General features: G+C 47.3%; 7 protein-coding genes across 10 annotated transcripts; 6 read left to right on the top strand and 1 right to left on the bottom strand.

The window, feature by feature from the left end:
• Positions 1–15,016: 15,016 nt before the first annotated feature.
• Positions 15,017–21,974, top strand: LOC128943260 (flavin-containing monooxygenase 1-like). The gene is made up of 8 exons (XM_054286145.1): positions 15,017–15,142; positions 16,074–16,262; positions 16,988–17,150; positions 17,500–17,642; positions 18,810–19,009; positions 19,484–19,839; positions 20,405–20,477; positions 21,632–21,974. The coding sequence occupies exons 1-8, from the start codon at positions 15,017–15,019 to the stop codon at positions 21,972–21,974; spliced, it is 1,593 nt and encodes a 530-aa protein (XP_054142120.1).
• A 2,323-nt stretch (positions 21,975–24,297) lies between these two features.
• Positions 24,298–31,982, top strand: LOC128943264 (dimethylaniline monooxygenase [N-oxide-forming] 2-like). The gene is made up of 8 exons (XM_054286148.1): positions 24,298–24,459; positions 25,901–26,089; positions 27,025–27,187; positions 27,567–27,712; positions 29,009–29,208; positions 29,388–29,740; positions 30,249–30,318; positions 31,607–31,982. The coding sequence occupies exons 1-8, from the start codon at positions 24,328–24,330 to the stop codon at positions 31,980–31,982; spliced, it is 1,629 nt and encodes a 542-aa protein (XP_054142123.1). The 5' UTR covers positions 24,298–24,327.
• A 3,497-nt stretch (positions 31,983–35,479) lies between these two features.
• On the top strand, positions 35,480–101,507 carry PRRC2C (proline rich coiled-coil 2C). Of its 4 annotated transcripts, none has more exons than XM_054286136.1 (35): positions 35,480–35,559; positions 51,234–51,401; positions 52,485–52,662; positions 56,040–56,143; positions 59,011–59,142; positions 61,057–61,229; positions 61,577–61,656; positions 62,265–62,398; positions 62,480–62,567; positions 62,827–62,968; positions 63,929–64,003; positions 64,715–65,318; positions 66,106–66,275; positions 67,313–67,559; positions 68,588–68,801; positions 69,403–71,760; positions 72,396–72,604; positions 73,200–73,354; positions 73,840–74,161; positions 74,532–74,617; positions 75,510–75,698; positions 78,021–78,272; positions 82,876–82,965; positions 84,681–84,782; positions 88,663–88,870; positions 89,661–89,864; positions 90,544–90,665; positions 91,204–91,340; positions 93,155–93,389; positions 93,773–93,880; positions 95,295–95,513; positions 96,279–96,353; positions 97,504–97,607; positions 98,853–98,979; positions 100,960–101,507. In XM_054286136.1, exons 2-35 carry the CDS (start codon positions 51,287–51,289, stop codon positions 101,224–101,226), a joined length of 8,025 nt encoding a protein of 2,674 aa, XP_054142111.1. In that variant the 5' UTR covers positions 35,480–35,559; positions 51,234–51,286; the 3' UTR covers positions 101,227–101,507. The 4 variants fall into 4 exon arrangements, with proteins under 4 accessions (XP_054142111.1, XP_054142114.1, XP_054142115.1 ...); XM_054286138.1 differs by lacking the exon at positions 35,480–35,559 and adding an exon at positions 36,005–36,167; XM_054286139.1 differs by lacking the exon at positions 96,279–96,353.
• A 4,800-nt stretch (positions 101,508–106,307) lies between these two features.
• On the bottom strand, positions 106,308–108,709 carry MYOC (myocilin). The gene is made up of 3 exons (XM_054286146.1): positions 108,046–108,709; positions 107,189–107,308; positions 106,308–107,103 (listed from the first exon to the last, which is right to left on the bottom strand). The coding sequence occupies exons 1-3, from the start codon at positions 108,536–108,538 to the stop codon at positions 106,319–106,321; spliced, it is 1,398 nt and encodes a 465-aa protein (XP_054142121.1). The 5' UTR covers positions 108,539–108,709; the 3' UTR covers positions 106,308–106,318.
• Positions 108,710–109,009: 300 nt separating this feature from the next.
• VAMP4 (vesicle associated membrane protein 4) lies at positions 109,010–119,579 on the top strand. The gene is made up of 7 exons (XM_054286156.1): positions 109,010–109,222; positions 110,430–110,476; positions 110,772–110,822; positions 117,027–117,127; positions 117,645–117,724; positions 117,888–117,939; positions 118,904–119,579. The coding sequence occupies exons 1-7, from the start codon at positions 109,157–109,159 to the stop codon at positions 118,930–118,932; spliced, it is 426 nt and encodes a 141-aa protein (XP_054142131.1). The 5' UTR covers positions 109,010–109,156; the 3' UTR covers positions 118,933–119,579.
• Positions 119,580–121,913: 2,334 nt separating this feature from the next.
• On the top strand, positions 121,914–125,626 carry ITPA (inosine triphosphatase). Its single transcript, XM_054286155.1, has 8 exons — positions 121,914–122,001; positions 122,087–122,144; positions 122,232–122,296; positions 122,786–122,859; positions 123,424–123,455; positions 123,992–124,107; positions 125,052–125,128; positions 125,345–125,626. Exons 1-8 carry the CDS (start codon positions 121,939–121,941, stop codon positions 125,463–125,465), a joined length of 606 nt encoding a protein of 201 aa, XP_054142130.1. The 5' UTR covers positions 121,914–121,938; the 3' UTR covers positions 125,466–125,626.
• Positions 125,627–125,960: 334 nt separating this feature from the next.
• On the top strand, positions 125,961–133,759 carry METTL13 (methyltransferase 13, eEF1A lysine and N-terminal methyltransferase). Its single transcript, XM_054286144.1, has 8 exons — positions 125,961–126,128; positions 127,502–128,249; positions 128,887–129,086; positions 129,604–129,799; positions 130,399–130,542; positions 131,131–131,340; positions 132,424–132,555; positions 133,428–133,759. The coding sequence occupies exons 1-8, from the start codon at positions 125,976–125,978 to the stop codon at positions 133,700–133,702; spliced, it is 2,058 nt and encodes a 685-aa protein (XP_054142119.1). The 5' UTR covers positions 125,961–125,975; the 3' UTR covers positions 133,703–133,759.
• Positions 133,760–134,277: the final 518 nt, after the last annotated feature.

Genomic DNA, 134,277 nt, shown 5'->3' with positions numbered 1-134,277 from the left:
AGCCTCCTTTTCTCCAGGCTGAGCATCCCCAGCTCCTTCAGTTGTTCCTCACAGGGTTTGTGCTCCCAGCCCCTCTCCAGTCTCATTGTCCCCTCTGAGTGTCCCAAAATCCTTCCCAAAGTGAGGGTGTGCTCAGGGTGTGCCCTCAGCACAAGGACAGGGCCACAATGAGCTCCCTGCTCCTGCTGCCCACCCCACTGAGCCTCAGGGAAGAACTGAACTCATCCATTGAGCTTCTGAGGGATGCTGGGCTTCATTTGCCCCAAGGAGACACAGCTGGGCCTTCCTCAAAACAACACTCAGCGCTGCGAGTCTGATTGGAGCTGGGGCTCAGAAATTTGTCTCTTTCCTGAGAATTTTCTCAAGACAAAAAATTCAATTCTGCATTAATTTTGGGTAGAAGGGTTCAGTTTGACAGACTTTCTGCTGCTAGGGGTCGTTTTTTGGGGGTTTTTTTGTCTTCTCAAGGACAGTGTGCCTCCCCAGTCCAGGGTGACTAATTTTCTGGGAGGTTTTTGTTTGTTTTTGGGTTTTTTGGTTGGTTTTGGTTTGGGTTTTTTGGGGTTTTTATGGGGTTTTTTTTGTTGTTGTTGTTGTTTATTTTTTGCTTGGTTGGTTTTTTTTGGTTTTTGTTTTTTTTGTTTGGTTGGTTGGTTTTTGTTTGGTTTTTTTGGGGGGGGTTGGGGGGGTTTTGGGGGTTTTTGGGGGTTTTTTGTTGCTAGTTATTTTGGGTTTTATTTTGTTTTGGTTTTTTGTTTGTCTGGTTTTTGTTTGTTTGGTTTTTGGGGTTTTTTGCTTTTTTTGGTTTATTTTTTTTTTGTTTGGTTGGTTGGTTTTTGTTTGGTTTTTTTGGGGGGTTTTGGGGGGGTTTGGAGGTTTTTTGGGGTTTTTTGTTGTTGGTTATTTTGGGTTTTATTTTGTTTTGGGTTTTGGGGGGGTTTTTGTGGTTTTTTGTTTGTTTTTTGTTTGTTTGGGTTTTGGGGGGGTTTTGGGGGTTTTTTGTTGTTGGTTTTTTGCGTTTTATTTTGTTTGGGTTTTTTTGGGGATTTTTTTGTTTTGTTTTTTGGGGGGTTTTTTGTGGGTTTTTTTTGGTTGGTTTTTGTTTGGTGGGTTTTTTGGGAGTTTTGGAGGGTTTTTTATGTTTGCTGGTTTGGTTTTTGTTTGGTTTTTTTGGGGGGGGTTGGAGGGTTTTTTGAGTTTTTTTTGTTGTTGGTTTTTTTGGGTTTTATTTTGTTTTGGTTTATTGGGGTTTTTTTTTTGTTTTGTGTTTTTTTTGTTTGGTTGGGTTTTGGTTGGATTTTGGGGTTTTGGGTTTTTGGGGGGGGTTTTGGGGGGTTTGTTTGGGGGGTTTTGGGGGTTTTTTTGTTGTTCGTTATTTTTGGTTTTATTTTGTTCTGGGGTTTTTTTGTGTGTTTTTTTGGTTTTTGTTTGTGTTTTTTTGGGGGGTTGGGGGTTTTTTTGGGGTTTTTGTTTGTTTGTTTGTTTGGGTTTGGGATTTTTTAGGTTTTTTTTTTTGTTTTGCTTTGTTTGGTTGGCGTTTTTTGGTGGGGGTTTTTTTTTGTTATGTTTTTTGTTTGTTGTTTTTAATTTCAATGGTTGTTTTTAATTTCAATGAGCATCCAGAGAGGTAAAGGACCTGCTGGAAGGGAGCAGGAGGTGCTGCAGCAGCCCTGTGAGTCCCTGGCTCTCCGTTTCCCAGGGCTGGTGATCCAGGGAAATCCATCAGCAGGAGACACCGGCTGGGAATAGAAACCACTGGCACAGAAAATGGAGGGGGGAAAACATTCTTGTGAGCTTGTTGGCAGGGCATTTAAAAGCAGTTACAGGAGCAGAAATGAGTGATTGCTCACTTTGCTGTCTGCTCCCTGAGCACTTGGGGAGATTTATTGACTGGTAGCAGAAGATCAGATCCCTTCATTCCAGACTGTGTGTGCAACTGAGCACTAATTATGGTTAATGGCTGTACTGAAGTGGAGCATTTTTTTTTTCCAGCATGACAGCAAGAATAATAGGATTTTGCAATATCCCAACAACAAAAAAAAAAAAAAAAAAAAAAAAAAAAAAAAAAAAAAAAGGGGCCAGGGACTGTTCTGAGGTTATTTCTGCAAGCTTTGCACAACGGGCAGAGCAGCAACGGCGAGGAGACAATGGGAAAATGGCATGGAAAGAAATTAGTCCCACTCTTGTGGGGCTTGGGCTGGGCTCAGCCAAGGGAATTGCTCATCCACAGCTCCTGGGGCTACAAACCACAGAGGAACAGCCCCAGCAGAGCTTTCCCATGCAGAGATGTTTCTCTCCAACTTCCAGGGGCTGTTCACAGAGCAGGGAATGAGGGAATGAGGGAGCAGTGACAGCCACAAGTCCTCCCCACCCAAAATCTGCCAGCTCCTGCTCAGTAGGAGACAAAAAAAGGGCAGAATTCTGTAGGTGAGGGGAAATGCAGGTCCCAGACCCAAGGGATGTGTGTTGCACCCATTGCTGGTCAAAGTGTTCTGTTTGTGCCACCAGGAATTTGCTGCTTTTTCTTCAATCCCCACCTGCTCATTGGGACCATCTGGGAATGGGGAATATAAATATAAACAGGCTGTGGAATGGGAAATAAAAATATAAACAGGCTGTGTGGGTTCAGGTGAGCAGGACAAGTAACACAACACAAAAAACATCCTAACAGTAGGGATATTCCTATTGAGTGTGTGATTAGGGGAGGTTATAATTACATAAATCAGCTCACAGAGTTATGGGATATTATAGAGATATTCCTATTGAGTATGTGATTAGGGGATGTTATAGATACATAAATCAGCTCACAGAGTTATAGGATATTATAGGGATATTCCTATTGAGTATGTGATTAAGGGACAGTTATAATTATATAAATCAGCTCACAGAGTTATGGGATATTATAGGGATATTCCTATTGAGTGTGGGATTAGGGAAGGTTATAATTACATAAACCAGCTCACAGAGTTATGGGGTAAACACCCAAATACACCTTGGAGCAATCTGAAAATCAAAAAAAATGTGTGCTGGGGAAGCTCCTCTGGGCTGCCCTCCTGGGGCAGCAGGGATTTAGGATCCTGAGAGGACAGACCCAGCTGGAAGGAGAGTGTGGATAGGAAAACCCAAATGCAAGGTGCACTTTTGGATTATAAAATCCAGGTTTGGAGAGTAAAGGCAGTGGTGTTTCATCTGCTGGTTCAGAGCTTCTCCCAGGTCTCCTGGCACAGCAGCAGGAAAAACTGGATCCTGTGTGTGATGTCAAGGCCCGTTTAAGCATCTGGGCCCATTTTACTTTAATTGTGTGTTAAGTAATGCTAATACATGACTGGGAGCTATAAATATTCCCCCAGTGACAGTAGGAAAGCTTTATCCAAACCAGGATTAGAGCCTGGGTTTGGATAGGACAGGAGTCACAAGAGGGAGCTCAAGGTGAACTTTAGGGATTTTTTTTAAGGTGTATTTTTTTCCTGTTTACAGCAGGCCAGGAATCCCCAGTGGAAAGAAAGGTGATGCTCCTTTTTAGCAGCTTTTCCCCCAGAGTGTGAGGACCAGGCTGGACATTTGCCACTGCCTCAGAGGAAACAGCCAGGAGAGCACTGAAGGTGTCCAGCCTGCAGGAGCCCATCATCCTGGCAGCCCTCAGAAATTATGGAATGGGGAAAGCTTGGGAATTCTGGGTTTGCACCAACCTGCACCCTGTGTTATTGTATTTGCAGGGTGCCCCATGAATCTGACTCCATGTTCTCAGAAGGCTAATTTATTACTTTGTTATACTATATTATATTATATTAAAGAATACTAAATTAACTATACTAAAGAATACAGAAAGGATACTTACTGAATGCTAAAAAGATAATAATGAAAACTCATGACTCTTTCCAGAGTCCCAACACAGCTTGGCCTTGATTGGCCAAAGAGTGAAAACAACTCACAGCAGAATCCAATGGAACAATGACCTGTGGGTAAACAATCTCAAAAACAACTCAAAACCAAAACAACCCAAAACAATCTCAAAACAACTCACAGCAGAATCCAATGAAACAATCACCTGTGGGTAAACAATCTCCAAACCACATTCCAAAGCAGCAAAACACAGGAGAAGCAAATCAGATAATATTGTTTTCCTTTTCTCTGAGGCTTCCCAGCTTCCCAGGAGAAAATCCCTGGGTGAAGGGATTTTTCCACAGAATGTGAATGGCACACTGGGTCTCATCTCCACTGGAGGAGCTGGGACCAGAGCTGCCCCCATGGAAATGCAACCCTGGAGGTGCTGGGCTGCCTTCTTTTGCGGCCCTCATCCCACTGAGTGTCCCAAATCCCTGGAGAACTTCTCTGCAGAAGCAAGGAGGGGATCCTTGAGTTAAATGCAGTGGTTCAAGCCATGGATGGCAGCTGGTCTGTGCCCCAGGGTTGGGAGGCAGCAGGTGAGGGTGAGGGGTTTGCTCTGGGTTAGTCCCTGCTCAGTTCCAGGGGGTTAAACCAGACCCCACCTGCTGGGTGCCTCTCTCCAAGGCCTAAAAAAGAAGCACAAATAATCACCAGGAAATTTGGGAGTGTTAAATCCACAAAAACTGTGCGGGCAGGTGGGGCCACAAAGCATCCTGGAGCAGCTGAGTGCTAAAGCTTGAGCTGCTGGTGTCCTGCTGCTGAGCAAAGGCTAGGTTTGTTCCTCACACAGAAAAACAGGGCAAACCTTGAAATCCCAGCCTCACCAAGGCCTGGGGCCCCAAGCAAGGTTTGCTCATGGGTGACAGAGGACAGCCCTGTCCCTGGGGAGGCCACTGACAAAATCCTGCTGATGCCTTTTTGGGTTTACCCAAAAAAAGAGGCCAGACAAAATTGAGGGAATAAAAAAGCTGCTATATTTATTAATTTTGATATTTATTTTTTTATATTTATTATATCTATTAAATATATTATCTTTATTTACCTTCAGGTACATTTAGGGCAAATAAAGCCCCCCAGGGCTTTGTTACACCCAAAAATGAATGATGGATCACTGGTTTTCAGATTTTTATAAGTTTGGTCCGTTTGCATATTGGGGGTGAATCTTCCAATTACAGCTTCAGCTAATGAAGTCATTTACCCCAAGTTTGCTCCCCCCTAACTCACTTTTGGTTACATTTCTCAGGGTCTGAGGTAGTGAGGTGTCCTTGATTGCCAGGCCTGGAGAGGAATTGCTGTGCCTGCCCAAAATGGGAGAACAGAACTGGAAGTGGAGTTTAGAGCTATACACTTAAGACTCTCTTTGTTTTATTGTCTCACATTGTCCTAATCCAAATTGTCCAAATTATTATTACTCTAATTATATTGCTATTTTTATAACCATTTTATTACTATTAAACTTTTAAAATTTTAAACGGCGTTTTTCATACTAGGGAATGGCAAAAACCTACTTCCAGGGCAGATGGAAGCCTTAAGGAGGATGAAGAGACACTGTAACATTTTCTTCCCTATCACAAAGCATTAGCTTCCCCTTGGGGTGCTCCATTCAAGCATCCCAGACCTACAGGGAGCAGCCCTGCAGCCCTTCCTTGGAAGGATTTTGCTGACCAACAAAAAAGGGGGAGAAGGGTGTGGAAAAGCAAATGAAATATGGACCTTTAGCTGCGCTCAAGAAAAACAAGAGCTGGCTGGGGATGCAATTAGAGCAGAGCCAAGGCCAGGGGAATGCTTTGTGCTGCTCCAGCTGCAGATTTATTGTCCCCTGAGCAGCCTTGGCTGGTGCTGCTGCTGGCAGCTCCCGGGGCTCCAGCCAGGCTGCTCCTCATCTGGGGCTTCAGAGCTGCTGGAACAATGCAGCTGCACATCAAAGGGCTGAGGGAGGGATCAGAGAGCAGAGGAGGATCCACAGGAGCTGTAGGTGTCTGTGGGGCAGAGTCCCAGTGCTCCCAGTGCTCCCAGTTTGGAGCATCCCTGGCTGATGAGTTGGGAGCTGTTGAAGATTGTGCAAGATGTTTTCCATTACCATCTGTATGGCAGATTACCTTTGTCAAGTGGGCTGTTTGCCTTATCTCTCTCTTTGAGTGACCACAATCAGTCCTCCCTTGGGAGGGGACATTGCTGATAACAGCTATTGAATGTCACTGCATGGCTGATAAGAACTACAGCATCCCATTGGGAGATGTGAGCCCAGAGGGAGGAGCCAAGCATTGCTACCTGGATACAATCTGAGGTTTCAAACATTCCTACCCAGATATAATCCAGAGGTTTTGAGACACCAGCACGGGTTTCTCCACTGGATTCCCCAGAGGAACAGCAGCTGCCTCTTCTCCCACTGGATCTTCAGAGGAAGAATGCATCCTTCTCTACAGATCCCCCTTGCTCCAGCAGAACCACCCCTGACACTGCAGGAGGGCTGCAGCCACAATTCCAATGGGACTGCCACCAACACCCTGACCCACAGGGTGCCAGGTTGGGTTCTGACTCTGTCAGTGTTGTTCTAGTGTACTGCATTGTTTATTTTATCCTTTTATTTTTTCCTTCCCTATTAAAGAACTGTTATTTTCTGCTCCCATATTTTTGCCTGAGAGCCCCTTAATTTAAAATTTAAAGCAATTCAGAGGGGTGGGGAGGGTTCACGTTCTCCCTTTCAGGGGAGGCTCCTGCCTTCCTTAGCAGACTCCTGGCTTTCCAAACCAAGACAGAGCCCAGCTGAAGCTCTCTGGCCAAAGCACCGTGCTGAGGTTTGGTCATTTGGGATACAGTGAGGAATCCTTCTGTTCCCACTGGAATGCTCCCTGGGGAAGTGTCAGAGACATCTTTTATGAAAAATCCTTTCTTTAGGATTTTTCCTCTTGAGAAGCTGAGAGGCCTCAGGAACAAAATGTAAACAATGGTTATCTGCTGCTGTGGAATGCAACAGGTGGGTCTGTGATTGGCCCATGTTGGATGTTTCTAATTAATGGCCAATCACAGTCAGCTGGCTCAGACGCTCTGTCTGAGACAGAAGCTTTTGTTATCATTCCTTCTTTTTCCATTCTTAGCCAGCCTTCTGATGAAATCCTTTCTTCTATTCTTTTAGTATAGTTTTAATATGGAGTCAGATCTTCATCTCTTCCTTCATCCTTGGACCCCTGTGAACACAGTCTGGGGGTGTTGGGGCATGAGCAGCACAGCAATGGGGCAGCAGCTGCCCAGCCTGGGGATCCCTGCAGCTGAGCATCCCTGCAGCTCCTGCCCCAGACAGTCCCTGCAGGCAGCCAAAGCATGGAAGCTGGATGGGTTTTCCTCTCTGCTTTGCTGCTGCTCCCACTGGGAAGGTTGGGGACGGCCAGCCCAGATGTCCACCTGCCCTCTGGGAAGGAATAACGTGTCCTGGAGCAGCACACAGAGCTGCAGTCACAGCAGCTGTGCATGGTGCATGGCCCCAGGGTCACACTGTGCCACTGACTTCCTGCAGCTCCTGCCACTGCACCTTGTCCCTGATGCCTCAGGATTTTGGCTTTTATATTTTCCAAATCTTGCACTGCTTCAGTGTATAACTGTGAACTCTATAGAGTGTCAGCTGCTGTCTCCACATTTTGGTCAGACAAAACAATCCCTCTGGGCCTGAAGCTCAAGGACACCCTACAGCCTCAGGCCCCAAAAAGTATAAATAAAAGTGAATTGGGGGGAGCAAACTGAGGGTAAATTACTTCATTAGCTGTAATTGGAGGATTAACCCCTGATATGTAAATAGACCAAACTTATAATTGTCTGAAAAACTCATGACCATTGTCCATCTTGGGTGTAGCCCCTCTTGGAGGCTTCTGGCTGCCCAAGCTGTGCCTATTGAACACCTTCTATAAATACCTCCTTTTATCCTCTTAATCTGGCCCAGCCTCTGTTCTGGGTGCCACTCCAAGGCTCCATCCCCAGCAGGATCCCCCTGTCCTGTTGTGACACCCCCAAGCACCTCAGGAGGCACCTCCAGCCCCAGCCAGGGCTGTGGGGCAGCTGCAGCCTGGAGGGTGCCAGGATTTTGTGGGTGAGATTTCCATCCCTTTTCCCAACTCTTTGTGCTCTTTTGGATGTTGGAAGCCCTCTCTTCTTGTTTTCTTCCATCACGTGACAAAAATTCCATCAGAAGTTTGCAGATGTTGAGCAGAACTACTTCTATGGACATTAGAAATGCTGAAGCCTTTGATTTTATTTTTCTCTCTCTCTCTCTGGGGATATTTGACCACCTTTTCTTCTTTTCTCTGCCTTCCCACACCTGCAGTTCTTCTTTCCTTTGTTTCTCCTTCTTAGAGAGGAGAGGAGAACATCCACAATGCAGATTTTTCTCTTTTGAGGGAAACTGCAGTCAGGAAATGATGAGTTAAGAGGTCCATGGCCTTTCCCTGTTTCAGCTGCTTGACACAATCCAGGTAAATGATTAACTCTTCCTGCAGCTTCATTCCCCTCCCTCTGCCCTGGGATGACCTTTCCTGTCCCCAAGCCAGGGGCAATGAGGCAATGAGACAAAGTTCTCATGCTGTCCATCACTCCTGGGTGTTGTTTTCTGACAAATCTTTTATTTCACAGAAGTCCTCCTGCAAGTTACAAATAGGAAACAGCAGCCAGTGGGGTTCATTTTCAGTGGTGCTGAGAAATCCAGGAATTTTCAGGGTCCCAGGAATCCAGGATCACCTCTGGGTGCCCAGCAGATTAATTAGCAACCCAAGGCATGAGCTAGTCAGAGCTGCTCCACTCCATTAATCAGTTCTCATTTAAAATGAGGGAGGGGTGAGGCTGAAAAATGCTCTCAGTTATCCTCAAATGTCAGCCTGGCTTGGATTGGATGTGGGGAGAAAAGATAACTCAATAAAAAACAAAAAAATAACAGAAAACAAAACAAAACAAAAACCCAAACAAACAAAAAACCCAAACAAAAAACAAAAGCAAAAAAAACCACAAAAAACCACCAAAAAAAACCCAAACAAAAACAAAACCAACTTAACAAAAAAACAAAAACAAAAACAAAAACAAAAAACAAACAAAAAACAAACAAAAACCAAAACAAAAAACCCACAAAACCAAAAAAAAACCACCAAAAAAAGCCAAAACAAACAAACAAACAAAACAAACAAAAAACCCCAAAAATACCAACAAAAAAACCCAACAAACAAAAAAAAAACACAAAAAAACCAAACCAAAACAAAAAACAGCCAAAAAACCCCAAAAAACGAAAAAAAACCCAAACCAACAAAAACCAACCAAACAAAAAACCGAAAAAACCAAAGCAAAATAAAAAAACACCAAAAAACCCAACAAAAAAACAACAAAAAACAAAGAAAACAAAACAAAAACAACAAGAAAAACCAAAACAAAAACCCAAACAAACAAAGAAAAACCCAACCAAAAACCAACAAAAACAAACAAAAAACCCAAACCAAACCAAACCAAAAAACAAAAAACAAAAAAAACCAAAACCAAACAAAAACCTAACAGAAAAAAACAACAAAAAACAAACAAACAACAACAAAAAAAAATAACCCCAAGCCAAAGCAAAACAAAAACACCAAAACAAAAAAAATAAAAAAAAAAAAAAAGAGCAAGACTGGATTTGTATGGGAGTCTCCAAAACCAGAGTTTTTTAAACCAGGAGATGGAGACAAGGTGGTCCAGGTCAGCTGGAGCTGCGCTGGGAGGAGATGGGTCAGAATCCCTGAGGTCCCTCCCCATGTGGGGGCAGGTGGAACAGCTGGATGTGGAAACTGTGCTGGCTGCTGGGAGCTCCTGCAGCTCCACAGAGCCTGGGCTGGCTCCTCTGAGGGCTCTGGCAGCACTGCCTTGATATTTTGGAGGGTTTTCCTCCTAAAACCCTCATTTTGGGCAATAAATGCACAGACTTGCCCCTAGTGGGAGGCTTGGGGGTGCAGGGGCACATCTCTGCCTGGATTGGGAGTGCTGCTGTGTCCCTGTGCCTCAGGAGACGCTCTGGGAGAGGCAGCAGGAATTGGAGGCATCCAAAGTGCCTGGCCTGGCAGCTCAGTCAATATTTAAGGGAAGGGTCAGCACTGAGTGGAATTTTTGAGGCTCAGCTGAGTGGAATTTTTGAAAGCACTCAAAGGCTGATGGATGCCTTCAGCTGCTGGTGGTGGTGGCACCTCCTGCTCAGGCTGTGCTGCCTTAACTTTGTGCTCCCCAGACAGCTCCTCTTAGGATTATTCTGCTCAGGAGTTACCAAAAGTCCTGTTTGCTGTGCCATCCCTCCAGCAGCTATGGTTTATTGCCTGTGGTTTATCCACTCTGAGTCCTGGTGGTGCTAAAGGGAGGGTGTAAATGTCCATGGAGGTTGGGAAGATGTAAAATGTACATTTGGAAAACTCCGAAGAAGTTAAAACCTGCAGCACTGCAGGATCTATTAACACAAGCAGCCTTTTCTTTAGAAATTCCACAGGTTACATGCCTGGAAAACATGGTGACTTATTAAATCAGGTTAAATTTTGCCATGGATGTTGGAGTAAAACCCTTCAGAAACCTCCATGCTCAACAAGTAAATCCCTCTCCCAAAGCCACTCTACAGCCCATGTCTGCTCCAGTGCATCCTTTGGATCTCCTTAAAAGTGGTATCTTCTGAGAGGTTTCAGAGAGAGTTCAAGATATTGAACCTATCCAGCTTAGTTTAAGCAGAAACAGAAGAGTTTGTCACTGGAATTGTCCTCTGTGTGCTGGGAATAGTAAACAGGACAACAGCCTGCTTGGGGAGGGGTTTTCTTTGGTTTGGGGCAGGAAAATGCCTTTTGGCCTTGGAAGTGAAGGAAAAGCTCTTTTTTTTTCTTTTTTTTTTTTTAAATTTTTTTAAAGATCAAAATCCAGGCTCCAAGAAGTGGGGGGGAAATACATTTTTCATTTTTCCAGCAGCAGCTTCTTCCCTCTCTCTGTGCATGGCCTTGTGCTGCAGCTCTGCAGCAAGCAGGGGAGGCAGCTTTGGGGCAATAATGTCAATTAAAGCCTCTAAAGGACAGTGAGGGGGCAGTGAGAGCTTTGGAGAGGGGACAGTGAAGTTCTTCAGTGACGAGCCCAGAGCTCCCATCCCACCAGGTGCTGAGCAGCTGCCTTGCTCTGAGACCAGCATAACAAGAAACTCCACTTTTGTTTTCCTTTTTCTGTTCCCCCTTCAGCATGGCACATGCCCAGAAGCTGCTGAAACAAACCTAGAAAACAGCAAAGTGGGTTGTGCTGAGACTTGTTTGTGCAGAGATTTGCCCCTCCTTGGCCTGAAGTGTTATTTTAAACAGAAATTGTAAAACTGGGGCCAGAGTTTCCCAAAGAAGGTGAGTTTCTCAGAGAAGGTGAATTTCCCATCTGATTCAGACTGAATGGATATATTTAGTTTCTCCTTCCTCCTGCTTTAAGGATTAAAAAGGCTGTTTCAGGTTTGTGCCACAGTGCTGGGCAGCTTTGCTTCTCAAGGGGTTCACCAGTGGACCGGCACATGAGGATCCCATTCCTGGTTCAGGCACATGAATTTCCCATTCCTGGATCTCATCCTCAGCCACCTCTGGATATTCACTGCTCCTGGCTCCTCCTGAGCTGTGCCAGGGCTGCCATGCCCAGCAGAGGTGAGGAAAGGAGCAAGAATGTCTCTCTGCTTTCTGACAAGGCCTTTGCAGTGCCCTGGGCATGTGTGTGCATAATTGCAGTAATTGCTCTCTGCTATCTCATCTCCATCTCCTCTGAGACGTTCTGCACACCTGGCCCAGACCCTGGCCTGGGATATTTGTGGAGGGGAACACCACAGCCCTAAGGCAGATGATTGAGGTTTCGGAGGTATTTCTACCCTAAACTCACATGGTATCACTCCCTGCTGGCAGCAGCTGCAGCAAAGGCACCTGGTCCCATTTCTGCACCAGCAGCTCCTCCTTGCCAAAAACAACTTGTTCCTTCAGAAAGCTTCCCTGAGCTGCCCTCCTGAAAGCACTAACACCATTCCTGGAGTGCTGCCATGGCATCCCTCTAGATGCAAGTCACTTGAACCCCTGCTGAGGAATTCAAGAAAAGCAGAAGCACATAAAGAACAGAGTATTTGCCTTAGTGGATTCCTGACTCTTTTCTGCTGAGTGCTGGTGAGCATCTTTGCAGGAGCAAGGTCCTGTGCATCCAGGGAAGGGTCCAGTTTTTGGTAAACATATCCCTCAGCAAATCAAACACAAATGACACAAATCCTTTGTCTTTTTCTAAACACTGCTTTTCCTAAAGACCCAGTCCTCCATCTCCATGGCTTCTGCCTTCCCCATGCCCAGCTGCATTCATTTGCAGCGATTTCATACTTTCTCCCCAGCCACCCTTAAAAATATCCAATATCTGACTATCCAAAGCCTCTCTTATAATTTCCATGATCACTTACTCCTGGGAGACACCTGGATGGGCTCTATGTCCTGCACTGACATTTCAGCCCTGATATATTAATTATATTATATTATATTATATTATATTATATATTATATTATATTATATTATATCATATCATATCATATCCTATCCTATCATATCATATCATATCATATTATATATTATCCTGTTTGTCTGCACCTTCAGCCCCTTTTTGGCAAATGAACACATTTGGCAAATGAAAACATGGGGCAAGTGAAAACGTGTCCCAGCTGGAGCTGCCCCCTCACCCATGTGTGCCCCTGGAGTACAGCTGGATCACCCCACTCCCTTCAGGGAGCCACATCTGGGCTGTGCAGGGACAGCAGGACACTGCAGCCACGCCTCCCCCAGCAGTTGTGTAATTCCCTGGCAGTGCCTGCCCTCCTGTCCCTGCCCAGCTCCACGTCTGGCTATAAATCCCAGCGAGAGGGACCCTCCCTTCCCACAGCAGAGGTGACACTGAGCTGCCTGGGGCTGGAGGTAAGTGTTCCACAGGGGTGAGAAGCCTTTCCTTCCCTCCCTGTGCCACACCTGGGCGCTTCTGAGTCTGGCTGCTTGCAGGGTTAGTGTGGAAAGTGTGGCAGGATTGGTATTTTTTGGTGTTGTTTGTAGCTTCTCCTCGAGAAGGCAGGGAATCAAATAAATGTAGCTGGGAGGTGTTTGTGATATAAGTTAGTTCCCACCATGCAAAAAAAAAAGAAAAAAAAAAGCTCCCCCAAAACAGTTAACAGTGAGCAGCTCTTGCTAGTGCTTTGTTGATTTACAAAGGGAAAAGTCCAGGTTTTATTCCAGCCTGGCAAAGCAGAGTATTCATTGGGTGTTGCTTTATGACTGAAAGTTGAAATAATTCTGGAGAATTTGGTGGGTTTTAGAAAATACTGTGTCCAACCCCATTTTTTTTACTGAAGACTGGGGTTTTTTTTTTCCTTTTTCCTGATGATTACACCACCCTCTGTGTGTGGTGGGAGCTGAAAGCCCTTCTCAGGCTACCCCAGTGACATCCTGCCATGCTGAGTGAATCACTCACCTGAGCAGAGGCTCCCTCCAGCCCTGGGGTCACACCACAGATGGCAGCAGCACCCCCAGGACACCTGGGCGGGGGTCCTGCCTCTGGAATTGTCCAGCCCAAGCCACAGAACCTGGCCTTCATCCCTTGTTTTATTCCCTGACACTGCCAGGGATTAGGATCCACCATCCCCACTGGGAGTTTTGCAGGGCTGGATGCCAACCCAGGGGCTGTTGCCTTTCAAGCCCTACAAGAGACACAAAATCATCCTCAACCCAAGGTGTGCCACACCTGCAGCCCCTCTGTCAGCCCCAGTGGCCATGTCAAAGCCAGCCACCAGGGACAGGACCCTGCCAGAGAGGCACAAACTGAACAGCTCCAGTGCATTTCTTATTTTTGTCTTCTGAGAGAGGCAGGGGCAGATATCCAAAGATAAAATAAAGTGCATTTTCAATTCCAGTGCTTTTTTTTTTTTTTTTAATTCTGTGAGAGGCAGGGGCAGATATCCAAAGATAAAATACAAATATTTGCTAGTCTGATAAGGGAGGATAGTTTAAACCCAGCTTGTAAATACAAACTGGCAGCGAATTGTGGCTCAACTACATTCTTTGAAAGCCAGTTTTCCAGGGCAGCTGCAGGGGTTTGGAAGCAGACCAGGAAGCACGCTGTAAAAGTGGAGAGGTTTTTTGAAATAAAGGACAGAAAAAGAGAAAATTATTACTTAAGACCTTTAATCTAACTTGTAAACAAAGTGTGCTGGGAAATGGAATGGAGTTTGGGAGCAGCCCAGGGAGCACACTGTAAAAGTGGGGAGATTTTTTAAAATAAAGGGGGAATAATATAAAATTATTATTTGAGGCATTTAATATAACTTGTAAACAAAGAGCCCAGAAAGCTGGGAAATGGAATGGCATTTGGGGAAAGAGAAATTGGGAAAAAGCAGATAGAGAAGTTCCCTATGGAAGGCATGCCAGGAGCTGCCCCCCGAGAGTGTGATGACCATCTTGTGAAAAAGGCCAATCACTTGCTTTTAAAATTTTTTAAATGTAATAGTAATAAAATGGTTATTAAAAATAGTAATACAATTAGAGTAACAATAATTTGGACAATTTGAATTAGGACAATATGAGACAATAAACACAAAGAGTTACAGATGTCCGGGTACCTTTTACTGGGCAGCACGAACTCGAAAAAGGACCCACGTTAACAGAGGATTAACCCTTAAAAACAACAGCCTGTTGCATATTCATACACTTCATACATGATGCATAAATTCCATTCAAGCACAGGATTCTGTCTGGGCAGTGTCAACTTCTTCCTCTGAATCCTGACGGTGTCTTCAAGGCAGGAAGAAGTTAATTTCTCCTGATAATGGAGCAATAAATTCTCTTTCTCTGAAAGATTCAGGTGTCCTGTGGCTGCTATCTCATTGCAAGCCCTTTCTTTAAAAAAAGTATCCTACATAGCATCGTTTCTATTTTAACAATTTTTATAACCTAAACCAATATTTAACACGCTGCTGAAGAGAATTAGTACAGCATGACTTTCTAACACAACACATATAATATTAATTTTAATATTTGCGACAAGGTAATCATAAAATACATGCAATTTTCACAATCTGTGGGGTTTTTTCCAGCTCCTGGGAGCCCAGCAGAGCCCGCAGGGATGAGAGTGGCCGTGGTGGGCGCGGGGGTCAGCGGGCTGGCAGCCACCAAGTGCTGCCTGGACGAGGGGCTGGAGCCCACCTGCTTCGAGCAGAGCCAGGACATCGGAGGGGTCTGGCGCTACACGGTGAGCCAGGGGACATGTCCTCCTCCCTGCCACTGAGAGGTGGGGACACACCACACACACACACATTTCTGCAGTAACAGCAATGGCTTCTTCTTTATTGCAAGTTGTTCTCAAGTTTTATACCCTTAAAGTCATTAGTTACATCAAACCAGCTCGTTTTATTCATTGGACAAAGTGATAACTTTATTTTATAAAATATAACTGTATTTTATTGGTACAAAGCATGATTATATTATATTATATTACATTACATTATATTATATTACATTACATTATATTATATTACATTACATTATATTACATTGTATTATATTATATCATATCATATTATATTATATTATATTATATTATATTATATTATAATACATTATATTATATTATATTATATTACATTATACTACATTATACTACACTAGAATTTTACTATAGAAAGAGAAGGATACAGACAGAAGGCTTAACAAGAATGAGTATTAAAAATTTGTGACTGACTCCTCGGAGTCTGACACAGCTGGCCGTGATTGGTCATTAAGTAAAAACAATTCACATGGAACCAATCAAAGATGGTCCTGTTGGTAAACAATGTCCAGAGCACATTCCAAAGCAGCCAAACACAGGAGAAGCAATCAGATAATTATTGTTTTCATTTTTCATTTGTTTCTGAGGCTTCTCATCTTCCCAGGAGAAGAAATTCTGGGAAAGGGGATTTTTCACAAAATATGACAGTGACATCTCTTCTTCTGTTAGCTCAGTTGTTTGGCCTGCAGACCAGCTGCTAAGCCCATCCTCACCTCCCCGGCAGCTGCAGCTTTGCAGGGTTATGGGGTGGCTGTGAGGGCTGTGAGGGTTTGCTGAGTGCTGAGCTGCACCCCTGAGGCCAGGGCAGCAGGGGGACAGTCCCCAGCCTGGTCACGGGGCTGATGCGCCCTGGCAGGAGCACATCGAGGCCGGCCGGCCCAGCCTGTACCCATCAGTGATCAGCAACACCTCCAAGGAGATGTCTGCCTTCTCTGACTTCCCCTTCCCCGAGCACTTCCCCGTGTTCCTGCCCAATGCCCTGCTCCTGGACTACCTCCGGCGCTACACCGAGCACTTCGGCCTGCGGGAGCACATCAGATTTGGGGTGAGTGATGGGTGCCCTGCCCTGCTCCCCACCCTCTCTGGGTGCCCGTGGGCACTTGTGGTATTTTTGGGATTCCCCATTGGAGGAGGAATTGATGAACCTGACTCCATGTTCTTAGAAGGCTGATATATTATATTATGTTATATTATATTATATTATATTATATTATATCATATCATATCATATCATATCATATCATATCATATCACATCATATCATATCACATCATATCATATCATACTTTTATAATATTTTATTATATTGTTTCTATTTTATTATATTATTATTATAATTTTTGTATTTTATTACATTTTATAATATCGTATTATATTACTTTATTATATTTTATGATATTATATTTTTATTCTATCATATTAATGAATGCTATACTAAACTATGCCAAAGAATGGAGAAAGGATACAGCCAGAGGGCTACAAAGAATGATAATGAAAATTCATGACCCCTTCCAGAGTCTGACACAGCCTGACCCTGATTGGTCATTAAGTTAAAACAATTCACGTGAAACCAATGCAACAATCACCTGTTGGATAAACAATCTCCAACCACATTCCAAAGCAGCAAAACATAAGAGAAGCAATCGGATAATATTGGTTTCCTTTTTTCTCTGAGGCTTCCCAGCTTCCCAGGAGAAAAAAATCCTGGCAAAAGGATTTTCCCAGAAAATATGATGGTGACAGTGACTTTTCTTCACTCCCACGTTTCAGAGCACCGTTGTCAGCATCCGGAAGCACCCTGACTTTGCCACCACGGGCCAGTGGAATGTGGTCACGGAGGCAGGGGGGAAGCAGACATCACACATCTTTGATGCTGTTATGGTTTGCAGCGGCAATTTCTCGGAGCCATCCCTCCCCCTGCAGTGTTTTCCTGGTATGGTATACAAGGAAATGTTGTTACCTGCTTCAGGGGCTGGGGAGGGAAGATTTAGGGGTTATTTGGGGAAAATCCTCCCTTTCTTTTCTTGCTTCTGCTTTCCAAACCTGCTGGCATCAACAGTAATACTGTCTCAGAGACAGCAGCTTTGTCTCTGAGACCCCATTTTGGAGAGGAAGCATCAATTAATTCTGTGTGCATGGGATGGGCTGGACCTCTGAGACTCTGGTGGCCAGAGATTGCACATCCTTGCTCCTGCCATCTGGATTGCTTTTTAACACCAGTTCTCCCAACAAAATCCACAAATGCTTCAGTGCTTCAGAGCTCTGTTTCTTTTTCCCCCGAGGCATCGAGAGGTTCCGAGGGCAGTACTTCCACAGCAGGCAGTACAAGCATCCTGACGTGTTCCAGGGCAAGCGTGTCCTCGTGGTGGGCATGGGCAACTCGGGAGTGGACATCGCCGTGGAGGCCAGCTGGGTCGCTGCAAAGGTGCCACCACCATGCCACTCCAGGCCTCTGGGGACAGGGACATGGGGACTGTGGTTATTAATTGTTGGGGTGTCATTGTGGGCTTCAGGATGCGGTGGGAGATGAGAATCGACTCCAAGTTCTCAGAAGGCTGATTTATTATTATATATTATATTATATTATATTATATTATATTATATTATATTATATTATATTATGTTATATTATATTATATTGTTATTTGAAAATTATACACTAAAACTATTGTGACCGTGCCATCTGGGACCGTATTCACAGGGTTCTTGGATGAGGGAAGAGACGAGGATCTGACTCCATGTTTCAGAAGGCTTCATTTATTATTTTATGATATATATTACTATGATATATATTACATTAAAACTATACTAAAAGAATAGAACAAAAGGTTTCATCAGAAGGCTAGCTAAGAATAGAATAACAAAGAAAGAATGATAACAAAGGTTTGTGGCTCGGATCTCTGTCCGAGCCAGCTGGGCTGTGATTGGCCATTAATTACAAACAACCACATGAGACCAATCACAGATGCACCTGTTGCATTCCACAGCAGCAGATAATCAATGTTTACATTTTGTTCCTGAGGCCTCCCAGCTTCTCAGGAGGAAAAATCCTAAGGAAAGGATTTTTCATAAAAGATGTCTGCGACAAACTATACTAAAGAAAGAGAAAGGATACATCAGAAGGCTAGAAAAGAATGAATAATAAAAATTCATGACAGACTCAGAGAGTCCAACACAGCTGGCTGTGATTGGTCATTAATTAAAAACAATTCATGTTGGGTAAACAATTCTCCAAATCACATTCCAGAGCAGCAAAACATGGAGAACCTGAAGCTTCCCAGCTTCCCAGGAGAAGAAATCCTAGTGAAGGGATTTTTCATAAAATATCACAGTAACAGGGGACAATAGCTCAGTGTGCTGTCATCACAAACAGTCTTTCTAAGCCTGAATTTTTTGGTCAAAAAGCTACCTTGAAAGCAAGCTGGTTTTGTTGTTGTCTCCTGTTTCACCTCCATCACCAGCAGCCAGAAGAAATTAAAGATGCTGTTGCTGCTTTTCCATTGCACAGCTGTCCGTGCTGTGCCCCTGTGAGTTTCTTTATAAAGGAAAAGCAGCAAATTCATCACCTGAAGCATTGGTTCTTCTCTTGCAGGTGATGATTAGCACCACTCGAGGAGCCTGGCTGCTCAGCCGTGTGTTTCAGCACGGCTACCCTTGGGATATGATTTTAAACACTCGCCTGATGAGCCTGATCAAAACCAACCTCCCCGGACCCCTTTCATGGTGGTTGCTTAATTATAAGGTGAACCAGTGGTTCAACCATGCAAACTATGGCCTTCAGCCAGAGAACAGGTACCTCTTGGTGGTCCCCATCCCATGCTGAAGGGCTTGTGGTGTGGGCAGGGGGAGATGTTCAGCAAGCAGCATCAACCAATGCCCAGATTGAGGTGATCTCTAGCGGGGAGGAGAAAATAAGCTGTAGCTCCCTTAAGTGGTGAAATATTGGGCATGCTGGAAAAGCCCAGGAAGGCCCAGAGGATGGTCTGTAAGGTAAGGAGGAGAAGGGAGGCTTAAAGCATGGATCAGTTCTGGAAAGAGATGGTTTGAAGAGTAAATGAGTGGAGGGAATAAGGCGGCAGGAGATGTCCGTGAATCACTCACGCTGTGGGACAGGGGTGACATTGGTGACAATTGCTTGGAGGTGGGAGGCAGGGCTGTTTGCTCAGAGAAAATGACAGCAGGAGGTGTGAGCTGGAGGGAGGAGGAGCAGGGGAGCAGCAAGGCTTGTTTGTGGGGCCCCACTGTCAGAGCCCTGGCTCTCCACAGCTGGCTGGTGCGGGAGCCCGTGCTGAACGACGATCTGCCGAGCTACATCCTGACAGGCAGGATCACCATCAAGCCAGGTGTGAAGGAGTTCAAGGACAACTCAGTGGTTTTCCACAACTGCCCTGAGGAGGAGCCCATCGACATCGTTGTCTTCTGCACGGGCTACACCGTCTCCTTCCCCTTCCTGGAAGAATCCATCATCAGGGTGGAGAACAAGCACGCGTCCCTCTACAAATACGTGTTCCCACCCCAGCTGCAGAAGCCCACCCTGGCTGTCCTTGGGCTGATTAAGCCCTTGGGAGCCATCATGCCCGTGGCAGAGATGCAGGCACGCTGGGTGAGCCGTGTCTTCAAAGGTAGGGGAGCAAATGTGAGCCCTCCTGTGCCCCAAAATGCAGTTCAGACAAAACTGGAAATGGTTTTCCCCTTCACCCAGGGAGATCCCAGAGCTAAGAAGTTCAGAGTGGACAAGGGAGCATTTCCCAGGCTCAGACTTCCCAAATCATTTCACTTCAGCTAAGCTACAGCAACATGAGTGAGGAAAGAAACCCACTGGTGTTTTTTGGAGGGGGGTTAATAAAAATAGTAAGAATAACCTTGTGGAGGGCTGGGTCAGGACTACTCCACAGAGATGAGAAGCTCTGTGGTTTCTCTTTGGGATGATTCTCTCTGGGGCTTGCCCATCTGCCCCCACATCACCTGCCTGTGCCCTGACAGGACACATCTGTAAGAGCAGGAGGAGGTGTGGGTGAATTTGGAATACTGGTTTTTGGCAGGACTGCAGCACTGCCAAATAAACTGCCTGCAATGAGAGTTTCCTGCCCTCCCAGGGAAGCGATTCCCACATTTTGCATCACTGAGTGAGTTCACAGTTCCCCCCCAGGAGTTAAACTCTGCAGAACACTCTCCTCTCTCTTCCAGGCTTGTGTCAGTTGCCTCCCCAGGCTGTCATGGAGAAAGAAGTAAATGAGAAGAAGAAAAACCAAATCCAATGGTAAGTCATTCCCCAGAGCCCCAAAGGTATTTTGGTGGATTGAAAAACCTCTGGAGTTTTTGGGGCTCTCACTCTGTGCCTGTTCCCTGCAGCCATGGCAGAGGAGAGGGGAGGATTCCTGGATCCAGCTTCCCCTTTACTCACTTGCAAAGAGCCAATGTAACCTTTGATTTAACACTGATATTTTGCCTGTTGGTGACAGCAAGAAATTAATTCAGGGTACTCAAGGCTATGGGAGTTGGGGAAGAATACCAGGATCCCCAGGGACTGAGAGATAAAATAGAGAAATTAATGGTAATAAATGCAAAGTAATTCAGCCGGGGGGAAAAAACCAACCCATAACCAGCGAGGTGTACACACAGATTGTCTCATCTCACAGCATGGAGACCTGACTCACTGTGAACAGGTGTCTGAGCACACTGGTGTGTGGTTCACAGGCAGGCAAAAGGCTTAAAAGGATTAGGGAATGAATGAGCCAATCCCAGGAAACTGGGTGATAGATAAATCCAAGGCTCATTTAAATAGATACAGGAGAAAAGGTATAGGAGAGTGAAGTACAGAATTGCACAGAATACAATACAAGGCGAAGTACAGAATACAGAATACACGACAATACAAGGCTGAGTGGATATGAGCTTTTGCAGACCTCTGAAGGTGGGACACGAAGCTGTGAATTCTGCAGAGAAGGTGAACTGGAATCAATTCTCCAAGCCACTTTGTATTCTTGCAATGTTTGGTGGAAATGAACATGAGGGATACTAAAGGGTGCCACCTTCCTCATGCTGCACGTGACTTTTCTGCAAAAAGCAAAGGAATTTGGGTTTGAGGGGGTTTTTGTTTGCTTGCTTTGAAAAATAACCCAAACTGTTAACCAAAGTCTGCTAACAAAGATTGACCAAGGGGAAGGGGAGGAGCAGGTGCAACTTGTGAGTGAGGGAGAGAAAGATTGACTGGAGCCAGCATCACTTCACAGGAGCAGCGTGGGGGCCAGGATTTGTGTCCCAGGTTCCCACTGCACCTACATCCAGTCCTTTCCCAGAGAACCCAGTTGCATTCCAGATGCAATAAGGATGCAGAGGATGCCCACCCCAGTTCCTCCAAGCCCTGCTGACACCAACCTTCCTCCTGCCTCTTTCTCCTCTCTGATCATTCAGGTTTGGCCTGACCTTTGACGAAGTGCTCAAAACCGAGTGGCTGGTCTACCTGGACACCCTGGCCTCCTTCATTGGTGCCAAGCCCAGCGTGCTGGGGCTGCTCTGCACAGACCCAAGGCTGGCTCTCACCATCTTCTTTGGGCCCTGCTCCCCCTACCAGTACAGGCTGGAGGGTCCTGGGCGCTGGCAGGGGGCACGGCACGCCATCCTCACCCAGTGGGACCGCGTCCTGAAGCCCACCAGAACACGAGTCCCTGCTGGCTCCTCCAGCTCCTTCCTGTCCCTCCTGACTGTGGTGGGATTCCTTCTGCTCCTGGCTGCTGTGATTTTTGGTTTCTTATAGATTTTAGAATGTGTTTGTTTGGGTTGTTTGGGGTTTTTTTGTCCTGAGGGATTTTATCTCGGGTCAGACAGCCCCACGGGACTGGGGAAAAGGATTTCAGTAGATGGCAACAAACTTTAATCTGCAACCTGCAGCATAAACCTCCCTTTGTTCCAACCTAACCCCAAGCCCAGCTTTACAGGCCTCATTAACCAGGGATGGCAGCCTTGCCCAAGTGTATTTTGCCCCCCTGCTCCCCTGCCTGCTGCCAGAAGCAGAGCAGGGATTGATGCCACAATTGTGCCTGGATCACATGAGACAGGACTCGGAGAGGACAAGACCAGCAAAAGTGGTGGTGTGTCCCAGGAGCAAGAATTATCTGGGAAAATATTCCTGTGATTACCTACCACAGGAACTACCTGGGCTGTGTACACAAGTCAGGCTGTCCCCTTCTCCAAACCTAAACACTGTAACCCCAAAATCCCAGCTGGGGTTGAATTGGTGCATCTTTCCAGTTGTTTGGAAAGATTCCAGGTTTGTCCCACAGGAGCCTGTGGGGCTGAGCACTCCTGCCTTTGCTTCCCTGCGTGCCCCACCACTGGACAATCCTGAGGCTTTGTTTTGTGCGTGGAGAGACTTTAAATGAATAAAATCTCAGTGGCTGTGGCAGGAGCGTGCTGCAGACGCCTCCCTGTGCTTTCCTTGTGTGTGTGGGGGGGAGAGCTGTGTCTGAGTGGGGCTGTGCCACCAATTGCTGTGGGCAGCTCACAAGGCTGGGGTTCTCAGGGCTCTCCCTGACTGCCCAAAATGAAGATGCACAGTGCTCCACGTCCCACATCCATGCTGTCTGCTGGCCAAGGGAGCGTGTTCTGCTGATCTCCTGGGGATGCCAAGGGAACAAGAGCCCAGCAGAGGCACCACAAAAGGATCAGCACAGCCCCACGCTGCTGCCTGGGCTGGAGCAGGGACGAGTTCCAGCGTGGGAGTCCTCGCCAGCAAGTTCCCATTGGGATTATCTCTGAATTTTCACCTGGCACTGCCCCAGGGAGGCTGAGAACTTTCTTCCAGTGCATTTAAGCCCAGAGGGCGGGGGGAATGCAGGTGTAAAGGTCAGTGGTGCAAAAGCTGAGGCTTGCCTGGACTTCAGCCTTCCCTTCCAATCCACGGCCAGAGGAACTCAAGGGAAATCCGGAGAGGGCAGAGCGGCGAAGGCACAGCGCTGTCCTGCAAGGTTTGCTCCTCAATCCTCTTGGGTGGGCTTGGTAGGGTTTACAAGTGGGCAGACAGCTCTCCAGGGTTTTGGCATTCACTGCTGGCTTTGCCTTGCTGCTGGTGGGGGGAGAGGGGTGTTGCAGGGACCCTCTGGAGCGAATCCATCTGCAGGCAGCGCTGGAAAAGGGGGGTGGCTTGAGCACCCTGAGCTTGCCTGCCCTTTCCTGAAGCCAAGGAAGGCTCCAGAAACGAGGCAGGCAGCTGTGGGCATGTCCTGCCCTGTTCCTGCAGATCAAGGAGTGGCTCAGGCCAGGCTTGTGGGTGCCAAAGGGGTTGTTTTGCACCTCCCTCATTTTTCTTTCTTCAGTTTCCTCCAGGTTCTGTTTGTGTTAATTTAATTTTTGACACAAAACCGGTAGAAAAAGTTACAAATTACTCTTTCTGCTGACCCTGCAGTAGCAGTATTTTTTATCTAATCAAAGTTCATGCGAGTTCATTTTTTCCTAGCTTGCTTTCCACTCAAGCTCGGTGCAGCTCAGTTTACACAGCCCAGCTTTGAGTTCCTCCCATTTATCTCCAGCGTTTCCCGGGTTCCTTACCATTTGTATACCCTGTAATCCCAGCCTTGCTTTCACAGAGCTGTCTAACTTCTGAATGGCTGCACCCTGCTCCTGCTCAGTCAGGCATTGCTTTGCTTTCCCCCCTCTTTTTAAACCCTTTTTGTTTTCAAGAGATTGCTCTTTAATGGGAAGTTAAAAGGGAAAGCGTGAAAATGAGCCAGCTTAGCTGGAGTTGCTTCTCCCAAAGGTTTCAGGATGATCAGGCAGAAGAAGATAGCTGCAACTCCTTTGCATGCATGGAAAAGAGAATAAATTGAAGCAGCAGAACAGCAAGGTTTAAAAGTGCCTCCTTTTTCATCCCATGGAGGAGGGAGATTGCTGGACCCCCAGAGTGGGTTTGGGAGGGTAATGAGCAGGATCTGTGCACCAGCAGCTGGCTGTGGGGTTCTCCCAGGACAGTTTTCCTTCATGGACACCTGCAGCAGAGAAGACCAGGGGTGTTTTGGTGGGGATGGGAAGAAGGAAATGGCGTTTCTGCTGATCCCTGGGCTGTTGTGCTTGCAGCTGCTGTCACACCAGCCTGTCACCTGCTGCAGGCCACCATGGTCCGGCGTGTGGCTGTGATTGGGGCTGGGGCTGGGGGCTTGGCCTCTATCAAGTGCTGCCAGGATGAGGGGCTGGAGCCCACGTGCTTCGAGAGCAGCGAGGACATCGGCGGCGTCTGGCGCTACACGGTCAGTGCCCCCCGCGTCTGCCCCGGGCTTGTCCCTCTCAGGAAAATTAACCCACAAACACCAGAGGTTTATGTCCAAAAAGGAGACAGAGAAGTCCTTTTATTTTATTTGAATAAAGGGAGAGGCCATGAGGCATTCCCCTGGGATCTCTCAGATTTTTGGAGGACGCAGCCTCCTTTTTATCCCAATTTCCCAGCCGCATTTCCCTTCTCTCTTTCCCCATTTCTGAGGTACTTGAGAGGTACAGACTTCCCAAAACACCTGATAGCAAAGATTCCCCTCTAATGTACAACCTTCCCTTTTCATTTTTAATTCTTATGGAATTTAGGGGGTTTTATTCCCCATTGTTTCTTTCATCTTTCAGTATCTAATTTAATTTATCAGCAAACCTAAAGTTTATTTGTAAAATCAAATCTCTTTTTCCATTCATCAGTCAGTGGAATCCTTCCCATTGTTTCTTTTCTCTCCAAGTGCTGGTTTTATCTACCAGCAGACCCACAGCTTGTTTGTAAAGACAAATCCACTATTCCTCTCATCCCCTTCCTTGGATGCTCTGGGACTGCAGCAAAGAGGCAAGGGTGGCCTCGCCCTCAGGGACTGTCCCTGTCCCACTCATGGGGCTCCTCCTGACTCCAAGATGGGAAGGAAATGGAGGGGGTGGGAAATGGATGGAGTTTTGCACCTTGGCTAAAGGAGCTTTGCAAAATAGGTTTATATGCCTTGATTGTTGTAGTGACAATGTTAATGATTGTGCCTTGTGTACTTCACTTGCAAATGATAAACCAAACCATCAAAGAAGTTTTTTCTGTTCAAGAGAGAGGAGGAAATGTGGGAAATGGATTTGTAGAGAATTCTCAAAACCTGGCAGAAGGTTCACATAGTGTGCATCTGTATGCAAACCTTGAGATAAGAAATGCTGACTTAGAAATGCCTTGGAATAGGACAGACATTGTTGAGAGAGAAATGGAACTAGAAACAAGTTTCAAAGGATAGCCTTGCCAATAAGACTAAATACTTTGGAGAAATAGAACTATGAAAGATGCATTGTAGTAGGATACACGAGGGGTAATTTTAGATAATTGGCTTTAAGGCATTTACAGCATGGGGTAGCAAAAACTGATAGGCCAAGAAACGCTTATAGTGTACTGTAATTAAGAATTAGTTGGCTTCTGATTGTGATGGTGTGAATTATAACATCTGTATTGTCTCACCCTTCAAGTGAGACTAAAAATAGAATAAAAGTTTTAAAATGCCTCTCAGTTGCCCCATCTCTGGGTCAGAAAAGAGCTTAATCATACAGAGGGAGCAGTAATGATTGTCTCCAAGTGCTAGTCCTGGCTTATTCCTTGTACCAAAATGTGAGGAAGAAAATGCTTATATAGTTGATGGGGAGAAATTCTTCCCCTGCACACCTGGAAACATCAGCACCGGCTTCACACAGGACTCCACAGACAGCAGGAGGATCACTGTGTACCGCTCAGTCATCACCAACACCTCCAAGGAGATGTCCTGCTTCAGTGACTTCCCCTTCCCCGAGGATTTTCCCAACTACCTGCCCCACAGCCTGGTCCTGGAATACCTCAGGATGTACGCCCAGCACTTTGACCTGCTGCGGCACATTCGCTTCCAGGTGAGCAGCTCTCGGGTTTTGTGTTGCTGCAATGGCTCCCAAGGTGTTAAAGAGTTTTTTTTCCCAGCCCCATGACCAAAGAAGAAGTTGAGATTCCTCAGCTCTGCTTCTCAAGGTTGTTTATTTTCTCTTGTCTGTTCCATTCTTTCTCTGCCCTGCTGAGATCTGTCCAGCAGGTCGGGTTGTGGCACAGTGCCTGCCCTTGGGGTGGTGTCACCTTTTTATACGAAGAACTACGTGTGCTTTATTTACAACAATTTTCCAATACCTATCACCTATGTTAGACAGTCTGTCTCTACTTTAAACCAATACAGAAGTGTCACCATCACAGCAGAATATGGAGGGAAAGAAGAAGAAGAAGGACAGGACACACCCAGATTCCTCCATCTTGCCTCTTGAACCCCCATTCTAAATCCCCAAAATTCTACTTTTTCACCCTGTGACAAATTCACTATCATTCTACTCAAACCCTTGTGCCTTGTAAATCCTCACACAAAGTTGGTAATCGTTTCCATGGGCTAAAATCAAAGGCACAGGTGTTTGTGACTCTGTGCCAAGGTCTCTGAGCCCCTTGCCAGGGTCTGGAATCACCCAGGGCAGCCAGAGGAATGTCCTGGGTTCCGACAAGCAGGGACCTCAAACCCATGGGGAGAAGAACCATGTGCAGCTGCAGATTGGAGGTGGGATGGGACCAGGCTGGGTGCCAGCCCTCAAGGCCCTTTTGAGTCCTGAATGCAGACTTTAGCCCATGTTTTAACTAAGGCTGGTTTAACACAGCCTTGCCCCCCAGTGCCATCACCAGGAGAAATGCCTGGTGGGCATTTAGGGTGGGCTTTAGCAGCTTCAGAAGTGGCACACAGCTCCCCAGAGACCCAGCCTTTCACAGGCACGTCTCCATGATCCCTGACTGCTGTACTCTTGGGCTTCTGTGCAAGACAACAGTTCTCAGTGTGAGGAAGTGCCCGGATTTCAGCGCCTCAGGCCGGTGGGAGGTGGTCACCGAGAGCCATGGTGTCCGTGAGTCCCACGTCTTCGACGCTGTCATGGTGTGCACCGGCCATTACCAGGAGCCCTACTTGCCACTGGCTTCTTTCCCAGGTAAGGCCTGTCCCAGCAGTGGGGTTCCCCCAGCACCCATGGTTGGATTTGGTTCCCCCAGTCCCTGGTTGGATTTTCCTCTGTGAGCCTGCCTGCTCCATGAAGCCCCCACGCTGGAGTAGACAGGACCTTGACCCCATGGAAATGGTGGGGGGCATTGCAGGGAATGGGAAAAACACCTTGTAAAGGTGCAGCCAGGCTTTTCCCTTAGGATTTGCAAAGAAAGACCGAGCTGAGGAGGTACAGGGGATTTCCATGGGCTTCTCAGCTGCCAGGGGAGGTAGGAGCAAGAAGAGTTGGGGCTGCAGAGGATCTGGGCATGAGGCCGGGGTGAGTAAATGTATCTGGCAATAGGAAATGCTCCCTGCTCTCTGCCTAGGCATTGAAAGTTGCTTTAAAGGCCAGTATCTGCACAGCTGGGAGTACAGGGACGTGCAGGCTTTCCGAGGGAAGCGTGTCCTGGTGCTTGGCATCGGCAACACCGGCGGGGACCTCTCTGTGGAGCTGAGCCGAGTGGCTGCCAAGGTACATTTCCATGCTGCTCCAGACAGGGTGTCCCCCAAGGTGCAGCTCCATGGTGCCCCAGACAGGGCCTCTGCCAAGGTGCAGCTCCATGGTGCTCCAGACAGGGCCTCTGCTACTCCATGGTGCTCCAGACAGAGCCTTCCCCAAGGTACAGCTCCATGGTGCCCCAGAAAGGCCCTCTGCTGCTCCATGGCGCCCCAGACAGAGCCTCTGCCAAGGTGCAGCTCCATGGTGCCCCAGACAGGGGCTCTGCCAAGGTACAGCTCCATGGTGCCCCAGAAAGGCCCTCTGATGCTCCATGGCGCTCCAGACAGAGCCTCCCCCAAGGTACAGCTCCATGGTGCCCCAGACAGGGCCTCTGCTTCTCCATGGCGCCCCAGACAGAGCCCCTGCCAAGGTACAGCTCCATGGTGCTCCAGACAGGGCCTCCACCAAGGTACAGCTCCATGGTGCCCCAGACAGGGCCTCTGCTGCTCCATGGTGCTCCAGACAGGGCCTCTGCCAAGGTGCAGCTCTATGGTGCTCCAGACAGGGCCTCCACCAAGGTACAGCTCCATGCTGCTCCAAACAGGGCCTCTGAGAGCCAGTGGTTCTGATGCCTTATGAGGGCTGACCCAGAACAGAGGCTGGACAGAGTTAAAGAATAAAATAGGGGTTTATTAAGAGGCCTCAATGGATCTACCTTTGGCAGCACAACCCAGAATGGCCACAAAAATGCACGACCGGTCATGGGGTCTCTCACCTTTATAAGTTCTGCTCCATTTGTGTATTGGCGATAATTGTCCAATTCCAGCTCCAGCCCATGCAGTCCCATCCTGCTTGTTTTTCTCTCTCCAGCCCACGGTGTTTGTGCTCTTGGGCCTGAGATTTGGATCATTTGTCCTTGGTCCCCAGCTAGAGAAGGAATTGTTTCGTCTCCCTGCTCTGTGCAGAGAGTTCACCATCCCCTCATATAAAGCTCAGACCCACACACTAAAGCAGCACAGAACCTGAAAAATATAAAAGCTCAAACCTGAGGCATCAGCTCGAGGTCCTCAGGGAGCTCTGCCCCCAGGTTCCTCTATAAATTCCACTTCTCACTGAGGGCAGTTGAAGAAGCTTTACAACTCCTGGAGAGTTTGGGCTGCCTGAGGAGTGGCAATTGAGCAGTTGTGGGAACTTTATCAAAGCTGTTTTGTTCATCTGGATGTCATCTCCTCCCCTTGTGCTAGCTCAAGTGCAGGAGATGGGATTTGCCACTCAGGGCAAAACCAAGGAGATGCCTGGGCAGGAGGCTGAGACCTGCTCTTCCCCCAGGTGTTCCTCAGCACCAGGAGCCACACGTGGGTCGTCAGCCGGGTCTCAGACCAGGGCTTCCCCGTGGACATGGTCAGCACCACCCGCTTCAACTCCCTCCTGGACTGGCTTCTCCCATCAGCCCTCACAAGGAGGATCAAGTTTCGGAAGTTCAATTCATGGTTCAACCACACAAACTATGGCTTGGCCTCCAGCAAAAGGTGGATTTTTCTGGTTGTTTTGTTGGGTGCTCAGGGGGTCTTTATAATATGAAATGCTTAATTCTCAGTTTTGGGGGACATTTTTGAAATAGCAAACCATCAGAGGGGAATTCTGACCATAAAAAAAGTAATTTTAGGTCCCTCCCAGATATTAACACCGCTCTTTTCTCTGCTGCAAGCTCCAAATTTAAGATAATTATCAATGAAGAGCTGCCCTTCTGCCTCCTCTCTGGGGCTGTGGTGTTGAAGCCCAACGTGAAGGAGTTCACTGAAAGCTCTGCTGTTTTTGAAGACGGCACAACCGAAGAAAACATTGACGTGGTGCTCTTTGCCACGGGCTACAACTTCTCCTTCCCCTTCCTGGAGGAGTCTGTTCGTGGCTCCATCCACGACAACCGTTCCCTCTACAACTGCATCTTCCCTCCCCAGCTGGAGCAGCCCACACTGGCCATCATTGGCCTGATCCAGCTGACAGGCTCCATCATGGTGGGCTCAGAGATGCAGGCTCGCTGGGTCACAGGGGTCTTTGCAGGTAGGACATGGGGGAGATCTTCTGGCTGGGAGGTTTGGGGCAGCCTAAGCTGCTGCTCACACACCTTAGGGCTTATTTCAGCTCCATGTGTAACCTCTGTCCACCAGCTGCATCCCACACCTCAGGAAAGGTGCCGAGATCTTGGGAAGGAGCTGAACACGTTCTCTTAAGGCGCTGCTGGAGCTATTATATAATTATGAATATTGTCTAGTTTACCCCTGCTAGAATCAAAAACTCTGACATAATTGAGACTTCAAGCTTTCAGAAAGTGAAAAGATACTATAAAGCTCCAACCCAGCTTCAAATCAGTTAATGAGACCCCTTCTAGACTTAACAAATTGGCTCATATAAAGTACAGGTTGAAACTAAATTGAGGCATTTGGAAAACATTTTTCTTTGCATCCGTGGTATCTCCTCCTGATACAAAATAGAAAAGACCAAGAGTTAAAATCCCAAGATTCTTATTTATTTTGATTGCATGGGCAGTTGCTGGTTTTTCTGTTCTCAGGCTGGAACAAGCTGCCTCCCCCCAGCAGGATGATGGCTGAGGTTTTGAAGAGGAAGCCAGCAGTCAAAAGGTGTATGATGCTCCTGCAGTCGGGATGAGACGGGTTCTGTGTGCCAGGACAAGCTCAGGGAAGGGGGAGACTCGATGGCTGACATGGCAGGGACCTGCTCAGCCCACCCAACTCTGCATTTATTACCTCACCACCCACAGTGGGCTGGGAAAATGCTCCCGTGGCTCCTTTATGGAACAAGACACCAATTCCCCTTCCCTCCCTTCCCATCTCCTTTGCTCCCTCCCTTTCTCTCCCGTTCTCTGGAGATCCCCCCCTGCCAGGCCTCGCAGCCATCCTTGTTCCCAGAACATCCAGATGAAGGTTTGGTTTCCTCCAGACTGAGGGTGCCATCTCGTGGCTTCTCCCTCCCAAATCCAGGCCCTGGGGAGAGCTGGGTTCCAGATTCCATCCAGAACCCCCCTGGAGCCGGGAAGTGTGGGTGGGGGACAGTTTGTGTCACTTTTTGGCAGGTCAAGGTGAGTGTCCCACCAGGCTGCTGTGTGTGTGGGAGCTGGAAGCCTGCCTCCTTGGCACTGGGATTGATTTTACAGGAGGTGGAGATGTGTCCACAGGGATGTGGGATGGATGATGAGGGGGCAAGGAGGAAACGTCAGGGTTGGGTTTGCCAGCAGGGCAGGGCTGGCTCATGGGGACACTGGGAAAAAGCTGGGACAAAACAGAGCCACAGGGGTTATGAGCAGGAGCCCAATGACTGCACCACAGTGCTGTTACACAGAAATATGGAAATTTCTGTTACACAGAAATATGGAAGCCTGAGATGCACAGGGAACAAACTTGAGGCTGTCCCAGACTTTCCTCAAGCAGATCAGCACGCCCTTCTTTCTGTGAGGGAGATAAAGTTTCAACCAGAGAAATCTTGGAGGTCCCTCCCAGCATGGGAAACTTTCTGCATTTCCCAGATTTCCCCTTGGCATTCTTATCTCTGAAAGTCTATATCTCTACTTCTTGAAATCAGCCATATCCACACCCCTGAACCTCAGGGAAGGACACAGCAGGCTGCTTGTGGCATTACAATGATGCTACTGTTGAGTTAGAGCTGATTTTGAAGCCACAACTATGCTGCAGAGACAAAACAAGCTTCTGCTTATCCCCTGCCCTAGGGAACTGCTGGCACCAACCCCACAGAGGCTCCTTCAGTGTTTTTGGCTTTGTTTGGGGCTCAGAGGGCTCTGCCCAGAGCCTGGAGCTCACCTGGTGTCTGAGTCCGAGGCCTTTGCTGCCCATGGAGCTGAGAACTGAGACAGGATGATGCCACCTGACTTTTATTTCTCATGTCCCATCAAAGGAACCCGTCCGAGAGGGAGAACCTGAAGATGAGTTTCATCAGCTACGTGGACAAAATCGCTGCGTGCGCCGGTGTCAAACCCAGCGTGCTGCGGCTGCTGCTGACAGATCCCAAGCTGGGCCTGGCCATCTTCTTTGGGCCCTGCTCCCCCTACCAGTACCGGCTGCAGGGCAGGGGCAGCTGGAGCGGGGCCAGAGCTGCCGTCCTCACCCAGTGGCAGCGCTCTCTGCGGCCCCTGAGGACGCGAGTGCTGCGTGACAGCTCCAGCAGCTCCTGGGGATGGAGCTGGATGTGCCTCCTGGTTCTGCCAGCAGCTCTCACTGCAGCTTGGCTCTGCTCCAAACACCCCCAGGCAGGCTGGAGCCCCCGGCTGTAGGAGGAACATGGAGAGATGCAATGCCAGGTGATGTAGGCACGGTGCAAAGCTTGCCAGTGTCTTGGTTTGGAAAGCCAGGAGTCTGGTAAGGAAGGCAGGAGCCTCCCCTGAAATGGAGAACGTAAACCCTCCCTACCCCTCTGAATTGCTATAAATTTTAAATTAAGGGGCTCTCAGGTAAAAAATATGGGAGCAGGAAATAACAGTTCTTTAATAGGGAAGAAAAAATAAAGGATAAAATAAACAATGCAGTACACTAGAACAACACTGACAGAGTCAGAACCCAGCCTGACACCCTGTGGGTCAGGGTGTTGGTGGCAGTCCCATTGGAATTGTGGCTGCAGCCCTCCTGCAGTGTCAGGGGTGGTTCTGCTGGAGCAAGGGGGATCTGTAGAGAAGGATGTATTCTTCCTCTGAAGATCCAGGGGAAGGAGAGACAGCTGCTGTTCTTCTGGGGAATCCAGTGGAGAAGCTGTGCTGGTGTCTCAAAAACCTCTGGATTATATCTGGGTAGCAATGCTTGGCTCCTCCCTCTGGGCTCACATCTCCCAATGGGATGTTATAGTTCTTATCAGCCATACAGTGACATTCAATAGCTGTTATCAGTAGATGTCCCCTCCCAAGGGAAGGTGTGAATGTGATCACACAGAGAGAGAGATAAAGGAAACTGCCCACTTGACAAAGGTAATCTGCCATACAGATGGTAATGGAAAACATCTTGCCTTGCAACAGCCAGGTGCTGCCAGAGGGATGGAGCTGGCACCAGCAGGACCCTGGGGCTGTCTGTGTCTGTCACTATAGGACATGAAACAACACAAGCGCACACTGCTGCTCTCAAGGTGAAGAAAAGGAAAGTTTATTTTCTGACCTTAACATTTATAGTTTTCTAAAAGTGACAGTGGGTTGGAGGATGACAGTGCCACCTCTCCAACGACACTGGGCAAACCAACAGTCCATCAAATTTCTCCTCCTCCATAAAAGAATGCAAAACAAAAAGTTATTTACAGAAAGTGTGTGAGAAAGTTTGTTACAAGAATGTCAACATCAGAAGGCTTAGAAAATCTTAAAAAATCAGGGTGACATGTGTCCAGCCACCTCCTGCTGATGTTCTATAGGAAAGGCATTTTGTGCTGTTCTTGTGAGCCAGCAAAGGCTTCCTGAACATAAGGAAAGCCCCGTATCTGTCTCGAGGAAGACATCAAGGCTGTCCCCATGACGACCTGATGGAAGAGGGAAAGTTCAAAGATACGGACTCGAGCTGGCTCACAGAGTGACCTGGCTCCTTGCTCACCTACTGAGAACTTTGTTTCTTCCTTATGACCAATGGGCAGTGAATGTAAACGTAATTATCTTGAAAAACTATAAAGGCAACGTGTTGCTGTAATAAATCTCTCTTATGCACCATTCTGATGGAGTCTTGGTGCTCTGCACTGTGTCACACTCTGTAGTGACAATGTTCCTTCTGATATTGCACCAACGGTGACACAGAGAGCTCACCTGAACCATTCTGAGCATGAGGCCAGCCTTTGGAGAAATGAAATTTCCTGCTCCCTGAAATTTGGGCAGGACCCACACCACCTTGAGATTTCATGAAACATGAACTGTCTGAAGAGAGCTATTCTGTGTCTGGTAACTTTTGGGACATGAAGGAGGGAGCCACAAATAAACCTCACAGATCTGCTCTTTGCTGATGGATTTATTGATGGTTCATTATCAGGGGGTGTGAGGTGGATCCCAAGTTGTGGCAGAGGGGAGACTCTTGCCCTTGTAGATGTATAATCTATCCATTGTATAGATAGAAATATCAACAAATAAGGTATATGAGAAGTGTTCTATATGTTCATATATTGATTTACAATAATTAATTATACATACAGCAACAGGCATCCCTGATATTGCTCCAGCAGCCTTAGGATTATAGGGAACCCTGAATTCCTGGGATGGGGACCAGGATGGGAACCAAGGTGGAGCTGGGATGGGAGCAGGGATAGGACTGGGATGAGAACAGGGATGGAAAGAGGGATGGGACTGGGAAAGGGCTGGGATAGGGCCAAGATGGGAACTGGCATGGAGTCAGGATGGGAACAGGGATGGGGCCGGAATAGGAACCAGGATGGGAACAGGGATGGGGCCGGAATAGGAACCAGGATGGGAACAGGGATGGGAACAGGGAAAGGGCCAGGATGGGGATCGGGAAGGGGATGGGATGGGAACGGGATGGGAACCAGGACAGGACTGGAATGGGGCCGGGATAGGGCCAAGATGGGAACCAGCATGGGACCAGGATGGGATTGGGATGGGAGCAGATGGGAACAAATATAGTACTGGGATGGGAACTGGGATGGGGCTGGGATGGGAGCAGGGATGGGACCAGGATAGGGCCGAGATGGAAACCAGGATGAGGCCAGAATAGGACCAGGATAGGGCTGGGATGGGGCTGGGATAGAACCGGGACAGGACTGGGATAGAACCGGGATAGGACCAGGATGGGGCCAGGATGGGGTTGGGACAAGACCGGGACAGGACCGGGATAGGACCAAGATGGGAACCAGGACAGAGCCGGGACAGGACCGGGATAGAACCAGAATAGAATGGGATAGAACCGGGACAGGACTGGGATACAACCGGGATTGGGCTGTGATAGAACCAGGATAAAACCAGGATGGAGCCGAGATAGAACTGGGATAGGACTGAGACAGAACCGGGACAGGACCGGGATGGGGCCGGGATGGGAACAGAGATGGGAACCAGGATAGGACCAGGATAGAACGGGACAGGATTGAGATAGAACCGTGACAGAACCGGGACAGGACCGGGATAGAACATGACAGGATTGAGATAGAACTGGGATAGAACCGGGACAGGACTGGGATGGAAACAGGACAGGACTGAGATACAACCGGGACAGGACCGGGATAGAACGGGACAGGATTGAGATACAACCGGGACAGGACCGGGACAGGACCGGGATAGAAACAGGACAGGATTGAGATAGAACCGGGACAGGACCGGGACAGGACCGGGATAGAAACAGGATGGGATTGAGACAGAACCGAAATAGAACCGGGACAGGACCGGGATGGGGCCGGGATGGGAACAGAGACAGGAACTGGGACAGGACCAGGATAGAATGGGACAGGATCGGGATAGAAACAGGACAGGATTGAGATAGAATCGGGACAGGACCGGAATAGAAACAGGACAGGATTGAGATAGAACCGGGATAGGACCGGGATAGAAACAGGAAAGGATTGAGATAGAACCGGGATAGAACCGGGATAGAACCGGGCCGGGCCCTGTTCCGCTCGGCCCCGCCCTCAGCCCGCGCCGCCAGGGGGCGCTCCTGTCCCCGGGAGCCCGCGCGACTGCGGCACGGTGCCGTCACGTGACCGGCGACGCGGGGGCGGTCCCGGCGGCTCGCGCTGTGCGCGGTGACGTCAGACGTCGTTGGCGCCCGGCTTGGCCGCCCGCCATCTTGGCCCCTGTGTGCGAGCGGCCGAGGCGGCGGCGCCGGGAGAAGCAGCGGCCCCGCCGGCACCGGGACCCGCGGGCAGCCGAGCGCCGCCCAGCGCGCCCGGTAAGCGGCGGGGCTCCTCTGCTTCCCCGCGGCGGAGCGCGGGCTCGCGTGGCGGCGCGGCGCCGGCAGGAGCGGGCGGGCGGCCTGCGCCGCATGGCCCCGGGCGGGGGCGGCTTCCGTCCGGGCGGGCCCGCGGCCGGAGGGTGAGGGGCGCCCCGGGCCGGCACCGCCGCCGGGCGGAGCGGGGCGGGCGGCCGGGCCGGGGTTCGCCGGGCCACCCCGCATTGGCGCTCGGGGCCGGCCGCGCCCCGCTGGGTTCAGCCCGGGCCGCGCCCGGGGCCGGCGGGAGAGGCGGCCGTGCCGGGAGCGCTCCTGCGCGGCTGCTGCTTCCTTCTCCCGCTCTCCTTTTTGCCCTGCGCTTTTCTCCTTTTTTCAACAGCGCTCGATCTGCTCCTTCCTCCCTTCTCCTCCTCTTCTCTCCCTCCCTTTCTCTCTCCGGGGTTCCCAGGAAGGCGCCGAGCCCTGCGCGCGTTGGCGCTCGCTGCGCGCTGTGATTCCTCTGCAGGAGCGCGGGGGGAGCGCAGCCCTGTCCTGCGGCTGTGGAGGCAGAGCGCCTCGCTTTTCCAGCTTGGGATCCGCATCCCGGCCTCTCTGGCTCCTCGCCTACGGTAAAAGGCGGCTCTGGGGGGGGTTTGGTGCGGGGTGAGTGAAGGAAGGCATTGTTTGTGCTCCCGGGGTCGGGGTGCGCTCATGGAGAGCGCTCAGAGGATGGGGGAGCGTGCTGAGATGACACGGCTGAAATTCAGGCAGCTGCTCTGCAGTGGGCATCATCCAGGGATGCAGGGATTGAAGATTTTTAGGTTAAAAGATGATTTTCAGGCTAAAAGGTAATAGTTTGGGCCCTCTTCCTGATTAAGGGGACGTGCACCAGAACGTGGTGCTGAGCCCCGAATGGAGCATCGTGGTTTTTCTTCCTTTTTGTGTTTCACGTGGGTTCTGTATATATATTATTTGCTGGAATGTCCTGAAGTCAGTATTTTCAAGTATTTTTCTCCTTGTTGCCCTGATTATTGGGGTTAAATAGGTATATTCCAGCAATATTTCCAACAGAAGGAACGAGGCTGTGATTTTTAATAGTTTTTATTCCTTGTGCAGTGAGGCACCTGGCCTGCTTGGTGTCTCATCTTCAAGAGCACTGCTCAGACTAGAAACTGCTTCTGGAGGGGCAGGAAACAGGACATGATCTCATTTGTCCATGTGTGAGAAACAAAAGGACTGACCTTAAATACTGACTGCCAGGAGCTCTGTGTGCCTGTCAGATTTATTTTTTTTTTTTTAATTCTATAGTCTAGAGAATTTTGCTTCTGCATTAATTTTGTGGTGTTTTGGTGCAACTCTGCAACCATTTGGTTGAGAGTAAAGAATCTCAAAGTTTTGGGAGTTGGATGAATGCGAAGCGGGAAGGTGATTTGGTGATGTGGGCTTGAGAGGTGACTCTTAAAACTGAAGTGAGAACTTGGTTCTCTCTTAGAGGATTGAGGCTCTGTCTGCCACCTCAAGCTCTGCCTTGCTGGGTGGATTTGCCTGTATGAATTTCCTGGCTTTTGTAGATAATAGGCCATGAAATATGTATAACTCAATATACAGTTGCTTCTGTGAGTCTTGCTAATATAAATATCCTGTGTCTTGGCAGTTTAGTAGCAATTTATAATATCTTTGCTCTCATTTAGACTTTCCATAATGGGAGCCCTGGTTTTTTTTGTAGAGCAGAATGTTACATCAGTCTCCAGTTTTAACTTTTAACTCCAGTTTTAACTCCTGCACCAGTGCTAGGGATTTATGGGATGCACCTTCCATGGGTCCTGTGTCCCTGGCAAAGTGAGCAAGGGAGGGATGATGCAATTCCAGAGGGAGCTCCCTGTGGGTTTGGGGCTGTCTGGATGAATTCTGGGTGGCAATTAAGACAAAGAATGGAAGCCAGAGCAGGATTCTGGTCTGTGGGGCCAATTTCAGCCAGGTGTCCTGCAGGACTGGGAATTGCTTTGTTGCAGGCTGATTTCCAGGCTAAGGAACGGCAGGGATGTGAGAGTGGAGAGAGGGTAGGATAAATACCATATAAGGGGTGCTGTGGATAAAATGAGGAGATCAAAATCTCACCCAGGAGTTCAAGCCTTGCACAGTGTGCTCTTGCAGAGGAGGAAATCCTTGTGTAGGAAAAACACTTCTCTTCAGAGGCTCCTGCAGTGGTGGAGGGTTTGAGGGGAAAAACTCCAGCACCTTCCCACTAGCTGAGGATGGATGCTGGGCTTGTAATGACAGCGCTGCTGGTGGTGTTTTACTGGTAGAACCAGTTCATCCTCTGTAGGAAATTTTTCCTTTGCTCAGCTTCGTGTGCTCTCATTGTTTTTTGGGTTTGGGTTTTGCAAAACCCACTGGAAGCTCGTAGGTGAAAGCAGTGTGAAAATAAAAGCTGAAATACATGGGAGAAAATAAAATAACGCTGAGCATTCATGAAATGAATATGGAGTGCACAGGAGTCTTAAAAAATGCATCAAGAGCAGAGGAAGATGAAGCCCTAATAAAAATCAGATGAAGACAGCTTTTATGTCTGTGAAGAACAGGCTAACAGAAATAGACTGTTTTTATTACAAATACCTCAGCCATTACATAACATTCTAAGTCAGTGCTAACGAGCTCGTCTGTTACACATTGCAAACACATACTGGAGGGAGAAACTGTTTAACATTCCCATTGTTCATGGTTTAAATTATCTGTCCCTGCCTCGATTAACAGGCACATTAGAGTGCAGAATCAGCCTTACATGTCTTCAGTCTGCAGCATGACGGTGATAAATTTTAACTGATGTTTATTTGAAAATAATGTGGGCTGCATTTCCAGGGTCTTCCAGCATCAGGGACAGGAATGGCAGCACTTTGTGTTCAGCTACAGCAGTGATGCCTGAAGAAGTGGGTAACTGAGAGAAGAGGGGGTCTCTTCAATACCAATTTAATCAATGTCCAGCTGATTCCCAAGTGAAATGGCAGCCTCACTGGGGTTTTACCTAGCTGGGCTGTAAATTGTAATTTGGCAATGATTAGGCTGCCCTTTTTTGCTGCACTGCTTGCTGAAGTTAGCAAACCAAACTTTGTGTGCGGCCCTTCTCAGGCTGTCCTTGTGAAATCAAATAAATCACTACAAAATACATCACTTGATTTAAAATGCCTATTTTGTAAGCAAGTGACTGTTGCTAGATTTTATTGTTTGTAAATTTTAACTTACAATTTCAATGTACAGTTAAAATTTTAAGGAGTGCTTGCAGCAGTAATGATTTAAGATGCACTTAAAATGATTTGTGCCTTCAGCCAAGGTGGAAGTGCAGCAACATTTGCTTTTTGTTTGAGATGCCAATGATTTCCTCTCAGTTAAAGACCTGATACTGCTTTAGGACTTCTGTTTCAAACTCACTGAAGGACCTCAGTCTTAATATCCATGAATTGATGCTTTCATTTTGAAAAAGAAATAAATACTGATTTACAGGGCTTGTTTTGTAGTCATGTTTAGGACAGTCTGTGCACAGCAGAAGTCCTCTAATGAAAAGGAGCAAGAACATTTTTCCTTGACAATGCAAATAAGAAAGATGTATTTTAGCAGGGAAAGCTTGCCTTTGGCTTGTGGCATTTCTGAGTGGCTGCTTTGCTGGAGTCACCTTGGTTCAGAGATGTTTTTCATGCCAGGGATGAAGCCACCAGCATGGACAGAGCTTCGTGGGACCCACAGAGCTCTGGATAACAAAAAGTTCCTTGCTAAGTTTTTTAATAATGTCTTGAACCTGAGTTGCTTACTGCATGTTGAAAGCAAAGTGTCAAGGGATGTGTGGGTTGGTTTTTTCCTGAGCAGAATAAACAGAGAACCAAGAGCCAGTGAAGATGTTAAAGCTGCTCTGCAGCCATTTGGCAGATGCAAGTTAACTTCCATGGAAAATGGATTCTGTGGTGCTGAGAGACACATGCATAAAGCTGCCTGTGCTGATAAGGCTTTTTCAATTTAGCTTCTCATCTTTTTTCCCCTTTTTGTTTGGTGAAACCCAGTCTAAAGCAGAGATCTGGAGTCTGCCCTTACTGTAATGAACTGCTGCTGTCCAGAGCTGTTGTCAGTGTGCTGTTGGCAGCTGCATCTCTTCCATGCTGAGCATTCCTCAGCGAACAAGGAGATGTGTCTGTTCCAAGAACTGAGTCACAGGCAGAAGCATGCAGCCAGAGCTCCAGAGGATAATGGGCAGCAGGTAGAGAGCCTGTGAGTGCCTGTGAGCTCTCTCCAAGCTGGACCACACCGAGGAACAAAATTCTACCACCTTTATTTGCTTTGCAGGGAGATTTTTGTACTGCTGCTGACAGTGTGTTACAAGCTGGAGCATTTGGCAGCCCTGGCTCTCACTATCACAGTGGGAGTATCTTAAAAACCTTCAAAATATGCTGTAACATCTCTTTAATACAGACAAGAAATTGTGGGTTTTTTTTGATGTACATGAGTCAGGTTAGGAATAATAGGAGTAATGGGCAGCAAAGAATTTGGACAAGGTGGGAAGTTTTAAATGTGACAAGTAGCTTAAGTCATTACATAAGTGATTAGAGTAACTGTTTTAAACTTTTTAATATAATGCTGAGGTTGTACAAGAGTTCAAAACTGGTTTTTCTGTAGGTTCTTATTGTTGAGTGCTTTCATCTTCAGGTTGGACCCTTCAAAACAAAATTACCTTGAGAAGATGAACAGAAAAGAATTGGGGGGAAAAGCTGGCAAAGAGGGGAATAATTTTGGCATGTGTGTTCTAAAGAAGAGGGGAAATCCTTAAGGATGTAGCCCTAGAGTGGTTCTTGTGCACTCTCAGAATATTCTGTAGGAGCTCATGAACAGAGGAGCTTGCCTGAACATTATTTCCAAGCAACTAATAACAAATTTCCAAAATAAAACCCCTTACATGTAATTATTTCTTATTTAAACATTAATTTATGAATAGGAGCTTTGGAAAAACAAGTATAAATTTTTTTACTTATTTGCAATTGAGGTCAGGGATACTTTAAAGATACAGAAAAGCATCATGAGAAATCTGCTCAATGTTGTTGTTCCTGGGGAAGAACACTGACAAAAGGTCTCACTTCCTCTGTGAAAAAACATGAATTATTTCATGGGGCTGGAAATTGTGGTAAATGAGTAGGAAATGGAAGTTTTGGAAGAGAGTTATTCCCAGCAAAGGAATGATTGAACTTTTTTCTCCTGATCTGTCCTGCTCTCTGTCCACTGCCCAGGTTTACATGGGGTAGGTGGGAAGGGTTGAAATATTCCACCAGCTCAGCAAGGGTTGGCAATAAAGAGGTTTTTACAGTAAGTATTAAAGTGTAAGGGGAAAATGAAACAGTGGAAAGATGGGCATTGGCTGTAAATGGCTGCAGCTTCTGCTCATCCGTTGGGAATCTGGTCCTTTTTCCTGTATTTATGGATTTTCTTTGATCAGCTTCCTAGAAGGAGGTGTTCTGCACCAGTTTATCACTGGGAGCAGCTTCAGGAGGGGATCCTGCTCAGCTCAGCTGTTGTGGTAACTTCCCCCAGGCAGCCCCTGCAGAGGAGCACACCCAGCTCACCTCAGAGTGCTGAGGCTGCTGCTGCAGCCCCTCTGTGCATTTGTCTTTTGTCCCCCTTTTCCCAGCCTGACACAGCAGCCACTCCTCAGGATGCCACCAAGGAAGATGCTCCCCGTGTCACTTCGTGTGTGGGGAGAAGGATTTGCTGGTATTTTTGCCTTCCCAGGCTTCTGCTGGGTGGTGTGGTTCAGTTGAGCAAGAGACAAAGTGGTGCTTGTGACAGTGTGCTGAGTGTGTTTGTAATTTTTATGGGATTGTTTGTGATCCTAACCATTAACAGATGCCTTTACAGAGAGCTGCTGGAGTCTGGATAAACTGAAATCTAAATCTAAATGAGCTATGCAGAAGCTTGGTGAATAGTTGTAATTTTTTTCAGTTAAAAATCTTTCTGACAGGTAAGACAGGTCATGCTAGTGTTCTGTATTCAGAGAAAATGTTGCCTCCCAGGCTGCTGTTTGAATCCTGCACTTTGATAGCAGGTACACAGCTTCTTTCTGCAAGAATTTCCCTTAATTTATTCCCTTATCTTGTGCACAAAAATAGGCAGCAATTCAGTTTGGTGAGCTTTGAAGTTTTCTCATTCTTCCAAATAATGGAAATTTCTTTAATAAATGGTTTTGCAAATCTTAAAAATAAGTCTTATTTGGCATCTGCAAGTTGAAAAGCTAATTGGGCAAAAGCACTTGCATTGTTCTGTTCCCAGAAATAATGAGAACTCTTATCATTATGATGCTCTCTTTAATTCTATAGAAACTGTTTGGGGTTTTTTTTTTTGGCCCTGGCTTTCTTCCAGAACTTCAAAACTCCTGCCTCAATTAAAAATTTACAATTTATGAAAGTTTCTTAACCAGCTGCATGAAACTGGAAAATCAAAAATCTGTCTTGCAAAAAATTTGCTTAATGCTTGATGTCAAAGAAATCCGAAAAGACTTGTAAAGACATTGTCAGGCTAAGAAGAAATAAAATAACCTGCTCTAAAAGTGACCTGCAGAGAAATCTGGGATGTTAGGTTCTCAGAAAAGAAGAGATTTTTGGTTGGAACATGTTTGAAATGTCTAAATTGTAGCTGTGTTGGGTTGGTGCATTGCCTTGTCCAGTTTGGTTCTGCCCTGGGTGGGACACTCACTGGCAGTCTCTTTACTTGAACATCTTGAAAAATCCTTTCTGGCAGAGAAAGTGGGGTAGTTTGCAAAGGGCTGATGTTGAAGGAGTGTTTCTAGTACAGGTATTGGTGGTTAACTCCTCCTTTGCACTTGGGCTGTGCTTGTGGTGTTGGGTTTCTCTGCACTGGTCTGGTTTGTGTAGAACAAATGGGAAAATGAACTGGACACCTGCAGTACTGTGCTTGTATTTACCTGCTCACCACATTCCACTGTGCTCTTCCCATCCTGCAGTTTAGGAGGCTTTTTGACATCTGACAGCTTTTTATTCATGTGCCAGTGAGCACTAAGGTTTGTTTTGCATTGCTGCCTTGCTGTGCCTCAACCCAAACTGGGAATTGCCCTGAGAAGAACTGGACAAGTGTGACGGTTGTTACTCTTGGAATCTGCAAGCAGAACGTGTGGAGAGCTGTTTGATTAAACACAATTCCACATCACCTCCATCAGCGGTGGGCGGCCTTACAAACCTGTGCACAGACAGACACACAGACAGACTGTGCTGCAGTGTTGAGCTGCTGTGCCTCTGCCAGGACCAGTCTGCACCATCCCAGCAGAGGGGAATGCTGAGCCCAGGCTGCATTTGGCACATTCTGATGCTCATGACTTTGTGCAATCAGGTTCACAACTTCAACCTTTAAATCCCTTCTCTTTATTATTTGATTGTACGCAAATTCCATCACTCTGTTAGCCTAAAGAAAAAAAAAAGTTAGCACTATTCCTCGTTGCAAAGAAGTTTGAAAATAACGACCAAGTAAATTTTCTTAACTCACAAACCTAATTAAAATCACTTCAATCTAGATCTTTTAAACCAGTCATCAATTTTTTTTTTTTTTTTTTTTTTTTTTGCTAAGGATTTGAGCCTTAAGGCTGAGTTTGGACATCATGTATTTCACTTCTTCAAGGTACCTGACCACCAGAGTAGTATTTTCTGTAGGAGTCTTACTTGCTTAAAAGTGCTGCTGCTTGAGGTGGCAGATGTTGGACTTTTAGTCCAGAATACCAAAAAAACTTCTGTTAAAACTCTCTGGTGATTCTTGTACCATTTTTCATTATCTAACCTCTGGAAGTTACAAGAATTAGGAGACACAAAATTCTCTGAAGGGAATTTCTTAATTTGACCTTGTTTGATACTCCGCTTTGAAAATCAATATTTTTTGAAATCAATTTTTGTTTTAATTGTAAAGTTATCGTTGCAATAGAAATACCAGTATTTCATTATAAAGCTACAGCAGACAGGGATAGTCTATCTTCTGCATGTGCAGTAGTTGAGAACTGAATGAAATTTTTAGGGAGGAACTTCCTAATTTCAGCATTTTATTTTAAGAATAGCTGTATTTATACTTGAGTGCATCTCTGAATTGTCTCCTTAGCTCCTTGTAAAAGGCAGAAGCCAATGTAAGGGGTGTCTTGATGAACAGTTTCACTTAGTAGAAAGCTTAAGACCAAACTTGGGCCATTGGTGTGAAACATGGAAGAAAGAGACAAACATGGAAAGCATTGAATTCCTGGATAACTGCATTGTTGTAGGTAATATTTAAATAGTATTTGTGGGGATACTGAACAATTTTATTTGCTGTTCTGACTATAAACATGCAAAAAAATCCAGTGAATGAAATGAAAACTGCTTTATTTCCACCCAAAGTTCCTAAATAGCTGCACTGGCATCATTTCTGCCTGTGAGGGGAGGGAATGGGACCAGAATCTCTCACTTACCTGAGGTCACCTAAAAAGGAGAAGATTTCCTAAGCACTAGAAATACCAGAAATGATCTTAGCTGAAAGCAAGCAGCTGTGTGCCACATGAAAGCATTGAGTGCATTTTTGACAGCTTTATTGGCAGTGTGAGTTTAACCTGTCTGTGGCTTTTTAATCCCTTGTTATGTGGACACATTTAAGTCATGCTGATTCTCATTGAGCCTGCTGATCAAGCTGCCTTTGTCAGGGCTGTTCCACAGGAATATGGTTGCATTGAAATATTCATGCACATACAGTTAAACAGATATTTAAATCTATGGTTAGAGACAAATTTAAGGTTTGCTGTACTTGGATCTGTGAGGTTTTTAATTATTTTTTCTTCTGTGCTCAAGAAAAAAAAAATTAATAGAACTGACATAATTTTTTTTTCTGCAATAATCATCCTAAAAGTTTGTTTGGTGCCATGTTAGCCTTAAAATGCTCCCAACAAAAATTCCCTGAGCTGTTGTGGTTTGTTGCTGGTTTTCCTGTTGGAAAGCCAGGATTTAGTTGATTTCTCCCAAAAAATGGGTTCCACAAGCTGCCTTGCAGCCTTTCTAAGGCAGCAGATTTACTTTCCCTGTAGATTGCTGGTTCAGAGTAACACATGCTTTGAAGTACTTTCTGAGCAGAGTTTTTTTTGTGGGTGGCTAATTTGGGTTGCTTTTCATTGCTTTGCTTAGCTCAATTTAGATTGTTGTTGCATGTCTGTTAAAACTGATGCTGACATATTTGTGGATGCCCATTTCTGGCATCCCCAAATTCCATTTTTATAGGCTAATGCCCTAAAATGGCTGTCTTGTGTCATGGTGTGTTTCCCACCTCACAGACTCAGCTTTGGTGCAGTTTTGGAATGACTTTCTTAGGCTTTAAAGAAGAGCTATTTGAGGAATAATTGAACTAGCAAAGCCTGCTAGTCTCAGGATGGAGTGTCTTGGTTCTGAAGAGCCAAACTAATTTTGATTTTTTTCCTTTTGGTGGCTCTTAACTCTTCTGTAGATTGTGTCCATCCTACAGCTCTCCCAAGGAGGTGATGGGTACATGGAGATGGTTATTAAAGAGTTTTTTTGTCCTTCTTAGCTGCCAATCTCCATGGATTTCACAGAGTCCATGCAATCAGTGCTTTGTGCCCTCTTTCAAGCTGTGCTGGAAACCAGTGAGCCCAAAATCTAGAGATGGAAGAGTGAGACTTTCTAAGGAAATCAAACTTGTATAGAATGAACTGTACTGAGATCTACCCAAGAACTCTTCAATAATTTGAGGATTTTCTCCTCTTGTAGGTCATAGAGCCTTGATGGGGGTACATGAAGGAAAAGCTTGGAATTCCCAAATTTTTCCTGCAATTTTCAGCCTACTTAACAGATATCTGCTTGATAATGAACTTTGCTGCAAGTGGCTCTTGAAGGAAAGGGAAATCCTGATTTCAGAGGCTTTATTAGATATTTAGATTTGACAGAGATTTCTTTGCTACCCAAGTGTTACCAGAGGTTCTCCAAGCTTGTTTTTGTGTCATATTAAGCTTGACAGTTCTTAAGAATTGTTAATAGTGGGATAAATGGCCAGGACTTTTGTGTATTTGTTTTGTTGTTATGCTTTTGTAGATAAAAATTGGGCTAAAAATGGTGGCTCCAGAGGTGAAAATATAAAGCCATCAAGAAGAGATTGTTGATAAACATCCGTGTCAATGGAATGTTTAATTGTAATTCAGTTTTTTATCTGTGTGCAACCTTCCCTTTTCAAAACCACATCCAAACCCCATGTACTCAATAATTGCACAGTATTTTGGAGTGTCTTTTTAAAATAATAGGATTCCATGAGATTGGGTTACAAAAAGCACAAAAAAAGGCTTTCTTGGGTTCCAAGTGCTTTGACTCCAGTATCCTCTGTTTCTTTGTTTTAAATTGGCATTCTCTTTCTGTAATTGATTTAAATTGGTCTCTTTTCTGAAGATCACACAGTTGTTTTTCAAAAATTCATATCTAGCTGGAGACTATGCTTAGATTTTACAGTAGTGGGCAATTTCTTCAGTTCTAGAATCTAGATATGCCAGACTTACAGTTGAAATGAAAACCTTGTCTAAAATTTTTAATGGCACATTTTTATGTGCAGTGAAATTTTTTTTTTTGAATTTGATTTGGGAGCATCTGCCTCTAAAACCAATGGCATGTGTGGTTGCCATAAATGTTTAATTTTATATATATATATAATATTTATTTAAAATATATGTATAAATATATATTTTTATATATTTATATATAATTTTAAAAATTTTTTTAGTAGTTGTATTTGGTTCCAGGATTTACCAGAACCTCATTGTTCAGTGTCCCAGAAACAAAGCTATTCTTAGAAAAGTGAAGTTATGGCTGGATACAAATTAACAGATTTGTATAAGATGGGTTTTACCCTTTCAAGTTATGAATAAACTTTCATGGAGTGTTTTTGGTGATGTTTCCCATTTCACAGATGGATTTGAGGCACTGAGAGTTCAGATCTCCAGCTGGTTTGAGTCCTGAATGGTTCTCATTGCCTTCAGTCATTCCAGTGCAACTTTCTCCAAATGTGGCCAAAACTCAGCCCTTGGAGTAGAGGTGACAGGGACTAGAGATCCTTGCTGTGTTGAATAGGAATTGTGAGAATTATTGCAGTATTTTTAATGCTTTCAATCCTGTGAAACTCCTGTCCAGGTTACCTGTTCTGATTGAGCTTGTAGGCTGAAGAGGTGTGGGCTGGGGGTTAAGATGGAAGGACTGTATTAAATCTAACTGGAATACTGCTGAAGAAGTCTCTTGACATGTTGCACTGAAAACCAGACCTTTTTTGTCTAGGTAGGGGTTTAAAAATGCAATGTATAAAATATGGTTAGTCATCTGGCCTGACAAGAAATTAGGAGTCAAGCTGTTAAATGTTTTATACTTCTTGCTGCTCAGTCCTCAAAAACTACTTCAAAATATGAAATATTTTTACCTTGTTTAAGTAAAATTTTTTTCTGGAGCAGAGGTGACACCTTTTTGAGGCTGCAATTTTTCCTAATGGAGCACTATCCAAAGTTTGCAGGAGTAACAGATTGTATCATTAAATTCTAAACAAGTCATAGGGGTGAGTTCTAAAATGATCAGGAGAGCTAGGAATTTAGTGGGATATGTGTGGGGTTTTACTATTAAAAACATGTTTTTGTAGTCTGGAACCCACTGCATTCAGTTTGTTCTTTACCAGATCTAAATGTCTAAGAGGGCACAAGTAAATGTTCCTTAACAGAGACCAGGATATTTAGAATTTGTGGCAGCCCCTTTGTGTGCTATTTTCTGTACAAAAGTTTGAGTTCCTTGAGGATTTAAAACAGTTGGAGTCTGAAAAAATAGTATGGTACAGAAATTAGAGTAATAATTTTTACCCTGAAATCTTCAAGGCACAGTGAAGTGATTTAATAACATTGCAGAGCAGGTTTGCTCCAGAATTTTGGGAGCACTGTGCTCTCTGTAGCTGTGCATAATAGCAACTGTAATAATTCACAATAAACAGCTGACTTGCTTAAATTTCTTGAACCCTGCCAAGTGCCATTGTGGCTGTTCCAGTGCTTCCTTAGCTTGGAAAGTGCTCCTGACACCTTGTGTGTGTTCTCAGGGCTGCTCACAGCCTAAACCTGGTACACAGCAGCACTTCACTGTGAGGGTTTGAGTAATAATAACAAAATATGGAAATATTGGGCAAATTGGGAATCACCTGGGGAGGAAAGGGCTTGGTGTGTCCTGTGTTGAAACACCTCCGGTGTTCTGGTTCCAGTGCTCAGGTCTAGGAATGTGGCACACACAGCTGAAGTTTGGATGAAAAGTCTTGGAGCTGGATGGTTTTACATGGCTCAGAGTCAGGCATTTGTCTCTTCATGGCTGATGTCAGGTGGCACTGAGTGCTTGTTTAATGTGTGACTTGGCAGGATGTTTGTTCAGGGCTCTTCAGAGAGGGAGGGTTTGTCATCCCTGGCTTCAGTACCTGGTCTAAAGTCTAATTTTGTAAGAATATCTTCTTTGGCAACCAGTATCAGGTCTAAATATACTTAAATATATATATATATATTGTAAATTATTGAATATATTGACCTGCTGAATTGAAATTATTTATTTTGTGCAAGTCAGATTACTGAGGAATGTGCAGTTTTAACATTGTAAAACAGTTTATTTTCCTGTGTGATACAAGTTGGGGAAAAACTTGTCAAACAGTATGAATTTTAATGGTATAAAAGGCTTAGAGCTCAGTTGTAATGAGCAGACTGATTTTTCTAAATTAAACATAAAAAGGGGTATTCAGGGAATGTGTTCACTGCCCTGTTCTTGGAGCTGTCACACGTTCTAGGAAGAGCAGTTCTTACAATGAAGGTCTGCCCAAGTATGAAATCTGTATTGCTCTGTAAAAAAGAATGTTATTATGATGAAGATTTTCCATATTTCATCTCTACCAGAGGTGCAGGCTTTGGAAGAATATGACAGAAGATTATCTTAAACCACCCTCAAACTGCTTTCTGCTTGCTTTGTCTGTTTCTGTTGAGTCTTTGCTGCTGTTAACAATTTTGGGGGTAAAAAATGACCCAAGTTGTCTTTTTTTAATTTATTTATTTTGTTTGCCAGTTTTTAGATTATTCACCATTATACAACCACTTCTTGTTACAAGCTCCTTGGCTGGGATGAGTCTTGGGCCAAAAATTAAAACTGTGGATGAGCTGTTTGCACTTGAAAGAACATGTGAGGACAGTGATTGTAGTTTGACTTGATACAGTTATAGGCTCACCTGAAAGCTGGTTTGCCACCCTCTGCACTGGGCAGTTACTGCCCAGAACCTTCTGTGATGCTCCAGGATGATTGTGGTGGACTCTTTATCATAAATACAAAATCTAGATTCCAGCCACAGACTTGGTTGCTAGGCTGTCCTTCATCTATCCAAAAAAACAAGCTACACTGCAAGGTTCCACTGGGAGCCAAAGCTCAACACTCAAATATCTTTACAGGAAAAAACCCACCCAGTCTGAAACATGAATTATCTTATCTTAGCTTATCTTTGGAGTTATCAAGCAGCCTTTCACTCTTGAGGCTGCCCCAGTGGTTAGTTGCAATCCAGCATGTCAGGCTTTGCCCATCTCTGTTATTCATGGCCAGACTGCTGCTTCCAGCCTGTCTGCAGAGCTGAATCCAGGCAGACTCGTTTATCAGGCTGGCTCTGCATCACACACGAGGCTCTGCACTGGCTTTTTCTTCTGGAAGGAGATTCAGTTTACCAGAAGGAGTTCTGTGAAAGGGCCTGGCAGGTTCTGTCCCTTCCACTCCTCTGTTCCTCTCTGTTCCCAGCCTTGTATTTATGATAGAAAATCCACCACAGTTATCCTGGAGCACCACAGAAGGTGCTGGGCAGGAACTGCCAGGAGCACAGGGTGGCAAACCAGCTTTCAGGTGATCCTGTAACTGCAATAATTGTGCTCACACGTTCTTTCAGGTGCAAACAGCTCATCCAGAGTTCTGATTCCCAGCCCTGTTTCACCCTGCTCCCGTCCTGCATTTTGTGGTTTTGGATGACACATAAAATAACTGTTGGTGTAACAGTTGCTGTTGAAATAGCCAAGTGCTGACTAATCTGGAAGAAGAATCTGGGAGTTGCTGTCTTTTTCTGAGGGGAGAATATTTTCTTGGCCCCATACAAGGCTGGAGATTGTCCCCTTTGCAGCAGTCTGCATGGATTGTAATAGAACAGCTTCTGGCCCAGGTTGTGCTGAAGCTGAGCCATCCCAAGGTTATTTGCCATCTTCATTTCCTTTCAATCATGGCTTGGAAATTGAGGTAGAAAGCAGAGGAGGATGGAAATGTTATCATACCTGTGTAAATTAAATTTCCATGGTATTTGACATTGCTGAATGTCTGTCATGACCAAGTAGGTGCTTTGTTCTTTAGATTGCTTGTCCTTGCAAACTCTTAATCCATGAGCACCTTGCATGGGAATCCCATTCCCTTTGAGGATCTGGGTTTGACATGGGAGTTTGATCACTGAAAGGTTTGAGCAGGATGTCTTGCTTCTTGCTGCCTGCTTTTAGATTGAAACACAAGTCTTTGAGCATATATAACTCTTCTGGAATTCATATAGAAACAGATGAAAAATTGTTGTTGTAAAGAGGGTGGCAGGATTTTTGACTGTGAAGAGAAATCAAGGTGTAAAATAATGTTCTGTTTGAGTGAATGCTCACTTGTGTTCCTGCCTGGTGATGAGCAGCAACTCTGCAAGTTCCTTCCAAGAACTTCTAGAGAAGTATCACAGTTAATTACTGGGTTCTTTCTCTCCAGGCCTGTTATTCTGGGGGAAGGAAGGAGGAGAGGAATGACCTCCTCCACGAGCCCTGTAATTTACTGCTGCAGGAAGAATAGTGTAACTCTTGGTTTAAGGAATTCTCACTCTCCTCCTCTGAGCAGACTGTGTTCTGGTTTTGACAAACAAAAAATTCTTACTCTGTGTATTTAGTGTCTCTGGCTGCTGTGTTCATGATGGTTTTAATTGGAGAAAAAAGAAGCAGATTCCAGAAATACTGTGCCGCAGTAAATGTTAATTGTCTCAGTACTTGGCTTTGGGAGTGGGTGAGGTCACTGAGCTTCCCCAGTGGGGAAGGAGCTGCTGGTGGAAATTCTGTGTGTTTGTGGGCTTTGGGATTGGCTTTTTATTATTCATTTTCTAGTGAAATCATGGATGGTATTTACTATTTTATCAAATTTAACATCAAACCAGTGTTTGATGTTAATTAAATGCTGACCCTCCTGATTTTGTGACATTTATATTGAAGAGATAGAAATACTTAAAAATTCCTGATGTTACGTAAGGATAAGGTTTCTGGAGTTAATGCATTCCTTGGCATCCTGCAGAATTCTTCAATGAAACAGTGCTAATGGTGTTAAATATGCTGTCCACTTCTGCCCTGTGAACTCTGACTTCAGTCCTGGATCCTGTTGAGGTTGTTTCACTTTTGTGTTGTTTTTCTCCACAGGCAGATTTTGGTTCGGGTTGTTTCACTTTGGTGTTGTTTTTCTCCACAGGCAGATTTTGGTTCGGGTTGTTTCACTTTGGTGTTGTTTTTCTCCACAGGCAGATTTTGGTTCGGGTTGTTTCACTTTTGTTGTGTTTCTCTCCACAGGCAGATTTTGGTTCGGGTTGTTTCACTTCTGTGTTGTTTTTCTCCACAGGCAGATTTTGAGGAGCGAACGGAAGGTACCGGACTCGATGAGTTTCCAGCGAAATGTCGGAAAAGTCAGGCCAGAGTACAAAAGCAAAGGATGGAAAAACAAAGTATGCAACACTCAGTCTGTTTAATACCTACAAGGGAAAGTCACTGGAAACTCAGAAAACCACAGGTGAGTAAGCTCTCTTTAGAGTTGCATTCTTGCAGTTTCATCATTACTGCAGTGCTAATTAAGAGTGCAGAGTATATGAGCACTTAACCACAGCATGGTTTTTCATAACTGCTTGGTGCAGCAGTGAAGTGGAGGGATTGGGGAAGGCAGCATTCATTAGAGCTTCTGCTTAGCTGTAAGCAGGAGTGTCAGTTCAGAGAGACAGCGTTTGCAGCCTAGTAGGAAGTAGAATCTGGGTAAATAAAGATGTGCCATTCCCCAGCTGTGCATTTTACTGCATTTACATTTGCCATGCTGGAAGTGTTTAATTAAGGAAAAGGCAGTGCTCACAGCTCAGGGACTTGGATTTTTTGACAAGCCCTAGATAAAACTTCAACTGATATCTTGAAAAAGGTGACTGTAAGCCTGCTTTTTCATAAGTCATTGAATGGAGAACCAGGGGGAAATGATATTCTGAAGGTTTTGAACTTGCCAAAGTTGCCTAAATTGTTTGTGAAAGAGAAAAAGAGTGACCAGGCTTGTTGAAGGTTGCCACAATATTGGTTTTTACCCAGGGCAGTAACTTGTGCTTGTTGCCTGAGTTGGATACTTGGTAGGTTGAATGTCTTGTGGGGTGCATTAGCTTTGTACTTGTGGTCTGGAGTAAATACAATTTGTAGGAATGTTTTTGCGAGGGCAGCATCTGCCAGCTGAAATTTGCAGCAATAAAGAAATGGGCCAGACCCATAGGGGTATTCCTGAACTCGTCAATGTACATTAAGCTCCAGGAGAGCAAGAGGGTAATGCTTGACATTAACATCATGTTGTAATTGGCTTCTTTAGCTTTCTGTCACTGAATGTTGTGTACAAAGGTAGGGCCATATATCCTTTTTAATTTCTGTAATAATGACTCACTGCTTAGAAAGTACTCAGGTCTTCCCAAACCATGTGTTTTCAACTCCCTTCTTTAAATAATAAATTTTCAAGCATTAAAAATTTTTCATTCTTAACACTCTTAAATTTTTCTGACTTTCTTACAAACCATTTTTATGTAGCTCACCCTAAACAGAGTTGTTAACTTGCACTTTCTGTTCTGGCACCCAGTTGCTGCACGCCATGGATTGCAGAGTCTTGGAAAAGTTGCTATTTCCAGGAGGATGCCTCCCCCAGCTAATCTGCCCAGCCTGAAAGCAGAGAACAAAGGCAACGACCCCAATGTGAACATTGTGCCTAAGGATGGCACAGGATGGGCTTCAAAACAAGAACAGCATGAAGAAGAGAAGTGAGTTTGCACCTCTTTTTGCTCTGAGAATTATTCTAGTTACTCCCATTTCTTGCTGCTTAATGTTCAGTGTTCTGCAGTCTCATAGAGAAACTTTTCTCCTTTAAGCTTTTATAGGATTTCTGTGGAATTAAAAAATAAAATAAAAAAAGAATTAACACTAGCTTAGTTTGTAGGGCCATTTCTCTCAGGTTTACCCAAAAGTGTGAATTGTCGGGATCTGGGAAGAAATTTGCTACACTGGAGTGTTCTCAGTGTAGCTATCAGAGAGGAAATAGCACCACTACTAATTTCTGTGAAGCAGAATCTTGATAGTAGAGAGATATTTAAAAGAAAAACCTTGCACAAAAAAACCCTCCTCACATTTAAGTTGAAAATGATCTGCTTATAAATTTCATATGAGGGGAAGAATATTTCCTTGGACATGTAAGTTTTGATGTCTGCTGACAGGAAATACTGCAGCATGTTTTTGTAAGATCAGTGTCATCACCTTAAATAAAATTCTCTTAAAACCCCAAGGAACAGAGCAGGAAAATTAGAGAATAGCTTGCAATTTCATGAGAATATGCAAAAATCAGCTTAATTGTGCTTGTGCACAATTTGAGTTTGAGGAAACTCAAAAATTCCTGGTTTGCATAAGTTTAAGTCTCTGCTTTATTTTTCTAATAATTTTTAATATTTCCACTTTAAATTTTTTTTGTTAGAATGCCATAAATTCTAAAGACTTACAATTTTTTTTTTATCTTAAGCTCTACACTATTGTTGCAGACTCCTCCAGTATGTGAAATAAAAAGACAGAATTGTGGCAGTGTTGTATACCTTGTATGATACAAATTTCCCATTCTCGGTGCATGATTTGTTTCACACTTGTACAACTAAAGAAAATCGGATGAAAGGATCAGAGGATCTTAGAATATGCTGAGTTGGGAGAGACCTGTCAGGATCATTGAGTCCAACTCCTGGTCCTGCTCAGGAAAAAATTAAATGGAAACTGAAAATTTTCAGCTTCTAATTGGAAAGTATTTTAAAGCAGTTCTTTTTTGCCATGTAAGCCTAAAATAGGATATGATTCTCACTGCTTAAGTAGAAGCAAGGTTTAAGTATTAATTCTTTTCATTTAAATTGCTCTGAAAACTCTGAAATTTAGGGGCAATGGTTGTATGTTCCTAGTGCTTGTGAAAGCAAAAGATGAGGTTTAAAGGTTTCCTCCCTCATCTTTCTCTCCCTTTACTTTTCTTTGTGTACATTCCTACATTTAAATCCCAATTTTAGACATCTCCTTAAAAAGCTGATAGACTTCAGGAATATAGTGTTGTGTTTAACCTTTTATTTTAAACTTTTGAAACTGCAGAGTCGCAGCTTTCTGCCCTTTGGTATTTTAACAACATCTCCCTGTGCTTCAAGGTCACTTCTACTTTTCCCAGTTAAATCTGTGTTGAGCTGGGAGCTTGTTTGACCAAAGCAGGCCTTTGCATGGCCATGTGTTAGGAGATACCAGCAGTTGTTCTGTTTACAAACAAATGAGTGACTGTCCCTTATCTGCAGCTGGAAGTTGTTTGTATTTCCATATGTATTACTCTGATAAAGGCCTCAGAATCCAGATAAAACTAGGGAGGGAGAGATTGTTCCCAGGAACAGGTGTGTATGCCCAGGCCATGAGGAAATTCTCCTAAATTTGAACATCAGATGTGTTTGCTCAGATCTTAAGATCATTTGTTTGACTACTGCTGTGTTTGTGATATTTCAGTGTGCTTGAAATGCTGCAGTTTATGTGTGAAGTGTTTTATTGTTCCTCTCAGAAGTGCTGCAGATAAAGGTTACATCTTGATAACAGCTTGCTTTAGTTTATTGCATTTTCTCTTGTATCATTTCATTTTCTCTTGTATCATTTCATGTGTTATTCCCTGTAATTATGAAAATTAATTACCTTACTGCTTTCTTGAGTTGCCACTCATTTCTGTGGGTATTGCTTCAGTCTCTTTCCTGGATAGTGCAGGCTGTTGTGTAGTGATTTGATAAATTCAGCTGAGTTCTTTCACTCATCCATATTTGCAGGGCAGTGCTTAGATAATTAAAATTCTAAATGGGCTTGTATTTGAAACAGGAGAAATGCAAGGAGTAGCTTCTTTAGCACTCTTGTTCCTTGTTTCACTTGTGTCACAAAGTTCAGCCATGTAAGTCATAAATTCCCCAAAGCTTAGAAAACGTGCAGCTGTAAGAAATACAAGTGAAAAACAGAAATAAAATGAGTACTGGGGTTTTCCCCCTTGATTGTAATACCCTCTTGGAACATGAAAGTTGCATTTTGTTATCCTTATGAGAAGCTTGTGTGTTTCTGCCCAGCAGTGATCTTTTTAATGTTATTTGCTTCTCTGGCAGTTCTGAGAGTCCTGTGGAGTGCTTTGGGTTGATCACTGCAGAACCCAAATGGGACTGATTTCTCAGTGGTAGTCCTCAGAAATTTAGGATCACTTTAGGATCTACTTGAAGCATTCACAGTTGTTTCTTGTCAGTGAAGTGACATGATGGCACACTGCTTCTCTCTTCACTGGTGTATAAGTGATTCTAGACTACAGGATTTGCCTCATAATTCCTATTTTATCAAAAGGTCCCACTAAGGAGCTAAGAAGTCTTAGTTGGTTTTAGACACTAATGCTTTGAGTCTTAAGTTACCTCAATATGCAGGTTTCAGAAATAACTTTTATAGAAAGAGATTGAACAATATGACTGAATCTGCTGACCAGGAAGGGCTTGTCTGTGATTTTTACACTGGACAAAAAGAGTGTTTGTGCCTCTTCATTAAGATGGTGAGACTGAGCCCATTTCTTCAGACTTAATATTCTAAGCTTCAGTTCATGGTACCCATAGAGTTTTTCATGATTTTTTCATGATATCTTTAGCTTTCATTATCAGTTCCTTTTATTTGGGAATTCCTGACATGTGTTTGACTTCTTTCTCTCAGTTCATGGTGGTCTTGAAGTGCTTTCCTCTGTTAATTCCCAAGGCAGGAGAACATTAATCCAAATTATTTCCTTTGATGGTTGTAGATGGATTGGGTTTTTTTGATTGTCCAATACAATTCTTTTAAAGCTGTAATTCAGTTCATGCCTGGCTGCATTTTCTGCCCAGCCATTTTCATTCATTCCTTTCCTCTTTAGGAAATGGAATCTTCACATAATTAGCTAATTTATTCAATTTTTTAACTGTTACTAAAACAACTCCTTTTATATAAGAAAATGCCTTTTCTGAGGAAAAGTAGTTATTGGTTTTAGCTGCACAGCTCCCCTGTTTTATTCCCTTGTTTGCAGAAGCCATCCTGACACTGTTATTGTGTGCTCACCCTCTTGTATTGACAAGTGCTTTTGCTCTCGTTGCAGACAGCCAGACGTGCTGCAGCCCCAGCCAAAACCTGCTGTTCCTGCTCCTCCAGAAGCAGCTCCTGTTGCCAAATCCTGGGCCAACACCAAGCCAGGACAGGATGGTGAGTGCTGCTCAGCTTCTGCACTGCACACCAGGCTGGGAGAGACCCCCACACTCAGCAGTCCCTTCAGCCTTGGCCACTTGGGACTGGGGGAAGTTGTGGAAGCAACATTTCAGACTGGGAGATGAGCCCATCCCAGCCACTGCAGTTATCAGCAGGGCTGGCTCACTTCTACAAGCTTGGTCACCTCTTTTGAAGTGCCAAAGAAGTGATGGTGGCAGCATAAAATCTTCAGTGTGGCTGTGGTGAGGAGGGCAATTCACAGTCAGTTCTTCTAATACAAACAATTTTGGCATGGGAAGGAGAGATGTAAACAGTTGGTGGTCATTCTGATCATGGTTTTGGATCATTTTGTGCAAAGTGTGTGTAGTTTTGCTTCTGTTGAAACATGTGAAATAGCAGCACTTTTCCCTTCCTTTTATAAATGCCTTGGTTATTTTAGTATCAAAGTGATAGTGTTTAAGTAGTTTTCTTTCTGGGAAAAACATTAAAGGTGTGTTTGGAGGTTTATTTAACATAATTGGATGAAAGGATGGAAAATTGTTTCCATCAGTGTTACTCTCAGCCTGAGTGTTTTCATTACAGATGTAAGTTCAGAACTAAATCTTCTTTTAAAATGCTTGTAGAGTGAGAGATTACTTAAAATTCCTCTGTCTCCATTATGATAAATAACCTGCAATGTGTTTGATTCCTTAAGTTTGAGACTTGTGAACTTTCCATGACTATAAAATGGAGTTTAGGCTTTCCAGTTGAAGAATTGAGTTCTTAAAATAATAAAATATTAATAGCATGGAGGTAATTTCTTACCTATTGTATGGAGTTTGTTAACATCACATATCTAATGATTTTTTTACACTGAGAATTAGAAGTGACAATTCTAAATACTCCATTTATGCTGCTTAGTGTTCAGTGTTCTGCTGTCAAATATAGCAACTTTTCTCCTTTAAGCTTTTATAGGATTTCTGTGGAACTAAAAACCAAGAATGAGCACTGATGCAAAGTGATCTGCATAGAAGCTGATAAGATCATCTCCATGACACAGGAAATAGTGATTGGGCTCAGCAGCTTCAAAATGCATTTAGCTAATTATTTCATAGTTACCATGGCAGCTCGTGTGCCAAGCCCAGATGGCACCCTCATTTCATTCAATTAATGCAGCACTGGGTTTGCAGTTTGAGGCTTTCAGGAAGCAGCACTGGATGGGAATTGGCAGCAGCTGTTTGCTGTCCTGGGTTTGAAAGCCAGGCTCCACCTGTTGTGCTCCTGCTCTCCTGAGCTGCAGTTGGCTCTCAGACCTTGCTGTTTTCCAGCACTCACTCAGCCTCATGCTCTTGTAAAATTTGAGTGAAGCAAGGCTCAACCTTGCTCTGATCCTCTTGGTGGCCATGGAGAAGGGAAAGACTTAGGAAATGTAACAGCAGTGTGTATTTTTCAGCTCGTGCTTCAACTAAAATTTGGAGTAAATTACTACCAAAATATCTTTTAACTTCTTTCTGAACTGCTGGTTGCCAGTCTGGCTTTTTTTAAACACAGTCAAGGAGATCTCTGGTGCTGTTACTTTGCCATTAAAACGTTGTTCACTGTGTAGGCTTGAGCAGAAAACATTTTTCCAGATTCATAACACTCATGAATGTTGCATGCCACAGGATCTCAGAGAGGGCTCCCTTGCCTGGCAGGTCATCTGGTCAGTGGGACTGCTTTTCTTTCCCCTTGAAGTCACTGCTTGTAGCTGTTTAGGAGCAGCAGCAGTCCAGTGTCCTTTAGAAAAACCAGATTAATGTGGTCTGTATGTGAAGTCAGAATGAAAATTGAAAGTTTAAGGAAATTTGTAGACACAGGGATAAATACTGGCATTTGCTTTTACATGCCTTTACACAGCACAGAGTAAGGAGTTTGTCCTGTGTTTAACTCTTTAAAAAACCCAACCAAATGAAAGCCCACTGGGATCCCTGCATTTTGTCTTTGTGAATGATTCTTTCAGAGACTGGAGAGAGCAGAAGTTCTTGTAGTTGTTTAAAAAAAGCCAATAGTCAGGATTGAGGGGATTTGGACACCATATATTCAGATCCTTGTTTATGAGTTTGCCCTCTCCCCTAATCCATGTAGCCTAGTACCACCACATCCCTTAGAGTGGTCAGTAGCAGAGACAGGCCCAGGAACAGGCTGTTGGAATGGAAACCTGCACTCAGATTATTGGTGATTTGGCACAGAAATGCTGCTGATCTAATAGGTCACTATACATTGTGTGTATGGGGAGGAAACTGATGCAAAGCAGGTGCCAACAAAACCTTCTTACAAGGAAAACAAGCTTTATATGTGGCTTCCATACTACGTGCAACAGAGGTCTTTAATTCCAGTATTGAATATGATGTCAGAGGTTTTAGAAATCAAAGAATGTTTTTCTGATATTTTTTTCATAGTGTAAAAGCTGTGGCCTTTTAAAGTCATAGAGATTTCTTACTAGAACAATAATTAATCATAAATGTGTTTGCAATTACATAGTTGTCCATTCTTGGGTGGACTATAGTTTTAGAGTGAAAAGAAGGAAATCTTTGTCTGAAAGGAGGGGATAAAAAGACTTACAGAGCTGAGGAACTCCAGGTACTCCCTGGGCTAAGTCTTGTTCCATTGTTGCTCTCTAGTATTTCTGGATTTTTCTTCAGCAGCTGTCACAGTTGGTCCAGTAAATTTAACAGCTTTGGAATTGGCAACCTTTATATTGCCAGTAAATGACTGTGGCTTTAACACTTAATGGTTTTTATTTTAAAGCTTTAATGTTCACTCCTAAAGGATGATCAGGCTTCTGTTGCTTTCTGACCAATTTTGACTACAGCAAGTTGTGACCCTGTGAATATCTTGCTGTGCAGGTCCACCTATTCCAATCAATAGTTATTTCCAGCAAGAATTCCCCAGTCTGCCGGCAGCTGGGGATCAGGAGAAGTCAGGCAAGGATAAGGATGCAGCTGAAGATGGATCAGGAGCCAACCTACGACCACAGAGTAAGTGTGAGCTCCAAATTGTTGTGAAATTGCTTTGTGTGGAACTTACTGCTTGTGCCCTAAACTGGAGAAATAGATGAATATGTTGTTTCAATCAGCACGTTCCTACATGGAAGAAGTGGATATTTGGGGCTTTATTCTGCTTTTCTGTGTTCATGGTGTGTGGAAAATAGTGTTTTTAATCACTTCCCGTTTTCCCATGTAGTTGTGCTCTGAGGAACATTTCTATTTGCACAATACTGGCGTTTTCTTACTTCAGCTGCTGATGTCACAGCAGGTGGGACACCTCTTTAAAGAACTCTCCTAGGCTTTACTAATTACACAAATGGTGATCAGGGCTGGCCTTAAGTTGTTCATACTCCTAAGAGTGGAGCCTGAAAATTCCTGACGAGGAAGTTCAGTCTACAGCATGCCAAAAAAGGGGTTGTGCCTTTAAAGGCATTGGCATCTTCAGCTCCTGCATGCAGTGCTCTGACCGGCTGGATCTGTTTCAGCAGTGGGGGATTAGTTGGTGAAAACAACTATAACAGTGTTGGGTTTACATCTCTCAGGAAAGAAATATGTATTTCTTGCCCCAGATCACTTTAATGGGAACGTATTTGGGACTGTGCTTGTTACCAGTGGAAAACGAAGCTCCTTTCTCCCTCAGAAGTTTGGTTTTGATGAGGTTTGATGGACTAGGTGTCCTGTCCTGCACTGTGGCTGGCACTGTCCCATGCCAGTGATAAGCACTTTAAAAAGGAGTCTGTAACTCCTTTCCTTGTTACAGGTCTTGGTTTTCCTTGATTTGTTTGTCAGGTCCTGCAGACCAAGGCCATGTGGCTGTTGATGTCTTGATTTGGATCTAAAGAATAAATTATCAGGATAAGGGAGAGGTGTCCAGCCCCAAATGAGAGCAGCTCTGTGTCTGTGCAGCCTCCTGCAGGCAGTTGCAGTTTTGGTCAGCACTGTACATGCTATATTAAGCCCTTCTTTCCTGTCTGACAGCAGCAAGCTAAATGAACTTGGCAAGTAGTCAGTCCCCCTTTAGCAGCTGTGCTTCCCAGCAGAGATAAGTGCAAGAACTGTAATGGATACTTAGGAGCAGAGTTTAACTCTGCTTAAAGGGTTTGTGTCCCTAAAGGAACATCATTTACAGTGTGTCTCTGAATTTTTGTCTCCATTGATCTGAGCACTGCTGCTAAGTTTACCTTGATGGGGTTTTTTTGTTTTAACCCATGCTCTGCAGGCAGAAACTTCTAAAAGAATGGAGTGCCTGGCACAAATTATAAGTAATTAAAATCACTGACTCTACCTGGACAATTTACTAGACATTCACACCAGAAGTACAGCCCTTATCACTTCTATTCCATCCTTATCAGGCAGAGATGCAAACCAGACTATACCTGTCTTCATTTGGATGCATTCTGTGCATTATCCTTTGTTTTTGAGCTGCTTGAGAATTTCCTTACAGGCCTTTGCTGCTTAGGAACCTTGATCTCTGCCTTGACAGCATCTTCACACTGAGTCAACAGTGGCCCACTTAGCACAGCTGAATCTGTTTTCTTTCTTGTGCTATAATCAGTATCCTTCCAAAATTGCACTGTGTTTTGGAAGGTAGAATGAGACAACTAGAGCAGTCCATAAATTTAGCTCTGACCCTTGAGGAGCACAGCTGGACCTAGGGCTGAGGAGGATCAGGAGCAGCTTCTGTTGATTCTGGAGTGGCCAGTGCTTCTTGCAGTAGCAGATAGGAACATGCATCTGCTGTGTCACCCAGGGCTGCGTGGGAACAACGTGTTCCTCACCATCCCTGCCTGGAAATCTGCAATTTCAAGTCTATTTCTGGCTTTTTGTGTGCTGATTCTGTCCATGCAGATGCTACTGATTGGAGGGATGGGGGTAATATGAACAACTCTCCTGCTTCTCCAACAGATCAAGATGCTAAGGGACAAGAAGATGGCAGTGCTGCATCAGCAGAACAGAATGATGGCCAGAAGGCAGGAGACAAGAGGGATGTGAGGTTGCCCCAGGTCCCTCAGCCCAAGCTGAATGGCCAGCAGCAGCCACCCATCTCATCCCAGTACAGAGCAATGATGCCTCCTTATGTGAGTGATGGTTGCATGAATCCTTTTTAAGCAGCAGGGATTGGTTTTTGGCTGGTGGGATTTTCTTGGGCCCCTTTCTGTCCCCTCCATGGAATTCTTATCAGTTCTGCTGGAAGGGCAGGACTGAAACCCAGCACAGGATGTGGCTCATGGAGTTTGAACTTGTCAGGGGTTGATTAACACTTCCAGTCACTTCCCCTTGGGGACTTGATGTCATCCACTTGAGATATTAAGCAGGCTTGAGTGGAGAGTTTCACTTTATTTCCATTATTCCTTTTGATGGTCTCAGTGTATTTAATGCAGTAATACTTTTTAATGAGTGGCTCCTGTTTTCAATCCTTTTTTAGATGTTTAACCAGTATCCCAGAATGGCATATCCTCCCTCCATGCAAGGTCCAACAAGATTTCCTAATTCTGAGCCTAGCAGGTAAGAAACCTAAAAATGGTTGTGGTTTTTGTCTGGATATGAACTCTGTGACTTAATTTAAAAAAGAAATCATTTGCACTGAGTATCTCAATGGTGATTATACCCTTTATAAGAACTGACACTGGTCAGCCTCCCAGGTTTTGCTTGTGTGGAGCAGTGTCATGGGGTGTCTGAAGTTGGAGAGCTCAACTGGAAAACTTGAGGCAATTCTGCATATTACAGGGATTTTGATTGTGAGGAGCAGGAGTCACTTGCAGGAACATCTTTGAAACTTAAAGCAGTATTTTGCCCATAAAAAGACTTTTCCATTGTTACAGTAAGAGTAGTCAAATCCTAGTTGTCACCTTTGATGCTTTCCAATTCAAATTGAGCTCTAATGCACTATAAAAATAATTTTTCCACTTTTCTGTGTATTTTTCCATAGTGTAGGGTAGCTGTGCGCATGGAACAGTAATTATTTGAATTCTGGTAGACACCCAGTGCATGAGAGTTCACTGTGCTTGAAACAACAGTGCTGTATATTTCAAATAATGTTCCTACAAGTTGACCTTTTCTCTGTCACTTGTGGATAAGTAGTGACAGTGGCTTTTGTTTCTCTCATTTTCTAGAGGCCCAAGGGGAAGGGGCCCACCCTCATGGTGCTCAGAACCCATTGAACGCCCATCCATCCTCAGTGCTAGTGAGCTCAAAGAGCTGGATAAATTTGATAATCTGGATGCTGAGGCTGATGAAGGCTGGGCAGGTAAGAACATCAGCTTAATGGTCTGTTATTTGTGTGCTGAATGTTTCTGAAAGGTTAATTGAACATTTGTTTATGCATCAGGTGCTCAGAGTGAAGTGGATTACACTGAGCAGTTGAATTTCAGTGATGATGATGAGCAAGGAAGCAGCCAGAAGGAGAAGGAAAGCGGGTGAGTTGGTGCTGCCAATCAGATGGGAAATGTCACTTAACTAGATTTTGGAGGGATTAATGAAATGAGTGCAAGTACTCATTCCAGTAGCACTAATTCCAGTAATTTAATACTGTATTCAACTGCATAACTGCCTGCAGACTCCAGCCAGCTGGGTGTGGAGTAGAAATTACCCTGACTAAGAAATGCTGAGGCTAGGAGATAAATCACCAAATACCTGTGTGGAGTATGCATTCTGTTTTTATTTCTTTGCACATAGTGATGAACAAACACCATCAAAAGATTCCCAGAGTCCTGATGGCCAGAAGGAAACTGAAGAACAGACAAATGCCAAGTCTGCCACCCAGGTTTCCACAGCAGCAGCCAAAGGGTCTTACAGCAAAAGCTCTCAGCTTGATCAGGTTTGTGTGCTCCTCTCTTCAGCTCCTGTGACAGCAGCCTTGTCAGGAGAGCTCCGACTCAGGTGTCTTTCCAAACTGTCAGGTCAATTAAGGTTATGAACATGAGGGAAGGCATTAGCTGCTGAAAGCATTATCTGAGCTCTGCTAACTGATCAGGTGCTGCTCAGACAACTTAGCTGCCTCTGGTTGCAGCACAAAAATAGCCTGGCTTTATGCAGTGTGTCCTGCCCCACAGCCCTGGGGGGGCAGAGCTCTTCATTAGGCACTGGGGTTCAGCTGACAGGCTCCATACTCTTGTGTGTCCATCCTGGAAATGGATGAAGGCATTCTGCTGTTCATCAGGTTTGCCAGTGGATAAATAGCCCACAGATTTTTCATGGGTGTGGGGATTTTTTTTTTGTATCACAGTCCACTTTGTGCAGTGCAGCTTAGCTGTAATGTGAGTTCACTTCTCACACTAATGGATTTTATACAGACCATGTAGAATTCATCAACTCAGCCATTTTTTGTTTCCTCTAGTAGAGGAATATTGCCATCCACCTCAATTTATGCCTGCTACAGTGCTATTTTCTCCCCTCCCCTCCCCCAGGAAAAGCTACTGTTGGTTTTGAAAATTTCCCAGAAGTGTTTTCTCTTGACACCAGTAATAATGAAGATGGGAAGTCTGAGAGTAGTTTTACTTGCACTTTCTCTCTGTATTAAAGATCACACTGTTCTTGAAGGTTTGATGCTACATTGAATCTAAGGAATAAACGGTGCAGAAACGTAAACTTAAATTGTTCAGCTCTCTGTACAGAAAAGTGAAAATGTTTTTGCCCTTGTTTCACTGTAGATTTGTGTTGAATGCAGATGCCTTGTTAGATGGAGTATCTTAATGCAGTAGAAAAGAGTAAATCTAAAATTTTTCAGCTTAGCTGTGGTTAGAAGCTTGCTTAACCTTGGTACTGTTTGATCCTACAGGATCGAGGTCCACCACAGCCTTCTATGCATGAAAGAGGTGGCCCTGCTCTTCCTCCAAAATCTGTTCTACCACCGGTAAGAAAGATTGGAATTGTCCTCATTTCCTTGAGTTAAATTCTTTAGTCTGTGGTGGAGGGATTTAGACTAAGAAAAGTAAAAATATGCTTCACACAATGATAAAGCTTTCCTTTAACAAGTAAAATGATTGTAGTGCCTAGGGCTGGTAGGAATGGGACCCCAGCACAGCCACGCTGCAGTTGTGTAAAGCTGCCCCATCTTGTAAGTGCCATGTGAAATGCACAAGAATTTCAGGAGCTTTCAGTTATCCGGCCCCACTTGGGAACTGGAGAGGACAGGAGCAGGGGAACAGTGCTGGAGGGATGGCTGCCAACACAGATGAGGAGATGGAGTCCCAAATGAAATGTGAACTAAAATCTCTCTTATCCTGAGCTACCTTGAAATTCCTTGGCTCCTTGAGGGACTTCTGCCTGAGATTTAGAGCAGCCTCTAACCAAATCTGAAATATGTTTGTTATCTTTGCTGTCGCTTTGCCTTGATGGTGATGGGGAGGAGAGCAGACATGAGCTCAAGTCCTTCTCTGCCTCTCCTTTCTGAGCTTAGGTAGTGAGAATCTGAACCAGATCAGGAAAGTGGGGGCTGGTTTTTCTTCCAAGCATTGCTTTTTAAAGATGCAAATTCTCAAGTGTTGACAAATAGTTACAATGTAGTATTTCAGCTGGCTGCTTATACAACACATGTACAACCTGACTGATTCTCTTCCTGCAGCACCCTCCTCCCCCTGACCGGCAGATGGGAAGGCAGGGACCCTTTCCCCCTAAACCAGTGCCAGATGAAGATGAAATTTGGAAGCAGAGGAGGAGGCAGCAGTCAGAGATCTCAGCTGCGGTGGAACGAGCCCGAAAGCGGCGAGAGGAGGAGGAGAGGAGAATGGAGGAGCAGCGAAAAGCAGCTTGTGCTGAGAAACTCAAACGGTTAAACGAGAAATTCGGCTGCGTGACAAAACCCTCCCGGGAAGACCCTCTGAAAGAGAGAGAGAGGGAGAGAGAGAGAGAAAGGGAAAGGGAGAGAGAGAGGGAACGGGAGAGGGAAAAGGAGAGGGAGCGAGAAAAAGAGCGGGAGAAGGAAAAGGAGAAAGAGAGGGAAAAGGAGAAGGAAAAGGAAAAAGAAGAAAAAGAAAAACTGGAGAAGGCAAAAGAACAAGAAGTGGAGAAAGAGAAAGAAAAAGAGGTGGAGAAAGAAGAGAAGGAGAATGAAAAAGAAAAAGAAGAGGAGAAACCAGCACATGAGGTTCCTGAGCCTGTAGAACCTGTGGCAACACCTGTAGTAGAAAAACAAGAAAGTGAAACCAAGAATAACAAGGAAGAAAAAGGTATGCTTGCACACAAGTAGGAGTTGTCCTTCTTAAAGCTGAGTCACAGAGCATAGCTGTTGTCTAGAAGTCTCATTTGCATACCTAATTAACCTAGTGCATCTAGACCATTTATTTTCCTGGTGCATTACAGCTGATAACTGTCCTTTGAGCTAAGCCTGTTTGCCCAGCTCATCAAAAGATTAGGGAAAAAAATGGCTTCTGTGATTTAGGCTGGACTTTGAGGAATACAGAAAGAAAAGCAGGCTTTCTTCTTTTCTTAAAGAAGGGTCCGCCACCCATGTTGTTTAAAAAGCAGTGCAAATTATTTCAGCAAGCCTAGAGAAGTAGACACAAAGGGCACCTATTTAAATGTGATGCCTTTTTTGTATTGAAACTTGAATGCCATGAGAAAACTGTTAGACTGTGCTTGGTAAGGTTATGTAAATTTAAGTGGATAAAATTGATTGTAAAACCAAACCTTACTTAATGAAAAAAAGTTGATCCAAATGCAATATGGTGTCATTGATACAGCACTTCTTAAATCACATAATAGCTGCAACCTTAATGCCAGTGGTTGATTTCCCAATGTATCTAAGTTTAAAAAAGACAGAGGTGTATTAACAGCAGTTCTTCTGTTTTGAGGGGTTGTCCTTGACTTTTTGTGCCTTTACTGGTTTTCGTAACTGTCAAGTTAGAGAAATCAGGCATTTTAGAACATTCCTTAGCTGATATTCTGGTAAAATTGTCAGTTTTAAGATTGACTGTAGTCTCACACAGGTGGGGGTTTTATTGTTTTTTTTTTCAGAAGATCAAGCAGTGTTTACTCGCCAAGACAGCGGTCGGAATGAGAAGGAGGTTTCACAGGTGACCCATGAGAGTGAGCCAGACTCAGGATCCCAACCTCGTCCTGCTGTTTCCTCAGGCTATTCTAAGCAGTTCCAGAAGTCATTACCACCAAGATTTCAGAGGCAGCAGGTAACAAAGCAGTTCATTAAAAGGAGGCTCTTTTAAAAAAGTGCTGTGTTCTGCTTCATTCTGAAGAAGAAGGTGACCAAAGGAGTTTCAGAAATCCTGAATTTTTGCTTCCCAGCTTCTAGAAAATCATATTGGCAGGACTTGCTCTGCCTGAAACACTTTTTGTCACTTGTAACGTCTGTAAGTGAGCAGAAGGCTGGAGAAGCTTTGAAACTGGCCCACACTGGCATTGCCCTGGGCTTCTGTGGAACCTGAAGTCTGATGCTTGATTACTTCTGCAGCTTATCCTAAAAGGGTGTGACACTCACATTTAACTTGGGTCCTGTGGTCTGAGGAGCACTTTGCATTAATGACATGCACAAAGTATAGGTTGTTCTGTCTCTCAGCTGCACACCAATTAAGCTGTAGCTATTGTAAGTTGTCCAGTCTGGTTTTCTCCCTTTTCTCCTACATCATCCTGATGCATGTTCACAATTAACTTTCAGAATACTTGCTGTCCTGGAGATAATTGTACTTGTTGTTCCCAAGGATTATTAGAGCTGTGCTCAAGTCTTCATCTTATCAAAAAGTCCTGTAATGTTATTGTAGCCTCCTCAAGCTAGGTCTCATAAGCTCTCAGAGGCCTATAACACACCCAAGATAGCTCAGCTACTTTTGGAGGCATAAAAATCCGCAGGATGGCTTCTGTTGCAGTGTTGGAAACAAAAGGGTTTAATAAAAGGCAAAATAACAAACAGAGAAAAACTAAGCTATGTGTAGGAGATCTTTGCTCTTAGTAAAACACCTCACAAAAGTGATTAGTTTCTTTGTTTACTTCTTTTTCTAGTCAATTGCCTAAGCAAGACTTTTTGGCTTCTGTCCGATTAACTATCCTTAAGTTTGAGGTAAAGCCCTTTAGGCCTATGAAATATCTTTTTCACCTAACCAAAAAGAAAAACTTTCAAGCTTCTTTCCTTTCTAAGAAGATGAAGAATATTTTGTCACTCCATCAACAAGAAGCACACTCCTATACTGTAACACTGGTTTTTCATCTGCAGGAGCAAATGAAACAGCAGCAGTGGCAGCAGCAGCAGCAAGGTGTCCTTCCTCAGTCTGCTCCCTCCCAGCCTTCCAGTGGCCCTGTGCCACCCCCCCAGCACAGACCCCTCTACCAGCCCATGCAGCCCCATCCCCAGCACTTGGCTTCCATGGGCTTCGACCCCCGCTGGCTCATGATGCAATCCTACATGGACCCACGCATGATGTCAGGGAGACCTGCCATGGATATGCCTCCTATCCATCCAGGTAAACCTGGAAATGTTTTTTTGCTGTTGAACTTATTTGATTTTGAGCTAGAAGTCTTTCCTTGACCACGATTTGTTTAGTGAATGAGTGGGTTTTTAAGAAAAAGTCTACATTATCTTATTGTTGGAGACAAAATAGATTGTAGTCATATGTGATTAAATTGTAGTCTTATGAGAATGTATACCTTTGACTCTGAAGTAAAATCCCAGCTGTCACACTGCAGGCATGTGAGTGACACTTCAGATGATTAAAAATGTCATCATAAGCCTTTCTTTGTTACAGACAGAAAGCTGGCAAGTGTTAGGTTGAACTGAGAAAAAGTGTATTTACCATTTGTGTTTCATTACCTCTTAACACTTGGCACTACTTTGCTTCCTAAAAATCCCATGAAACTTTCCTATTTTCACATTACATATTAACAACTCCGGTGTCTTAATAAATTTGTGGTTTCAGGCTCTTGACCCTAAAAAGTCCTTTTTAATTTGTGGAATGGCCATCTGACTTGCAGTTAGGAAAGCTGCTGGGCATAAATAATATAAGTCTGTCATGTAATGTAATGAAGATACCTGCCCAACTTAAGAGCAAGGGAAAGGGTATCCTTAGTGAATGAATGGAGGAAATGGCAGGCTAAGCAGAGATAGTGAAAACTACAAAATCTCTTTGAAATGGTGCAAAGGAAAAAGCTGGAAATAATAGAGTATGAAAAACTGCCTGTGTGTACACTCATCTTGAATTTTGCCATTCAGATGTTACCGCACGATCTTCATCCATGAGTTTATGGGTCCACAGGCTCGGTTCATCCCATTACAGTGAAAGCAGACAGCTTTTTCCTTTTGTTGGGACTTGGGATACAAGTGTTCAGTGTGATTTAGTCAGTCTGGGGTTGGCTGGCAGGGAATAGAGGGAAGAAGATTGAAGGGGAGAGAACAGCATTCCTTAGTACCTCCTGACAGGCTTTGTTTGTATTGAGGTCGGTTTCTTTGCTAGTGTTAAATGTGTTTCAATTGTTGAACTTCACTCTGGCACAGGAATTATGCCTCCCAAGCCACTGATGAGAAGAGAGCAGCTGGAGGGCTCAGCAGCTGGCTCAGATTCCTTTGAGCACATGGCTCGCTCTGCGAGGGAGCACAGCGTGCCGCTGTCAGAGCCACGCATGATGTGGGGCTCAGAGCCCTACCCCCACGCAGAATCCCAGCAGTCCACTTCTCCTCCCAAGGTCTTAGAAGAGCCTGATGATTTGAGGTAAGGTTTGTGCCATTCTCCAAGTCACACAGGTTGTAAAATGCAGCTTTGACTGACTGGGTTGTAGCTTCACACAAAACTTGAAAGGAGGAGGTGTGACTGGGGGTGCAGAGTACTTGGTGCTGTTGTACAAAACAGAAGAAGACCCTGCTCTGTGGCAGAGTCTAGAAAGACATTTTAGTCCTTGTTTAGACTAGATGAATGGTGACTGGCACAATATTTTGAATTTGCAGATCTGTAGAACATTCCTTCAGTGTTCTTCTCCATTTTCACTTAGTTCTCCCCATTTTAGAGAACTTTTGTCCAATGTGTATTTGTTTCAGAAGTGGTGTGTTAAGTACAAGTGGTTTAAAGCAAAAGTCCCTTTTGGCCTTTGATCCATGATGAATGGTCAGGATTTTCCTCTGCCTCATAGAAATATTCAGAAATTCCTTTTATTCTGCTGCCATATGTATAATAGTTGGTAGCTCCATTAAAAATTATTTCCTGTTACTTCCTAGAGCCAACATGGATCCTTAACAGAAAATTATTTGATTTGAGTAATTATGTATGAATAAATTTTTCCCCCACATGGTAATACTCTTAATTGCTTTCTGCTTAGGTCTGAAGCACACTTGGAGCAGGAACGAGTTGCTGTCCCTGCCAGTGCTTATCCTGTAGAACACAACCAGCTGGACTCTCATCCAAAGACAGAATTTTTCAGAGAATCAGGAGAGGTAGAGATACAGAAGTTCCCAAGCAGGCCTTTGGAAGATGTACAACCTCTCCAAGCTGACACACCTAACACAGCAGTTAATTTTGAAGGAGTGAGTGAGAAGGTTACACGTAGTTCTCCAGAAGAATTGGTGCCTATGGGGGAAAGTCACTCTTCATTAAAGAGAAGCATTTCCCATGGTTCAAGCCACTCTCTAAAATCAGAAGACCAGAGGAGTGAAACAGCAGCAAATATCCCTAAGTTAACTAACAGACCTATTGAGACAAAGGAGACAATTGAGAGACTTGAGATTAAACCGAAAAAAGAAATTTTGATCACTAATAGAACATCAGAAGGACCAAAACCTGAGAAAACTTTCAAACCTAAGTCTGAAACAAGGTGGGGTCCTAGGCCAGGTTATGGCAGGCGAGATGAAGGTGGTGACAGACCAGTGAGAAGATCAGGTCCTATTAAGAAACCTGTGCTTAGGGACATGAAGGAAGAGCGTGAGCAGAGAGAAGAGCGCGAGCAGAGAAAGGAGAAGGAAGGAGAAAAGACAGCTAGTGAAAAACCAGGCAAGCCTGAAAAAAGTGACAAAAAGGAATCACCTCAAGTGCCACTGTCTCAGGCTGAGCCCGAGAGATCCTCCTCCAGCAGCGCTCCTCTGGCTAAGAAAATAACCCAGGATGCTGCCCCAGCACCAGCAAGCCAGGAGAGCAGTCAGCCCGAGGCTGCAGCCAAAGCTGTGGTACAGCCCCCTGCAGTCCAGCAGCAGCTCCCAGCTGCCCAGCCAGCCACTGCCCAGCTGCCCCCAGCCCTGCCACAGCCCCCGGCCGCCCCAGCAGCCACTCAGCCCCCGCCCCACACACAGCCCCCCGCGCCCCCCAGCAAGGAGGACAAACAGGCTGAGAAGGTGGTGAGCAAGGAGGTGGTGGAGAAACCACGCCTGGAAACCAGGCCAGTGAAAAGAGAGCCTGGCTTACCACCTAGGACATACTGGAAGGAGGCCAGGGATAGGGACTGGTTCCCAGATCAGGGATACAGGGGCAGAGGTCGGGGCGAGTATTATTCTAGGGGCCGTAGCTACAGGGGTTCTTATGGAGGACGTGGTCGGGGCAGTAGAGGCCATAACAGAGAGTACCCACACTACAGAGATCCTAAGCCTAGGTCAGAGCATGTGCCTTCAGGGCCTGTTAGGCAAAGAGAAGAGAGTGAAACTCGTAGTGAGAGTTCTGACTTTGAAGTGATCCCGAAGCGGCGGCGCCAGCACGGCTCGGAGACAGATTCTGACAGCGAGGTGCACGAGAGCGCCAGCGACACCCTGCTCTCAGACAAAGACAGCATCATCAAGGGCAAGCACCCGAAAAGAGAAGAAAGAGCTGATGGCAAGAAGCCTCCAAAGCCCCTGTCATTCAAACCTGAGAATAATATCAGAGTAGACAACAGATCCCTCGAAAAAACGTACATCAGAGATTATGAGAACAAGCCCAAACCAGGATTTCTTCCTAAAGGAGAGCCTTCCAGACGAGGCAGAGGGGGAATGTACAGGCGTGGTGGCAGGGATCCTGGGGGACGGCCTCCACGTCCATCCACTATAAGGAGACCAGCCTACAGGGACAATCAGTGGAACCCCAGGCAGACAGAGATCATTAAACCAGAAGATGGAGAGCCTCCAAGAAGAAATGAGCATTATGGTCCTATACCAATTGATAAAAGACCTCCAAAGTTTGAGAGGAAGTTTGATCCAAACAGAGAGAGGCCACGAAGACAGAGGCCTGCCCGGCCTCCAAGGCAGGACAAGCCACCGCGCTTCAGGCGCCTCAAGGAGAGGGAGGCTGCATCCAAGATCAGTGAGGTGGTGACCAACTCCACAACGAGTGCCACAGTTAATAATGCAGTTAATGAGCCCTCCAACCCTGCTCTGGATGTGTCAGGAAGTAAGACACCAGACTTGTCCAACCAGAATTCTTCAGACCAGGCAAATGAAGAGTGGGAAACAGCCTCGGAAAGCAGCGACTTCAATGAGAGACGGGAAAGGGATGAGAAGAAAACAGCAGATGCAGCAGCACAGGTTGCTGCAAAGGCAGGAGAGAATGCTGGAGCTCCAAAAAGGGAAATAGCCAAGAGAAGCTTCTCTAGCCAGAGGCCTGGGATAGACCGTCAGAACCGACGTGGCAACAACGGGCCAGCGAAGCCAGGGAGGAACTTCTCAGGGCCCCGGAGCGAAAGGCGCAGTGGTCCTCCCCCCAGAAGTGGAAAACGAGGGTGAGTACCCAGCCTCTGTGAGGATGCACATGGGGTGATGGCCATCTGTCATCCTCTTGTGCTTTGAAACCATAAGCACCTAGTTTAGATCCATAGAGCTGTAGAAAAGACACTGATACATGCACCCATGTCTCTGTACTTTCTGTTTTTTCTGTTTATGTACAGACATCTGGAACCTGAAGGTGAGAGTGAAGTGTTCTTGTATGCACAATGCTAAAAAAAGCCTAATTTTAAAAAATTACATTGCTGTTTCTCAGTTGAGCTATGTTTCTTGAGATTTGGGTGCAAGCAGAAATGTTCATGTGAGCAGTTTTGCAGTTAATCTCTAAATTAGTGTATTGCATTTTAGATCAATCAGCTAACATGGACAAGCAGATTGAGAGATGCTTACCATTTAGACTAAACTTTATTTTTCCATATGCTTAATTTGATGGAAAATTTAGCAGGGCATTTGATATTTCCCCAGAACAGCTTTTGCTGTTGAGCTTCTCATTAGGAGCTGAAAGTAAAAAGTCTGGACCCTACTAAGAAGTCAGTAAACACATACAGCCCTACAGTGGGATCTGAATTAAATTGTTGACTCCCTCCTAAGCATTCTCTGTGGCTTAATTTTCAAATGTTATTTTCTAACACAGGCCATTTGAAGAGCAGGCAGCACCTGTGCCTGGTGTTGATCCTGCCAATGGCACCTCTGTACATCAGGAGGATGGAGGTGTCACTGCTGCAGGACAGAAGACAGCCAAGGATGCAAGTGGCAAAAAGAGAGAAGAACCAAAGGCTGGTCCAAAGAAGCCTAAGGAAAAAGTGGATGCCTTGTCTCAGTTTGATCTTAACAATTATGCAAGTATGTATTGCTAATATCCTAATAATTTTTGATAGTTCTGCTAGTTTTGTTGCATATAGAACTAGATGTTTGAAAACTTTAAGAGAAGGGGATTTTTTTGTAAAACACCAAAATAATTGTGCATTTGAGCATGACTGTGTTTGTGATACCTAATAAGGTATGTGCCTCTAAAAGGTGGCAAACCTAATTGTGTGTTACAGGTAGATGAGAACAATTTTGTATAATCATAACCTTTCATTCCTACCACTCTCCATCACATTCCCATAATTTAGTTAATTTTCAAAAGTAAGGGCAGTGGTTATCACTGCTAGGCTTAGACTTGGTATCAGGGAGGGCTGTTCATTATTCATTGCTGTGTTTCAGTAATTTCCTGGAGAATCTAGTACAGGAAGCTCCAGTTTTAAAATTCTTAAATATGAACTCCTTGCCTTTGAGCTCAGCAGCAAAGCACTTGGCAAGCAGAAGCTTGCCATTGATCAGGGCCCCCATCTGTGTCTGTGGGGAAGTAACTTCCACTCCAAAGCCAATTTTGGCTTGGTGCATTGCACCTGAAGCTGTTGAAACAGCAGCATCTATACCTTTCCTTTTCCTATAGGTGTTGTGATCATTGATGATCACCCTGAAGTGACAGTAGTTGAAGACTCCCAATCTAACTTGAATGATGATGGTTTCACAGAAGTGGTGTCTAAGAAGCAGCAAAAACGTTTGCAAGATGAAGAGCGCAGAAAGAAGGAAGAACAAACAGTGCAGGTACAAGACCAGCATTTATAGTGGGGAAAAAGCTGCTTGCAGTACTGGGATTGTCAGGGGTGCAGAAACTTCCTTCCAAAAAAGCTGTTTTCTCCCTCTAAATAAATAAGCAACTCCCTCTAAATAAATAAGCAACTACTTAGTTATATTTAAAGTTGTTCCTATTTAGTAAATAAAATTAATTTTTATTTGGTCACCTTGGGATTCTGTAGTTCTCAATTGGGCACTGTCAGGCAGGTGGAATTGGCAAACTGATAAAAACATCATTTTTCATACTGTGATAAAGATTTACCTTATTGCTTGCATATCAGTTGATTCCAAGAAGAAAATGGATGAGAAATCATTGCTCTTGTGGTTAAATACCCCCCCCCCGCCCCCAAAAATTAGATTTCCTGTAAGGCTGGGTTGATCAGTTTGCTTTTTGCATTTTGCACTCTGCAATTGCTGTTGTCACCTGGAAGAATAAAACTGGCTTCTCCTTACAGGTTTGGACCAAAAAAGGATCCAGCGAAAAAGGCCGAGGTCAGAATTCCAAGCTGCCCCCCAGATTTGCCAAAAAGCAGCAGCAGGCAGCAGCTGCAGCTGCACAGCAGGCTCAGGCTCAGCCTCCCTGCCCTGCCCAGTCCCCAGCCCAGCCCCAGGCTCCTGTCCCAGCACAGAGCCAGGCTGCAGCAGGGACAGCCAGCACAGACTACAGCGTGTCAGGCAAGGTCCTGCAGAACACCCAGCCTCACAACGGCCTGGGAGCTGAGTTATGGGACAACAAAGTGCCTCCTACAGCAGTTCTGAATGACATCTCCAAGAAATGTAAGTGCTGCCTTTTGGATTTGAGCTGGGGGAAGCAGCATACCCAAGTGCAGCAGAGTAACCTCCAAAATGAGGGGTTTGCAGTAGAGTGTTAGCCAGTGTTTTGTTATTGTGTTTTTCACTCAAAAGAAATGAGCAACTGTCACACCCTTGAGGAGTCTGTTTTGTCAGACTTGGTCATTGTTCCAGACATGTTAATTGCCCCACTTGAAAGCCACTGAATAAGTTAATTAAAGCTTATTTACTCAAGACATCTGTAATTTACTTCTCAGTCAGTCAATACATTGATTTGAATACCTCTGACATTCATTTGAATACCTCTGGCAACACTGAGGGGTTTTTTAATTCTCTTTCTTTTCTTAATTGCCAGTGGGACCCATTAGCCCACCTCAGCCACCTTCAGTCAGTGCCTGGAACAAGCCTCTGACATCTTTTGGTTCAGCTCCATCTCCAGAGGTAAGAGTGAGGGGAAGAAGAGAAGCTATGTGTGAATTTACCCAGATTATATCTCATTGGGGTTGGGTGCAGATTATCCATTTATCCAGGAGTGCAGACACTTAAGTTAATGTGTAAAATTCCATGAAGTCAGGAGATAGTACAGAAGCATGGGATATAGGCTGGTGGTTTTATAATTGCACCAGGGAAAAGCTGTTCTCTTGATAATAACTCAGCCATTCACAGATTCTATTGATAGCTGTTATTCATTGCATTTCCAAAGGAAAAATATTGCCCTGTTTGTGTAGGGATCAGTAATGTAGACAGAAGCAGGATGTCTCCAGGGAACTAAAGGGGTTTTGTGTTCCTTAAATTGGAGATTTAAAAAGTCAGTGCTTTATGACAATATTATCTGTGGACATTCCCATGGAATTTGCATAGCCTTAAATTTTACATTTAAAGTGCTGTGGTTTTACTTTCCTGGTAATTCTTTGGTCTTAATTGTTTTAAACAGCAAGAATGTTGAGACAGCTGTTGTAGGAGACCATTTGAACTGCACAATAGATCTGGAAATACTTTATATTTCTTACTGTTTCTCTTGAATTGAGCATTAAGTTTTGAACTTCGCAGAGAATGTTGTGAACCTGAATTACACTTGCTCCTCTTGATCTTGGTGATGTTTACATATTTCTTCTCTGCTTTTTTCTTGAGCTCCTTTAACAATAGACACTTGAGGAGGAGGAAGTGTAGGTTCAGAAACTGTTTATTCTTGCAAATCTGTTGCAGTGCAAAAGATAAAAGTACCCTTCTAGTGGTTTTCAGCTGAGCATGTTTTGTGTTCTTTTCTGATTCATTGTCATAGTACTGACACTGAAATATTTCAGAATGGCTTAAATGTTTGCTTTTTACCCAGGGGACAAAGCCTGGACAAGAAGGTGGAGTGGATCTTGGTATAGAAACCATTCAGTTTGGAGCCCCAGCTTCCAGTGGCAGTGACAATGAAGTTGGTCCTGTGCTGTCTGAGAAGTCCACTGACAAATTACCAGAACCCAAAGAGCAGAGACAGAAACAGCCTAGGGCTGGACCCATCAAAGCACAAAAGGTAAAATATCATAATTGCAGTACAAAGGTCAATCAAAAGAGGGTTACAAATAGCAGAATAGAATACACTGAATTGGGACTAGACCCATAAAAATTGCATCCCTTTTTATATTTCCTAATACAATCAACAAGGTGGTTCTTGCAGAGAGGATGTGCAAGGTAGTTAAACTGCATTTCAGCCCAGCAGAGGCTGCACATTGGTTCTGTGTTGGGAGCCAGGGATGGGAGCATGGATTTGTGATAGCTTTGTTGGGAAGCTGTGGATGTGCTGCAGTGCTCTGGTTTTGTTTGTAGTTTGAGTTTTCTGTTTTTTCTTGAGCTTGCCTCACTCAGGCCTTGAGAGCTGTTTGGAAGCAGCATTGCAGTGCTGCCCTGGCTGTGTCTGCAGGTGTAGTGGTTCTTCCTGCCCCCTAAAGTGATGAATGGTGCCCTGCTTAGTTTAGTAGCCAGGTTATAACTGATCAGTACATGAAGTTGCAGAAAAAGTGTTCTGAAGAAAGGAGGAATGTTAGGGACATTAGTTGGAGATCTCCAGTTCATATGGATGAACTGGAGAATTCAGATGTCTGAATAATTAAATTTTTTCCAACTAATACTAAATAGTTAATCAAACTTATATCAGCTGAAAAAATGAGTGTGTTGCCTTCCAGAGATTTTCTGTTTCCACCTCCAATGCACACTAATCTGTACATCACTAGCACTCAGCACCAGCTTCTAATTCTCAGAAAGAGAAGGTTATAGCAGATAAACTTGTCTGGTGACTTAGAGCATCAGCTGTTCCAGTCCCTCTGGATGGCTGAGATTTGGCAGCAGTCCTGATGTAATTAAAGCCCTTTTGTCTTTCTGGAAGAGTGGGTGTTTCTTTGTGTTGGTTGTTTAGGTTTTGGTTGTTTGTTGTGTTCCCCCCCCTCCAAAAAAAGAGCTGAAATCTGGAAGTTCAGCCACAGAATGAATTTAACTTCTGCTGTAGGAGACACTGAGTGGATGTTTTGCAGTTTATGGCTTTCACTGCAGAATATAAAACTTGTTCAGCAGAGAAATATGCACCGATTAAAACTGCTGGTGTGCAGTACCCCATGTCTCAGATACACTGCAGCATGCCTAAAACTGCCCAGTAAAATCACTTAACTCCAAAGTTAAATATATAGAGAGACAGTCTACTTGACACTGTGTAGAAAGTTCCTTTTTCTGCTTGTTTAGAGCTCTCAAGACTTCTGCAGTTTTTATTGAAAGACACTTATGTGACTAAATAGTAAATGCATTGGAGGGTAATATTGTTTACACTCCTTTGAATGAGGCAGCTGTAAATCTTAACTGCCTTGATGACAAAAAATAAATCCCAACAAACAAAAACCCCTGTGGTGATATTGTTTGCTGTGAAGCCTAAATGCAAGCTTATATTCAAGATTGGAGGTTGGTGTTGTTGAATTAATATGGGCAATGTAAGAGGACCATACTTAAAACAAAGCAATTTTCCTTTCCAAGGTGAGGTGTGAAGGTTTAAGTGACCTTAAAGTGTCTGGAGGAATTTCAGCCTCTATAAACTATTAGAGAAAAAATTCTTTTGGGTATTTTAGAGAGTCTTCATCCACTCCCAAAATACCTGGTTTGTATTGAGAAAAACAATTACCAGCAGCTTCTGTCTTTCTGCTGTCAAAGCTTAAGGAATTGGATTTTCAGGAGTGCCTTGAAGGGATTTTAGTGCTGCTCAGCAGTGAAGTGGACTGAGAGTCTCAGCCAGGAAGGACGTGGCTGTTGTAACAGCAGAGCATTCAGGTTCCCTAATTCTGCTGTAGTTCAGCTGCACAAAAAGGAGCTGCTGAATTGCAGCAGGGGTCCAGCCATGGTGTCTGCAGTATAAGGCAACACTTGTCTGTAGGTGTTTTGTTTTTTCTGGATCTCTTTAGTGATCAGTTTCCAGGAAAATTGCTGCCAACATCCACATGTCAAGATAATCTCAAATAATTCTGTTGTAGTTTCCTGGGGTCCCATAAAATCCTGAATCTGAAAATTACAATAACCTGTAGATATACAAAGTCATGGGGTTTCTGTACTTTTTGTGCTTTTCTTGTAAGGACAAACTGACATTTTTGTTTTGTATTTTATTTGAACTCTGCCACTTCACATAAAAAATTCATTGCTTGAAAACAATGGTTTAGATTCCTAATGTTCAAAATCAATGCATTTATGACTCAGTCTCAGATTCTTTACCTGCTAGAAAAAGCTTTGTTCTGTTTAAACAATAACTTTTAGCATGTTAAAGTGTTTTTGTTGGATAGGACACAGAGAGGAAGGCATGACTGACAAGTTAACACTAACTTAGCTTCCAGACTTGAGCCCGGTAGAAAACAAAGAGTACAAACCTGGTCCTATTGGGAAAGAGCGTTCTTTAAAGAACAGGAAGGTGAAGGATGCCCAGCAGGGAGAGCCTGAGGGACAGGAGAAGCCATCTCCCACCTCTGTCAGAAGCCCAGAGCCTGTCACTGCGAAGGAGAGCAAAGCAGCGAGCGAGCTGAGCACCGAGATAGGAACCATGATATCTGTGTCTGCTCCAGAGTTTGGGACAAGCACAAAGGTAAGAAAAATCCTGCCAGATGACTGAGCCCTGGATGTAAAATGTGATTTCAGTGAGGTGGTTGACACTTGGGTGCCTGCTGGTGGTGCTTGGGCAGCAGAGCCCATGAGTGGCTGATAGGAAACATTGGTGCTGCTTGAATTAAAAAAGTGCTGCAGAGATGTGCTGTCTTGTCCCTTGGAAATCTGTTCTGCTGAATGGCAAAACTCATTCCTGAGCACTGCTGGGGAGAGTGGCACTGGAGCCTGGTGTAGGCAGTCTGTAGACTCAGATCAATGTGATGAATGCAGGATGATTTCCAGCAGGGAAGTGAAGTCGTGCATGATTGCTGGATGAGTGTATGGATGACCTCAAGCTGTGAATTAAGTGCTGTTCTCTGAAAAAAAGAAATCTCTAAACTAACAATGTGCTAAAGCTTTAGATAAGAACTGTTCTGTGTCCCTAGATGGTCATGTGTATCCTCTTGGCTTGGATATTGTCTAGGTATTCCTTGCAGAACTTCACAATATTTGGGACTTATCATAGCCCCCTCAGCAGTGAGATGGTGATCTGGTGTTGGGATTCATTGTTCTGCAGGTCAGTTCTTAGATGGGGCTGAAAAACATCCCCAGAGGCATCTCCTTTCTGCCTGTGTCTTGAGCAGGTACTCTGGTTGTCATCTCTCAAATGTTTGAGTAGCTCTCTCAGTTTGAGTAGCTACTGCTTAATAGTTACAGCTCCTTTGGTACAGGAAAATTCTCCTTGCTGGTTTGAAAAGCAGTTTTCTAAGCACAGACCCAGGTTGGTTGCCTGCTGTCTCAACCATCCTGGTTTTAAGCAGAAATCTTCTGATGCCATTTAGGAAAACTGATCCTCTTTAAGAGTTTCATTAATAGTTGAAGAATACGAAGTGTGGATCACCCCCAATTCATTTTTGTCACCCACAACTAGGGAAAGAACCCCAAAACAAGTTTTTTAGGCAGCTTTTTGCCATAAAAGATACTGTCTCAATGAAGTGTTGCTACAGAGCAAGTGGTAGGATGCTTGTGTCCAACATGGAAGGTGCAGGCTTAAGAAAATTCAGTGCAGGGACTTCTCATCCTTCTGACATTTCCCATCTTGTAGGTAGGTGTGAGTGGTTTATGTTCCTAGCAGAAATTGATGAAGTGTCCTTGTATGAGAATCAGAAGTGCAGAGCAGTAAAACCTTGCTCAGGTGTTTGGTGAGCCTGTTTGGATCCTGTGCTTCCCAAGGTCCCACAAACTCCTGTGGCCAGAGCTCAAGACAGGAGAAGAGGCTTCTAAGCCACAAACAGAAAAGGAAACAGAGCTTTGATTACTGCAGCCTGAGTGTAGTTAATAGCTCTGCTAAAATCAGCAACATTTCCTCTCTGCAGTTGTATTTTTGAAGTATCAGTTTGTCAGAAGGGGAGTCTGGACTTTGTGCCAGTCTAGGTTTAGTTTAACTTGGGTTGCCAAGGTTCTTTGAGCTACCACAGTACTAAAGCACCAAGATTCTGTCTTCTGGAAGGTGAACCAGAGTGGGAGGAGGCTTTCCAATTTGTGCTGCATATCAAAGTTCCCAATAATTTCTTAAATTGAGTGGTTTCTTAAAGAAGCCTTTAATAATAGTCCTAAATACTCCTGCCTTAACAGCACCAGGTTTGCTTTTAAATTCCTTTGTCAGGAATAGTTCCTGAGGTAATAGTAAGTTGTTTTTTCTAGGAAAGAAGTGAAAAGTTAAACCAACAACCTGCAAATTTACTGGATAAGATAACCTTCATGTAGCTTTTGCAGGAATAAACCTGCAATAAATATCCCTTCTTTTTTAAGAGGCTTTTTAAAGGGGTTCAAATACTGTTCCAACCTTAGAGTTCTTGTACTGATGTACATTGCAATTGCTTTTTCCTGTCTTGGTACTCTTTCCATTGCTTGCTCATGAGGGAAGAGGTGTTGACATCTTTAACCTGTTGTTTCAATGTCAAATGTTGAAGTTTTGGCAAACCTAAATGTCTTTTCTTTTGATAATCTTAAACATTCTTCTCAGAGATTCCTGCTCAGCTTCTAGGAATGCACACTTGTGGTATATTTGATTGAAATGTCTGTAAAAGCCAGCTGTCCTCCTTCAGAAGCTTTGCAAGAATACCCCATCCATTCCAAAACAAACATCTTGATAAGAGCATGTGCTTTTAATCATACAAGACTGCTTAGAAACTGTATAAATATAAATGATCTCCTACAGTGAGATGTTTAAGTTTAGTACATAAGTATGATGCTCAGAAGCCATTGCAGCTGTTTCTCTTGGATTTTACAGTATTTTTGTAGTAAAGGCAGTGTGATGTGTAACTTTCTGAATTGGGTAAAACATCTTGGCCCTTGCCTTTCCCAGCCTTCCACTTGAACCTGTCAAATCCCAGGAAAATCAGTACCTGGTTGTGGATGCCAGTGAAGTATTTGTTACAGGTAGCAACAGCTGTGTCTTACAGATCATGGCTAAAAGGACACACAGACTGATTTTCAGTAGGTTTTGAGTATCTTTCAAGCTCTAATTTGGGTGATTTATGTAAATCAGGAACCAATCAAATAGCTAATTCATCCCATAAAGTATCCTGATCCTTTACAGCACTGTCAGCTCTGAGGTCTGCCTTGTGCTTTGTTCATCAGTCACTGGAGGTTTTGTGATCTCTTCTTTTTCAAGGAGGTAGTCACAAGAAGTCTGCCTGTTCTTTTTCTTCAGGTGCACACAATTTGTGGAGAACTCCAAAAAAAGCATAAACAAAAGCTTTTTGCTCTATCTAGTTATTAATAAAGTAATCAGTTGGTTTCTTCAGTCAAACAGTTGTGCAGGAGAATCACTTGAACTGAATTGCAAAAGCTTATGGTGCTAAACCACATCTAACAGAATCCTGGATTTAATGTACCAGGAAATGAAGGATGGAGATTAATCTGCAGTTTATGGAGTGGTGTTCATGTGGTTAAAGCTCTGTCTTGTCTGCATGTTCAGCCTGTAAACCACCCTTGTGCTTCAGCATTGCACATGCACTTGGAAGGGCACCAGAGTTTGGGTTTAATTCTAGTGAAAAAGCTCTTTTTGTGCTGTGAGTTTGCAAGGTAAGAAAGGTAGCAGTAGTCTTGATCCATCTTCTTTCATTAGGAATTTCACTGCTCAAACCCTGAAAAAATTGCATCTAGACCTTGAAGGAAATTTAGTAAAACCACTTCCTCTTAGGCAGTAATGCATTCTTTAAAAGACATGGAGCCATTTAATTACTTCATTAGAAGGCTTTTGTGATTACAGCAGCCTTGCATGCTTTCCTTGTTTTACCCAGATTAAATTTAAATTTGCCTGTTGGAATCCAATGCAAATGTGCACCTTGCAGTTTGGTGGTTGGCATTGTGGGAAGCACCATATATCTTGTATTTCAGCAGTTTAACAAGTAAAGGAAGTAAATAAACAGAGAAAAGAGTTCTCTGTTTTCTTCATAAATTATAGAAACAAATCACTGTGCACATTGTCCTCTCACCCTGTTATGGTTTAGCTTGTTCTGGTCTTTTACCAAAATGAGCTCATCCTTTTAAGGAGGATTCTTTGTCAGTTACTATCTCAGTGCTCTAATTGCTTTTTTAGAGGCATTGCCACAGGCCTGAGGAGTAAATTGAGTGTGCACTTTTTTAGTAGCTTATCATCCTACTGGTTGGATGCAGTGAAACAAGCATTATATGGCTTGTGTCTTCAAAATCATTGTGGGTTGGCAAGTCCAGACACTCAGTAACAGTTGTGCTGCTGATTTGTCCTTCAGTTCTTTTGTGGTGTTTGGTTCTGTCAGGATGGTGGAGCCTTTCCTGACCTTCAGGGATGTAAAACCTCAGACATTTCAACTCCTACAGCTGCAGGAGTCACTGCCTGCAGCCAGCACTGAAAGGACCTTGTTTGCTGAGCACACGAAGGGCCACTTAACTGTGACAAACAAGCTTCAAGGAAAGCCTCTGGGCAGACTGGAAACCTCAGTCCTTTTCTTCCTCGAAGTCATTAAGCAGTGCAGAAATCAGAGGTAGCCTGCACCATCCAGAGAATCTGAGTCTTGTGATTTTCAGAGACAAAACTTACAGGAGAGAAAATTGATTTACAAATTGTAACCATCCCTTTGTGTTCTTTTTAATCTGGAGGGCCTTTCTTGTCATTCGAAGAAATTTCAGTATTTGTTTAAAGCTACAGAAAGCTTTCAGCTAAGGTATTTTACTTTTTAAGCAGACTGAAAGGGCCTGCAGGTGGCTGAAGCACCTTGGGTGACAAATGATAATTGTCTGCACCACCACAGTCGTTTTACAGTGCCCAGGAGATACATTCTGTATGTCCTTGCCTTACAGACTGTATTTTGACTTTTCTCCAGATGTACATTGTGAGGTCATGAGGCAAACTGTAATCTTCTAAAATCCTCCTGACCTCAGTAGCAATTCTGCAGCAAGGATTGCTAGACATGACTTGTAAGAAAAATAACCAGTGTGAAATTCTAATCTTCTGTTGCTTGCTGAACTCCTCCTGTGGAAAGGCTGCCATCTGTCCAAGAAATTGAAATGGAATTTAGGTAAGGGAGATATTTTAATGGAATTGTTTTTCTTCACAGGAGTCTGTAACAGACTACACTACACCTTCTTCTCATCCTAACACAGTGGCTACTAGCAGTACAAAAATGGAGGAGACTTTGGTGACGAACGTAAGTCCATTGCAGTGATCGTCTTGACTTTGAAGACAAGAAAATATTTTCACACTTCTTTTAAAGCACCAAATAGTGCCTTCAGTGAACAAGTCCACAGGGTTCCTTTCATGTGAACTAGCTGGGCTTTTTCCTGTAATCTTACTCTGAAGGACATTTGGTTTGGTTAGTACCTGCTCTGGAATTCTTCAGGTGTTTTCTTGTCTTTTGAACAATCACAGTGAGCTAAAGAGCACAGAAAGTGGAGGTGTTTGTAGGGACAATTCTAAAAAAAGCACAGATAGGCACAAGGAGGGAGGAGTGTGTTCTTGGCAGCAGTTGGCACTTGAGCCTGGTACCAGGAGCAAAGCTCTGGAGGCTGAGTTTGAAGAAAGGCTCTCACAAACAAAGGAGTTTGGAACTGTAGCCTGAAATCACAGCAAGTGCATGCAGAGGGAGCAGCTGAATGGTTGTGAGAGCAGACAGCAGGCTTCAGGTGTTCAGTTGCTGTGGAGAGGAGATGTTTGCAGCCCTCAAAGCCAGTGCAGTGGTCCTGACTTGTGAGCGTGGCACAGTGACTGAGAGAACCAGCTGGGTTGTGACTTGTAACAAAATCAAGTTTGTCTGGAGTGTGCTGGGCCGTCAGGGAGCTTGGATCTTGTGATTCTTGTTGTTTGAGTAACAGAATTAGCTCAAGGTTGAGTCACTTGTTGATGGGGGAAGGTAGAATCATGCAGTAGGATCTCAGTTTTTTATGAAGATGTCTTGTGAATTCCATCTAAAAATGCTTTTCAGCTTACTGCAGCACCATTTTGAAGCAGTACTGATTGAACTTCTTACTCTTCTGCTGGCTTTCCTGGTAGTGTTGTGGTTTTTGACTTTGGTGGTTAGTGTGGAAGACTGAATTCTTTTGTGTTAATGAAGTCCAATCCCTGTGGATGTTAGAGTGGAGTTTCTAACACGGGAATTAGGGGTTCCTGGTCATCAAGGATCTGTGCCATCCCCTGCTTCAAAGCTTCAGGATCTGTCTTGTGGATTAGCCTTACCTCATCCAGTGGAAGTCCATTAGCTAAGCTATGGATGGAGAGAGGAATAGTTAGGAGTAACAGACTGGACACTGCAGTATTTTTGATTCATTTCCTTTAAAACTTCTAGGAAATCCATTGGAATTTTCATAGGCAAAGACAGCAATAGCATTATGTCAGATTTATTTCCCCAAGTATCGCATCTTTCATCTTTGGAAAGAGAAAATAACTGAACTGAATTATTGGATGGCAAATCTGTTGTAGTTTGTTTCATGGTCCTGTGATTTTGCAGGTCTATAAAAGCTTCCTCTTTTCAGAAACTGCATCTCAGAACTCAAGGTTCATGAAGCCCCCTGTACTGTATTGGTACAAAAAGGGACAAACCTGGCTTGGGAAGAATTTTTGCATATCAGTAAACTGAAATGGTGCTTGAAATTAAATCCCCAAACAGACAATTGGTGTTTGTTTATGCAGAGGACATGGACACCTTAAAACCTTAATCTTCAGCCTCTTTGAGAGATGAGAAGCATCTTGGCACCTGCTGAGTGGCCTTTCCTTGCCTACCAAATTTTCACCTTATTTTATCAGTCTCCCTGCCAAATGCTCAAGCCTTGAAGAAATTGTAGCTCACTTGATAAAGCTTGAGCTTTGCTTTCTGGGGCTTTTCTAGTAGACTTAGTTAGAATGTGATGTGTGTTGCCTGCCTTTCAGGTGCCCCTGCCCCACACCCTTCCCCTCCCTAGGAGGGAGACTTTACAACAGAGCTCCAGCCTAACTCCAGTTTCTCCCGCTACCGTCGACCTCACCCTCAAGGTATGTACCACATCCCTCTAAGGGTCGTTTTCTTGCATGCAGGGGAAAAAAAAAGTTATTGGAGAACTTGCTGGTGAACCTTTTTTTAGAGCCTTCCTTTGTTTCCTCTGCTGAACTGCTTTTGCATATAAATGGATGGCTGAAACACAGACTCTGTTGAAGGATGCATTTAAACCATAAATTTCTAACCCCGTTTTGCATTAACACTTGGCATCTCAACCAATCTTGGCTCCCACTGCCCTGAAAAACCAAGATCCTAGAGTTTTAGCATTGGGCCACAGTGCTCATGGCAAACCATCAGAATCTGGCTGAGGTTTTTTGAGTGTTGAGCTTAAAATAAGTTGCCTGGTTTGGTGTAAAGGCTTGAAGGATTTGCTTGATAAGCCAGGCTTGATTTCTTCTTAGTTCTAAGGCTTAGGTGCAGTGATAATGTGGTTTTGAGTTGGATGGCTGAAGTTCCAAGTAGTGACATGTAGCTGGTGTGTTGGTGTCTCTGGAGGGCAGTTAGATCAGTGAGTCAGAACGTTTTGTAGTGTTGTAAATGTTCTGTTGTTTCCTGCTTTCCAGTGCAGAGCAAGTGTGGAGAGTATTTTGAGTGCTGTTTTCCCATTTTGTTGGGTTTTGGATTGTGTGCATTGTATAACTCACTAACACAGAGTTGGGCTCTAGCTTTGCTACTGTTTTTAGAAGTTGTTGGGTTTTTTCTTCTTTTGGTGTCCTAGATCTGCTTTGTCATTGTGACTGCAGGTGACTGAGCCAGTAGAAGTGTTGTTGCTGGTATTAGGGAATAGTGGTGTTTGACCTTGGTTTGTCTAAGTTTTGAAAAGAAGAAATGAAACTTGATTGGATGCAGAGTTAAAGCTTTGGAGGAATTTGCTTGTCAGTCCCAGTGAGACTTGTCTCACTGCTTGGTTTGACAGCTGCTTGCTTGTGCTCTCTACAGATGAGAAATATTCATGTTCTCTTGTTGAATCTCTGCTTTTCTTTTGTTAACACTTTTATTATAACACCTCTTTCAAACAGTAAACCTACAGAAATGAGGAGAGCATTGTGGAGGGACAAGTAGTTTAAAAAAAAACTGGGTTTCTGGTACATTCTTGTGTAATGAGTTATCCTAATGTGACTTTCTGGCGTCTGAAAATGTTCTGAAATAGTCTCTGACTGGAGATGCAATCCTGTGTCACACAGGTAGGGCTGAAAGTTACCTCAAAGTTACCTCAGAGTATGGGACAGTGCCCAGTTACAGAGCAAACTGTGGTGTCTGTGTCATTCATCCTGCATTTCTTTTCCTGCTCTTGTGGTGTCAGTGATTTCTCAGTGGGTGACAGATTTTTGGATGTTTGGTAACAAAAGAGGATTTTGAGGATTTGTTCTGAGGATTTCTTGAAGTACCCTCTGACTGAAATCTGGATGGAAAGATGTTTGGAAGCAGCTTTGTCCCTGATTTCTTCATTCCAGCCACTGGAGCTCTACCTCCTTTTCACAAACACAGAAGGCAGCAGGCTTGTTCTGAAGCACACTCTGGGACTGTCACTGTCCCTGCAGGCACAGCTCTGCTCTTTGTCATCCTCTTCCAGTGCAGCCCTTGCATCTTTCCAAGGATACTTCTGCAGCAGGAGAGAGGAAAGCATTTCCTTCATTTTCTTAAAAGAACAAAATGTCCAGGTTCTGCCTGCATAAAGTCCTTGCTCCTGCTCTTCCCTCCATCCCCTGTCACAGAAAGCTTTGTGTGAAGAGACTTGTAGGGCACTTGGCCACAATTGCAGCATTCTTCAGTGGCGGTATGGGGTGCTCCTTGTTGAGATCTTGTTTCCTTGGAGTAACTTTGCTAAGGACACCTTTACTCAGTCATCCTCTTTGCTCATAGGGCTGTTGTAGGTAAGGAGCTGAGCAGAAGAAAGTCCAAAGCAATCTCAAACTGAGCTGCTTGGCCTTCTTCATATCCAGGGTTTCATCTAAAATTCCTCTGTAGGCATCTGGTCAAGAAACTGACAGGTTTGAACTTTGTTTTTCCAGCCATTGAGGCTTTGGTGTGTTTAGGGAAAGGCACACTGGGGTTTGTCTCCAGTGGAGGTTTTGGGTAACATGGGCAGGGCTGCTCTGCAGTGAGGGCCCCAATGGATCAGTGATGAAGAGAAGCCTCAGGCAGCCATGATCTCCTCCTTGTTGCCCTCCTTTCTCCCTAACTGAGCAGTGAAACTACAGCACTGTCCCCAGTCTCAATTTAGAGCCTCTTATTCCTCCATATCTGGTCTGGAGATGGTGCTGAATAGGCATTCCTAGAGTGTCAATCTCTCTTGCATCTTTGCATCTTTTTGTCTAGTTTATAAAAGTTAGATATTGCTAAGAGGCTTTCCAAAAGAAAACTTGAGGACTCTGTGATGTGCTCTAGGTGTTACAAAATGCAGTGTGTAGCTTTTGCTATCAATAGTTTCTCCAGGACATCATGAAAACCAGTGAACATAGAACCTTCTACACCTTCTCTAGCCTGACAGTCACAGGTTCTTACTCACTTTGTCTCAGTGCCTAAACAGAATCATTTCCAGCACATCAATGATGGATTAACCTTGCCTTGTGTGTAAGAATCAGAACCAGTTTGGAGGAGAATGTTGTGGAGGGGAAGCAGTGAGTGATTGCTGGGGAAGATCTCAAAAATGAAAATAGATGACTTGCCCCCAGAGGATTCAATGTGTAACTAAGTTTCCCTCCTCCCCCTTTATTCTCTTCAGGAATCCAGAACCTCATTTTCCACATGGGGGTGTGTTGATCACCTGTGACCCACTTCTTTTGATACTGTTCTGCTTTTTTAGCATTTCTGAAGCATCTAGACAAATAACCTGAGCCATGTTTGGTCTGTCCAGACTCTGGCTGACTCATGTAAAGCAGGGCAGGGTGGCTTTGAGACTGAGCATGGGGGGCTCTGGAGCAGGCAGTGAGGGCAGCTGTGTGGTGAGGATATATTTGCCCCTTAATATCCACCACTAAAGGCAGCACCTGGCCTTGAAAAACTGACAGAAAGCAATTTCAGCTCTGCTAGCTAAACTTGTGTTTCCACTGGAGACACCTGAAGGTTGTGCAGAAATCCATGGACCAATTAGTGAGTGTAGTTTAAACATTAATATTTCTTGTTCATTGGACCCTCAGAAGTGTTTCAGTTTCGATTTTGCATTGTCTGGCTAGCAAGAATTAGATTTTATTGGCTGCAGTAAAACAATGGTTGTTTCCACTTCTGGGGGAAGATATCTGTGTCTATAATATTGAAAGTTTCATCTCCCTTGCTGTGCAAGATATAAGCTCATAATTACAGAAAAAGAGGAGCATGAAGCATTGTTTAGCTTTAACATAAAGCAGCACACACAAGCTGTGTGAGCTTGTGGCTGCTTCTTGAGCAGGAGTTGCTTTGGAAATCCAAACTTGACTGCTTCATGTTCACTGAAGTGTGCAGTGGGTATCCTTGGTGGACACTCAGAGTGGATGATGGACCAAGAAAGCAAAGGGCTGCTTCATTTGAATGGCCCAAGTAACTTGGAATTAAAGGACTTGATGGAAATATTCAGAGAGAGTTTTCCCTTTCTTTTGCTCACTGTGTCTTTGCTCTTCATGTCAAACAAAACCAAGCCAAATTAGTGTGAGTGAATTCTCTCCTGAGCATTGGCTGTAAGATGATGAACTGTGCACATGTGCAGTTGGAGCAGATGAGCAGCTCCAACTTGAGGCTGTTTGCTTTTTGCATGAACAGAGTTGCACGATGACAGCGACTTCCAAACGAGGCTGGCATGAAGCCCCAGTTGCCTTTTCACTAAAAAGAACTGTTAAAAGAGAAACAGGGACTGCTTGAAACTTCCTAATAGATGAGGACATTTTTTTTTCTTTTAAATAGATGGAGTCTGCACGCAAAGCATGGGAGAATTCCCCAAACATGGGGGAGAAGAGTTCACCAGTGACCTCAGCAGCATCTCCCATTGCTGGTGGCAGCAGCAGCAGCAGCAGCAACACTGGGCCAAGCAGTGGCACCTACAGCTCTTTCTCAAGTGCATCAATGCCTCCTATTCCTGTGGCCTCAGTTACCCCCACAACATCCCTCTCAGGTAACTCATGTCAAAGCAGTGTTGTTCCTTGCTTATGTTTGGATTTAATTCCTTTTGGAATTGTTTAATGCAAAGCTAACAAAAGGTTTGCGCTAGGAATGGAATGTCAGATCTGAGCAGCAACTTCCCAAATAACCTGTTAACTGACTTCACTGTTCCACCTGAGTCACCTGAAAATAACATTAAACTTCTCTCTGCCTAAGGAGGAGGTAAACTTCTCTTGTCTCTGGTTTAATTTTGTTCAGCCAAATGGAGGCAAGCACATAGATTTTGGGGCAGAGGATAATTCTGATGTTTTACTCCTATTTGTACTCTTGCTTTTTAAGTTAAAGCTTCAAGAACTCATATCAAAACCTATTTGCAAAAGGCAGAGCAAATGTCCAGCTGCCCTTCACAACCCCTGCTTGGTTTACCACCTTGGTTCTTGGCAGCAAGCAAAAGCTGCGAAATCTGATTAGCTCTTCATCCCTTGGAATATTAGAATGTATCTCCGTGAGAGGCACAAGCACTGTGGGTTGCAGTGTTTTGTTGAATAACTGACCCAGCTGCCTCTCAGTACCTCTGTGTGCTGCTGTGCCTGAGAAGGGAGGTGTAGCAGGGTTGCAGCACTTGCACAGTGAATCCACAGAGCTGGCTCCATGTGTTTCTTGTGTTACTGGAAACAGCTGCATCAGGTTTCAGTGTTCTTTACCAGTTCTGTGCTCACAGAGCTGCCCCAAAACTTTGACCTCTGAATGAGGAGGCTCTGAAATGTCTTCGATTGTTGCATCCCTGGCTTCTCTCCTCCTAGGAGCTGGAACATACACAACCTCCTCACTGAGTACAAAGACTGCAAGCACCTCAGACCCTCCTAACATCTGCAAAGTGAAGCCCCAGCAGCTGCAGACAAGCAGCCTGGCTTCTGCCAGCCACTTCTCCCAGCTGAGCTGCATGCCATCCCTCATTGCCCAGCAGCAGCAGAGTCCCCAGGTCTATGTGTCCCAGTCTGCAGCAGGTAATGCTGTTTGTGCCTGAGAAGCCACACATCTGCTTTTTTTTTTTTTTTTTTTTTTAATTTTGAAGCTGGAGAGCTTAATTTTGCTCTGCAGTAAAGGCAGAATGATCAAGATTGTTCTGTACTCAGAATCACTAATTGTCTTACTGTAAATCTGCACTGCTTTATCAGGAAGTACAAAGGTAGTGCTGTATAGATTGTTGAATAAAATAAGTCTCTTAATGTACCAATTTTCTGTTGCAGAATTGTAAATTGCTGTTTCAGACCAGGAGTGATTTAGTTTTCTTAAAATGCTACAGTAGTTGAGAGTTGTGACAATTTTCTTTAAGGAAAATCCTACATCTAGTTAACAATCTAGTTAAATTACATGGCAGTGTTTCATGTTCTTACCCTTCCTTCACCCAAATGCCTTTTTTGCCCAGAATCTGTTGTTCATCCCTCCAAAATTGTGTGGGATTAATGATACCTGTGCAAGACTGAGAGATTCTGGGGGTGAATTGGAAAAGATAGCAAAGCCTTTGAGGCAGCCAGAGCTCTGCAGTGCTGCTCCTTCTCCCAGGCCCTCTGGAGCTGTTACAGGGGGATGACATCTCTAATTCTTGATGAAAACCTTTCTAGAGGGGATGGTGTTGGGAATTAGGTGCTAAAATCAGGTACTAATTGTGTTGCTCTTCCTGAGGCACTGCAGCTCAAATCCCAGCGTTCTACATGGACACCAGTCACCTGTTCAACACCCAGCACGCCCGGCTGGCACCTCCTTCCCTGGCCCAGCAGCAAGGCTTCCAGCCAGGCCTTTCTCAGGTATCTGGGCTTCCTCATTCACCTTGTTCCCCTCCATCTGCCTGTTGCCTTCAAAGTTCCACTAATGATTTGATGAGGCAGTGGAGAGTGAGAATAAAGACTGCAAAAAATGAGAACGTCCCTCCCCTTGCTGTGTGTTCTGGTGCAGCAGGCACTGCTTGATTGTTTCCCATATATTTGTGAGTGGAAGTTTATTCTCTCAACTTCTATGGCGAAGTTTCTCTTCCTGGGAGGTGTTTCTGTGGCAATGTGAGTGCAGACTTAACTTCTGTCATGCAAAATCCTATGCAATCTCAAGCAGTTGTTTTATATGCAGATCTGAATATTTCACTCAGTTTCTGCTGGTTGGTTGTGAGGAAAAGTATAAAATTCAACTAGAAAGTCATTTTCATGAGGGCAGCAATGCAGCCTTGGGGATTTGACATTCTTATTTTACTTTTCATAATGCTACACAAATCCTCACACACATTCAGCTGTAGTTTTTCTAATTTAATATTTCCTCTTCTTTCTAACCTAATTTTAATGTTTTTTTATGCAGCCTGCTTCAGTTCAGCAGATCCCCATCCCCATCTATGCACCCCTGCAGGGACAGCATCAAGCTCAGCTGAGTTTAGGAGCAGCACCAGCTGTTTCACAAGCCCAGGAGTTGTTCAATTCCTCCTTACAACCTTACAGGTAGGTAGCATGTGCACATTTCTTTGGGGTTTTAGTGTCAGAATTATTCAGTTTGGTTCCCTGCAGACTTGTCATATGTGCTCCATAGCTGCCTCATCTTGCTGTCTTCCCCAAATTTTTTTTTGTCTGAGAACTCTGTATGCAGATTGTCTGCCTTGTACAGATGTAGTTGTGAAATCTGGGTTAAAAACTGATGCATGATATTTGTATCTTTAGAAACCAGGCTAAAGAGCTGAGAATATCAGTCTGTCATAGTAAGAGAACAGAAAATGTCTGTCCCTTTAGTTCAGCAATTTTTTTTAATCAAACCAACACTGGGGTCTTGAAACACTGTGAAGTTCCAGTTTGAGCTCCTAGGTAGTAAAAACCTCATTGCAGGGTATGTTTCAGAATGTTTTATTTGCTGCAGAAGGTACCAGTATCACTGCACTGGCCCTGACAGACAGACAGACTTCACTGTGAGCCTCTCAAAGCTCCCTTGCCCTTCCTAGGAAAGCTGCTCCACACCAGGGTAATTCTGACAAATGTTGTTAGTTCCACTTTGAGAAAGCTGCTTTGGAAGTTTAATGAGAGGGTTTTGCATGGGCTGTAGTTCAATCTGCTTGTTGCAGTGTAGAAGGCTGAGGCCACAGAAGGTTTAATTAACCACATTTGTATCCTGACTTTGGTGCTTGGCTGACTTTGTGGGACCAAACATTGCTTGTCCTGCTACAGCTGACAAAAGCTGTTGCAAACAGTTGGCTAATTGCAAAAACACAATCAGGCTGGCATGTGGTCCAGATTAAATAAATCTGATCACACACAAACGTGGTATTAATGGAGTTCTAACAGTGGGAGTGCTTCTCCCACATAGAAAATTGCAGAGGAGGAGAAACTTGGAGATGCACAGGTTGCTGGTTTAAAACATTACAACCAAAAGTTAAAAGTGAGCTAAAAAACAGCTTGGGGAAAAAAATTGGCTCCATTGAAGGCAATTCTTTGCATCCAGTGTGGAAGAGTTTTTCCAGTGTTGTGCAGTGAGGGGAGGGTGCAGAGCAAAGCTCACACCAGCACAGGGAAAGTAAAAGGTGTTTTTACACATAAACACTCTCCTCTGAGCTCAAAAGCTTTCAGAGGAGCAGTTATTTAAAAACTCTTGATTCTTCAGGCTGAAGGTGGCCACTCACCCAAGTTCCTGGTGGGGATGTTCAGATAAATATTTCTGATGGACTAAACCTGTGTGTGGTGCTTTGCTGTGCTGGTTTCAGTCTTCTTTAAACAAACTGCAGCTTCCCCATGCTGCTCACAGAGGGATTGAATAGCTGGTTGAAATTAAAGGCTGTGAAGTCTTTTGAAATCAAAACATTCATTTGGAAGCTACCATGGTCAGCATGCTGTGGTTTAAGCTGTAGTAGAAGTTGGCCTGTGGAGCTCTGTGGAGTGAAGAGAGCAAAACATTTCCCTTAGTGACTCAGTGGGGCTGCTCACAGGGGCTTTCCCATCCCACCTTGGAGCACAGGAACTGAAAACTGGCAGTTTTTTCTGTGTTACAGTTAATTATCCAAAAATTATTGCAGCATGAACATCAAAATAGCTAATTGTGGTTTAAGGTTTTAGTAAGAAGCCTCATTGTTTTCTCCTGTGGCCTTCAATAGCAGCTGTTACTTTGTTGTATGCTGAGTAAATTGAAAAAATCCACCTTTCTCAGGTGAAAATGTGTTCAGTAGAGCTAAGCATCCTAATTGTTTAAAGATTATAAACTGTGCTGTTCATTTTGGTGGTTCATTGTTGACCTGTGTCAGAATTTTTATGAATGCCACTTGACTCTCTTGCAGATCCCAGCAAGCTTTCATGCAGAGTGGTTTGTCTCAGCCATCCCCAGTGGTTCTGTCTGGCACAGCCTTACACAACTTCCCAGCAGTGCAGCACCAGGAGCTGGCCAAGGCCCAGTCCAGCCTGGCATTCCAGCAGACCTCCAACACTCAGCCTATTCCCATCCTCTATGAGCACCAGCTCGGGCAGGCTTCAGGCCTGGGGGGCTCTCAGCTCATTGACACACACATCCTGCAGGTAGGAAATGCTCCCTGCAGCCCTTCTGCTCTGGGCTGCTGCAGGACATCTTGCTCAGTTTGGGTGGCAGCAAACTTCAGACACTTGGAGGAAAGTGTTCTTTTAATTTAATAAATGTATATTAGCTTAATCTCTGAATTGAGGTTTGTTCCCCAAATTACAGGGTTCCTTGTGCTTCTGTCACTAATTAGAGCTTCAGGTTTAAATTCCTTAATTGTGATAAAGGGCTGTTCCACCAGCTGCAGATGAGAGCTTTATCACAAAGTGAAACCTTCACATTTATCAGCTTCCCTTGCTGGGCTTTCTGTGGCCCTGCTTGCTGCACCAGAGCTGCTCTCCTGAATGCTCCTGATGGGGAGATGTCTCTTCTCTTCTCTTCCTAGGCCAGAGCTACCCTCACTCAGGCTTCAAACCTCTACTCTGGGCAGGTCCAGCAGCCTGGCCAGAGCAATTTCTACAACACTGCACAGTCTCCCAGTGCTCTGCAGCAGGTAAACTATGGCATGGTAAATTTCCTGCATTGTATTCTTCCTAAAAGCATGTCGTGCTTGGTGGTGTCTGTGGGGTTGGAACAGAGGGGAGGGCTGAGACAGCCTCTGATTCTTCCAAAATAAAACTGGAGTGTTAACAGTGAAGGCTCAGGTCATGTTGGTCATTTGTCCCTGGCATCCTTCCCTTGAATAGTTCATTTTTCAGTGATGGGCAGATACTTCATTGCCACAGTGCTGTTGCTAATTGACTGAGGCACATGATGCCTGTGTGGAAGCAGATACCAGGAGAGGTGGAGAGAGGCAAAGTCCAGCTGCTAAATGCAGCCTAATTGTTAATACCAGTTCTAACTGAGCTGGAACCCAGGAGTGCTCACAGAAAATAACTGAGGAGTCAGCAGATAGGTGATCATGCAGGTCAGTAAAATAACTCCACTGATTTGAGGGCTTTTTCACTCTTCTGTGAAAGAACTGCTAAACTGTTCTGTGCAAGCATTCTGTCATATTTAAGGATACTGTCTAGTGGTTTCCATCTTCTGGTTGTTTTTTTAATTGAAATGGCTTCCAAAATCAAACTTGGGATGGATTGATTTATTATAGCAGCCTATCTCCTACACTGGAAAAGGTGCCAAGACAGAAATCTAGAAGAGTTGTAAAAGATTGGATGTTGGAACTCTAGCACAGTTTTAAGGACCTTTTAGAAGAGTTGGTACTTTCAGTGTGTTCAGTTCTGGCTGTCTCTCTGATTTTAATCTGTCACCCTGCAGAGCAGAATCCTTGTAAGCCTTTCACATTTGGGAATCTCTCATCATTCTCCTTGTCACCCTTAGAATATGATTTTGCAGATAGTGGATTGTGAGACCAAGGCATGCAGTAACTCCTGCCAGTCAGGTCACTGCTGTTGTATTTCCATGTTTATCACTACCACTCTCTGCTGGTTTCAGCCCACAGCACAGTGGTAAATGCAAGCAAGGGACAGGCTGTGTGTTTTTGTCATTGTTTTTAAGCTCAAACTGCTGGTTGTTGGAACTCCTGGAAAGTAAAATCTAATTTTTATCCCAGTGTCCTCTGACTAGAATTATTTGAAGTAAACAAATAATAAGCCAGCCCTGTCCCTACCTGTGCCAGAACTGCCTTTGTTTTTCTGAGTTGAATTAAATTTCCCTATCACACAGTGAAATCATGTTGAATGATGTTGGAGGCAGGAGATCTCTTGCACCTTTGAAAAGCAAAACCCAAATGCCATTAGAGCTGGTTATAAAGGCAAACTGAGCAATAAATGCACTTATTTGCTTGCAGCTCTCTGGTTAAATAAATGAACTCATTAAGGGATAAAGCTGAACTAGAGCTGGCAATGACAGTGACATAATGGCCTTTGTGTGTCTGTTACTGGTGATTTTGTGCTCTCTCTCTGCAGGTGACAGTACCTTTGCCAGGATCACAGATTTCCCTGCCCAACTTTGGATCCACAGCCCAGCCCCTGATAGCCCTGCCCCAGTCCCTGCAGCCTCCACTCCAGCACACCCCACCACAGGCTCAGGCTCAGAACCTGAGCAGACCTGCCCAGGTGACCCAGCCCTTCAGAGGATTGATCCCAGCAGGAACTCAGCACAGCATGATTGCTGCAACTGGGAAGGTAACAGCACTGCCACAGCTGCAGGACACAAATTCCTGTGAAGCACAGCTGCTTTTTGGTTTGTGTAACCAGCACAGCAACTCATGCTGACTGCTTGCATCTTAAAAGTCTGCCTCAGCTTTAAAAGGTGAAAAAGCCAGTCAGGGTTAATGCCTGAGTGACTGGCTCTGTGCATTTAGCTGAGGTTTTGTAGCTAACTTGGTGCTGCTCCATTTGCACTGCAGGAATACCTGGTTTGGTGGTGACATCATGGACTAGTAGGGGATTTCATGCAGAAGCCATGTGGAAAACAGTACTGAGATGTTGTGGGAGCAGCAGGACTCTGCCAGGGCTGGTGGCAGATTCTGGCTTTGCTTCTGGACTCAAACCAGAGCAGGCTCTTTGGGCTCAGGGGTTTCCAGTGCAAAATGGGGAATTTCAGAGTTTTAGGGGCTTCAGTGGACTCTCTATCAGCCATGACCTTAAGAATTGAACTCTCTAATTGTTGCTGGGGATCTGCCTTCTGAACAGCACAGCATGGTGCACATTCAGAATGTAGCATTGTATGCAAGACGGGATCTTTCTGTAATTGAAAAAGAAAAGTCTGGTCTTGCAGCTCAGGAAAACTGAGGGACAGCTCTAGGAAGGAAATACCACTAAAACAGTGCACGAATCTGGTGTGTCATGGGGGGCATTCTCTCCTCTCCTTTATGTGAAGCTGCTGAGGTAATTGCTGATGAGGGGATGTGTGGAGCTGGCTTCCAATCACAAGGTCTCTTGTCTTAGATGGAATCCCAGCTTTACAGGCACCGGGGATTCTCGGATAGTGTGCAGCACTCGGCAGTTGCAGTTCGCTTCCAGGTGAGCACTGGGTGACACCCTGGACATGGACACAGCTCAGCTGGCTGGCAGCACCAGCAGGGTCCTCCCACCTGGGGGACTGAGGCACCTCTGCACCTGAGATCCCTGCACCTTCTGGCCTCCATTTTAGGGTGCTTGTGAATACAAAATAACCCCACAGTCCCAGTCATTTACAGCTGCAATATGAAAAAACTCGGGTGTTAATTCCACGTCTTGGACAGTAATGGCAACCAGAATTTCAGACCACCTAGATGAAGCTTGCATCTCCTCACCCCCAGAGTGTGTATGGTGGTTTTTGCACTGTGCAGTTTTCCAGTTTCATGGGATCTGGCCAAATCTTTTGAGCCTGGCAGTTGTTAGGAGCCCAATTTGCAGGCAGCAGCATGTTTGTTGCTGCAGTTGTCACTGGAAAATGATTGCTCATTTCAGCAAAAAATGAGGGAAGAGCTGCAGTGGGATGCTGGCCTTGGATGACTTTCCTGCCCTGCTCTGAGATTCCCATCATGTTGCTGCTAAAGAAAGTCAACTTGAAACAGCCTCTCATTTCTAAGTGATTTATTGTTGCTGTTGTGCTTCATGGCCATGTGTGGAAATACACTGTCCCAAAGACTAATTTATTCTGTTGAGCGTATCTGCAAAATAGCATTCAAGAGTCACTGCTCCAGTTAGTCTGGAGATTGTTTTGCATGAGTGACAGCTCCTTTTTTACTGTGCTTTGGCTTTGTTTATTTTTATAGACCTGGACTATTTGGTGATATTCTTCTTCTCAGCGTTTTTCAGGATTATTTCTAAATATTTTCATGTGGTACCTGAGATGGGAGTCTTGGAGAAGGAGATCTCAACCCCAAAACATATTTGTTTCCTTTTTTTTTTATGGCCAAATAAATGAAATGACTCTCAAACCCCCTGTCATTATGCAGGAGGAGCAAGTTAGAAAGCCAGTACCATTGCTGCAAGTGCCAGATAGGGCAGGAAATTTGTACACAGAGGTGCTTGTGGTGCTGGGCCTGTCCTAATTATAAGAGGCTGTTCTGCAGTCAGGCTTTCATCTCCACTTAAGTGACCTCTTTTCATTGAGGTAAGCTAACAGCTGCTTAGCAAATGGAATTTTTTAAATTAGAATTAACATGTCAGTTGCTGTGTTTTTCAGATATCAGAAATGGACCTGAAGGCCTTTGGAGGTGGCATTGATGTTAAACCTGGAACACCACCAGTTACTGGCAGGAGCACGACCCCAACCTCCAGTCCCTTCCGGTAAATCTCCCTTCAGCTCCAAATTCCTTAAAACCACAGCTAGAAAATGTACCTAGTCATGCATGAGCAGCCTTTTCTGGAGGGTATGAGCTGAGGGGCCACTGATAAATGAGACACTGCTTGATCTGAGCTCAGGAGCAGTATTCCAGTAGGTCAGCACATCTGCTGTATTATACAGAAGGAAATGGTTCTGAAATAAAAGGTGGAAAATACTTTTTTGGGTAAATGAAGAAACAAGAAGTGGCAAGGAAGATGTGGTTTGGGATAAAACTGTAAGAGTTTATCTGAATTGTGGGGTTCAAAATAAAAAACCCTTTAAGGCTTAGCAGTTGTGGCAACAGTTCTGTTAGAGGAGTAAGTGTTGTTGCCGGGTCTGTAAGCTCCTCACAAGTGAAATTAATAAACAAAACAGACTCCTTTAAGCTTACAAAATACTTATATTGAAATATTGACATTAATAAACAAAACAGACTCCTTTAAGCTTCCAAAATACTGGTGTGTGGAGCTTAGCTGGTGTCCCTCTGCTCATTTTGCCAGGAGTGCATCACCCACACCCTCTGCACGAGAACTCTCTGCAAGGCAAGCTCTGTTTCCTGAAGAAGGCTCTTCACTCTTTCTTCTTTTTCTTCTTTTTCACTCTTTTCTCTTTGGAGGCTGTTTGCTGCCCTTCCCCCAGATAATCAGTCAAGCTTCTTGTAATTCCTGGTGATTGAACACCTTGGAAGTTTTAGTGGAGGGTCACGTTCTCAGCCAGATGAAACAAGGAGAGCATTTTGTGTGAATTCTTGAAATCTGTTCAAAGTGCATTTTCAAACACAGGACAGCAGGTCAGAGTAGAAGCAGCTGCATGTTCACTGCCTGCTGGGACAAGCCCTGAACTTGCCAGGAAGAGCAAAGAGTGACTGCAAAGGAATATAAGATAGCAGGGATGGAAACTACATCTAACATCACAAATCTGACATCAGTGTTTGTGTCATGAGTGCTTGGGGGAAAGAGCTCTTTCATACAAACGTGTCCTGGGCCCTCTTCATAGCCTAAATATTTCTGATTATGCTTTCTCTTTGAATTCTGAAGTTCTGAGGTTTTTTTGAGCTTCTATATAGAAAAAGTTTCACACTTTTTTTTTTTAATTCAGACATTGATTCTTCCCCCCTCCAGTGCTGAATTTCTAGTTAAGTTGTAACTAGGGGCAGAAACATCCTCTGAATGAAAGCAGTTGATTTTAACTGGAGTTCTTTCTTTTAGGGCCAGTTCTACAAGCCCTAACAATCAGTCCAATAAAATGAACAGCATTGTGTACCAGAAGCAGTTCCAGTCAGCAGCTGCAGCTGTGAGAATGACGCAGCCCTTTCCTGCACAGTTTGCACCACAGGTAGGTGACTGGTGGCTTCCTGCAAACAGATTTGTTCCTCTGTGTCACCTGGTGGCTCTGACTCGACCCTGTCTCCTCAGCCTCTGTCATGGGGAGATAGAAAATGGAATCCTTAAAATGAAATGGTGTAAGAGACCAAGATCAAAGCAAAAAATGACCTCTGTGATCGTGCTTACAAGTAGTGCTGATTTTGTGGTGTTTAATTTAGAGTCCTGTGCAAGTTGTGAATGATGTAGAACAGATGGTGTTGTGGCTTCCCCAGGAGCTGTAATGCACCTCATCCTGCAGAAACAGGGGAAGGGGAGCAGCTCAGTGTCTCAGAAGGGTCCCAGTGCATATTTTACACGTGTAAAGACAAAGCAGATTTGCAGCTCTGAAGTATGGAGGGAGCAGCTCAGGTTGGAAAGGATCCCTGAGGTCACCCAGCCCATCCCAGGCAGGGCTGAAGGCTGGGGGTTCTGCATGGTCAGATCCCATCTCAGATGAGCACAGGCCTCATGAGCCCCCCTCGGGCACCACGTGTGGCCACAGGTCCCTGTGGATCAGTGCCTGGGCCCAGAGGCACTCAGGGCCAGGCTGTGCTGAAAGCTGAATGAGATGTGAAGGTCAGGATGTGAACAGCAGTTCAGCCTGACAGCTCCCACGCAGGCATGTGTCTGCAAGTCATGGCTGTAAAAAGTGCCTCTGGAGAGTTACTCTGTCCTGCTTGGTTACTGGTGATCAAGTCATCCTGCCTTAACCTCAGGGGATGGCTGAAATTTGGGCAGAAGGTTTCAGGTGTCCCTCTGGCTCCAGTGAAATCAGGCTGTTGCTGCAGTGCTGCAAATGAGAGTTCACAGGTTTGTTTTCTGTTCTGTTGCTGCTTGACTTACTTGGAGCAGCTACAAAGCAGGAGAGCCAAGGCCTCTTGTTCCAGACTTCTGATGTTTTGTCTCCCTGTTGTTCTGTGTGTGTGTCTCAGCCCTGTTTTTCATAAAAAAGCAGAAAATATTGAGAGAGGTACAGGGAGGTTTAGTGCCTGTATTCTAGTTGGGGTTCCTTGTGTTAAGGTGCTCCTTTCTAATTTAAAATACAAAGGTGTTTGACTGCCCTGGGCTTTATTGTCCAACTTCTGAATGCTTGAACTCTTGATGGAGTCTGCAGTCTGGGCAGGACAGACAAGTGCTTGCTCTGAAGTGCCTGATCGGTACCAAAACTGTAACTGGAAGGTGTCACAGGGGGAAATGCACAGGTGCAGGTCAGGGTTGCTGGTAGGATTCAGAGGAAGGCAGGCAGGCAGTTTGTGCTGGTAGGATTCAGAGGAGGGAAGGAAGGAAGGCAGGCAGTTTGTGCTGGTAGGATTCAGAGGAGGGAAGGAAGGAAGGCAGGCAGTTTGTGCTGGTAGGATTCAGAGGAAGGAAGGCAGGCAGTTTGTGCTTCCTGGGATTGCTCAGAGCAGGGGGCAGATGAGGCTTCAGCTCACCCAGAGCACAGCTCTGACCTGGTTCATTCCATCCCAGTGCAGGCTCAGTCTGTGCCCAGAGCCAGGGGAGGGAAGGGGGAGCTCAGGCCGTGCTGCTGGGAGGGAGGGAGGGAGAGCCCTGTGCTCTGCAGGGCAGCAGGGACAGCTGGAGTGGGCCCAGGTGGGGCTGTGCAGGCACAGCTCCTGCTGCTGGCTGAGCTGCTGTCAGCAGTGCTCCTGCTTGTACAGCTCTGCAGTAGCAGTGGCATGAGAGTAGGGTGGGTAATACTTCACGCTGTTGTCCCTGATCCTCTTTCTTGGGGAAGGGTTAGGGAAGCCTAGGCATGGTGGTAAACTGCTGCTGAGGAGCCAGGCACCCAGCCCTGGTGACATCAGGGCAGCAGCAGGATGGACACTGCCTGTCTAGGATAAACTGGCCACTGTGGTCAGTCCTTCCCCTTCCATATGGGAAATGCTTGTGAGGTCACTCCAATTCCAGTGTCCTCTCTGCAGTAAACTTACTTTCTCCCTCTCTTAAGGCAAAGCAAAGAGCAGAGGTCCTTCAGTCCACCCAGAGATTCTTTTCTGAGCAGCAGCAGCAGCAGCAGAACAAACCCATAGGAGGCAAAGCCCCCAAAGTGGAGGAGAACGGGAGCAAACCCAGCGAGGCAATTGCTGACTCTGCCGGAGTCTGCCAGGACAAAGGCGAGGAAAAGGCCACGCCCGCGCCTGCTGCCACACCCAAACCCGTCAGAACCGGACCAATCAAACCTCAGGCAATCAAAACCGAGGAAACAAAATCTTAGAGGCTGTGTTGCCGTGGAGGGGGAGAGGGGAGGGTGGCCGAGGTGTCAGCAGCGTCAGTGTGTGGCCCGAAGGATGAAGAGCAGCCTGCCCTCCCTGCCGGGCTCTGCGCAGCCCCGCGGGGCCTGGGTGCCAGCAGCAGAGGCGGTGCCAGCTGCCGTGGTGCCGGCCGAGCCCTGGCTCTCGGGGTCACGCCTGCTCTAACAGCATGAAGGCTGCTCTGGGCGTGCACGTGCCACACGTGCGTGCCCCCTTTGGCTCGCGCCCGCCCGCTGCCCAAAGCCACGGCCCGGAGCGGCGGCGGCCACGGGGAGGCATTTCTAGCTGACACGATGACTCCTTATTCTCTTCAGGCTCTGATCTTCAGCTGCTATTTATCTTTTTATAAACCCCTGAGTATGAGAACGTGCAGATCTGAAGATGGTGCTGGGCCAAGTAACGTGTGTTAAGTTTTTAGTGACTTAAGAAGCTTCTATCTTGTATAAACAGAGGGATCCACGCACTTGCCGCGCCAGGCTTAACCTAACACAGAGTAACACTGGCAGTGTTGGATTTCCCTCTGAAGGCAGTGCTTTGCTGGCTGCTGCTGCTTGGATGACAATTTACTGCATTTAGATCACCATATGAAAAAGCTACTTGGCCACCTGTGTCCTCTCCACCCGCTGCCCCCTCAGTGGCTCCCACCCCTGGAGTTGAAGGTTCGTTGCATCAATAGTCAGATTTGTTCCGTTCACCCCTGTCCAGCTGTCTTAGTATGATGCGAGTGGTCCCTAAACGGTTTCCAGTTTCTGTCTGTAACACAGCAACGAGCACTTAAACTGTGCCACGAGAATAAAAGAAACCTTATCAGATGAACGAGAGTTTTATCTCAAAGGTGCATTCTTTATATCAGAGCTGCATCGCACCACCTCCTTGCCCACAGTGTGCTGGAAAGTAGAATCAAGTCAAATAAATGCCTTTTTAATTGTATCCTCTAGTATTCTAGCTGTAGGACAGTACTGTATGATACTTCTGTGAATGTAAGATATCCTGTACCTGCTTATGATATGTAGTAGTGACTGTGCTATACTGGAGCTGTTTTTAATAATGTTATTCTAGAGGTTTTTTTCCAGACAATGATTGAAAAAGCTAATAAAAAGCACCAGGTACCACATCAGTAGCAGAATTTGCTGGTTTTTTCTGGGATTTTTTTTTCTTTTTTTTTTTTACGTTTTTTGGAAGGAAGAGTTGAAAGTCTAATGTGTATAATTTTGTTCAAATGACTGCAGAAGCTGGAAAGGCTGTTGCTGCTATTGATGCCTAGTGAATCGCTATTGGTTATCTTTTTATATAAATATATATATAATTTGAATTTTTGGAAACTAGCTGTGATGTCAACTTTGGAAAAAAGTATCCCACTTGTAGTGTGAGTTGGCATTGTACAGAAATTAACAGCCATATTGGTCTAGAAATGTTAAACTTAATTTTTTTTCCATTTGTACAGGGGTAACGCACTGTATGAAATATGTACGGTCTTATTTACATGGGTTTGATTACAGAAACTAATAAAGTATTCTCTAAATAAAGCCCCTGGCTGCTCTCATGATTCTGCAGGAGGCAAGCAGTGCTCCCAGGGAAAGGCTCCTGAAGGAAAATGCTCCCAGAAGCTCCTTTGTTATCCTGGCACTTGCCAGCCCTTCTCCAGCCAGGGACTCGCAGGACGTGGCCACCACTTGCCCCAGCAGGAGCCTGGGGGTGTTTGCTGGGAATTCCATCTCCAGCTGATGGAGCTGGGATGGTGCCACTTGTCCCATCAGCCAGTGATGCCCTAAGTTTGAGCCTTCATATTTTCCAGATTCTGTTCTGTATTTGTGTATAACTCTGAACTCCATATAAAGTGCTGGCAGGTTCTCCTCACAGCTCAGTCACACAGAACAATCCTTTTCCAGCCCCAGGACCAAGGGCACCACTGCAGCTTCAGGCCCAGAAAGTGCCAACAACAGGGAATGGAGGAGAGCAAACTGGGAGGATGAGACTGCAGAACCTGGAGCTGGAATTGGACAAGGAATCCCAAGATGGAAATGGACCAAAAGTTATAAAAGTGTGAGAACTCGTGACCCAGGGTCCATCCTGGGTGTAGCCACAGCTGGGCTCTGGTACTGCCCAGGGTGTATCCTGTGGAGGCCTTTAATAAATCCCTGCTTCATTCCTTTAATAAATCCCTACTGTATTCCTGTACCTCTGCCCAGCCCCTGCTCCAGGGAGCCTCCCAAGGCAGCAGCAGCAGCAGGGGACCGGCAGGAGTTGAGGGAGCCCTGGCCACCAGAGGGAACTTGCTTCCCACAAACAGCAGGAACTTGTGGTGTCGCTCTCTGGGAAGTAATTCCTGCCTGGGGCGAAGGTGCTGGCTGGCTCTGCACCTTTCCTGCCCCGGTTGGTTTTGTTCAGGGTAAAACTGCAGCAATGTGGAGTAAATCAAAGGTGCTGGAATCCACAAATGCAGCCATGGGCAGAAGGAAGCTGTGGGCAGGTCACACTCGGGGTAAAACCTTTTCCACAAGGATCTGTGTGAGCACAGCTCAGGAAATGCTTGGGAAGGAGGGTGGACATGAGACACTGAGTGAATGTGGACACGGCTTCCATCTACAAGTGTGCTGTAAAAGGAACTGAGTTGTGGTGATGCTTCCCTGCTTTGAGGTTGCCTTCAGCCTGTTGGACACCCCAAAACTGGGAACTCATTCCCCAGAGTGTTCTATTTTTAAAGAAGTGCTGCTAAAAGGATTCATGTTCAATTCTGTAGTAATAAAGAATAATTCCATTGGGAAATCAGAGGAATTTCCCACAGTCGGCTGTGGGAATGTACCAGGCTTTGGACTATTTTGTGCTCAGAGCAGAACAAGGGGAGTATTTCTGCAGAAGTTTAATTAAAGTAAATGTTTGGGCATTTTGTGCCTCTAAATAACCCAGGTTTGATGTGTGCCTCTCCTCTCCAAAACCCCAAACCACGCCAGCTGCCTTGAGGCCAGGTGGAGCTTTCAGTCATTGACCCCACTTGATTGAATATTTTATGACATTCAATCAGATAACTTTGCTCCTGGCTATTTACACTGGAGTAGCTCTTGCTTTTTTTTTATTTGAGTGGGATTTGGTTTGTAATCTCTTTTCTAGGACTCTGGTCATCAGAAATAATTGTGCTGAACCTCACAGAAATTAGGAAACAATTTTGTTTGGGGAATTCAATTTTTTTTCCCCCTAATACTGTTGAGGCTGTGAAAAGGTCATCACTTTTCTGCAGGGTGAGAGCCAGAGGGGGTTTAAATGTGATTGGGGCCAGATCCAGCAACCCCCTGGGCTCAGGCTTGCTTCTTGCTGGGATGTGGGCAGGCAGGGCTTGTTTTCCCAAAGCCTGTTAAGTAAAGCAGTGTATTCAGCGCTGTTCAGCTGCAGCCCAGCTTTCTGGAAATCCTGTGTACATTGGCTTGTCCTCCTTTATTTTCTCAGGCAATTAAGAGATGCACTGCCCGGCCTGAAAGGGCCCCGGCTTGGGGCGGAGCTGTCTGCCCTCGGTGTCTGGGCTCAGCGAGGCGCTGCTGCCGCTGCCGGGGCTCTGCTCCAGCCCTGCCCTTCATCCCCCCCTGCTTTGGGACAGAAATGCCTTTCCCCACCCTTGGTGCCAGCTTTGCTGGGCACTGCTGGCCCTGCCTGCTCGGCTCTCCCCTGCCCTGGCCCCAGGGCTCCCAGCTCTGCGTGTGACAGTGACGGGGCTGATGTGTTCCTGGCCCTTGCTCAGGTCAGATTCCTGCCCAGGAGCAGGAATGGGTCTTTCAGCCTCCTCCCTCTGTGCTGGGCTCCTCCCTGCAGCTTCCCAAACATTCCTCACATGTATCAGCTCACTTTTTACAACCAGCTCGTATTTTTCCAAAATAAAGCCTGGGGATGATGGATAAACCAAATGCTTCATTGTGATGTGCAAACATACAGTGCTGCTACACTTAAGAAAAGAGTGTTAGTGTCAGGACAGCAGAGGGGTGAAGCATCTCTCTGATCATCACAAGTGTGCCACTGTGTTCTCTGTCCTTTTCCACTGCTCCAATGACTGGTGTGTTGCTGTCAGGAGCTGCCTCCCAAACTGTGGCATTTTCCTGCTCAAGGCTTTACAGCTCCCCCTCCCCAGCACCTCCAGCCTGTAGGTGTACCAAGAGTGGCACCAACCCACCACACTCCTTGGAAAACAGCCTTGGAAAAACGAGGTGTGAGGCAGCAGAGGTGCTGGGCAGTGTTTATTGGGCCAGGACCCCATGCAGCCCCTGGGGAATGTGTTTGCTGCTGCCCCAGGCACCAGAATGGGAAAGAAGCCTCCTCCTAGAAGCTTTCTACAATAAACAGATAAAGCAGCGTGGTTTGGGCTGGTTGGGGAGAGCTGCTGGCCTGGGATGGCTGCAAAGCTGAAGCACAAGGCTGGAAGGGCTGGGTACTGAGAGGCCACCCGGCTGCAGGGTGCTCTGCCAGCACTCCTCTCCCCTGCTCTCCTGGCTGCCTTTTTCCCTCAATAAAACAAGGCTTGTGCAATGTGTGTCTGTGTTTTCTGCTGCTTTTGAGCCCACTCGATGAGTTTTGGAGGTGGCTGAGCTCCAGGATGCCCTTGGGCACCGGGAGTGTGGGATGCCAGTGGAGGCTGTGGGATCTCTGCAGGGCTGGAGCCTGGAAACAACAAACCCTGACCCCACAGAGGGGATCGCTGCTCACAACTAGGGAAACACGTTTATTTTAAGGCAGGATCCTCCTGCACAGCCCTCCCCGTGCCTGAGCCCTCCGTGCTCCACATTCACGGCCAGGCTGGGTGCTCAGGGAGGTGCTGCAGCAGCTCAGGGCTGGGCACTGCGGGCACCCATCCGAAACCCACCGAGGCCGCTGAGGGGCACTCCCCGGGCTCTGGAGCAGTGAGTGCCTCCTCTCTCTCTCTGCTGCACAATGCGATGTGGCCGGGCAGCGTGCGGCCCCCAGCACCCCGAGGCTGTGGGAGGCGGCGCTCCCGGGGGAAAGAGGGAGGGAAGCGGGGTGCCAAGGCACGCACCGAGCCCCCGGGGGCTGAGCCGGCGCACCGCCAGCCCGGGCTCACGGCCGGGACAGGCGGACGGGGTAGGTGACCATGTTGAAGCTGTCCCAGGCGAAGAGCTGCCGCTCGGCAGGGTTGTAGTCCAGCATGCTGAGGTAGCGGAAGCGGTTCTCGAAGGGGATGCTGAGGGCCCGGCTGGTGCCCGTGGCGGTGTCGTAGGCGAAGTTGATGGTGGCGTTGGGCGCAGAGTAGCTGCTGACGGTGTAGAGGGTGCCGCAGATGAGGAAGGAGTTGGCCACCCCCCGCTTGCGGATGTTGGTCTCCCAGGTCCGACGGATCTCCAGCGTCTCGGGGTCCAGCTTGGAGAGGACGATGGCTCCCCGGGCCTTGTCGGTGCTGTAGATGACCCAGAGCCCCGTCTCATCCACCGCCAGGTCGATGTCGGTGTAGCCCCCCCAGGAGTAGGGGTACTGCCCGTGGTAGCCGGCGCCGGGGATCTCCCTCTCGGCCGTGATGCTCTCGCCCCGCAGGTCGTAGCGGGCCACGGAGCGGGACTGGCGGGGCTGGAAGAAGAGCCCGCCGCGGTAGATGACGGCCCCCGTGCTCTCCAGGGGTCGCGGCAGGATGTGCACCTTGGCGGGGTAGCCCCGGGCCAGCTGCTCGGCCTCCTCGTACTGGAAGAGCTGGCGCACCTCGGTGCCCACGGTGTCCACACGCCACGTGTTGTCGCGGGTGAAGGGCGGCACGGGCTCGGGGTCCTTCATCCACACGCCGTACTTGCCCGCGATGGAGTCCGCCCGGCCGAACACCACGGGCTCCCCCACCCACAGCAGCTGGCCGCAGCCTGCTCGGGGACACGACGGGACGCGGAGCGGTCACCGCCAGCCCCTGGTGAGCGGCGGGGCGCGGGGCCGGTCCGGTGCCCGTACCTGAGTCCTCCTCGCCCGGGCGGGCGAGCGCCGTCTCCTCCAGCAGCCGGGACACGGGAACCTCGCTCCTCTCCGACTGCAGCTCCTGGTAGCTCAGGGGCTGCGGCTCCCAGCGCGGCGCTGCAGCGGGGCCAGGCACAGCGTGAGCGGGCTCAGCCAGCCCCGGCACCGCCTGGCCCTGCCGCCCTCGGGGGCTCAGCCAGCCCCTCACACCGCCTGCCTCCTCCTGCTGCCCTCGGGGGCTCAGCCAGCCCCTCACACCGCCTGCCTCCTCCTGCTGCCCTCGGGGGCTCAGCCAGCCCCTCACACCGCCTGCCTCCTCCTGCTGCCCTCGGGGGCTCAGCCAGCCCCTCACACCGCCTGCCTCCTCCTGCTGCCCTCGGGGGCTCAGCCAGCCCCTCACACCGCCTGCCTTCTCCTGCTGCCCTCGGGGGCTCAGCCAGCCCCTCACACCGCCTGCCTTCTCCTGCTGCCCTCGGGGGCTCAGCCAGCCCCCCACAACCCCCCCCGGGGGACTCCGTGCCGGGCTGCTGCCCCCCGAAATGCCGATGCCTTTGGCAGGAGCCCAGTGCCCCCTCAACTGCAGCGGGGCACATCTGTGACCATTCTCTTTGGGGGATACTCCTAAGAGCCCAGATGAGCACGGTACCCTGCATCCCCCCTGTGCTGTGGGGCAGGCGGGGTGGGGAGGGAGGCATGGGGCAATGGGCTGCGATCTCCCAGCACGGCTGAGCCCACCAGGGTCCCCAGGAGCGGGGGGCAGCAGTGGGGGCACAGCACGGGGGCCGCACGGGGACCCGGCCAGACGGGAGGAGCCGGCGGCAGGGATGCGCAGGGCCCCCGGCCCCGGCACTTACCCTTGGCGGGGGCACGCAGCGTGTCCCGGCCGGGCCCCTCTCTGCCGGGGGGGCAGCGGGCGGCCCGCAGCCGGGTGATCTCCTGGGCGCTGCTCTCCAGCCGCCTGCCCAGCTCCTCTTTCTCCCGCTCCAGCCGCCCCTTCTCCTCCTCCAGCCGGGACTTGGCCCGTAGCAGCTCGCCGTACGCAGCCTCCAGCCCGGAGGCTTGCTGGGAGTCCCGTGCGCCCCCCGGCTCGGTTCCCCGCGGCCCCGAGCCCCCCGCTCCTCGCTCCCGGCTCTCCAGCCGACTCAGGCGGGCGGCGAGGGCGGCCAGCTCGGCGCGCAGCTCGGGCACGCCGCCGGCAGCGTCGGGGCAGGCGGCCTCCACGGGGCTGGCCACCGTGAAGGAGTAGGTGCAGCGCCCGGAGCTGTCATGGGCGCGGCGGAGGAAGGCGGTGTCCGCCCGGCCGCCCAGGGCCACGGAACCCCAAAGCAGCAGCCAGACCCCCAGCATGGCCCCGGCGCCCCCCTCTGAGCGCGTCGGCCACCAGCGCCCGCATTTATAGAGCAACAGGGTCGGGGCGGCGGGGGGCGGGCGAGCCGGAACCTTCCAGATGCCTGCGGGGGCACCGGCACTGCCCCGCCGCCTGCCCGGGGCCCAGGCCGTGTGCCAGGGGTGACGCCGGGGCGGGCGGGCCCGGGGCCGAACCCACGGGGGCCGCTCGGGGCCGGCGCCTGAACAGAACCCGCCGGCCCCGACCCCGCCTCAGACCGACCCCGCCTCAGACCGGCCTCGGCTCAGGCTGGCCCCGCCTCGGCTCAGGCTGGCCCCGCCTCGGCTCAGGCTGGTCCCGCCCCGCCCCAGAACGACCCCGCCTCGGGCTGGTCCCTCCCGGTTTCTCGGTGGTGTCTCCGCCCCGGCCCGCCCGCCATCGGCAGCTCGGCGCTCGGCGCGGCGGGCGGAGCGGTCGATGTGAGCGGGCTCTCCGGCACCGGCCATTTCCCGCCGGCCCGGCCCGGCCCGGCCCGCTGAGCGCGGGGGCGGCGGGTCCCGTCCTGGGCCTGCCCGGCGCTCCCTGCTCTCCCCTCCAGGCTCCTCTCCCTGGGCACAGAGCCGCGGCACACACCGGCCATGCCTCCCAAATTCAAGCGGCACCTGAACGACGACGAGGTGACGGGCTCGGTGAAGAGCGAGCGGGTGAGTGCCTCTGCTGCGGGGCTGCGCGGGGCTCGCCGGGCTCGGTGCCCGCGGTACGGGGGCCTTGGCCGGGTGTCGGTGCCGCCGCAGCCTCAGCCGCGGGGCCCAGCGGCCCGGAGCCCGTGACAGCGCCGGTCAGCCGGTAAGGGCTGTCCGTGTGTGTCACGGCTGGTTCGTGAACCTGTTGCGGCTCCCTGGGGCCGCATCCATGGCCAGGAGTTGCCGGTGTGCCCCAGCCTCCTGCCCTTCCGCAGAGCCGGGCGGGGACACGGCCTGGCCCTGATGCCCACGTTGGCTGACGGAGCTCAGTGAAGTCACCCTGTGCTTTACAGCTGTTTTTTTCTCCTGTCACCACGGTCCCCTCGCTTTCAGGCATCGAGTACAGGTCCCGGCAGTTGCCTGGTTTGGATGAGGTGGATTTAAGCAGCTGGGGTCAGGCTGTGCTGAAGCTGGCGTTGGGCTGTGGTCGGAAACGCTGCTGCAGCTCCGACAGCTGCCAGCGAGAGCAGAGCCCGTGCTGCCACAGCAGGCTGCTCCTCCCTTGAGGAAGCACTATCTGGAACTATTGCACGGTGTTGCAGGTTTGCTTGAGTTGGTTGAGCAAATGTGACAGGATGGAAATGTAGGTGAGCTGCACCATCAGAGCATCAGGCTTGCAGGTGGGAGCCCAGAGCTACACACGGGAAAGCAGCGACTGTTGGTACCCCAAGGACCATCTGCTGGGTCCCTGGCCCCACAGTTTTAGTGTGTCAGCTTCCTCTCCTGGTTGTTTTTGACCCTAAGCAGAAATGGTTTTGTCTGGAACATTCAGGCTACTGTGCGATTGTGGGGTTCCCCTTAAAAATCAGGTTTTGGATGGTCTCATGGAATGTAGTGGATCAGCAAAGGGGAGACCAGGGGAGTCCTTTGGGGTGAAACAGAGGAGCTGCCAGACCCCTCTGCCCTTGTGGTCATCCCTCTTACAGCTGCTGCCATCAGATGGTGGAGAAAACTCATTCTCCACATCTGGAGTGGATGGGACAGCCCAGGGTGTCTGTGGGTGACCTGGTGATTTTGGGTGCAGGGCTGGGGACTGTCCCTTGAGCAGAGAGAGCCTTCCTGCAGTCAGAGCTGAAATCCTAAGAGCTAATCCTGCATCCTAAGAGCTGGAAATGTGGGTGTGAATTGGTGGTTGCTTATTGATGAAATGGTTTTTCTGTGTTTGCAGAGGAACCTGTTGGAGGAAGACTCAGATGAAGAGGAAGACTTTTTCTTGTGAGTTGGAATGCAGTGTCATACCTGCCTGCAGCTCTAAAACTGGGGTCTTGGGAATGAAAACCTTTGATTCCTTTGGGATGTTCTTGCAGAGCCTTGGCCTTGAGCATGAATTAATAGGTGTGACCTTTTGTAAGAGTGAGATGTGGATCCTTAGACCTGGGAGGGATGATGGGAGTATGAAAACAATTCTCTGTGCACAAGGCATTGGTTCTTTCCGCTGTATCCTTTGGGTCTGGTTTAAAAACAGGTTTTCATTGTACCTTCTGTCCTGATTGCTCTTTTCTGCCTGCAGGAGGGGGCCTTCTGGAGCCAGGTTTGGACCCAGGAATGACAAGATCAGGCAGTAAGTTGTTGTTGCTTAGTGTCACAGAGACAATAATTTATTCTGGCACTGGGAGCTCCTGCTGCTGTCTTGTCAGAGTATTTTTGTGTGGCTCATCACATGAACATTCCTTGTGTCTGTGTTCTTCTCACTGACCTGTCCTACCCCACGTGTCCACAGCTGAAGGAAATCTTAGTTTGATGCAGCCTGTCCAGAAATTGTGTGTTGACAGAGGCAAGGGGATAAGAAAAGACAAGATAACATCACAGTAGCTTATTGGAGTTTCTGAAGCCCTTGCTGTGTTCTGGTGGTGACCTGTTCCATGCTTTTGTGAGGCTCTTTTTCTACAGCATTAACCCTGAATTTTAACCTTTCCTAGCATCATGTTTTGATTTTTGAGGCTTTCTTTACTTCATCCTGTAACATGCTTCTTAACATTTCAAAGTAAGTGGCCAGGAACACAGCAGGACCGTGGGTTTAGGCAGCAGCTGGTGCTCTGGCATCCTCTTCTCCAGATAAAAACCTGATATAGGTCACCTGGAGATGAGCAGTGACTCACTGGGGTCAGAGCAGCTGGAAAACAGGAAACCATTACAGCAGGAGGAGGAGTGGGGCAAGAAGGAAGGAGTGAGCACTCTGGATCCTTCTCCCATCGAGTCATTTCCTGGATGAAGCTTGTTCAGGGCTCCAGTTTTTCCTGTGAAGGATGTGGTGGTGGTATTTAATCCAAGTGTGGGGTTACTCACACACCTCTGGTCTGTGTTGCCCTGCTCCTTTGCTGATGTCTGTGGAGCCAGCACAGAGATCTGTGTGGGTCCTGCTGCCTGGGCATTGCTCAGGCTGTTCATTGTTTGCAGCCCGTGTGTGGCTCCTGCTTAGGGATTTTTTCCATGCGGGGAAGAAGCCAGCACAGCTCTGGGATGACTCACTGCCACCATCAGCATCAGGCTGGGCTTGTTTTCTTGAGGGGTGAAGGGCACTTGAGCTGCTCAAGAGGCAGAGGGCAGGGGGCTGCACCCTGAGTTTCTGGGCATCCCCCAGAGTGTGAGGATGCTGCTGGTAGAGAGGAGCTGCTCTGTGGGGTAAGCCAGTGTGGATAGAGCCTCCCTTTAGGGCATGATCTGGAGGGAATGAGAAAGCTGAGAGCTGGGTTTATGGGTGGGGTCTCACCTGCACAGAAAGGTAGAGATGGGGGAGTGTCCATCCCTTCAGCCTCTCTGCTGGACAGCACCTGCAGTGTCTGTTCCCTGTTAGTGGGAGACAACAGGAGCTCTTCCCTTCCCTGTCTCAGCCTGGCAGAAGGGAGCAGTGGCTCAGGTAGAGGAGGACATGGCACTGTGAAAAGGAAGAGAAGTGAAAGGAGCATTTAGCCAGGAGCTAGATGTGACTAGTCCATAGATGTGACTATGGACACATAGCCAGGTGCATAGATGTGACTAGTGGCCCACACACCAGGCTTGCCCATTGCCAGACATTGCCTGGACACAGTGGATGAGCCATGGAAATGTCCCTTGGGCTGTCAAGGGGCTACACCTGTGGAGCATCTGTTACACAACAGAATTTATTTTCTGCTCTCATCAGTGCTGATTGCTTTGTTTAATAAGCACTCACACCATGCAATCATCACTTCTTGTCATGGAGATCACTGGGAAGTTTCTGATCAGCTCAGCCCTTGTGCTGTAAGGATCAATGCCTGCTCTCATAGTGACTCAGTTTTGTTTCAACAAAGAAAGGGTTGAGTTGCTGCTATAAAACTGTAAGGAAAAGACATTTTAAGGAGGAATTTGAGCATTTGGAGAGCTGAGGCATAGCTGGGCAAAGCTGGAGAGGCCAGGGCAGTGTGGGGCTGGAGGATTGAGGTGTGAAGATGGGCATAAAAAGAAACTGGGGGGAGGATTGGGTAGAGGAAAAAGTGATGGGATTGTGGGAGCAAAGGTGTGGAACTGTTCAACGTGAGGGGCAACACTGGAAAGTTTTCCTTGTTTTCCTTGGCAGGAAGGGGGATGGATTGGGTCAGGGTGGAGTTTGGCAGCACAGACCCTCAAGGCTGGCTCAGCTGTGGGGAACACTGCAAACCTTGTAGGGGAAAGAGCTGAGTGACAGCAACAGTGACAGGAGGAAGTGGCAGTCCCCTTCCAGCTGAGCTTTGTCCTGATGTGTCTGGTTGGGGTGGACTCTCCTCTGGAAGTTGGGAGGCCACATGAGGTCCCTTTGAGGCCTCCCATGCCCAGGGTGGGCTGGAGCTGAAGCTCAGCTTTTAAAGGGCTTTTATCCTTTCCCCAAAGGCACAGAGAACAGGTAAGGGAGAGCTGTTCTCCTTTCTCTGCCTTTGCTTTGAGGCTTTGGAAGAAGTGCTGAATGTGTGCATGAGAGTCTTTTCAAGGGAGGCTGAGATGTTCATCTTCCAGCTGGATTTCTGTATTTTGGAAAAGGAGCTTCTCATCACAGACCATATTTTTTAAAATTCTGCTAAAATCAGCCCCTTTTCTGCACTGCTTGCCTCACTTTACTGCTGATGTTTGTGCTTTCAGGGAGCTGTGCCATTGGGTTCTTGTTCATGCTGCTGCTGAGGCTCAGCACAGTGCTGGGGTTCCCCAGGAGCCCCTTGGTGTCTGTGAATCCCCATGGTGCAGCTTTGGGGGTCAGCATTGCCCCAGTGGCTCTGGCTGGCTGCAGGGCAAGGTTTGGGGAATGGTTTGAACTCCTGAGGCAAGAGCTGACTGCAGCTTCCCAGGGCTCCTTGCAGGTTGTGCAGTGAGCCACAGTCCAGGCTTTCATCTGAAGGTGATAGCAGGCCCATGCTGACAGCAATCATTGTTGGAAATAACCCTTGCAGTGACTGAAAGGCCTCAGGGAGGCACAGGCTGCTGTTCTTCAGTCCATGGCTTTGTGGTGGGTTCAGCACTGTTACCCCGTTGTTGGGAGCAGCTGGGGAGTGCTGTGCAGCCTCTGTACCCTCCATCTGCCTTGGCTCTTCCTCCTGTTCTCTTCCCTGGGTGCTTGCCACAGCCAGGGGTGTTTGGGTGGAATGTGCACCAAAATACACACTGTTAATATCACTGGGGTGGAAAACTGGAGTGTGATGCTGGTGCAAACAGCCAGCTTGGAGACAAGCAGAGCCTTGGGCAGCACGGCCCATGTGTGTGCACAGGCTGTTTCCAGTGTCTGCAGAATGCAGCACTGCTGTTAGCCCAGCACCCTGACCAGCCCTGGCAGGTTTGCAGCACCTAACCCACAATGAAAATGATTATTCCTCCCACTCTGGAACAGCAGAGCACAAGAAGAGAGGAGTCTAAAGCAAGCTGAGTGCCACTGGATCTTGTTGGTTTGATGGTGTACACTTGCTGTCCTTGTTAAAAGCATCAGACTTGCAGTAACATATTTCATGGTTTTGTCTTGCTCCCTTTCCTGGCAGGTATTTATTCCACTTTATTTCTCTTGGAAATCTGGCAGGAGTAAAGCACATGAAGTGGATGTGTCAAAAGCCTGTAGCTCCCCAAGAGGAAATGCACTTTGTATTAGAGGACTCATTCCCTTTTGCCAAATAAAATAAGAAAATGTTTTCTTCTTGATGTGACTTGAGTTTCCTACCTCAAGCATGCCAGACTAGTGGGAATTTTTGAATTTGTTCTGTAGCTGCTGGGTTAATACATAGGCTGAGCATTTTTCAGCCCCCTCCTGGAGAGGCAGCAGTGAAGGGTGGGAGAGAGAAGAAAGAGCTGGCTTAGGGTCTGGTTAAGGTGCTGTGTGGAGGTCTGAATTTCCTTGGCTTGGCCTCTTCCTTCTTCTTCTTTGCTGTGTTGTTTTGTTGGTTTTTTCCCCAGATGGCCAACTGTGCTACCCAAATGCATTTGTGTTCCATAGGAGTCAATGCCTCAACATTTGTGGGAGTTTATAAACCTTGATTTCTTTCTCCATTCTTCATCTGTGCAATGTTTTGTTCTCTTGGGGACAGCTGACAGCTTGCCCAGGGTTTGGGCTGGTAACAAGGGCCCTTAGCATTTTGCCAGCAGCTCGAGTGAGAAGAGGCAGGATGCTGAGAAGCAGCTTGGGCACTAAGGTGCTCTCCCCAAATGCTGTTAACCACCACAGCAGCTTGAAGCTACCACCCTCTATTGCCTGCAGCACTTTGGGGTGTCCCAGGACTGCAGCAGCCCCCTCAGGGCTCTGACCTGCACTAGCAGGGTTACAGGTGCTGTTGCATTGCTCTGCAAGTTCCTAGATGCACTGTAACCTTGTGTGCTCCCACTTGTTACTTGTACCAGGATAACTTGGTGACAAATCTGTTGTGGGAGGAAATCTCTCTCTTTTGAAGCCAGAAAATGATTTTAGAAACATTTACATAGTGCAAATGTAGACTTGTGTGTGTGTTTGAGGCTTAGAGGATTTGCCAAGTTGGCTCATTTGGGGTAGCAGATGTTGGTGCTTTCCTGTCGCCCCAAGCTGTGGCTGCACTGCTGGCAGCTCCAGGCTGGGGTTTGTTGTGCCAGGGTAAGGAAAGCCCCTTGCAGAACGTGCCTGCTTGTCCCCAGTGCCCAGGGGTGGGCCCTGGGCTGTGTGTCTGTTTGGGGGAGACACTTGGCCCCCCAGGGCACTGCTGTGTGTTCCTGTCCATGTCCTCAGTGCCACTCTCTGAGCTCTGCCAACAGCTCTGCTGCTCATCTCAGGCTTTGTAAAACAAACAGGGGATCAGAGCAGCTCCTGGGCACGGGGCAGCTCCTGCTGAGAGCTCTTTGGGCATTGTCTGTGCCCTTCCCTTCCAGATAAGGAGCTCCTGGCAGTGGGGAAGGCAGGAGCTGCCACCACATGGTGTAGGAGGGTTCAGAGAGATGCTGCTCCCACAGACTCTCTGATGCAGCAGAGAAGGCAGCTTCCTTTCTTCTGCTGTCCTAAATAAAGCACATTTTGACATGTGCTGCTGGAGTCCAGCGTGTGCCTTGTCACAGCTGTTGACTCAGAAATTTCAGAGGGGTTGCCTGGCTCTTCTAGCTCTGGAAGCCACAGTGCAGTGGTGCTGGAGAGCTCAACTTGAAAGGCTAAGGTGGGAAACCCCTTGATATTTAGAGATGTGGAACTCTTTCTGGAGCTTTCTGGGGAGGAAAATGCCTTTTAATGCCCTTTATTCTCCCCTGTATTTGGAACAGTAAGTAAATGTAAGTATTGTGACCACTATTGCTGTTTGCAGCTGCTCCTCACCAGCACAGGTGAGAGCACTGGTAGGAGAAATAGGTCAGTGTGAACCTATGTCTCTAATTAATCAATTAATTAGAGGCCTGGTGGTGAGGCCAGAGCCCTGCTTGTGGTTTGCAGTGCCCCACTGACTGGCCTTGAGTCTGTGTTGGCTCCAGTTTCGTGGGCCTTGGGGGAGGATATGCTGTTTCTCTCCTGAGCTATTTCTGTGTTGTTGCCTCCAAGATGCTGCTGGTGCCGTTGCCTTTCTGGGAACGGCATGTCTCAAACAATGTATTATCCCCCGGGCTCAAGAAAATCCTCATTTCTATCTCCAGGAAAACAAATGTGTATTAGCTCCAAAATACAAACCAGAATGGAGCAGTACTTTTCCACCAGGAAAATTTTTCTCTCTTGCCAGTGTATTTTTTTTTGGAGTGAATAAATGCATTTTTAATAACCCTACTGGTGTGATTTAGGCTGCTGTTCACTGAAGGCTACCCACAGAGTTACATAACCTAGGAGAAGATGAATTAAAACTTGGTTTAGTTCATATCAGCCATTTCTTTGCTATCCTCTTGATGCCCCTGGCAGGGTGGGTTTAATTTAGTAACTCAGTGCCTGGAGGAGGGAAGTGATTTGATTTCACCCCAAGTTATTGAGCAAAGGTGTGATGTGGAGGTCTGTGAAATGTAGAAAGATAAGGTTTGGTTTTTTTCCTTCTTCTTTCCCCTTTGTGAGCTCTTCTGTAGCAGAGGTGCCCACCAACAGCAATTAGTGCCTTTTCATACTGCATTTGTGTGTTACAGGTGTTAGAGAGGGTGTCCCACTTCTGCTGACTTCTCGGTGCTCCCTCTGAGCCCCTTGTGTTCCCTTCCCTTCCTGGGAGTGCAGCAGATCCATCCCACCCCATGCCACACCTCTGGCTTTCTCTGCATCCCATCCACCCCTTTCCACTGTTGTGCCCTTTCATTTCTGTGGGTGAGCTCTCAGCTCCTGCCAGGCTGGGCAGCTCTGGTGCTCACTTCTGCCTCTCCCACTGCCTTTGCTCCCCAGTGTGCAGAACCAGGTGGATGAAGTCATCGATGTCATGCAGGAGAACATCACCAAGGTGATCGAAAGGGGCGAGCGGCTGGACGACCTGCAGGATAAATCAGGTGTGTGGCAAACTCAGCTCTGCTGGGCCAGGGTACCCTGCTGCAGTGCTGAAAGCACCTCCTGTCACACCTGGCCTTACATTTCTGTCCTTGCTGAGGGTGGTGTTGCTCAGCCTCGGGCTGCACATCTGACTTTCTGCTGAGTCTCCACCTTCACCTGCTGCTCTGTGCAGAGATATTCGTTTGGAGGTGCTGGGATCCAGTTTGTCCTTCAAGCAAAGGTAGATTGGTCTGTCTTCTGGCACTGGCCACTGGCTTGCAGAGCATGTTCCTGTCCCCAGAGAGCAGCCAGTACAGAGGGAGCACAGTGGGACTTGTGTGCTCTGGAGAAGGGTGTCACATTGACCCAGCTGTGGCTTTGGTGAATCAAGGGTGTCACATCGGCCCAGCTGTGGCTTTGGTGAATCATGCTGTGGTTGGCTCTTTACTGCATAGAACTGAGTGGGGTTAGAACAGGTGAGTGGGTGCTGTGCCAGTGTGTGCACCACTGAACTGACTCTTTTCTTTCCTTTAACAGACAGTTTGTCAGACAATGCTGCAGCTTTCAGCAAAAGAGCCAAGCATCTCCGGAGACAGATGTGGTGGCGAGACTGTAAGGTGAGCAGGGAGGGGAGCAGGCAGGGCTGGGTTGTAGGAGGGTGCTGAGCTGCCTGCCCTGGGAGGAGCTGGAGCAGCTCTGCTTCCCAGCTGGGAGCACAGGGCTCCTTCAGGGCAGCTGCCCCTGGCTCCCTGTGTAAGGTGCCCGTGTCTCCCCTTGCAGATGAAGGCGATCATAGCGATGGTGGTGGTCATTCTGCTGCTGGTGATCATTGGTGAGTAGCTCCTCATCAGCCCAGCCATGGACATCTTGGTGGCCCTCCATGCTGGGAGTGACACTGTGGTGCTGCTGGCCCTGAGGACAGCACCTGAGCCACGCCACGGGCTCCACTGTGCCCTGCAGAGCTCTCTGTGCTCCTCTTTCACACAGGAGCAGCTCCAGCCAAGTCCTGCTGAGTGTGACCAGAGAAAGCCCCCAGTGCCCTGCCAGCCTTGTGCTGACCCAGGGCTGGCACTGGCTGATCCCAGGGTGGGTGGGAGTACATGGAAGAGTTTCAGGCTAGAGCAATGTCTTCCAGAAACATCTCTGCATGTATCAGGCACCTTGCAATGAGCCTGCTGTTTACAAATGCTCATCCCAAAGTTGATGTGCTGCCTAATTTCCATTGAGTGGCTGTTGTGGCTTTGCCATTGGTCCCTTCCTGTGCTCTCTGCCTTTCCTGGCCTCCCCAGAGCAGGGATGTCACTGATTTTCCTACCAAACAGCTCAGAATGACCAGAGCATGTTTGTTCCAGGCAGCAATAATTGATCCCTCTGCCTGCAGAAGGATGTGCTCCAGTGATCCAGGCAGTGCAGCTCTTCTGTGCCACTGGCTCTGGAGGGTTTTCCTCCCACTGAAGTGCCCAGGGGCAGCTCTGTAACTGATCTTGTTCCTTCAGCAAAGCCCTTGTGGCCTGTTGTCCTCCTAACACACAGCCTGCAGTGAGAGAGGCAAAGCTGGCAGCAGGGCTGAGAGAGAGCCTGATGGAAAATCCCATCTGGTTTTGTTTTGGGAAGCTGGAAGGAGATGAAGGCAGCAGGATGTGTTGTCTAGCATGTGTGCAGACAGCAGATTGCTTTAGCTGGGGGCTGGGAACACATTTCTGCTCCCAGCTGCTGGGGTTTGTCAGTGCAGAAATGGGGGCTCCCCCTGGCAGGGATGGCTGTGTGCTCAGAGTTTCTTTCTTTGTGTTTTGCAGTGCCCATAGTGCTGAAGTACCGCTCCTGACAGGGCAGCTGGAGGCTCTGGTGGAGCTGCCTCTGGGATAACCAACCTGCTGTGTAATTTCAGTGAGAGATCTGTATATAGCCTGGAAGTTGTTATTTCTCCTGGGAGCAGGAGGTGGTGGCAAGCAGCCAGCTCTAAGGGAGTGTTTGAAGAGCTACCAAACAACCCTTTACCTGTCCTGCTGTCAGACTCTTTTTATAACACAAGATTCAGATCCCAAACCATCTGTTTTGTGGAATTCTGGGTCTCTGGTTTGGAGCTGGCTACTTGCCCCTATGGTCTATCTGTATATATGGTTGAGTTGTAATATTAATAATAATAATTATAATAATAATAATATGGTTTGAGCAGCTCCCTGCTGCCTGCTGTGGAAGGCAGAGGGGACTCTGAATCAGAGAAAAGGAGGGGATAAATGTCTGAAGGGAAATGCACCATTATAGGGAACTGATTCTTTTGAGGACAACTGCAAGGGTGTTGTTTTTCTCTTGTTAAAAAAAAAAAAAAAAGAGAAGAGAAAAAGTGAAATTAGGTTTTACAATCCAGAAGACTTTCTGGTCCTGCCATGGGAATGCACAAGCTCAGTGTTTTCAGTATTGCTGCTTCCAGCTGTGACTAAAGACATTCCAGTAAACCTATTTTTGACTGTACACGTGGAGTTCTTGCACATCTTCATAAAGTCCTGGAGGCCATTCAGGGCTCTCTGAGGCTGGGAGTCCCTGTTTCTGTGTGTCCTTAACCAAAAGGAAGGAATGTGAGTAAAACCCAGCAAGCAGCACAATGATATAAGAACACAGCTGGAGAACAATTCTCCTGACTCCATCCACAGTGAAGAAGCTCAGCTCACATTCAGAGCCCTTCACCATGATGTGGTGGTGGATGGCAGCCAGTTTCACTGCCTTGTGATCCACTGGGGTGGGGGTTGTTCCCAGATGTGGGCACTGGGGACCCCAGTGCTGGAATGAACAGGAACTCAACTCCTCTATCCATGGGTGGCACTGTGGTGTTTTGATGTTTCCAGCCTCAGTGTCACCAGAAGTGCTGGTGGCATTTCTGTCGGCCCTTTATTTTTGGGAGCTTCTCCTTTCGAGCCCTGAGCCTGGCACTTTGGCTGAGCCAAGCTCTTCTGCTTCTCTTTTTCTGATGAGAGCAGGGTTGTCCTGCTGAGCACGTGTTTGAAATGGTTCTGGGGAGGGGAAACGGTGCCCCAGAGAGTTTCCAGTGCCATGTCCCTGCTTCCTGCTCTGAGCCTGCCCCCAGGAGCTTGCACAGCTCCCCCCTGAGTGCTGCCCTATGCAGAGAAGGGGATTAGGAGTGAGCAGGGTAGCCTGGAGGGCTGGATGGGATTCAACATCAACCATGCCCAGCTGGAATACAGACAGGGCTTTTCCCCTCTGTGAGAGCTGATCTCTGCAGGTGGCAATCAGGAGGGCAAGCTGGGCTTTTCCTCCTGAAGTATAGGCTGGTTTTATCATACACTCAGTGGAAGGGACAAAAGTCATCACAGTAGCCTGTGCCTTTGGCTACTCTCTGCCTGCAAGGGACCATGAAGGTGGCTGAGGAGGGACTGGGTCTGTCTCCAGGGGGGCTGCAGATCTCACTGAGCTGTTTGGTACCATGTGCTGCCAGCTGGAAAGTGAGTTAATTCACTCCTGCTGCTGCTCTGCCTTTTTCTCACAGCCCAGCCTTGCCTTTTACTGCTCCTGCTCCTTGTGCCACCCACAGCAGGACCTTGGTGCCACAGGAGTCCTGGTCAGAAACATCACAGGAATAGAATTTGCTAAGCAAGTTTTATAGATTTATTTTCCTCCCACAAGGCTGGAAAGACCATTAGAAATGTGTGCTCTTGGGGTGGTACAGAGCAGTCCTCCACACACTCCATTGGTGTTGTGGTTTTATATTGCAGCCTGTGCTGTCCCACCCTGGGCTGGTGGCAGAGAGAACTGCAGTCAGCAGAAAGGGAAGGGCTGTTGTTTCCAGCGGCGTCTGCATGCTTGGGGATTGGTTTTCACTTAGGAGATGTTATGAAGGAACTTCTACAACAAAAACAACTCCTTCACCCAAGCTTTGGGTCTGTTTTACCCATTCTTGCATCGTGCAGAGGACAGACCATCAGCTGCTGTTTTCCTCATGTTTTCTTTTGTACAGGGAATGGCATCTTCTGGCAAAAGCGGTGCATTCCTGCTCTGAGGATTGCTGTGTGAGCCTGTGCTGTGACCCTGATGCCTGAGGGGAAGGGGGATGGACAGGACAGGGATGGACACGGGTGCAGAGAGGCCTCCCAGGGGGAAAGGAATCCCTCCACGGGAGTCCCCTGGCACAGCAGGAGCTTTGGCACGGTCTGGCAGTGAGGAGGGTACACGCTGGGAGAGCTGGGACTCTGCTGCTGCTCCTTCCCAGGGCCTGCTGCCCACCCTGCAGGGCTCCACTCCGGCCCCACGCACAGAACTCGAGCCTGGAGCTTCTGCTGCAGGGCAGGGAGAGCTGCCGCAAGGCAACCTGATATCAGTGCACTGCCCGAGCTGCTGGAATTGGCTGTGGATCGCTTTTAGGTTCCAGTCCCTCAGTGCTGGGGCTGTCCTGGGCACAGCCGTTCCCAAGGGACAGCTCTGGCTGGGAGGGGCGCCACCAGCAGCAAAACAACAGCGACGGAACTTTATGGCTCCGACACAGGAAACTCGATGACAGAGACGCGCCTGAGGTGGGAGGCTGAGCAGCAACAGAGCTTGGAGCACAATTCCCTTGCCGATTCCTGGACTGCGGCTGATTTTACCTCAGGAAAGCAGCGCGGGCTGCAATGGCCGGCGCCGTGACGGGCCGGTTGCCATGGCGACACGTCCCGCCCCCCGCGGCCGGCAGTTCCCGCCTCTCTGGCGTGGGCGGACGCCCTCCCCATTGGCTGGACGCTGCGGGGCGGACACGTTCCCCATTGGCCGAGCGCTGCGAGGCGCGGCGCGCCGCGGGCGCTGATTGGCGGGCGGGCGCGCAGGGCCCGAGCGCGCGGTCAGCATGGCGGCGCCGGCGCGGCGGAGCGTCGTGTTCGTGACCGGCAACGCCAAGAAACTGGAGGAGGTGAGGGCGGCGGGAGCGGGCCGGGCCTGGCCAGCGGGTTTGTCTCTGTCCCTCCCTGCCCTGGAACTCCCTTCTCCCTGCGCAGGTCACGCAGATCCTCGGGGACTCCTCTCCCTACGCGCTGGTGGCGAAGAAAATTGACCGTAAGTTGCTGGCAGGGCCTGGCGGGGTGTGAGGGCTCGGCCCGGCCCCGCCGTGTGCTCACCCCCGCTCCGTCCCCGTGTCCGCAGTGCCCGAGTACCAGGGGGAGCCGGACGAGATCTCGGTGCAGAAGTGCCGCGAAGCCGCCCGCCAGGTCACTCCTCCTCCTCCTTTCCCGGCGGGGTGGGTGTGGAGGGACCCCGGGCGGGGACACTGAGGGATCCTCTCCCATCACCCGCCTGGGCTGGTTTATGGGAGGTCACAGAAGCTCCTTCAGGCCCGGTGGCTGCAGGACAAAGAGTTTGATGTCTGCTGGCTCTGGGCTGGCTGTCCTGCAGGCATGCCTCTGGAACACAGGCTTTCCCTTTGCTTGTCCTCCAGGATGGCAGGGATGTTCAGCTCTGCTTGTTTTTCTCCTGGTGGAACCTTCCCTATGAAACCTTCTCCTTGTGAAACCTTCCCTGCTGTTGTTCAGCCCCTCTGGCCTGCCTGGGGGCAGTTTGGGTTTCATTGTGTCTGTCTGGTGTGTGTTGCCTCTGATGTCAAGTCGAAACATGAGGATGGGGCAGAGCAAGGGAAGGGGTTTGGAGATAATGCCTTCTTTCAGGTCTGACGTTTTCCTTCTCTTGGGCTGTCACTGTAGGTTCAGGGACCTGTTATAGTAGAGGACACCTGCTTGTGCTTCAATGCCCTGGGGGGCCTCCCGGGACCCTACATGTAAGTGGCTGTTCCCCTTCCATGTGCCAGGGTTAGGGGCACAGGGTGGGCTCCACACTGCAGGAACACCGGGGTCAGGGAGGTGATGGCTGTGCCCTGCCCCTCCTCCTGCACCCCAGGGGCTGCACTGAGCTCCTTGAGCCCCCCCTGGGGTAAATCACAGACAGAGCTGGGCTCTTGGCTCTGGTTTTAATCTGTGCTGCCTGCTGTGGCAGCTTGGGAAGCTGTGCAAAGAGCAGTAAAGGCACCAAAGCCTTTCAGCAGGACTGCCATGAGTGCCCCATAGGTTCTCCTAGGGACAGCTTTAATCCAGAAGATAACAAAGTTATTATGTATTTATATACATCATAACTAGGATACAGTGAATACCCCACTGCTGTTTCACTGTGTCCCCTTCAGCTTAAGAGGTAAGTGTGTCCTTCCTGGTAAATGGTGCAGAATGAGTGATCTTACAGCACACTGAGAGGGTTTCAAAGGCCTATGAGAATGTAAGCAACACAAAGATGTCTGTGTGTCTGAGAGATAATTGCAAAAATTGATCTTCCCTCTTTCCTTCCTTTTCAGAAAATGGTTCCTGGAGAAGCTCAAACCAGAAGGTACTGCCCTCGTGTCACTGCTCTGTGTGTCACCCACTCCTGTGCCCCTGCAGTGGCTCCCTGCCCATGCTGGGGGAGCCAGCAGGTTCTGTGCCCTCCTTCCTGGGATGTTTTTCTCAGCAGATTCCCAGACTCCTGCCTCTGCAGGCTGGTGGCAGGGCTCCTGGGAGCATCTCGTTTGTCCTCAGCGTGACCTGCAGGATCTCCTGCTCCCTGGGGCTCCACTAACACTCCCCTCCCCTGCTGTGCCTTGACCCCACAGCTCAGAGTGTGACTGCAAATCCTCTGCTGGTCTCATTAACACGAGCACTCATCACTTTCAAGCACTGGGGGCTTTAGTTGTGCTGGGTTGGTTCCTCTGCCAGATCCACGGCAGGGCTCTGGAGCTGAGCTCTGAGCTCTGGCCTCAGTCACAGCAGGCAGGGATCCTGCCAGGAGCGCCAGGGGGCTCGGCAGTGCCCTGTGGAGCCCTGGGTGGCTGTGCTGTGCTCCCAGGGAGCAGCAGGCACTGCAGGCTCCCTTGTGTGTCCCCCCAGGGCTGTACAAGCTGCTGGCTGGCTTTGAGGACAAGTCTGCCTACGCGCTCTGCACCTTCGCCTTCAGCAGCGGCGACCCCGAGGAGCCCGTCAGGCTCTTCAAGGGCCAGACCCACGTAGGTGCTGCGTGCTGGGGGGGGCTCTGCTGCCACCGGCACTCTGGGGACACTGTGGGGACACTGGGGAGGGGAGGTGGGTGCTGGGGTGCAGCCCTGTGTTCAGGGGTGCTCACTGAATGTTACCTCAGTCTGCTCAGCCCCATCTCCTCTGTGTTCAGTTCTTAGGGAATTGTATGGAGCACGGATATTTGCATGTGTATACCTAGCAAAAACTAACAGCAAGGTCAGGACTAAGTCTTTTGTCCTTGGGGGTGTGTGGCAGCCATCTTGACATCTTCAGTGTCATGCTTGTTATAAGCTACAAAAATATAAAATTTGGTGGGTTGGTGATTTATGATCATGGTTTGTATTTTTGTTTGGATTTTTGGGGGGGAGGGTTAGTTCTGGGGTTAATTCTATGTTTGTTTGGGAGTGGTTGGATGGTTGGTTATTTTTGATACTAGGAAATGCAAAGGAACGTTCATTGAAAGTGTATCGATGACAAATGGTTTGGCTAATGTAGGGATAAATCGTTTAATTGTTTGATAAAAAAATTTAAATGTCAAGATAAAAAAATGAATGCGTAAAATGGAATTTAAATATTAATTCCTAGTCAATACACTGATTTAAATATTGGTTCCTAGTAAATTTAAATATTAGTTCCTAGTAAATATAAATATTAGTTCCTAGTAAATTCTCCCTCTGTATAACAGTTCTCAGCTCTGGTGTTTGGAGAGGTCAGAGCACTGCCACCCTAGGGCAGTGTGAGTTTGGAGCTGCTGGCTTTGGTCACATCCTGGGGAGGGGACAGCACCTGCAGGGGCTGTGGTGGCTGCACTGTGAGCTGTGGCTGCGTGTCTCTGTCTGGGCTTGAGATGTAACTGCAAGGGAAGTGCAGTTTTTAGGGGGTTTTTGTGCTTTTTTGTGTTCTTTTAATGGTTTTCTGTGCTTTCTCATGGCAGGGAGTGATAGTGGAGCCCAGGGGCCCTCGGGATTTTGGCTGGGATCCCTGCTTTCAGCCAAATGGCTACAACCAGACGTAAGTGGTGTTTCACCTTGGTGTAAGGCAAACCTTGGTCATGGGTGTCCAGGGGAACTTGTTTGTGAAGAAGGACATCAGGGGCACATGTTCTCCTGGATCAGAACACAGGGGTGATGGGAAACCTCTGGAGCAGGGAGGCAGAGGGGGAGCTCTCAGTGCTTCAGGGATGTGCTGTAGCGTCGCTGCTCCTGACACTTGTCTCTGTGCCCGCAGCTACGCCGAAATGCCCAAGGCGGTGAAGAACTCCATCTCACACCGGTACCGGGCGCTGAGCGAGCTCTCCGCCTTCTTTGTCCAGAGCGCCTCTGCAGAGCCCCGCCCCTCGCCCAGCTAGCCCGAGGGAGCTCACACATCCACACGGGATTCCTGCGTGGGAAAGGACCCCGGAGATCCCCGTGTCCGAGCCCTGCCCGGCCAGGCGGGGTGCACGTCACCGGCAGCGCCGCCGGGACTCCCTCCGCTGCGGCTGCCATTAAAGCTGCTCCTCGGAACCCACGGCTGCCTCGCTCTCCTTTGTATTGCTGCAGCAGAGCCCAGCGGTGCGCGCTGTTAGAGCTGCGCCGTTGTGATCCGGGGGCGGCTTCGGACCGGGACGGGCGCCGGCACCGGCACCGGGCGGGGGCGCGCTGGGGCCGCTGCGCCGTGGAGCGCGGAGCCGGAGGCAGCCAATGGGGAGCGGCCTGGGAGGAGACAGCCAATGGGCGGCGGCCGAGGCGGAGCAGCCGGCCAATGGGGAGAGGCCGAGGCAGAAGCAGCCAATGGGCGGCGGGCGCGCCATGCCGCGCAGCCGGAAGCGGTCAGCGCGGCGCGCACGTGCGGGAGCGGGGCCCGGCCCGGCCCTGCTATGGAGCTGCTGCCCCGCAGCCCCGCCGAGTTCAGCTCCGCACGCTACTGGGATCGCTTCTTCCGCCAGCGCGGGCAGCGGCCCTTCGAGTGGTACGGGGCCTTCCCGGAGCTCTGCCCCGTTCTGCACAAGTATGTGCGGCCCCGCGACAAGGTGAGCCCCGCCGTGTCCCCTCCGCTGGCAGCCAGCGCTGTGTCCCCCAGAGCTCCTGGGCCCCAGCTCTGAGCTGGTTTTGCCTGCAGAACAGGAGCTCAGGTCTGACCTTATCGCTCCCGACACCTCCCTGAACGGAGCTGGTAGCCAGCTGGGCTCGGCTGCTTCTGCCAGGCAACCAGCAACAGGATGAAAGAACGGAGTCTGGAGCTGTGCCAGGGAAGGTTTAGGGTGGACATTTCGGAGAAAGGGCGCTTAGACATTGGAGTGGACTGCCTAGAAGGGAGGTGATGGAGTCACCGTCCCTGGAGATGTTTAAGGAGAAATGGGATGTTACACTCAGTGCCGTGGTCTGGTTGGCACGGTGGTGTTTGATCATAGCTTGGACTCTCCATTTTCAAAGGTCTTTTCCAGTCTGCTTGGTGCTGTGTGCGAGGACTGACGTAGATGATGTTGTGAAAAACGCCAATCACTTGGTTTTGTTTTGTTTTTTTTTTTTTATTTTAAAAGTTTAATGGTAATAAAATAGTTATAAAAATAGTAATACAATTAGAGTAATAATAATTTGGACAATTTGAATTAGGACAATATGAGACAATAGAACCAAAGACTTACAGAGGTCTGGGTACCTTTTTCAGCACGAGCCTGAAAAAGGACCCTCGTTAACAGAGGATTAACCCTTAAAAACAACAGCCTGTTGCATATTCATACACCTCATACATGATGCATAAATTCCATTCAAACACAGGATTCTGTCTGGTCATTGTCAGCTTCTTCCTCTGAATCCTGATGGTGTCGTCCTGCCCAAGCCAGGCAGAGAGAAGTTCATTTCTTCTGATAATGGAGCAATAAATTCTCTTTCTCTGAAAGATTCAGGTGTCCTGTGGCTGCTATCTCACTGCGAATCCTTTATTTAAAAAAGTATCCTACATAGCATCGTTTCTGCTTTAACATTTTTTTATGACCTAAAGCTATATTTAACCCACTACTTAAGTAAATTAATACAGCATTACTTCCTCACACAACACATATAATATTCATTTTAATATTTGTGAAAAGCCAATCGTAAAATACGCTTTTTTCACAATGTGAAGCCCCCAGTGTGCCTTAGCAAGGGGACAGGAGAGACCCCTGGGTGGCCCTGCTCTGGGGGTTAAAACTCCGAGGTCGTTCTCAAAAAGCATGCAGCAGACACATCACTTCTCTGCCATGGGACTGTTCCCTGTGGATGTGTTATCTTGGGCCATGCAGAGCGAGTTTGCAGGCCCCGAGGGTGTGGTTTTCCCACACACATCTGGCATTTGCTCCTAAAATAGGGAGGGCGGTATTTCCGGGGTGTTGTCACCATCTCCCTGCTCTGTGCTGCCGGCCAGGTTCTCGTGGTGGGCTGTGGGAACTCGGAGCTCAGCGAGCAGATGTACGACGTGGGCGTGTGCCAGGACATCGTCAACATCGACCTCAGCGCCGCCGCCGTGCGCCAGATGCAGGAGCGCAGCGCCAGCGCCCGGCCCGGCGTCAGCTACCTGCTGATGGACATGCTGCACATGGACTTCCCTGATGCCCACTTCCAAGTGGTCCTGGACAAAGGCACGCTGGATGCCCTGCTGAGCGATGAGGAGGAGGCCACTTTAGCCAAGGCGGAGCAGATGTTTGCTGAGATCAGCCGGGTGCTGCAGGTGGGAGGGCGCTACCTCTGCGTCTCCTTGGCTCAAGCCCACGTGCTGAAGAAAGCTGTGGAATATTTCTCCCAGGAAGGCTGGGTGGTGCGTGTCCACCAGCTGGGCAGCAGTGGGGACCAGCAGCAGTTTGTGCTGCCTGTCTTTGTGTATGTGATGACAAAGTTCAGGAAGGTGCCTGGCTCGGCAGCAGGGATCCTGGAGATCTGCCCCGAGGAGCAGGACAGGCCGCTGCGCGTGGAGAGCGCGGAGCGGCTGCTGGCAGCGGTGAAGGACAGGCAGCACTATGCCCTGCTCTGCAGCCAGATCAGCAAAACCCCCTGCAGGGAGCAGGTTTCCTTGGATCTGTGTGACAGAGAGAGCGGGAAGCCTCGCTACACGCTGCACGTGGTGGACAGCCCCTCGGTGAAACCTTCCCGGGACAATCACTTTGCCATCTTCATCAGTGAGTACGGCTTGGGCAGGCTGCAGCCAGGTGCAGGAGCTGCAAAGCAGCCAGCCCTTCAGGGCCTGCTGAATTTGGGGCTGGAGAGGGAAATAACTCACCTGTGTGGGGTTGGGGTGATGTTCTAGTCCTGGATTTGCAGTGGGGTATGTGCTTTGCAGATGGGGTGATGTTTTAGTCCTGGCTTTGTGGTGGGGTGGTGCAAGCACACATGTGGCACAGAGGAGCTTGTTGGGCAGAGGGACACTGCCTGCCCTGCCTCCAAGGTGCTGATTCCTGCCTGGAGACTGGTGACAGCCAAGTTAGCAGCTGGGAATGCATTGCTGCTCTCTGTGGATGTCCTGGCTTGCAGGGGCTGCACCCACAGAGATGTGTCAGCCTCTGCCAGCAGCACCACTCCCTCCCTGCATGCCTGTAAAGCTCCCACAGCCTGGAGACAGCTCAGGAGCCTGTTGGACCCCCCCTTTCTAATGAGATGTGGCTTTTCCAGCTTCTTGCATGAGCCTGCCCAAATCAGGGCAGCTCCTGGCTCTAACCAAGCAGTGCTACCTCCCTTCAATGTCCTGCCATTCCCTGTGGCTCCTCCCTGGAGGCTCCAGGCCGGGAGCAGCCCAGGCTGATGGCAGCCCCTCTGCAGTCCCGCAGGGCAGGGAGACCGAGTGGCTCTTTGGGACGGAGGAGGGGCGGCGGCAGCTGGCGGCCAGCGCGGGCTTCGGGCGCCTGCTGACGGTGGCGCTGCACAGGGAGCAGCTCTACGAGGGCATGGCCGCCATCCAGGCTGAGCTCTCGGGGAAGGTGATGGAGCTGGCCCCGCCGGGCCTCCCTGCCCGGCAGCAGGTGAGCCCCCACTGCCCTGCTGGGCTTCCCAGAGCAGGGCCAGGCTGGCTCTGCCTGCAGGGAAAGCCTCTCCTCCAAGGCAAACCGAGCTGCAAGGCGTGAGCATCCAGCCTTGGTGGGGAGGAGATGGGCCTGAGGTGCAGCTTCTCTTGGCTTTCCCTCTAGCTGTCTGTCTGTGCTTGGAGGCAGGATTTGAAGTCCTTGCCCTCCAAAACCCAATATCCCAAGAAAAGCAGAGATCCAGAAACCCTAAAAGCATCCAGCCTCGTGTCTTAATCCTGGCTTTAACTTCTGTTCCTTGTTCCTTCTGTCTTTTCCTTCCTGCCCCAACTCCACACATCTGAGCTCTTGCAAAAACTCTTGCTGTGTTTGCTCCCTGTGTTGGGAGTGAATCCAGTGCAGATCTCCAGCTCTCCTGTGGTGTCCCACTGCTCCTCTCTTGTGTCTGCTTCGTCCTGGCTCAGGCTCAGTCAGGACAGTGGGAAAGGCAAGCCCAGCAGCGCTGTCCTCCCTGCAGGTGCCCTTCCTGTCCGTGGGAGGGGACATCGGGGTGCGGGCGGTGCGGCACCGTGGCAGCAGCGCCCTGAGCGGGGACTTCGTGGTGGAGGACGTGAAGGGAGATGGCAGCTGCTACTTCCGCCGCCTCATCTTCCTCCAGAACAGGAATGTGGTGCAGTCTGAGGCTCGGCTCTTGGCGCCCACACCTCTCCCAGGTACACGGGACAGGGGCCAAGGCTGATTTTTTTAGGGTTACAGAGAGTGAGAGATACAGGAGGAAGGTAGAAGTCCTGCTGGGATCGTGCTCTAGAGCAGCCTTGGGTGTGACAGTGCTCACAGGGGTCTGAGGATGAGGGAAGAGATGAGGATCTGACTCCATGTTTCAGAAGGCTTGATTTATTATTCTATTATATATATATTATATTAAACTATACTAAAATAATAGAAGAAAGATTTCATCAGAAGGCTAGCTAAGAATAGAACAGGAAAGAATGATAACAAAGGTTTGTGGCTTGGCTCTCTGTCCAAGCCAGCTGGCTGTGATTGGCCATTAATTGCAAACAACCATATGAGACCAATCCCAGATGCACCTGTTGCATTCCACAGCAGCAGATAACCATTGTTTCCATTTTGTTGCTGAGGCCTCTCAGCTTCTCAGGAGGAAAAATCCTAAGGAAAGGATTTTTCATAAAATATGTCTGTGACACTTGGGAGTGTTCCTACACCGTGGGTGGGACAGGGTTGGGGGTGGCTGGTTCTCAGAAAACACCTCCATCTCCCTCTTGCCTTACTGGTGGTGTCTCCTGTTCCTCAGGCCAGAAGAAGAGGAGGAAGGACAAGAAGAAACCCAGCCCCACAGAGCCCCCTGGAGCCATCGACAAGAGCTACCTGTGCTGTGAGCACCACAAGGCCATGGTTGCGGGGCTCTGCCTGCTGGGGGGCCCCGACGCCCTCCCAGGTGACAAGGCCAGCAGTGGGAGGCTGTGCTGGGGCAGTGTCCCCACGCCACAGCCCCTTGGGGAAAGGCTCTGTTAGCCAAGGTGCCCTGTGCACCCTTCCCAAAGTGGTTTGGGGACAGTGGGTGGGGTGTGTGGTTGTGTTCACAGGGGTCCCAGGATGAGGGAAGAGATGAGAGTCTTGATTCCATGTTTCAGAAGGCTGACTTATTATTTTATGATAGATATTATATTAAAAGAAAATGGTATACTAAAACTATACTAAAGAATAGAAGAAAGGATTTCATCAGAAGGCTTGAAAGGAAAGGAATGGAAAGGAATGATAATGAAATCTTGTGACTGACCAGAGAGTCCAAGCCAGCTGGACTTTGATTGGCCATTAATTAAAAGCAACCGCATGAGACCAATCACAGATGCACCTGTTGCATTCCACAGCAGCAGATAATTATTGTTTACATTTAATTTCTGAGACCTCTCAGCTTCTCAGGAGAAAAGTCCTAGCAAGAGGATTTTTCATAAGATGTGTCCATGACAGACAAGCAGTGGGGTTATGGCATGCTGGAGGCTCACTGGGTGCTCTTGGTTGGCAGGAGAGCTGGCAGTGCTGGTGGTGGGGCTCGGCGGGGGCAGCCTGCCCCTCTTTGTCCACGATTACTTCTCTCAGGCCCGCGTGGCCGTGGTGGAGATCGACCCCTCCATGCTGGAAGTGGCCACGCGCTGGTTCGGGTTCTGCCAGGGCGAGCGCATGCAGGTGCACGTCTGCGATGGCCTGGACTACGTGGCCAAGCTGGCAGCTGAAGGTATGTCTTGGTTTGGAAAGCCAGGAGTCTGCTAAGGAAGGCAGGAGCCTCCCCTGAAATGGAGAATGTAAACCCTCCCCACCCCTCTGAATTGCTATAAAATTTAAATTAAGGGGCTCTCAGGCAAAAATATGGGAGCAGGAAATAACAGTTCTTTAATAGGGAAGGAAAAAATAAAAGGATAAAATAAACAATGCAGTACACTAGAACAACACTGACAGAGTCAGAACCCAACCTGGCACCCTGTGGGTCAGGGTGTTGGTGGCAGTCCCATTGGAATTGTGGCTGCAGCCCTCCTGCAGTGTCAGGGGTGGTTCTGCTGGAGCAAGGGGGATCTGTAGAGAAGGATGGATTCTTCCTCTGAAGACCCAGTGGGAGAAGAGGCAGCTGCTGTTCCTCTGGGGAATCCCGTGGAGAAGCTGTGCTGGTGTCTCAAAACCTCTGGATTATATCTGGGTAGGAATGTTTGAAACCTCAGATTGTATCCAGGCAGGAATGTTTGAAACCTCAGATTGTATCCAGGTAGCAATGCTTGGCTCCTCCCTCTGGGCTCACATCTCCCAATGGGATGCTGTAGTTCTTATCAGCCATGCAGTGACATTCAATAGTCTGTTATCAGCAATGTCCCCTCCCGAGGGAGGTGTGACTGTGGTCACTCAAAGAGAGAGATAAAGCAAACTGCCCACTTGACAAAGGTAATCTGCCATACAGATGGTAATGGAAAACATCTTGCATGGCAATCTGGGACAAGGTACCAGAGCCCCATCGAGCCCAGTGGGTGCCATGCTGGGTAGCAGAGTCCTGGGCTGTTGTCACCACCTGCTTCCCCTTCCTGCCCATCTCCTGCCCTGTGTCACAGTCCCCAGCCTCACCAGGTCTCTGCAGCTCACAGCCTGTCCTTGCCAACCTCTGTAGAGGTTGTTGCCTCCCCCAGCACCAAGGGCTTGTAAAGAGAAACCTCAGCAGAAAAGTCACCCATAATATGGCAGAAGGGGCATCTTGACCATCCCATCTTTGGCCTTCCCATGTGTGTAGCTCACCTCTGTCCCAGAGGATAACAGCTGTCTGTGCTTTGTCCTGCAGCACCAGCCCAGTATGATGCCATCATGTTTGATGTGGACAGCAAAGACCTCACGGTGGGGATGAGCTGCCCACCTCCAGCCTTTGTGGAGGAGCCCTTTCTGCAGAAAGTTAAAACCATCCTCAAGCCAGAAGGTAGGAGGGGAGATGTGGCCATGTCCCTGTGGCGAGGCTGGCCAGTTCTGTGTGGCATTGGGGCTGTGCCACCATTTCTCATCCTGGAGAATACTGGCTACAGCCAGGACTGCTGCATGGCATCCCCTTCTCCTGGGGGTCCTGCATCTGGGTGTTTCAGTGGGCACTGTGACAGCAGGATGGCCTGAGGCAAGCTGAGACATCCCAAGGGGCCAGCAGAGGTTTCTTGAAGCAGAAGGTGTGGGCAATACTTGAGAACAGATCTCGTGGTCACCCACCACCCATGTGGCAGCAGGGATGGGGAATGGGACCAGGGGAATGCCAGTGAGGGAGACATTTTCACCAAGGTGGCAGGGAGCAGGGTGGGGTGTGGTCACCAATTGTTGGGGTGTTGTGAGTGTCCCCAGGATGAGGTGAGAGATGAGAATCTGACTCCAAGGTCTCAGAAGGCTGATATTATATATGATATGACTCATATCATATCAATCATATAATATTGTATCATATTATATATCAAGTGAAATTATATTATATGGAATTATATACTAAAACTGTACTAAAGAATGAGAAAGGAGACATCAGAAGGCTGGACAAGAATGATAATTAAAACTTGTGACAGACTCAGAGAGTCTGACACAGCTGGCTATGATTGGTCATTAATTAAAAACATTTCACATGGAATCAATCATCAAAGATGCACCTCTTGGTGAGCAACCTCCAGAGCACATTCCAAGCAATCAGGTAATTATTGTTTACATTTCTTTTCTGAGGCTTCTCAGGAGAAAAATCCTGGCGAAGGGATTTTTCATAAATATCACAGTGACAGTGGGTGCACAGGCTGCTCTGAGCTCCGTCCTCTCTCCCTGCTGCAGGAGTCTTCGTGCTCAACCTGGTGTGCCGCGATTCCCGGCTGAAGGAGTCGGTGCTGGGTGCCCTCAGGGCCGTGTTCCCGCTGCTCTACGCGCGCCGCATCCAGGGCGAGGTGAACGAGATCCTGCTGTGCCAGGCGGGCCCCGCGGAATGGCGCAGCCCCGCAGAGCTGGGGGCGCGGGCACGGGCGCTGGAGGGAGCCCTGCGCCAGCCCGGCCGGCCCTGGGACAGCTCCTATGTGCTGGCAGACATGCTGCAGGCCGTGCTCGTCCTCTGAGTGGGCTCTGCAGGCTGTGCTTGTCCTCTGAGGGGGCTCTGCAGGCCGTGCTCGTCCTCTGAGGGGGCTCTGCTGCTGCAGGCTCATCCTCTGAGTGGGCTCTGCAGGCTGTGCTTGTTCTCTGAGAGGGCTCTGCAGACCATGCTTGTCCTCTGAGGGGGCTCTGCAGGCTTTGCTCGTCCTCTGAGGGGGCTCTGCAGACCATGCTCGTCCTCTGAGGGGGCTCTGCAGGCTGTGCTCGTCCTCTGAGGGAACTTTGCTGCAGGCTGTGCTCGTCCTCTGAGGGGGCTCTGCAGGCCGTGCTCATCCTCTGAGGGGGCTCTGCAGGCTGTGTTCATCCTCTGAGGGGGCTCTGCAGGCTGTGCTCGTCCTCTGAGGGGGGTCTGCTGCTCTGCTCGGGCACTGTGGGCCTCCTGTGGGCCACACCAGGGTAACCATGGCTGGCACTGCTGCCTGATGCCAGCCTGGGCCTGCTGACACGGGACGGAGCTGCCTGAGGAACGGCTCCAGCACCGTGCAGGGCTGTGCAGCCCAAGGGGGAGCTGTGGGGTGAGGAAGGTGCTGTGGCACTGGCA

The sequence above is a fragment of the Melozone crissalis genome, unplaced genomic scaffold, assembly GCF_028551555.1.
Source record: "Melozone crissalis strain CALT ecotype California unplaced genomic scaffold, PUWL_Pcris_2 ptg000045l_1, whole genome shotgun sequence".
Lineage (NCBI taxonomy): Eukaryota > Metazoa > Chordata > Aves > Passeriformes > Passerellidae > Melozone > Melozone crissalis.
This window is presented reverse-complemented; position numbering and strand designations above follow the sequence as displayed.

Excerpts from the sequence above, each read along its gene's own strand:
- LOC128943260 (XM_054286145.1), top strand. The coding sequence starts at position 15,017 with ATGAGAGTGGCCGTGGTGGGCGCGGGGGTCAGCGGGCTGGCAGCCACC. Across the intron at positions 15,143-16,073 it reads GAGGGGTCTGGCGCTACACG|GAGCACATCGAGGCCGGCCG; the intron begins GTGAGCCAGGGG and ends GCGCCCTGGCAG. Across the intron at positions 17,643-18,809 it reads CCAGCTGGGTCGCTGCAAAG|GTGATGATTAGCACCACTCG; the intron begins GTGCCACCACCA and ends CTTCTCTTGCAG.
- PRRC2C (XM_054286136.1), top strand. The coding sequence starts at position 51,287 with ATGTCGGAAAAGTCAGGCCAGAGTACAAAAGCAAAGGATGGAAAAACA. Across the intron at positions 64,004-64,714 it reads CAAAATCTGTTCTACCACCG|CACCCTCCTCCCCCTGACCG; the intron begins GTAAGAAAGATT and ends CTCTTCCTGCAG. Across the intron at positions 74,618-75,509 it reads GTTCAGCTCCATCTCCAGAG|GGGACAAAGCCTGGACAAGA; the intron begins GTAAGAGTGAGG and ends CTTTTTACCCAG.
- VAMP4 (XM_054286156.1), top strand. The coding sequence starts at position 109,157 with ATGCCTCCCAAATTCAAGCGGCACCTGAACGACGACGAGGTGACGGGC. Across the intron at positions 109,223-110,429 it reads GCTCGGTGAAGAGCGAGCGG|AGGAACCTGTTGGAGGAAGA; the intron begins GTGAGTGCCTCT and ends CTGTGTTTGCAG. Across the intron at positions 117,128-117,644 it reads CGACCTGCAGGATAAATCAG|ACAGTTTGTCAGACAATGCT; the intron begins GTGTGTGGCAAA and ends TTCCTTTAACAG.
- LOC128943264 (XM_054286148.1), top strand. The coding sequence starts at position 24,328 with ATGGTCCGGCGTGTGGCTGTGATTGGGGCTGGGGCTGGGGGCTTGGCC. Across the intron at positions 24,460-25,900 it reads GCGGCGTCTGGCGCTACACG|GACTCCACAGACAGCAGGAG; the intron begins GTCAGTGCCCCC and ends GGCTTCACACAG. Across the intron at positions 29,741-30,248 it reads GGTCACAGGGGTCTTTGCAG|GCTGGAACAAGCTGCCTCCC; the intron begins GTAGGACATGGG and ends TTCTGTTCTCAG.
- METTL13 (XM_054286144.1), top strand. The coding sequence starts at position 125,976 with ATGGAGCTGCTGCCCCGCAGCCCCGCCGAGTTCAGCTCCGCACGCTAC. Across the intron at positions 129,087-129,603 it reads GCCTCCCTGCCCGGCAGCAG|GTGCCCTTCCTGTCCGTGGG; the intron begins GTGAGCCCCCAC and ends TCCTCCCTGCAG. Across the intron at positions 130,543-131,130 it reads GGGCCCCGACGCCCTCCCAG|GAGAGCTGGCAGTGCTGGTG; the intron begins GTGACAAGGCCA and ends CTTGGTTGGCAG.
- ITPA (XM_054286155.1), top strand. The coding sequence starts at position 121,939 with ATGGCGGCGCCGGCGCGGCGGAGCGTCGTGTTCGTGACCGGCAACGCC. Across the intron at positions 122,860-123,423 it reads GGCCTCCCGGGACCCTACAT|AAAATGGTTCCTGGAGAAGC; the intron begins GTAAGTGGCTGT and ends CTTCCTTTTCAG. Across the intron at positions 125,129-125,344 it reads CCAAATGGCTACAACCAGAC|CTACGCCGAAATGCCCAAGG; the intron begins GTAAGTGGTGTT and ends CTGTGCCCGCAG.
- MYOC (XM_054286146.1), bottom strand. The coding sequence starts at position 108,538 with ATGCTGGGGGTCTGGCTGCTGCTTTGGGGTTCCGTGGCCCTGGGCGGC. Across the intron at positions 107,309-108,045 it reads GCTGCGTGCCCCCGCCAAGG|CGCCGCGCTGGGAGCCGCAG; the intron begins GTAAGTGCCGGG and ends GCCCCGCTGCAG. Across the intron at positions 107,104-107,188 it reads CCCGGGCGAGGAGGACTCAG|GCTGCGGCCAGCTGCTGTGG; the intron begins GTACGGGCACCG and ends GTCCCCGAGCAG.